This window comes from Delphinapterus leucas, chromosome 2 (assembly GCF_059928025.1).
Source record: "Delphinapterus leucas isolate spDelLeu-1000000601 "Yukka" chromosome 2, BTC_Dleu_Yukka2, whole genome shotgun sequence".
Taxonomy (NCBI): domain Eukaryota; kingdom Metazoa; phylum Chordata; class Mammalia; order Artiodactyla; family Monodontidae; genus Delphinapterus; species Delphinapterus leucas.
In genome coordinates, this window is record NC_143130.1 from 63,257,238 (window position 1) to 63,396,563 (window position 139,326).

The 139,326-nt window shown below is 54.2% G+C and overlaps 1 protein-coding gene across 2 annotated transcripts; it reads right to left on the bottom strand.

Moving 5' to 3' along the window:
* Positions 1–40,689: 40,689 nt before the first annotated feature.
* On the bottom strand, positions 40,690–121,488 carry LINGO1 (leucine rich repeat and Ig domain containing 1). Of its 2 annotated transcripts, XM_022580097.2 has the most exons (3): positions 121,356–121,488; positions 106,834–106,931; positions 40,690–43,855 (listed from the first exon to the last, which is right to left on the bottom strand). In XM_022580097.2, the coding sequence occupies exon 3, from the start codon at positions 43,841–43,843 to the stop codon at positions 41,999–42,001; it is 1,845 nt and encodes a 614-aa protein (XP_022435805.1). In that variant the 5' UTR covers positions 43,844–43,855; positions 106,834–106,931; positions 121,356–121,488; the 3' UTR covers positions 40,690–41,998. The 2 variants fall into 2 exon arrangements, with proteins under 2 accessions (XP_022435805.1, XP_089763096.1); XM_089906970.1 differs by lacking the exons at positions 106,834–106,931; positions 121,356–121,488 and adding an exon at positions 46,250–46,448.
* Between the last annotated feature and the right edge of the window lie 17,838 nt (positions 121,489–139,326).

Below are 139,326 nucleotides of genomic sequence, written 5' to 3' on the forward strand. Positions count from 1 at the left end.
ATAGCTGGGTACTCATCTGAGCTCTGTGATTTCTGGAACTTGCAGGCCCACAGGGAGACAGAGGCTATACAATCACAAGCCCAGAGCTCTTGGAGAAGCCAGTGCGACCACTGGTTCTCCCCTGCCCCCAGCCAGTTCCCCCACCCTGGGGAGGTCCCTGTTTAGACCTTCCTATCTTCTTTGCCATAACTAAACAGGACTAGGGAGATAGTGGCCCCAGGAGCAGCTTAAATTTTTTATTTATTATTTTGAAAAAAGAACACTTTAACGTTTCAAAAATCAAAAAATTATAGCACGGTATGGAGTCAAAACCTTCCCTCCCACTCCCTGCTCTGTAAACCCTGCTTTTAGTTTCCTGTGTGTTCTTTCAAGGTTTCATTTGCTTTCAGAAGCAAATACAAATATTAACAGCTTCTGAATGGACGACTAAGTGATTTGGGGGCTTCCGTGGTGTGGTGAGAGCCGGGCCTCCTATCCCTGTCCATCCTCAAACCCAGGGATGCAACCATCCCAGGGTGATATCAATCGGACGCTTTCAAATATTTATGAAACACTGATGGATTCTCTCCATCTGGAGTTGTAGCTTTCATGGAATTTGGCTTTAGTAGCCAGAAAGTCAGTATCTTCCCTGGGCCACCGCTGAGCTGCATGCATTCCTGTCGTGTCCCTGGTCCTGTGGGCCTGGCTGCTTCTGCTGTGTCAGCTTCCTGCCGGCAGCTCGCAACCTCTCCGCTGTTGGGAGCTGGCAGGGAAGGACACAGAAAGGCCACACTTCAGGGCTGAGCAGCTCTGCGGAGGCTCACTCTGGGGCGTGGGCAAGTCAATTTCCCTCCCTGAGCCTCAGTTACCTGATCTGAAAAATGAGAAGTTTGGCAAGCCGTTGAGTTCTGCTGTTTGGTGCTCAAGGGGAGCCTGTAAGGTTTCCCAGATGGGGGCTCTCCAAGTGCAGAGCTAGGTCTTCTCTTCCTCCTTTATCTTCCTCCAGCGTCCCCAGGCCTAGGGCAAAGCTCAGGCTTGGGCTCTTTCCTTCTCATAGTATTACAGACTCAAGGCTCCATTATTCTGGGAAGAGGGTGTTTCCATGGGCTCTAAGGAGACCAGGGCTCCTGGGTCTCATCACAACTTGTCCCTCGTTCATGGCTTCTTCACTCTGGGGCCAGAGGAAGCAGTTGTTATAAAGCTGATGGGATCCGAGTCTGATCAGGGGTGAGGGATGGTCACAGAGGAGGGCTGATGGGAAGTTATGAAAACAGAGCTGATGTTTCTGCAACGCTGAGGTCAGAACCAGGGGCAGCAGAGAGAACTGGCTGTGATGGGGTGGGTGGGTGGGAGCCAGGACTGCAGGGGGGTGGGCGGGTGCAGCCAGAGCGGAGCCAGGCAAGGGTCCACCTGGTGTCAGGGAAGCTGAGGCAGGGCGTCCTCACCCTGTCCAGCCTTTTGAAATACGTGTGTGTATTTAATTTTATGGTCTTATGACCTTAAAAATATTTAAACATATATTCAAGTAGTATGAATACATTTTTACCACAAAAACTCAAACAATATACAAACATATAACACAGGAGGTTTCCTTTCCCTACAGAGCAACCTCCACTGTTTACTATCATTAACTGTTTGATATGTAGCTTGCAGACTTTCTCCTACATATATTTATACAAAAAATATCTACATGTGCACAGATAAGATGTTGTTTAACAACATAAAGAGGATCCTACTGATATATCTTGTCCTGGAATTTACTTTTTTCCCCCGTAAGCTTGGGGAATCTCAACTGCTTCCAGGTATTTCTTACAAGGGATGGCCCTTAGTTCTACTAACAGTTCCCCTATCGATGGGCATTCAGGTTGTTTCTGTTTTTTTTTTGCTATTACAAACAGGGATGCTGGGAATATCCTAGATGATCCTGCTCTCTTGGCCTAGCTCAGACCTCTTGTCGGTTCCCAGGTGCATGGGGACCACTGGGCCAAAGGAAAGTATCTGATCCACAGTGGTGCCCTGAGTAGGAAGGGCTGAAGGCATGCTCCACCTCTGGTGGGAGAAGCCGAATGCTGAGCCCAAGGGCAGATACACCTAGGGTGACATTTCAGGCAGTGAGATGGCAGTGGTGGGGTTAATGCGGTGCCCATTACATTGTGCCATGTCTCTGACTACCCACTCTCTCTGGTTCTTGCCCAAGACAGCCCCAGAGGGGGAAACATGAAGACACTGAAGGAGGAGGCTGGCAGTGGAGAGGTCACTGGGGGCTGCAAACCAAAATGGTCAGAAGGGAGCTTGGGCTCACAAGGCAGGGTATGGAGCTGCGAGTTTGCGTTCTCTGAGTGTTTACTGTATGCCAGGCACTGTGCTAGGGGATTTGTACACGATTTTACTTCGATCCTATGTGGTAGCGGTGATTCCATTTATAGACGCTAATGCTGCAGCTCAGGTGAGGTAGCTTGCCCCAGGCCACACAGCCACTTTACCTGACTGCACAGCCCAAGTCCATCCATCTTCCCTGGCTGCCTCGCTTTGGCCTTTTGACCCCCTGCTGGGTGATGCCAGGTCGGGAGCCCCACAGGCCTCCTGCCACCCTGGGGCTTACAGGTAAGTGGTCAGTAGTGACAGATGGACTAGGGGCCTCTCCGGAGAGGAGCAGGGCCACCACAGGGCTGGCATAGGCTGCCTGAGCTCAGCCCATCGTGGTGTCACTTGGCTCAGGAGCAGGCCCTAGAATCTGGACGGGCATTGGGAGAGTCAGGCAGAGATCGGGTTTGCTCAGGCTGTGGGTCCGAGGCTAGGTTTGGGGTCAAAGCGCAAGCAGGATGGCCAGGGATTTGTTGGCTGGGTATGAAAAGCCAAGGCCTTTCTTACTTATCCCTTCATATCTCTGTGTTAGGGCAGGATTTAGGGTTTTCTTCAGAGTCTCAAAAGCATCTGTGGTTCCCAAAGAGGTTCCAACTCTGCGGACAAAAGCACAGTCTCCAGAGGGCACCTGGTACAGAGCAAGCAAGGTGAGAACCCTAGCTAGGACCCCACCTCTATCCTGACTCAGCGTCCCCATCTGCACTATCCCGGCCTGGACATGAGCATCCCTAAGGGCCTTCCCGGCACCTCCAACTGGACACCCCTTCCCGTCCCAGGGGAGAGCAAACCATTCTGGGAGGCCCAAGTAAGGGTGCTCTTTGAGGGTCCCTGGGCTCCAGGGGACAAAGAACAGGAGAGCTGGCTCCTGCCTTGGGGAGCAGGAGGTACTGAGAGAAGTAGAAGGTGGTACAAGAATAAGTTTCTCTCTTTTTTTCCCTCCAATGGAACTCGGCAGGGAGGGAGGGTCCAACATGAAGAATTGGGAATCTGTGTATTGGGTGCTGGAAGAGCTCTCCAGGCTGGGGGGCCCAGACTCCTCTGCTGCCCAGGTGGCAGGGGTGCCCAGCTCTGTGCTGGTCTATAGCAGGAAGTGTTCTGGCAGGGACAGAAGAGGGGAGTACTGCCCTCCCGTTAGAGAGCTCTTACCAGGCCTGGTAGACAAATTCCAGGCAGAGCCACAGAGTTTGGACTCTGGGGCTGCAGAGGTTGAGGGAAGGAAGCAGCCCAAGTCCTGGATCCATCAATGAATGAGGCCCTGACATTGGCAGATGGCTTTAGCATCACACAAGCAGGGCAGGCTTCCTGGAGGAGGAAGAGGGAGACTGCACTGAGCAGGTCTCCTAAGTGTGTGCCCTGGAGCCAGACACACCTGGGTAACCCTCCCACCTCATCACTTACTGGATGTACAACTATGAACAACTGACTTTCCCTCTCTGGGCCACAGTCCCCTTGTCTCTGAAACAGGAATAATGATAGATCCTAACCCAGAGGGCTAGAATCCCAATTTTTCATAATGGTGTCTGGCACAAAGCAACTGCTCAACTAAGATGAGCCATTTTTGTGATTATTTTCATCAATGTGATTAGAGGATGGGAAGAATATGAAAAGATGAAGGAGCAGGTAGTCCAGGTGGCTGCCAGGGTGGGGCTAAGAAACCCAAGTCTGGAATAATCTCCAAGGAGGTTCCACCTCTCTGGGAACAAGGAGGCCCAGCACAAATTTACAAGCAACTAGATCATCTAGTGCCATGTACAAGTCCAACTTTTCTGGGAGGTGATGGGTGGGTGGACCAGACTGAGTCACTTAACAGCCTCTCAAGGGACAGGGCAAGTCCCTTTCCTAGTCTGGGCCTCTATTTCCTCATCTGTACAAGGGAGCATCTGTACAAGGGAAGGGAGCGGCTGGACCAGGGGACCAGAAGGGCCCAGACATCAGTGATTATCTCTGAGCTAGTCATCTAGGGAAGAAGCCAGATGTGGAGGGTAGGGTAGAAGGTCTGACCTTGGGGATGCTCCCCCAGAGGGAAAGTTGGCAGGAAACTGGGATAGGGCAGATCCTGTCCCCCCTTCTTACTGCCTGGTGGGTCCCTGAACGAGACTGAGGCTGACTGACTGAGAAGGCTCCAGAGCCAGGCTGTCAGCAAGTGCCCCTGCCACCTTTGTGTGGTTAATTTGCATAAAATTTGCACAAATCTGCATAATTTAGGAAGCAGCCAGTGCTCATCTTGGGCAGTCCAATTCACTGTGATTTTATGAGCTTTGAAGTAGCCCTTTTTTCTCCTGCTCACTCTCCCTCCTGCTTCCCTTTTCTCTGAGTCTGGCCTGTCAGATCCTGTTGCCTCTGCCCACCTTTCCAAGGCTGGAGGATGGGCCTCCCAGGCTTGCTTGGGTCTCCAGAGAGAGCCCCTCTGAGCTGCTGGGTGTAGTTGCCTGTAAGCTTGACATTGGTTCCAGCCCAACCCTCCAAGAGGCCTTCACAAAGGAAGTTTGGGTACCCAGAAAAGCTCTAGGTGATTCATCAAGAATAAGTAAGGGGCTTCCCTGGTGGCGCAGTGGTTGAGAGTCCGCCTGCCGATGCAGGGGACACGGGTTCGTGCCCCGGTCCGGGAAGATCCCACATGCCACGGAGTGGCTGGGCCCGTGAGCCATGGCCGCTGAGCCTGCGCGTCCGGAGCCTGTGCTCCGCAACGGGAGAGGTCACAACAGTGACAGACACACGTACCGAAAAAAAAAAAAAAAGAATAAGTCAGGCCAAAGGACAAAATCCTTTTTCCTGACAGGGTACTAGGGCACAGGGTGTGTCTAGGTGCCTGCAAAGCTTTGCACCTGATGTTGGTGAGGCCAAGATGGTACCCTGAGGCTGGAATACAGGGCATGGACTTCAACAGACTGATCAAACAACTGTCCCTGACAGCTCCTAGATTACTGACTCACGGGAACTGACTCATGGATTACTGTCAGCCCAAATGGATGTCCCTACAGCTGTGCCACAGGACTCTGTTCCTGCCCTTTCAACATTTTTATTCTTGAATTAGTCAATAATCTTCTGGGTACAAGTAACATTAACTCAACTCCAACTGGCTTAAGCAAAAGAAAAAAAGAGAGAAAAGGAATTTATTGGCTAATGTAACTGAGAAATCCAAGGGTATGGACTTCAGGCACGGCTGGATCTTGAAGCTCAAATACTGTCATGAGAAAATTGTCTCTTTCCTTGGTGTTGGCTTAAACTGGCCCCCTTGCTTTTAGGGCCCCTGGAAGCTCCAGTGTGATATCCTGCCAGCTCCAAGTCCAGGAGAACCAGAGCTTCTTCCCATCAGTTCCAATTAAAGTCTAGAGTGCAGTCTTAGCGGTTTATCTTGAGTCATGTGTCCAAGGCTGAACCAATCACAGTGATCAGAAGCATGTGGCCCTCTCACTGGCCAGGCAAAGGTCACATGGGCATCTGGGGCTGGGGAAGGGTCAGCCCTACTATAAGGATTGAGAGTGGGAAGGGGTAGGTTCCTCTGGGCAAAATCAGGGACCCTTTCCAGAAGACAGGTGGGGGTACTTGGTAGGCTGACTCCAACTGGGCACATAGTGCTTTCTGTGTATAAATATATTTTTGCCAACCTGAAGTACAGGGAGCTGGAAACTGGGAAGAGGGAAGTCTGTGAGGACTCACTGAGACTATGCAAGGAGAGCACATAGCGGGTGCCTGGGGATGTAAATTTCTCACCTTTATGAGCTGAGGAAAAACTTGGGCGGGATTTGAACCCAGCCCCACTGGCATCTGGGCACTTGGTGGGGAAGCCATGAAGTCACCCAGTGACTGCAGAGCCCTGAGCCATCTGGCCACTGAAAAACAAAGACAATGAGCTTTGTAGAGCAAAAGGGACTGCAGCGGCCATCTGGATAAGGAATGGGAGATACTGTCATTTAGCTCTGATGGAAAGTGGGCAGGAAGACCCTGGGTTTCCTTCCCACAAATGCTGATGGAGCCCTGGCCCTTTAAAGCTAGGGAGGCTGAGAGGAAGGGAGTAATTATGGACACAAGAAACCTCCATTCTAACGCAATCCCTCATCAACTGCAGGCGCTGCATCCCATCCTGAGGCCAGAACTGCTGAGTCTGCCCTCCATGTCAGACAAGCTCAGCACTTTCCCTGTTCACTGGGGTCCCTGTGCTACCCAGTCCAGCGTGGAGGCTGGAGCTCAGGCCTGGAGCTCCCAGCTCCGCCTACAGGTTGTGCCACGTGGGCCACTGCAGTGGGGCAGATGCTGCCAGCTTTGCCTGGGGTCTGGCAGAGCTCAGGCTCCTTCTGGTGGGGACTCTGTCCCAGGGAAGGGCCAACAATCTCCAAGCACTCAAGATGAGCCAGACACTGGGCTAAGTGCTTTTACTCATTGAATCCTCAACAACCTATGAGAAGGATAGGGTTATCACCATAAGTTTCCTCTTTGTTTTAGGACTGAGGAGTCTGAGACCCAGAGAGGTTAAGCAACTTGCTCAAGGTGGCACATCCAGCAAACAGCAGTGGGATCTGGACCTCAAAGATCTGGGTTCTTTATATTGTACTGTGTCCCTCCTCTTTTTGTACCATCTGTACAGTGCGCAGAAAATCACCTGTGTCCCATGCTGCCAGAGGTATAGGGAGGACTGAGTAAGATTTTAGAAGACAGGGCTTGAGAAAGTGTCTTCTAAGACAGAGCCCGTGCCCACTCCCAGGGAGCTGGGAGGCTGCAGGCCCAGAAGACCTGCGTGGATGGAATGTGCAAAGGAAGACGGTCAGCTGTGTCTCCCACTGCAGAGGAAGAGGAGGAGGACAAGGGGAATAAGCGTGAGCCTTTAGGGGTGGAGACTGGTGCCTTAGCTGAGCAGTGAAGGTGGGTGGCAGGCAGCTGCCCATGCCTGAGGGAGCTGGCTCACACCAACCACTTGTGGAGGATTTTAGCTGGAAGTAGAGGAAGGAAGAAGGGAGGATAGGAACAGAAGTAGGAGAGGGCTTTTTTTTTTTTTTAATTTATTTACTTTTGGCTGCATTGGGTCTTTGTTGCTGCGCGTGGGGGACTTCCTCTAGTTGCAGCAAGCAGGGGCTACTCTTCGTTGTGGTGCGCAGGCTTCTCATTGTGGTGGCTTCTTTTGTAGCGAAGCACGGGCTCTAGGCGTGCGGGCTTCAGTAGTTGTGGCATGCGGGCTCAGTAGTTGTGGCACACGGGCTTAGTTGCTCCGCAGCATGTGGGATCTTCCCGGACCAGGGCTTGAACCTGTGTCCCCTGCATTGGCAGGCAGATTCTTAACCACGGCGCCACCAGGGAAGCCCAGAAGAAGGCTTTTGATGAAGAGGAAACAGGGCACGCTTGGGTCAGAGCAGGGACATCAGGAGGGGAAAAGGGGACAACCACCTCATCTCCCAGTTCCAGAGTCCCCTGTAGTACTGGTGTCATGCCTATTTTACAGAGGAGGAAATAGAGGCTCAGAAAAGCAAAGCCACCGATGGGTCTCCCAGCTGGGGTGCTGGGGCTGGAGTTCACAAAGGACCGAGCTGGATGCTGCTCTCTGCCTGCACACCTGCTCTCTGTGGTTTGGGATGCATAGATGGATGCCTCGTTTTTGTACATTGTCATACTGTTTTCCAGAGCTTGGGCATTGCAAGCCCTCCTTTGGAAATCTCAGGGGCTTCCAGGGCAGGAGGGTAGCCCACCTGGGATCATCACAGCCTCACACATGAACAGCATTCTCTCCCATAGCCCCTGCCTTCCCCTAGAGGAAAAGCCAGGCTCAGGTTCAAGAACTTTCTACCAGTCACTGCTGTCTCCAACATGAGCAACTGTTTCTTAAATGGTGAGTTCCCCATTCCTCAGGGTGTGCAAGCAGGGGCTGGTTGCTGTCTGGGCCTAGGCTACTGTGTTTGAGATTGCTGCCCTGCATGGAAGTTATCCTGGCCCACCTCCAACGTCCTTTCCAACTCTTAGGGAAGTCCCATACCTGATGGTGGAGTTTCTGGCAGGCCAGACGACAGAAGTGTGTGTGTGTGTGTGTGTGTGTGTGTGTGTGTGTGTGTGTGTGTGTGGTGGGTGTCCTCCAGAGCCCCTCCAATTTCACTGTATAGGGGGTTGCCTCCTCTGTTTTCGTGTATGCTTGCCCCTGGCTCAAGTTTCCCTGAACACAGGGTGGGCAGATCCCCACAGAAACAACCAATACACCTGTGGGTACCCATGGCAGCTGCCCAGAGCAAGAGAGAGAGAAGCCAGGGCCTGGGAGCTGGAGCAGTGAGCCCCCTGCCCCACTGTGCCACGCGACCAGAGCCATGTGAGCTGATTTGTGAGCTGCCTCATGCCGAGTGGGTCTCCCTGGGAAGCCACTAATCCCATCTCACACCTCCTGTCTCCCGGGGGACAGCTTCCGGAGGATCAGCTCGCCCCACACAGGAGACATTTGGGGTGCTTCCTGACTTCACTGACGGTTTCTGATTCCAGGCCCTGAGCGGCTGTGTGACTTTCCTTCCAAGTCCCCGGTTCCACAGATGCCAGCTTGCAGGGCCAACTGGTGGTTACCCAGCAACGCGGCAAATATTTGAGCCAGCCAGGCTGGTCTGTGCCCCCCATCCTGGGTTTAGTGAGACCTTAGAAGGCAGGCAACCCCAAGGGCTTTGCCCATTTTTTAAAATATCTGGGCACTAAGTAAAAATAACTCCACTTGGCAAAAACCCTTTTGCTGACCCCTTCTCCAGGGCTTTCCATCTGGGGACCTGGGAGGAAGGGATGGGTGAGAAAGCAGCACACAGCAGCGGAGAGAGGAAGCAAGGGCTTTGGGGGTGAGAAGGCCCAGGTTTAAACCTGGCTCCGGGAACTTTGGCGGGTAGGAGAGAGTGGACCCCTCCCTCTCAGATCTACTCTGCCCCAGAGAGTTCCCCATCTCAGTCCCTGGCCTGCAGCATCCCCACCTGATCTGCCCCAGCTAAAACTGGCTCCCCGCAGTGGGTCTCATACTGTTCCCCCTTCAGGCACCCCATCTGTCTCCTAGATGCCTCATTGGTCCTCTTGGCCCCTCCAATTCAACCTCCATCCAGGAGCCAGAGATTTGCACTAAAATGATAATCTGATTACCTCATGAGGTCTTGCTTAGAAACATCTCCTGCAAGCCCCTTAGCCGGCACCCACACCCAGCCCAGCTCCCCTGCCTCCTCTCCCCTCCCCTGCAAACCCTCTGCTCTGGCCATCTGCCACTGTTTAAACCATGCTTCCTCAGGCCTCCAGGCCCCGGTTGGGGCTGGTCCCTGGGTACCACCCCACCCACTACTCCCCACCTTCCCAGTGTCCACCTGGCTGCTCCAGGGCCTTCTTGAGGATGTACAGACTGGGCTAGCTCCTTTGGCATTCCCGGTCTGATGCCTGTCAGTACACTCTGAGCAGTGATTTTTCTCTTTACTGACCTGTCCCACACCATCCCTGTGCCCCTGTCACCCTGCCCTGGTCTGGTCCACACTGAATGGGGAGCACCTTGGGGCAGGGACTTGGTAGGACCAAGGCAGGGACCTTGGGTAGGGCCACTGCTGGCCCATAAGGTGCCTTTGTGTGAATTAGAAAGAGACGTCCTTCCTCAGGTGGACACAGCCCCATGCTGGGCTGCCGGGCTTGACAAGTGGAACATGGGCTAGACTTCAGTCCCTCTTCCTCCCCAGCCAGGCACTGTGACCCTGGACTTGGCTTGTCTTGGCTGAGTCCCCCAGGGCTGGCAGTGCACCCAGCACAGCACGGGTACTCAGAGGAAACGGAGTGAGTTAAGCTGGACTGGGCCATGTCCCTCCCAGGGGGCCCCGTGTCTCCCGCCTTCTGCCCTGGGCTGGTCATGGCTCCCACAGGGGGGTTATGTTTTCTTCTTGGTCATGGGCACTTTCTAGTGTGTCTGCTGCAGCGAAGCTCTCCCCTGGGTGGGGTTTCCAACCCGGCATCTGGCCGGGGTCTGCCTGGCACTCTGTCCGTTTTTGTAGATGCTTATTCTCATAGACTGAATCGATTTCATTCCTCTTCTTGTTGAGACTGTACAAACAAAGTCCACGGTTGTAATTGGCAGGCTGGGTGTCCAGGATATGAAGGGCACTGGGAATGTGAGGCTAGAACCCGGGGCAGGGAGAGGCAGACCCTGGGGCCCAGTCACTGTGGCCCCAGTTGCTGCCCTGAGGCAGAGGGGCCTGCAGAGGGGCTGGGGCCTGGAGGTCCCTCAGCCACCCCCATCTCTCCCTGTCACAGGCTGCAGCTCCTTCAGGGGCATTTTCGGAGAAGGGTCCGTGACTCTGGCTTATCTATCCTCTGCTGTGTGAGGAGCAGGTACCTCGATCACTGGGTCAGGAAGAGAGACAACAAGCCTCCCACTCACTCCTTGAGCATCTGACGGGAGTAGGATAACCCTGCAGTGGCTCCCGTCACATTCAGAGAAAAAGCCCAAGCCTCCACAGTGGCCTACATGGTCTTATTGATTTGGCCCCATCCCCTCTCTGACCTCATGTTTTCCACTCTCTCCCTCAACTCCCCCTCCTCAACTCACTCTGCCTCCACACTGCTGGTCCCTTTGATGTCCCTCCTACACGCCAGACACGCTCCCACCTCAGGGCCTTTGCACTTGCTGTTCCCGTGATCTCCTATTCTCTTAGCTCAGGCCCCACAGGACTCACTCCCTCACCTCCTTTGCATCTGTACTCAAGGGCCACCTTCTCAGCGAGGGCTTCCCTGACCACTTGTTTAAACCGCAACCCCTCCCCAGAGCCCCCAAGTTCCTGCTTATTTTTGTCCACAGCACCTATTATCATCTACAATACAATTTATTTTCCTTTCTGATTTTGTCTGGTGATGGTCTCCCCTCTAGAATGTAAGCCCCATGAGGTCAGTCACTTTTCACTGCTCTAGTCCCAGTGCCTGTCAGAGGGTAGTTAGAATGAATGAGAGTTTGCAGAATGAACAAAAGGATGAATAAATTACCACAGTGATAAGGTAGAGCAGCCGCCTTGTGTGGGCAACCACGTGTGCCAGCCCTTTGCATCCATTGTCTCCTTGAATCCTCCCAGCACCCCTCCACCTCATATGGTGAGAAGACTGAGGCTCAGGAGGTTAAGACTTCCCCAAGGTCACTCGGACTGTGGGTGGCCAGGCCAGGCTAGCTGGACCCTGCAGGCCAGCATGTACCCACAGTGTAGCCACTACAGCAGGTAGGGGGCGGTCCAACGCCTGCCATCTGGAGGCTCACTTGACTTTGGCCTTGGGATCCCAATGTACCTGCAGACTCTGACATTCCCAGCATTCCCAAGGCCAGAGCCTTGGGCTGGGGAGGGAGGGAAGAGGGTGTATGGGAGCATCCATCCTCTGTTCCTGCAGCCTGTGGACCCCTCCTCTCTGCCTCCTGCAAGGCCCCTTCATGGTCCCAGGCCATCTGACATTGTCCCATGGCTGGCCCACATCGATGTTCCTACTTGCAGCTTCTCAAGAGCACGACTGAAAAGGCACAGTTTTAACCTCCCTTCTGCCCAGCCCGCCCACCGACGGTCATTTCAGCGGCACAGGAAATATATCTGCCTCAACCTCTTTCTAAATCTACTTGTCGCTCTCTCTTCTCATATTAGCACCCTCCCCAGCCCCTCATTCCCCGCTGTCCTCTGCCATTGCCCCCTCCAGCGGAGCCCTCAGGGAATGTTGTATATGAAATTATTTTGTGAAATCCAATAAAAATTTTAATCAGGTCAACATCATTACAGCAAAAGGAAATGATGGATCTTCTCTGGCGCAGAAAAAAGGAGAAGAGAAAAATCCTCCAACCCACCCATCCACCAGTGCGTGCCCTTGTGTGCACTCACACCCATGTGTGTGTGCACCCCCACTGATGTACATGGTGCCCTGCACTTGCACACATGTGTGCGTTTACACGAGGTTTGTGTACATCATCGGCAAGTCCCTGGCACCTTCTAGGCCTCAGTTTTACCATCTGTACAATGGAGCCTTGATTACTGGCCTCAGATCCCTATCAGCTGGGAAACTCTGTAATCTGGTGCCTGCTCACAGCTGTGCCCATAGTCACATCACCTGGTGGAGGTGGCGGCCTTGCCCCACACGTCTGACAGATGCCATCTCAGAGCACAGAGATTTGAGTCCAGCTCCAGGCCCACTCCTAACATTTGTGGGGTCTGGGGCAATGGTACAAATGGAAGCCCATATACCATGTGTCTAGATATGTAAATGATAAATCAAGCTAACTGTTAAATAAAACATGCTCTAGTCTCCTCCCTTGACAAATATACCTTCATAGCAACCTGAAAGGCCAGGTTCAAATACAGAATTCTTGGGAGGAGCTGGCCTCCAGATTCCAGCCCCGGGCCCTGGCCTGCCCCTCACCTTTCCCTCTACCCCTGGCTCTGTCCCAACCCTGAGAAGGGCCTTGCTCACATGCGTGGGGACAGACATCCCATTTTGCAAGGCCAAGCTCTGTCTGCACCCCTGCCCCTGCGCACAGCCCCTTGGACTTTCTTCAGGCCTGAAGCATGGACATCAGTGGCATGGTGCCCTCTTATTAGGAGGGGGGGGGTCCAAGGAAGAAGCCCCTCACGGAAGAAGGTTCCAGGCCAGAGCAGGGCTTCTAAAATGCAGGGCTCAGGGCAGGAACCCCTCTTACCTGGGTTTAGGGTGATGCTGTCCTCTCTCCCCACCATGGGGAAGAATGGACAAAGAAGCAAGAGCCACTCCTTGGGTCCTGACAAGGCCTATGGCTTTAGCCCGGCCCCTCTTCCCCCACACTTCCCTCCAGAGGCTCCCTCCGTGACTGTTCTACAGCATTTAAGGGGTGCATGTCAGGGAGGCCCCAGGCACAGACATGCCCCAAAGTGGGTAAGAAAGTGCTCTGCACCTGCCCCATGTGTGTGGTGAGCTTCCTCGCTCAGGGATGTGGGTGGAAGCTGGCCACGGGGACATGGATAGAGAGGGACACCAGGACACTCACCCTGGGGAGACGTCAGGCTTTCTGACCGGGAGGGTCAGGGCAGATGCTCATGTGGGGGAAGCCATAACCCTGGTGGGAGTTCTGTGGGTACTTTCAGAGCGCTGCTCCAAGGATGCCCCAAGCCACCGGAAACTCTCAGTGTCTATGATTCTGGATGACAAATCAATTAACCCACTGCAAGGACGGGAGTCCAGAAGACAGATGGAAGACCCAGCCTCACCTTCATTTCCCCCACCCACAAAGCAGGGCAGTGACACTGGCCACTCTGGGGTTCCTGGGACAATTACAGGGGGCTGCGTCTCTGAAGTGAATAGGGGGGAACAGGAGAGACCCGCCCCCTCCACCATTCCCTCTCTTCTCCAGCCCTGCCCCCACGGGAATCCAGGAAGCTGCTTTATCCTTCTAACATTTACAGAAGCCTCTCCCTCCTCTCCTTCCTGATGACACCTGAGCCTCCACCTGGGCCAGCAGGGCTGTCTTGAGGGCAGGGCTGGGAGGCTGCTTAGCCTGACCCTCTCCTCAGGGGTCCCCAGGGGCAGGAGTTTAGAGCCCCAGCCCTCCCCCAGGCTGATGTGGAGGGGGAGGGAAGGGAGGGGAAGTAAAAGAGAGCCAGAAGGACTAGGGGGAGGCTCCCACGCCAAGGAGTCTGTCCTCTCACCAGAGGCCTTCCTTCTCCCGGAACTCCTCCCCAGCATCCCAGGGCGAGGAAACACTGACCCCAGGCAGACCCACCATAATCCCTTTCGATTCTTGCCAGATGTTTACTCTGCAATCAGAGGCCTAGGATCGTTCAATATCCCGCACAGCCCACCTCCCCTCTACCTTGGTCTTCCCAGGCTTGGCTCTGTGGGAGGTGAGAGGCGAATAAATATTCCAGCTCCTTACCCCATGACAGGACATCTCTGCGGTGTGCTTCATGCAGTCCCTCCGAAGTCCCCGGGTCCCCAGGCAGACTAGGCTCCCCGCTGCCCACATCAGTCCCCCCCGTACTGGCTTCCTTCTCTGCTCCATCTCACTTCCCTTCTCTCCTCCCTTCCTGGGATCACTTTGCACTCAAATGTCTCAGTGTCTGCTTCTGGGGAACCCAGCCTACGACACTTATGCATGCAGCGAGTGCCAGCTGGGACTGGATCCCCAGGGGAGAGAGGACGTTTTCAATCCCACAAAAGCAAAGCTTGTGTTCTGATCTCACTCCTTCCTGCAGGGCTCCCCATGTCCCTTGGAGCACAGTCTGCGTTCCTGAGCGGGGGCTCCTCTGGCTCCCATGTCCTCCTAGCTTACTTACATCAGCTCACTCTCCAGGCTACCTGTTCCCTCCCCTCTCACCCGCTAGGCTATGAGTCCCGGGAGGGCAGGGACTGGGACCTGGCTCCGGTGTGGCTCACAGAAGACGCTCAGGGCTAGCTCTTGAGTGAATGAGGATGCTGGCTGTGCTCTGGGAGCTCAGGACAAGGGCTTAGTCACTTCCCGGAGGATTTGGCTGGGATGGGGGGAAACGCCTTCCCCACTACCAGTCCAAGGAGGCTGCTTGCTAAAGGCTGTGATGGGAAGATGTGAATCATGGAAACAATGATTTCTTGCTTACTGTGATTATTGGAGCATTCATGCCACTGTCCTTTGCAATTTGAGAGAAGAGGACTTTCTGCCAGAAGGAAGCCTCCTAGCTCTGCAACAAGGTGGTCTTGGGGTCTGCCAGGCCGTCCCCCTCCAAGTGGCAGGAGCCTTGGGGAAGTTGATCCAGGTGTGCAGGATGTGACGAGCAGGCTGAGAGGGAAAGCAGGGCCTGCCTGAAGGAGCTGCTAAGTGATCAGGGAGAGCAGGAAGAGGCCAGGGAGCGAGGAGACACGAGGGCTGTCACCATACAGGCTCCACATTGAGTCTGTGATTTTCTTCAGGTGTAGAACTGGAGATGCACGTCCTCCCGCCAGGCCTGTCCTATCATTAAGTCTGGTGTGACCCCGGGCAGGGGGTCTTGGTCACTCTAAGTATAATATGAGAGGCCTGAATAAAATGCCATTTTGCAAGGAGCACAAAATTTGAAGCGTGCCTTCAAATCCTGACTCTGCCACTTACTGGCTTGTGACCTTGGCCTTAGTTTTTTCATCCGGAAAACCGGGATAGTGAAAGCGCCATCTGCTTTCTGCGGCTACTGAGGGGATAAGATTCCTTGCTTCATTCGACAAAAATTTATTGAGCCCTTTCTAGGAACTGAGGACACAACAGTGAACAAAACAGACAAAAATCCCTGCCTTGGGACTTCCCTGGAGGTCCAGTGGTCGAGGCTCTGCGCTTCCACTGCAGGGGGCATGGGCTCGATCCCTGGTCAGGGAACTAAGGTCCCACATGCCGCACAGCGCGGCCAAAAAGAAAAAAAAAATCCCTTCCTTCATGAAGTTTGTGCTCTAGGGGGGACACAGTCAATAAACCAGGTAAATAAGTAAAATAGATAGTCTGTTAGATACTGATAAATGCTAAGGAGAAAAATAAATCAGGAAAGGAGAATAGAAAGTGTCAGTGGCGATGGGGATGGTGGGCCTGCAATTTTCGGGCGGCCAGGGAGGGCCGCGCTGAAAACCTGACACTGGAGCAAGATCTGAAGGAGGTGAGGGAGGAGGTAGGCCCTGGGAAAAGCAAATCAGGCACATAGGGAACAGCAAGTACCCAGGCCTTCAGGTGGGTCATGCGGCCGAGGAAGCAGGAGGCTGGGGTGGAGGGAGCTGGGAGACATTAAGGGCAGGGGTTGGAGGAGTAATGCGGAATCACATCGTCATCATAGGGACTTTGGCTTTTGCTCTGAGTGAGGTGGAAGCCGCTGGGGAGAGGAGTGACAGGACCTGAACGAATGTTTGAACAAATCACGTTGTCATGGGGGGAGCCCCCTGGCTGCTGAGGGGAAAGAGGGCAGGGGTAGAAGCAGGAATCCCATTAGGAGGCTGTTGAAATAGTCTTGGTCAGGGGTTCAGACCTTGCGATGACTGGTGGTAGGGAGATGATTTTATGTCACAGAAGGACGTGTGGTCATGTCATCAAATTGTCACTGGATAAGAAGGTTATTCTATTTTCAATTAGTTTCAAAAGTCTTCTGGAAACATTGAGAAAGTCTCCAGGCGGTGCTGGTATGCCTTCAGCATGCCTAACTCTTAAGAATCTCCTCCCCTTAAACCCAAAATGACAGGCCTCAGACTCAAGGACTCCTGGCTTTTATGTCTAGTTAATCTTTCAGAATGGGGTCATTTTTATCATTTTCATGGCATGTGGTTTTACACTTACCTTCTATTTATGAAAATTGAGACTGATTTTCTCTTAAGTTACTAATAGAAAACCTTTTTTTAAAATAAATTTATCTAAGTAAAATGTAAGTTGGGGATTCCCTGGTGGCCCAGTGGTTATGACTCCATGCTTCCACTGCAGGGGGCATGGGTTCGATCCCTGGTTGGGGAACTAGGATCCTGCAAGCCACGCGACACGATCAAAAATAATAATAATAATTTTAAAAATAAGCAAAATATAAGTTGGCTTAAAGGATTTTAGGACAACAGTACAGGTAGTATAAAAGTTGAGCAGAAGTTGTGGGGTGAGCCTGAATGGCTGCGGCTGGGGAATCTCAGATCTAAGGTAGAGAGCTAGTTTTCAGCTGTGTGCTGCTGTGCTAAGGCACTGGGGCTCTGAGCAGTGCTTTGTACTTCCAGGTGTCTCGCAGACCTCTGCTGGCCCCCGAATCCCAACAGTGCCTCCACTGACCAGCCCTGCTCTCCCAACCCTCCTCCCATCCTGCTCTGGTAAGGGATGGTGGGCCGACGCCATGGGTTAAGAGCTGGGAGACAGGGTGCCACGCAGGGCTGAGCTGGGGTCAGGAAACAGGGACTGAATCCTCCCTGCAATGGCCCCTTTACAGCCCCCTCCAAGGGAGGGTCCTGAGAGCGTGAAGGGAAGGCTTTGGTTTGAGGCTCACTGGACCTGGGGGGGGAGGCTGGAGAGGACTTTAATCACCATGCCTGTCATGCCCCCAGGCCAGCCGCCAGCTCTTGCCTGTTCCCGGGGAGGTGAACCATCGTCACATTTTCTTAGCCTTCTCTTCAATCTCAACTTGCCCTTTCTCCACATGCGGCCTGTAGATCATCCTTAAAGGTTGGTACGAACTGGAAGGGAGGGAGGAAGGAGGGCTGCAGCCTGTGGGGACATCCCCAGGATGGAAGTTTATTTTGGCCCCAGTGCAGCAGTCTTGTGGCTCCAATGAAGAAGGATGGGGCCTTGGGGCTGGCTGGATCCCACTCACCCTGCCCAGAAAATGTACGGTCCACGTGAGGCCAGCTTAGCCTGGGGCTGGTCATTTCGAGCGGGGCCATTGTCACAGCTTCTGACCCCAGTGCCCCTCTCGTGCATTCTGCACACGGTACTCGCTGGGCTCCCGTTCTGCTTGCAGATTTGACTTCAGAATGAGCACACTGAGCACCTCCTATGCTCTGAGCAAGATTCTGGGTGCTTCCACAGATAACACCATTTTCGAAAGACTCTTCTACAGCGGGGGAAGGGCCGGAGGAAGGGATTGTTAGGGAGTTTGGGATTGACATGTACACACTGCTATGTTTAAAATGCATAACCAACAAGGACCTACTGTATAGCACGGGGAACTCTGCTCAGTATTATGTAACAACCTAAATGGGAAAAGAATTTGAAAAAGAATAGATACATGTATATGTATACCTGAATCACTTTGCTGTACACCTGAAACTACCACAACAGTGTTAATCAACTGTGCTCCAACATAAAAAATTTAAAAAAACAAAGAAGAAGAAAGACTCTTCTGGGATTCCAAGGTTGTTCTGGCATCTCCCTGAGGTTTTGGCTACAGAAGATCGATGTGGCCTGGTGCCCACCTCTGCTGCCCGCCTACCCTTACTGTCCCAGCTGCTGTTCCTGGACGCAGCCCCCAGCCACCCTCATGGGCAAAGCTCCGGTGTGTTCAGGCTCTGGTCCTGGACCCCCTGACCGAGCCTACCTGGGATGTTCACATCCAAGAAGGACCAGAAGGACACATCCATCCCGTCCATCCGTCTTTACTTGGCATGTAGGCCTCCCAGTCACCTGCCCGGGGCCCATTCCCTTTGGCTTTTCTCCAGCTGTGTGAGCTCCCCCGACACCTTTCCCTCCAGCCAGGACCCATTCCAGCCCTGGCTCTGTCATTGACTTACTACATTAATTGGGGTTCTGGGGAGTGGAGATAGGCCCTGGACAGACTTGCCAGCTCAGAAACCCCAGGGTTGGCCTGGCCTTGCCCACCTTATTCCTTCATCTAGACTCTCCTCCGACCTTAGTGGCCCCAGCCTCTCCAAATCCTCCCCTGATGCCTCACCTGTTACTCAGGGGCTGGGGCTATCTCAGCTGGTTATTGAGGTCCCAGATGGCCCCCTGAAGGGCTTCTTATCCAGGTTTTGTCAGATAGGTTGGGAGGAGGAAGCTGTCCCTTCATGGACCCAGAACTTGACCCAGGAGCCTGGGTTGGTGGGGAGCAGAGGGTCAGAGAGGCTGTTCTGCTAGCTGTGCCCCCTTTTCTCTTGGAGAGCTGGGCACCTGGGTTGCCAGTTTCTTCTGAGGACTGACCGAAGGTCCTCACTGCTCTTAAGGCCTCTTCTTCTGGGATAGACTGGGAGACAGTCTGTCCAGTTTCTGAGGTGTCCTGGAGCAGCTCTGCCTGGATAACAGGAATGGCAAGGAGAATTCCCAGGAACCTTCCTGAGGAATCAGAGCACCGAGGATCTAAGACCAAAGGCCAGGAGGGTAGGCAGTGGGCTTGTGGGATGGGGGTGGGGAGACAACACAACAAGCCCAGGTGAAGGAAGTCTGGGAGCTGGGGTATGAGCAGGAGCAAAGTTTTACCAGAACATTCCAGGTCCCCACAGTCAAGGGTTCAGACATTCACAAAAGTGTGTGTCAAGGACACGTGAAGGAAATTGGTCCTAGCTATGGCCCATCTGAGAGGAAAGTCCTGGGATGGTGTGGGTCAGGACAAATCAGTTCAGACAGAGTTCTGCCACAGCAAGGGCCGGGGGTGCGGGAGCGACACAGGCAGCACCTCAGTCCAACGCAGTTACGAGCTCTTCAAACAAGCCACTTCTAAGGGACCCATGTTCTTCTAGACTTCCGTTCCAAGCATCTAAACTGGAAGAATCTATGATGACAGCTCTAAGGAGTGAAAGATTCCAAGAACAGATTCCAAGAGTCCGAGGTGTGGAGCCCCTAGTGAGTCCCTAGTGTCTGTTCCTTGTTGGCATGTATCCAGGAACCTTTCTCCTGGGCTCGAGTGAGAGGATGGGGAGTTACCAGAGATGTTTATGGTGTCGGCTTTGATCTCCCAACATCTCTGAAGACCAAGCACCGATTTGTTTGGACAATACAGCCACTGCTTTCTCAAGGGACAGGGCTACCTTCCTTCCTCGCTGAGCGGGGCCAGGCCTGGCCGTGGGTTGTTCTCTCTAAGGGAGACTGTGGCAGCAGCATGCTCGCCCCAGGGAATGAGGAACGGCTCCACTTAGCAAAATGTTGAGCCTCCCTCCGCCTGCCGAGGGGGAAGGGGCAGGAGTGAGGTGGGCTTGGCTCTGGGGAGCACCTACTCTCTGCTCACCTGGGACTCTCGACCCCTCCAGGGAGACAGGGCAGCCTCTGGTTTAGCTCCATCCCCCAGGAGACCACCCCAGTCTCAGAGTGGCAGCTGCTAGGGGTACGGGGAGAGGAGGGAGCGAAGAATGAGGTTGGGGCTTCTCTTGCCTAGTAACACTCTTCCACCTCCCTTACCTGCCTAGACCCCCCAAGGTCCACTTTCCCACAGGTGACGCCTCTCCTTCCCCCTCCCCAGATAACCCCTAACGGGGAGGAAATGTACCTGTTACCCAATAGTCCTCTCTGTGGTTTTTCTCCCACAGCTCCCCTTGCTTGAGTGAGCTCACGGTGCCCTCAAAGCAGGAATCCCATCTTCCCTTTCTCATAACATTTTTTTTTTTTTTTTTTTTTTGCGGTACGCGGGCCTCTCACTGTTGTGGCCTGTCCCGTTGCAGAGCACAGGCTCCGGACGCACAGGCTCAGCGGCCATGGCTCACGGGCCCAGCCGCTCCACGGCATATGGGATCTTCCCGGACCAGGGAATGGACCCGTGTCCCCTGCATCGGCAGGCGGACTCTCAACCACTGCGCCACCAGGGAAGCCCCTCATAGCATTTTAACAGGACACAGGGTGTGACTGTCCAAGGCTGCACTGTCCAGCACAGGAGCTATCAGCCATATGTGGCCACTGAGCCCTTGAGATGTGGCTCGTCTGAACTGAGATGTGCTGTAAGCGGAAAATACATAACAGACTTCAGAAACTTGGAACCATAAAAGAATGTAAAATAGCTCAATAATTTTTAATACTGATTACGCCTTGAAATGATAATATTTTCGACACATTGGGTTAAGTATATTTTAAAATTCATCTCACCTGTTTCTTTTTTTCTTTTCTTTTTAATGTGGTTACTAGAAATTTTAAATTCCACGTGTGGCCTTTCACTTGTGGCTCATGTTATATGTCTGTCGGCCAATGTTAGTCTAAGGGCAGGTTTCCAGACCTCCCTAAACACAGAGCTGCCTGTACAGGAGGACTGGGGACTCCGAAGTGTTGAGCATGTGAGCCCTGGAAGGAGTTTCAGCCTCTCACCTAAAAGCAGGCTCTGGGCTTGTGGAGGAGCACTGTGGCAGGTGTGGGATCTCCCCAGCAGGAGCACTGAGGTCTCTGCTGGCTCCTGCACAGAGTCCACGCCCTCCAAGGCAGTCCTTAGCAGCGAGGCCCCAACGCCAGTGCCCTTAGTGCTTAAGGGCTCTGGAGCAAGCACCGTGGGTTCAAATCCTAGCTCTGCCATCAACTAGCTGCTGACAGTGGGTGCTCTGTACCTCAGTTTCCTCATCTTAAAATGGAATTGACATTAGTACCTCCCTCATGGCTTTGTTTTGAGGACTGAAAGGGCTGACACACGTAAAGCAGTCCGAATAGCATACGGCACATAGTAAGTGCTCAGCACACAGCAGTCAGGGGTGTCAGAGCCCTGGCCTGGGTCCCTCAGAGGAGAGAGGAGACAGGAGGTGGCTGGATGGGTCCAGCCAGGCTTGAAGCCCAGTTCTGCATTGGCCTCCCTCTCCTCAGTTTCCCTGCTGTCATGTGAGGGTAACCAGAACCCTGATGACCCAGGCTGGCGACAGAGGTCAGTGAACACGCACTTTCCTCCTGATCCCCTTGTCCTTCAGGTGCCCCGCCACCTCCTCCAGAAAGCATGTGTGGAAAACTGGAGTCCCACTCTGGTCTGAGCGGCTGGGGAAGGTGACCTTGAGGCCTGGCAGGGTGGGAGCAGGCCAGGCTGGTGAGGGGCTAATAGCTGGAGGACTCAGGAGCCTCAATTCTGCCAGCCCCTTGGAAAGCCTGGTCTTAACACCGCTGGAAATTCTTAAGCTGGGATTTCAGTTTAATTACATATTGATTAAAGGGAACAAAGGCACAGAGGCTCCAGGGACCAGGCTCAGGGAGTGCCTGATGGAACTTCAATCCTGCTTATTTCCTGTCTCCCACTCTCTTAGAGGCTCAGAGCTCTCTCCGCGGAGGAGGCTTGGCCTTCTGTGAGCTCTGCAGGCAACAAAGACCCTGCCATGAACAGAGCGGCAGCAGGTGGGCCTTGGCTACACAGTGCTGGCTGGGGTTGCTTCCCTGCCTTAGCTCCCAGCAATCCCATCTACCCACCACCCCCCAAACCCAGTCAGGTCCGGAAAAGTCCTGTCCAAGGTCACACCCAAGGCCAGAGGAGGCAGATCTGGTGCTTGAACCTGGGTCTTTCCCTGGAAGGCCCTGGGTGGCATGGAGACCTGCTCTGTCTGCCAGGCTCACCACAACTCCACACGGAAAGGTACCCAAAGACAGTCTTATTCAAGAACTATTTACTGAGCACCTACTCTACGCAGGTTCTGTGCTAGGCACTGGGAAGTGAGTCTGCTATGGTCTCTGTCCTTCTTCATGGACCTTTGGCCTGATCTTGGGAACCAGGCATGGTCTTCCTATGGAGATGGCATCTGGCCTGAGGCTTAGAGGACAAGAAGAAGTAGCCAACCAAAGGTGGGGAGGGAGGCAGAGAATGGGAAAAGTGTTCCAAGCAGAAGGAACAGCATGTGTGAAGACTAAGAAGCAAAAGGGGCATTTTGGTGGGCCAGAGCCAGCTAGATCACAGCGTGTGAGGCAGGACGTGGTAGGCGTAAACTGGAGGCCTGAGCTGGACCCATCTCGTGAGGCCAGTGGTGGACAGTGGGGCTTTACATCTTCCCCACCCTTTCCCCAGCAGTGCAGTCTGAGGGACTGAACTCAGCTCAAGGGAATGGAGTTGCCATTCTATTTCCTCATCAGTGTTTGGCTCAGGGAGGGGTGTGTGACCCACTTCAGGCCAATGAGACTTGACAGGAGGCCCACCTACTTCTAGGCTTCATGTTTTGTGAGCCAGTACATTTCTCTATGGTTTAAGCCAGTACTAGCTTGATATTTGTTCTTAGCAGCAGAAAGCGTATACCAGTGTAGACCACCATAAGGACTTTGGACTTTACCTTAAGAGCGATGGGGAGCCACTGAAGAATTTTAACATTTAAAATATTTTGTTTTTAAAAATATCACTCAGGGTGCAAAGTCGAGAAGGGAGGAGGAGTGAAATCAGAGACCCCAGCTGGGAGGAACAGGCTGCTTGGGGAGGGAATGAGCTTCCCATCAGGGTAGTGAGTAAGCAGGGGCTGGACTGCCATCTGTCGAGGGCAAGAGTTGGGCATGATGATACCTCTTAGTTCTTGTCTGCTGATAAGATCCGACAGTGCTACAGACGGCCTCCCTACTTCCTGCTTCCCTGGGAATTACGAGATCCTTGGCCTGAGTAAAATCCCCAGACTTAGGAGCAGCCCAGGAGCCCAAGGCACTCCTAACCAGCACTCCCTATCCCCCTTCCCTGCTTTATGGTCCTCCATGGCACTTATCACCTTCAAATATCTGTGATATTTTATTTATTTACCTTGTTTATTGCCTGTTTCTCCTGTAGACCTCCATGCTGTCCAATCTGGTGGCCACTGGCCACATGTGACTCTTTGATCACTTGAGATGTGGAGAGTCCGAACTGAGATATGCCATTGGTATAAAATATACACCAGACGTTGAAGACTTAGTATGAAAAAAAGAATGTAAAATGTCTAATCAATTAAAAAATATCGATTACATGTAGAAATGATAATATTGTGGATATATTTGCTTAAGTAAGCTATATTATTAAAATGAATTTCATCTGTTTCCTTTTACTTTGTTAAATGCAGCTAGTAAAATTTTAACTCACGTGACACGCATTATTTTTCTGTTGGACAGCGTTATACTAGCAAACTATGGCCTGTGGGCCAAATTCAGCCAGTAGCCTGTTTCTGTGCAGCCCATGAACCAAGAATGTTACGTTCTTAAAGGATTGTCAGAAAGCAAACAAAGACGAACATGCAGCAGAGTCTGTATGAGGCCCACAAAGCATAAGATATTTACTTCTAGCCGTTTACAGAAAATGCCTACACTAGACTATACGATTGACAAAGGCAGGAACTTCTGTCGGCTTTGTTCTTCACCGTGTCCCCAATGCCTACAACAATAGGAGCACTGCCTGGCACACAGCTGGTGTTCCATAAACATTTGATGAACGAATAAATGAATGAATGAATGAATGGTTGCCAAACATTCTGTGGCTGCCTTTTGTTCCTACCCTGGATGCTGTCCCCTAACTGGCCTGGCGGCCGTCGAGAGCAGAGATGCGCCTTTTCTTATATAACCCACTACACAGCTCAACATGGGGCCCGTGGGTTGGGGGCAGGGGCAGGAACGACACACACGGAGTAGCGTGCGGCTTCCTCCCCTCCTTGTAGTGGTCAAAACCACCACTGTCCGTTCCTGCTGCCAAGAGCCTTGAGGGCAGGAGAGATGGATGGCATTCACCCACCCCTTAAATCAGAGAAATCCAGATTCCTCTATGGAACAAGCTCGTGAAGGAAAGAGGGAATCAGCCTTGGCCTGGGGACGCTGGGGTTTGGATTATTTATTCTTCAGGGTTCAGTTCGTCTCCAAGGAGTCTGTTAGTGGGAGGCAACGTGACCCAGAGCACACAGAACTAGGCCCAGCAGAAACGAGGTTCTGCCTGCCCCGAGCAGGATGCTGTGGTTTTGACAGATTAGAAACTAGGACTTGGCAAAAACATCATGCTTTCATGCTTTAGAAAAAATTGGGTCTGGGGGATTTGTTTTTGGCTCCTTTGTGCTTTGCTTTTACATCCCTTGCAATAAAATTGCTCCTGACCATTTCCACCCACCCAGCAAATGCAGTTAGAAAGGGGAAAGGATGTTGGTGGCTCCCCTTGTCCATAGACAACCCCGAGAGAAAAAAGAAAGAGTATATAGTATCTCCTTGCTGGGGCAGCAGAGATAATGATGTGAGAGCCCCAAGAGATGCTCAAACCATCCCTCAGAGGGGGTAGGCTTGCTCATGTGGGAAGCAGCACAATTTCATGGAAAGCGTAGACTTTGAAATCAGACCCACTTCCTAGTGGAGCATCACTTCATCCCCCTAGGCCTCCATTTCTCACTCTGTAGAATAGCTGATGGTAAGGGTTGCTGTGAGGATCAGAGTAGTGGTTGAGCGGAGTTCCTGGCACACAGAAGGCCCTCAATAAACAGCCGTTGTAATTGATTATCTTTGTTTAGGAGACAATTCCCTCATCAAGAGCCAGAGAAAGGAGAGGTCTAGACAGCTCCTACCTGCGTGGAGTGGCCAAGAAACCCTCTGGCCTGGAGATGCCCCACTGCAGCTCTTCTGGGAGCCAGGGGAGATGAGGGGTCACTAAGCACCAGAGTGAGAGCCGTTCTCCCGGCTGAAAGCCTCCCCACCCCCTCCCTCTCTCCCACCCACCACTTTTGTCCAGGCTCAGAAGCTCCTGGGATGTGGCAACAAGAGATTGGCAGCTTCCTGCTTTCCTTCCCTCTCTCCCTCCCTCCTTCCTTTGTCATTTGTTACATGGGCTATAATCAAGGAGGAAAAATCTGTAAAAATTAAGTGATTCTGAAGGGGCTGAACAGGGACCGCGGGGGTGGGGGTAGGGAAGGGATTGGAGGGAGGCTGTGCCCTTCCTTCTTCTCAAAGGCCTTTTGGAGAAAAGATGCCAGAGGAAGCACCTGCTGTGTACCAAGCCCTAGGTGAGACGGAGCTGGACTAGGCCTCACTCAAGAGGATGGTAGCCTGGTGGGGATGACAGACACCTAAATAGACAACAGCACTGCCAATGACAGCAGGAGGCTGGGCCCCTGTCCAGACTTCTGTTCTCTTCTTGACTTGCTGAGGAACAAGCCCTCCAGGACTATTCCTCTTGGGGAAAGTAGAGCTTCTTTTAAATTTGTCCAAAATGTAAGCTCCCTTATGGGTGGTTCCTTGAGGTGGGCCCGGAGAGAGACCACCCAACCCAGCCTGGGTTGGGATGGTCAGGGAAGCCTTCCTGGTGCTGGTAACATTGGCACAGGGCTTTGTAGGCTGCTCGGGAGGTTAGCAGCCTGGGAGAAGGTAGAGTTGAATTTTTAGTCAGAAGGAACAGCATGGTGAAGGCTGGAGACAGGTTGGTGCCCAGTGTGTGAAGGGAACAAGGGGGTGCAGGTGTGTGTGAGTACATGAATCTGGGGACAGGGCAGGTCAGGCAGCCTGGAACACAAGAGCTTGGGAATCTTGGCCTGTGTGTGATGGAAGCCATCTGAGAGGGCATTTATGCCCCAATTTACAGGTGAGGGTCTTTTAAATTGAGACCTTGCCCAAGTTCCCCAGACCGCGGGCTGGGCTTGGAGGGCAGGCGCCGACCTCTGCTTGCCTCTGATAACAGTGTTAATGACTCTAATTCACTTTGGTCCATTAATGAGTCTTTATTGAGCAGAAGCAGGCACCAGGATTGTGGAAGCGTGAGCTACCATGTGGGTCCTCCAGAGCACTGCTCCCAGGGAAGATGGCCATCTGAGCCTCCCTGGACAGCCGTCTCGTAGGCCAAGATATCACCTCCTGCTCCGTCACCACCCCTGGGCTGCAGGGCCCCCCAATGTCCCTCCTGGCTAGTGAAGCCTTCATTCAGGGAGTAGATGGCAGACAAGGAGGCAGGCTGTCACTGTAATACTTTGTGACCTAGCCTCAGCCTGGTCCCTCCTAGGGTCCAACCTAGGCCTGGAGGTTGTGGTGGGGGCTTGTGTGGCAGGATTGGCCCAGGTGGTGCAAGTGTGTCTTTCCACCTGGAGGAAGGGTGCAAAGGCAGCCATAGCAGCAGCCAGAGGAAGAAGGGAGTCAGCCTGGCCCCCAGAATGAGTCCCCTGGCCAGCGGCCCCCGCTTCAGCTCGCAGTGTGGGCTGGCAAGAGGTAAGGTGGGGCTGTTGGTGGGTTCCCTGAAAGAGGCCTAGGAACTCAGGCAGACAGGCAGGGTCCTAGAGCACAGGAGAACCCTAGCCAGAAAGCACCACCTCAGCTCAGCCTATAATAGGAATGAATCATGCATATGCATGAGACCTCATGACTATTCATATTAGGGAGAAGCCTAAATGCTCCCAGGTTCTGACTCAGGTGGGCTTGGGACAGGGCAGGGGTCTCTGGCTCCACCATCCCTGTGACCCTAGGACCCTGGCTTATGTGGCTGACAGCTGTTGGAGCAGCTGGAGCAGGAACCCCAGTTCCTATCTTGGTTCTACTCCTGTCTCTCCCTATGACACAGAGCAAATCACTGCCCTGCCTTAGGCCTCAGCTATCCCATCTGCAGAATGGGAATAAGTCTCAGCTCAAATACCTCCAGGGGTTGTGCTGAAGGTCAAATCCAGGCAATAGCCATCATGTGGATTGGATTCCCCTGGAAGTTTAAGAAGGGTCTTTAAGAGTCAGAGGTTGCCCAAGATTTTCAGTCAAGGTCTCAGAGAAGCAGTGCTGCATATTAACTCCTCTCACAAACTCAAAAACTGTGGCCCAGAAAGGTAGAGAGACTTGACCAAGGTTACACTAGTGGATTCTAAGCCCTGCGGCCTGGTCCTTGCCCTGGTCAACTTTAGGACACTAGGCAGGGCTGCTCTCCCCAACCTAGGCACCTACGCTGTTTCCTGTCACTTCACCGAGCCGTTTGTTCTTTTGTCTGTATGTCGGGTGGCCTGCAAGTGGGGCTGGCGTCTGCCTGTGAGTATAAAACTGACGAGAGGCGCTGGCAGAGTGTGGTAACTGTCAGCAGAGCAGCCGCCTGTGAAATTAACATGATATCGAAAGCGTCAATGTTTGTTTACTGGAAATATCTGGACAGGATGCAAAGCAGGCCTGCAGCTGCTGCCTCGAGGGTGAGGGTGAGGGTCACCCCTCCTGTCCCTCCTCACCAGCTACTAGGTCCTGCTAGCACAATCAGTTGAGCCCCTAGTTGAGACTCCCACTCTCTTCTTGACTTGCTGAGCAACAAGCTCTCAGGGAGAAAGTGTGGCTTCATTTAAGGCTATCCAAAAGTAATCTCCCTCATGTGCCAGGGTTCCAGTGGTGGTGTGTCCTGGATCTGGTGAATGAGGATGAGTCCTTGTTCTCCAGAGCAGCCCTCCCCAAGCCCCAGCTGATTGGGCCAGGTTGAGGTCACCTGACTAAAATGTGGCCAATCACAGGATGTCTTGTGGGAATTTGCAATCAGGGCACAGAGACGACGTTAGCAGCAGGGAATTGAGATTGGAGATTGCGTTGGCTGCAGGCAGGGGCTACCATCTAGGGGTGGTCAAGCCCAGCTAAGCACATGCTGACGAGTGAGGGAAAAGCTTGGTTAGCAGAGAGGAGGGGGAGAAGAGAGCGGATATACAGAGGGGAGAAGAGATGAGAGACCTCCTAGCTCCTGAGAGAGACAGACACAGATGGTTTTCATCTCGGGATAGGGAAGCCTGGTAGTTCATTGTGCAATTGTGTTTCTTCAAATTTCTCTGTAACCTTACATTCAAAGGCACTTTTGGGAGAAAGGGCAGAAATCCACTGAAACTGGCCCTAAGACAGAGACTGACTCTAGGACTTGAGGTGACAAGAAACAGACCCTCAGATAAAGTGTGGAATTAGCTGGGAAGGAGTGAAGGGGGTGTCAGTAACCCATAGCAAATGGTAGCAGACCCGCTAATTATGCTGTGCCCATAGTCATTGGGACCCAGACCTGGGGCCCACTAAGAGCCAGGCTCAAGGAACCACAGAAAAAAAGTAGAATCAGGGACATGCCCTACAGCTTGCCTCTGCTTCTCTCTGCATCCTCTGTGAATTGGAAACATGGCTCTTGGTAGCTCCCAGGCTCACATTTCCCAGCCTCAACTCCAGAGAAAAACCAATATTGGTATTCTCTGTTTCCAAGTTCAAATATCCTAGAAAAGGGCTCTGATTAGCCAGACTTGGGGCAGGTACATACCAATTTCTTGTCCACTCACACTAACAAGGAGTGGTGGGTTGGGTATAGGTTAGCCCAGCTTGGGTTGGGTACCCTCCCCTAGGCCGGGGCATGTCCAGGGGGTGGGTTCCATAAGAAGACAGCAGTTCCTAGTCACACCACAAGGTTGGAGGTGTGGGCACCTCACACAAAGCAGGCAGAACAACTGATACCCCACTCCATTCTTTAAACACAGAGATCTGGGGGCATCAGGCCTGCTCCCATCACCTACTTCTCTCCAGAGGATACAGGTTGGTATCTACTGATGGCAGCTATGCAGTGTTGGGCTGAAAGCTTTTTTCTTCTTCCCCCTTTGCTACATGGAAGTTTTCATGGCACTTGAGCTGATTTCCCAACCCCTGCCCCAACCCTCATGACTGCATGCCAGGTGCAAGGATAGGTGGTAAATTACCATTTAGCCCAGTGTCCCCAACTTGATCAGTGACAAGAATCAGCAGAGCACCTTCCCAGACATTTGGATTCAGTTTGGCTGGACTGGGCCTGGGAATCAGAATTCTGACATTATCTTATCTGGAGGATGACTTGGGAATCACTGATTTAGGCCATGGAGGGTGAAAGTCTCACCTGGCCTAAAATGAGACCAAAGTAGGGGGACAGATGGCACCCACAGTGTGGACTCAGCCCTGGGAAGTCTTTTAAGTGGTGGTCTGCACCTTGGTTGCACATTAGAATCGTCTGGGGAACTCTTGAGAATCCTGTTACTCAGGCAGCACCCCAGACCAATGAAATCAGGATCTCGGGGAGTGGGAGTTAAATAGCAGTTCTGTTTTGTTCTGTTTTTAAAGGTCCCCTGGTGATTTCAGCGTGCAGCCAGGGTTGAGAACCACATTGATCTAGAGAAAGCCACACTTTCACTTCACGCACACTCATACTTACAGACCCCAACCCACCCACAGCCTAGAAGAGGTGGCCTTCCCTATCTCCTGGCCCTGCCTCGGCTGATGGGACAAAGGGTAGACACCTCACGTAATCCCGGCAGATCACAGTTTCTCTTCAGAATTTAGAATTGAACACGAAGGCTGAGTGAGTTGCCATGGGGAGCTGAGGTTGTCCTCTTAGGGGAGCTGGGCTCAGACACCCCCTGACTGGGCAGCAGAGGAGGGGACAGGTGACCTGAGCCGCTGGACAGCCAGAGGCCGAGCCAAGAGAGGAGAGAAGAAGCTTCCTGTGATGGGCTTCCCTGAGACTAGATCCTTGCAGCAATCCCCTTGTTAGAGAACATCTTTATACGGGCTTCTGTTCGTTGCAGTGCGGTCAAATCGTTTTGGATACTGACAGCACTGGAAGCTCAAACTTACCCCAGCCCAAGAGCCCCACATCTCCCTGCAGCCTCCACCGTTCTGCCCTGGAGGGCCCAGTGAGGGGCAGCGGGCTGGCGCCTACTGGGCACATTCCACAAGCCAGCTACTTTCCACCAGCTTTGTCTCTAAGCTTCCCAACACGCCTGCAAGGTGGGAATGATTATCACCGTTTTATGGAGCAGTGCAGTGTTGTGCCCCAGGCTGCCAGGCTGATCAGTGTGGAGCAGAGACATAAAGCTGGGTGTGCCAAACCGCTTCCAGTGTATCTCCCCGGAAGCCAATTATGCAAAGCAGGGCAGAGTGGAGGTCCTGCTGCGAAAGGGGGTGGGGCTGCTGCTTGCCTGGGAGGAGGGGGGCTGACCATTTGAAAACAACCCCACTGCGGCCTAGGCCCTGGGACATACACGGGCATGCTCAGAAGCTGGGAGCTGTGATTACTCTCATCACCCCTGTCACTGTTGTCACACAGGCTACAGAGTGCTTTGTGAACCACAGCCCCCCTCTTACCCCATCTGGTGTGATTCCTCATAACGCCTGGTACCTGTAGCTCTGATCACACTTTTAAAATGTGTATTATCTGAGTGATTGGCTAGTTGGAGTCTGTCTCCCCCACCAGACTTGAAGTTCCCCAAGGGCAGGAACTTTCCTCATAATATCCCTGGTGCCTAGCCCAGTGCCTGCTGAGAGGAGGTGCTCAATAAATATGTGGAAGGGAGGGAGTGCTCAAAAGCAAGAATTATGACTCCATTTTCTAGATGGGGAAAGTGAAACCCAGAAGGGGAAACCAAGTGACCAGGGTCAGACAGGGAGCAACCGCTAAGCTGGGCTAGGACCTGACCCAGAGCAGGGGGGAGAGGCCCAAGAAGTGAGATTTCAGGACGGCTGTAGGCATAAGTAATCCTGGACAAATGCATAACTACACACTGAGTGTGGGATGAGAAAGTGGTGATAAGGCCCTGAGTGAACCCCTTCCTGCGACTGAGGCTTCCCCTCTCTGACGGGGAACCACCACCACCCCTTCCAGCACGAGCAGGTGGAATGAGCAGTGGCAGCTCTCCCAGAGGCTGAGAGCCATAGGCCCGACCCAGAGTGAGCAGTAGGTGGGCCACGAACTGGAGAAGCTGAAAGGCCTGCAGAGCCTCACTACAGGGCCCATTAGAAACCATGCTTGCTTTTAATGTTCCTAAAGAAAGAGAGAAAAGTGGGCTTGTCCGCTCAATAGGGTAAAAGACAATTATGACTGGTTTTCACCATGGGCTCTTAATTCCTACCCTGATGAGACAAGTCTCCCTCTTGGACAGGGCACCTGGTATTGGAACGGGTCTGGCTGTGCGTCAGGGACAAACCCTCCATTGCTCACCACCTGTGAGTCTCCTGGTCCAGGGCCCCATGCTTGTTCTGAATGTTCTGAGTGAAGGCTGGGGGCAGGAAGCCGTATTGAGAAGGTGGCATTATATATAATGGGGAGTCCATAAGAATAATAATAGTAGAAGCAAACATTGATCGGTCACTTGCTCCATGCCAGACACTATTCGAAGTGCTTTGCAGGCATGATATAATTTAATCCTCATAAGTTACATGGGCAAACTGCCCAAAGGCACACAGCTGGTATGTGGCAGAGCCAAGATTTAGACCCAGGTCATCTGGCTCCAGATCCCATGCTCTTAACTTCCTACACTCGGCCCCTTTGACAGGACTTCATCTCTTGGTATGCTTTGTGTTTCAATGTGATTCAAATATTTAGGGTATGATTTTGCTAATCCCACTGTTGGCAGGCCCTAGGCCAGGGCATTGATTCAGAAGGGGGTGGGGGAGAGGGCGGGGTGGTGGTGATGAGGAAAAGACTATTTGGGGAAGTGACCTATACCATGAGTTGAAGGTTGGCAGAAAAAAGAAGTGGGCGTGTGTGTGTGTGTGTGTGTGTGTGTGTGCGTGTGTGTGTGTGTGAGATGGGGGAAGAGGGAGGTGGGGGGTAGGGAGCATCCCAAGCAGAGGCAAGAACATGTGGGGAGGTCTGGAGGGGAAGGACCTTGGGCATTTCAGGAAAAGGAGGTCAGGGCAAGCTCTTCAGAACCCTCTGGAGAGAGAAGGCCATACTGGGTCATAAAGTCCCCCCCGGAGTCTTTGAGCCAGGTCCCTTCACAAACCTCGTGGGGTGGGCCCCACAAGGCGCTACTGGCCAGGGCTGACCTGCCGCGCCCATCCAGGGGGACCAGCGTCTCTGGGATTTATTTCGGGCTCGTTAGCTGGGCGCCTCTGAAGAACCCCTACCATTCCTGCCCTCAGCCTAACCCTGCCTTCTAACCCTGTAAAGGAAGAGGGCCGGGGCACAAGGGTCCGGAGTCGGGGAGGGGGATAAAGGGAGGTTCCCTTGGCCACGCTCCTCCCGGCCGGCCCCTCCCAGCCCTTAGCCGGGCACCTCCGCTGGTCTCCTAGGAGATAGCGCCCGGTGCGCTCTCATTGGCCAGCCGCGTCTCGGAAGGCGGGAGCAAGGTTCCCGGCTGCTGTCCGCACGTGCACGTGTGTGAGCGGGCTCACGTGTGTGTGCAGGGTGCGGGAGCGTTGAGCACAGGGCTGGTCTGGGCACGCTGGGATCCCAGGAAGGAGGGAAGCCGCGGTATGGGAGGCGGGGTGTGGACCCTTGGGAGGACCCAGATGGTCAGAGCTTGGTTGGGGGTGGCTTATCCAGGGTGCGCCTGTGAGCTGCGGGAGGGGGCTGTTCTGTAGATCTGTGCTTTAGTTTGAGTGCTCGGGTGAGAGGATCCAGTGTGGTATACCAGTGTGAACAGCTATTATCTGTACCAAAGTGTACACTGAGGGTGCCTGCTTGCATAGGTGAAAAGGTTTGTGTGTGGACACATACATTGCTGCCTGTGTGGGAGAATGTGTGAGGCTGTATAAATACGAGCTCTTCCATGTGCACGTGTGCCCACTGGAGTGTGTGTGCATGCGCGTGCATGGGTAGCAGAGAGGTGTGCATACTCATGTGTGCATGCTCTGCCTCTGCTGCTCCCACACCTCAGATCTTTCCTCCATAGACTCTGAGATGTGTCACTCTCATGCTCAAGCACCCACCATAGCTCCCCATTGCCCCATGGCACCCTACAGAACACCCACCTCAGCTTCCCCAGCCCCTCACACTCAAGTTGCCCTCCCTCCCACAGGAGCACCGAGAGCCAACAGGAGCGGGGATTCTGTCCCTGGTGCAGGGGAGGCTTCAAGGGCAGGGGTGAAGAGTTCAAAGCAGATTTTCTTAAACCTAAGCCAGGGGAACGGGAGCTGAGGGCCTTAGGGGCCTTGGAAAGCTGGGACCTGCCTTTTGTCTCCCCTATTTTCTCTCTCTACACGAATGGTAACCTTCCCTTAGGCCCCCACTGCCTGTGGGACACTGGACTCCACAGCTGTGGGGTGCTTACCAGGTGTTATTCCCTCATCTACCTCCCCACCCCATCCTCCCCTGCCTGCAAGTGTGTTTGGGAAACTTTCTTTCGTGCGGGAGGGCTAGAGGCCAGCTGGAGCGCCCAGCTGGGACCTGGGAACCCATCATAGCCTTTCCAGCTCTGGGCCTCACCACAAAACAATCCTCCCATCTACCCCACACTTTCAGCAGTCCTGTCTGCGTCTGGGCAACTACAGGAGCCCATCAACCTTGCAGTGTCCCTAACCCTTCCAGCTGCCCCGCAGGACAAAGGAAACAGCTGTTCTCCTGACTCCTGGCCAGCCAGGTGGCAGCCAGTGGCCAGGCAGTCCTGCTTGGCACTTCTGGTTGAAGGGCCTTCCACCAGTCCTACTTCTATGCTGGTGGCTCTACCTGGACTCACCATGGGGCAGAGGATCTTGTCCCACTCCTCATGGGCCATCCTGCCTAGCTGAGCCCTTGGGGCCCACCTGGTCCAACCCTAGCTGTGCAGAGAGGGGAAGTGAGGCAGAGGGGCAGGGACTCACCCCAAGTGGCAGAAGATTGGCAGGCTCCCTGAGGAGGACACAGGAAGACTCCAGAAAGGTGACCTCCAGGGTATGTGTGGGGAGGGGGCTGCTCTGATGACTGGGCCTCTGGGGGCTTTGGCTGTCCCGGCTCCAGACTGAGAAGCATCTGAGGAAGGTTGAGGTGGCCTGAGGCTGCCAGGGCCGGGGGCAGGTGGATGGGCCAGCAGGCCCCTTGGGCCTCTGTACCAGGTGACTGAGCAGTTGGTATCAAGCATGGCGAGGGGGATTTATGGGCCCAGGCCAGGGCTGGGCAGTAAACGTCGTTGTGCTAGAGAGGCTGTAACTCTACTTTGCTTCAGCAGCGGTGTGGGGGCAGGGAAGCGAGACGGGAACACCGCTGAGTTCTGGGGTGAACCCCGAAGCTGGAAGGGAGTAGGGAGACCCAGTTGGTGTAGTCCTCCCTCAGGCACCTGGGAGGGTCGGCCCAGAAACGCTCAGGGACCGGTGCAAGGTCACACAAAGAAGTGTGTTCCCCTCCCAGTGCTCGGCGCTGGACAGAGCCCAGGAGACAGGCACACGGACAGCCTCACTCTGACCCAGCTCTGTACTACCGGGGGCGGGGGCAGACGAACTCCCCTTCCCACCCAGGGCTGCTCCCTGTGCCCTTGGCGTGTCCTGAAAGAGGCTCTGGCGCTGACAGGAAATGGAAGGGACAAGGGTTTATTGTGCCTGTGTCTCTCCTCTTTACGACACGATATATTTTAACGAGCTATGTAAATGTCTGCTAGTTGGAGAGCAAAGTCAGGGCCCCCAGCTGCCCCCCTCCTCTGGGGCTGGGTGCCCCCTGGGGCCAGCCTGACCTTGTGTTTCCTATGGGAAAGCTTTCTGGATGCTACAGTGGTTGCCTCCCTGTCACCACATCCCAGTTCAGCTGAGTCAGAGCTGGTGCTACTACTGATTCATTTTGTGGCCTTGGACCTGTCACTCCCCCTCTCTGAATCTCAGTTTCCTCATCATCAAAACGGGAGCACACACTGGGCATTGTGTGCGTTCTGAGGTGCCACGCCTCAGCTGTGCAACTTCGCACAGTGACTCAGCCTCTCTGAGACCCGTGTTTCTCATCATCAAAACAGGGAGACGGGGCTTCCCTGGTGGCGCAGTGGTTGAGAGTCCGCCTGCCGATGCAGGGGACGTGGGTTCGTGCCCCGGTCCGGGAAGATCCCACATGCCGCGGAGCGGCTGGGCCCGTGAGCCATGGCCGCTGAGCCTGCGCGTCCGGAGCCTGTGCTCCGCAACGGGAGAGGCCACAGCAGTGAGAGGCCCACATACCGCAAAAAAAAACAAAAAAACAAAAAAAACAGGGAGACAGTCATGCTGATCACTGCTTTGGGCTCAGCTTTGGACACTGGGGCCTGGGAATGGTGGACCATTGGGAGGGTCCGCAGTCCTCTCACCTGCCTGGCTTTCTCTTTCCTCCACCTCCAGCTTTACCTCCAGCTTCCTCCTCCTCCTCTGTTCCTCCAGAACATCCTGTTGCTCCATCCCCAGGATTGGTTGTCTCCATGGTGGTGTGTCTCAGCCCAGGCTGGGAGTGAGGGGATGTGGGACAGGGTGGAGCTGGTGGGGGGTACAGGGACAGCATGCTCTGGTTCCTGCTGGGGTCACATCCAGGGCATGAACTGGCATGGGGGTTGGGGTGTGAAGGAACTGGGAGAGGAGGAGTTTGGGGCTGAGACACTGGGGCATCCCTCAGTCTCCGTGGCCCCCAAGTCCCCAGCCTAGCCTTCCCAGACAACAGAAATCACCTGGCCTGGGCTGGGGTATAGGATGAGCCATAATAGGTTTATGGGGAGGCTGTAAATCCCTTCACAGACTAAGCAATCAGTTCCTTCAGGCAGTCAGAGCCAGGGCTTAGTTACATGGCCACTGTTCTCAGACCCCTGCCCCATAGTCCCCAGTTGCCTGGCAGGTACCAGGGCCCAATTGCCAGGTCCTTAGAACAGGCTGCTGGGCCTTGTGTATATCATGCTCTGATCTCAGGGCTCCACAGAGATGCCAGGTAGACCGGGAGCCAGGAGGGGAGAATTGATTAGCAGAAGCTTTGATTGTGACCCCCACCCATGCACTCACCCACCTGTGCCAAAGCACACTCTCCATCGCTGACTCATTCCCATCCCACAAAGGAAGGAGGCCGCAGGAGGTGATGGGACCATGCCCACTCCACAGCTGAGAAGCCTGAGCCTAGAGTGGCTCAAAGTAGAGACCAGTCTGGTGCTTTTTTTTGCCATGAAGTACTGGTGCCCTGAGTCTGGATCCTGGCTTCGTCACCTACCTGGCGGTGAGCCCCAGGCAACCACTTCTCCTCCCTGAGCCTCAGCGTTCTCATCCAAAAGGAAGCACATGAGAACATCCTTGTGATAGGATTAAATAAGAGAATGTGGGTAAAGTGTCTGGCCTGGTGCCTGGCACAGCCCTTGATAAACAACAGCTGTTACTATTATTGCTATATTAACCCTGGTGCCACCTGCCTCCTGCTTCTACTTGAAAGGACACTGCACCAGGGGCAGCAAACTTGGGCTCAAGTCCTGGCTCTTACTTACCACCTGTAGGTCATCTGTAGCCCTGTCACCATCACTCTCTAAGTCCCCTACTCCTGGGTAAACTGTAGAGGCCTGTTCACAAATGAATAGCTCCTGAAAGAAAAAAGGCCCTGTGGAGGTTCCTATGGAGGGTGACTTCCAACAGCGGCTGCATCGATGTGACTTTGCAGCTCCTCCCACCCAGAGCTGGGTCTGACCTCCCTCACCTGAATCTAGGTGGGCCTGTGACTTGCCTTGACCAATAGAATGCAGCAAACGTAAAGCTGTGGGACTTCCTGGCCTAGGCCTCAAGAGACCTGGCATCTTCCATTTCGCCCTTCTTGGAGCGCTGAGCTACCATAAAGAAGTCCAGCTAGCCTACTTAGAGAGACCACGTGGAAAGAGAGAAGCCTGCTGTCCTCCAGCCCTTCCAGCCTCCCCAGCTCAGGTGACAGACACAGCCAGAAGCGGTCCCGGATCTTTCAGCCCCAGTCAGTTCTCCCCAGCTAACACCAGGCAGAGCAGAGATGAGCGGACCTTATCAAGCCTGCCCAGATTATGAACAAACAATAAATGGTTGCTGTTGTTTTAAACCACTAAGTTTTGGGGTGGTTGTCATGCAGCAACAGATAACTGATACAGTCCTTTAGTCCTTTCTGTACCATCTTTACTTAGACTTGGCCTGGATGGGTGGAGCTCCTTGGCATCAGTTGTTTGGACGGGAGATGAGCACCTGACTTAGAGGCAGCACATCCATTGGCTGACAGGTGGCCAATCAGATTGTTTTTCCTCTGGAGACTATGAATGAAAAGATCAGAGATCCTAGCCAGCCAGAATATGAAGGCAGCTGAAGCTGGGGTTTTGGAATGGGAGCTGAGGACGACTTTCAGCCCTATGCAGGCTGTCCTGTCATCAAAGGACACCAAACTGGGGAGAGGAGCAGGAAAGCTGATAGACCATGGAACCAGGTTCTGTGAGGGCCCAAATAAGTCACTTAGCTCCTGTTGGTCTGCTCTGACCTTGCTCCTTATACCTCACTTCAGGCCCTGAAAGGCTCAAGGTCCCCCAGGACTCCTAATACTCGCCAGGGGTCTACACTGCTCCTCTGACCCCCTTTCCTTTGCTCCCTGTGACCTCCATCCCCCGGAACACACACAGGTTGTGGCCTTGTCCTCCAGGGCCCCAGGGCATGGCCACTCTATTTCCATCCTGGGCAGTCAGGGCTGATAGCCTAGAGTCTGCTGCCATCCAACCCACACAGCCCCAAGGCCTTTCGTGGCAAACCAGAGGGTATGACCAGGTTTGGTTTCTACCCCAACCCCACTGGAGTTCCAGCTCTTTGGGATTCCCCATTATGTTCCCCACGCAGTTCCTGAGTTCAACCACCACTTCTCTGCCTGTCCACAATGATGTCATGATAATAACAGTGGTCACTGTTGTACACCAAACAGGTGCCACACCTGAGATGGTGTTTGAACCAGGGTCTGCCTAACTCCAAAGTCCATGCCCCATCCACCACTCTGCTGTGTGACTCTAGGCAGGTTACCTCCCCTCTCTGAGCTTCAGATTCACACTTCTGACGGATAAGCCGGGGGGGTCATGGTGTTTTCTGCTCCCTCTAGTACTTACCCTGCTGGATGCTATCCTTGGCCCAGTCCACTTGCTTGTCCAAGGGTAGGCTCCCAGTCTTATCATCCTTTCTCTTTAAGGTATGCTGTATCCTGAAGGAACAGGCCTGGAGGCTGCCTCTGGTCTTGGTCTTCTGGAAAGCAGGCTAAACTCTCAGGATTCAGTATCTTGCCTTTTCCCCAGTAGCCTGGACCCAGGCTGAAAGGTGAGCAGAGAAGCCAGCTCCCTATAGGGCTTGACGTGGCAGGACACCCTGACTCCACAACCCCATTGGGTCTGAGGCAGACTGCAGTCATGTGGTGAGTAGTATCTGTGCCTTCTCTTTCTCTGTCGGAGGCTGCCAGGCCATGGAGAAAGTAACCTCTCCAGTCTGACTTTCCACGCTATTCCCCCTTAAATCTGCCAGGATTCTTAGCAGTTGAGTTCATTACCCTCTTCTATAGGTGAAGGTCCCACAGTTAGGAAGGGGCAGCATTAAAACCCAAGCTGCCTAGCTCCCAGCTTGGGCTTTTCCTGGGGCCCAGGTTCTTTGCCTTGGGCCAACCCAGCCCCCTGACCCGGGGTTCCCACATGCCCGTGAACTGACTCTCTCACCCATCTGAAAACAACCTCACAATTTTCTTCTGTACTGAATTTCCTCAGGAGTCCTGTTCCTTCCCAGTAGCCGGGAAGATATTGGCCCTGCTCTTACTAGAACCTCGTAAAGCCCGAGGGATCCCGGCATCCCAGATGGGTTAAGTAATAATCCCATGGGCTGCCTTCTGCGTGAGGTTGGTGCCCACCAGGGCATCCAGGGCTGTGGCGATGGAGAGCCTGTGCTCTGGTCTCTCTCTGGAGATGGGCAGGCCTGTCGAGTTCTTGAAGCCTCATGCGATGCCACTGGCCTCTTGTTGCATACAAACCACCCCCATGTCCAAGGACTCCTCTCCCTGCTCTTGAGGTCCCCACAGTTGTCTCCTGCCAGATGGGGGTCCCCAGGCCTGGCCCTGAGAAGCCCTGAGCCAGGCTTAGAAGTCTGCGGCTCTGGAATTTCCAGGCCCTGGTCCCGTCACTTAGAAGCTGCGTGACCTTGGCTAAGCTACCACCCTCTCTGCTACTGGCTCTGCATCTCAGTTGGACCCAACGGTAATCATCACCACCACCACTGGTAGAGGGTTTACTGAGTGCCAGGCACTACATCAACCAACAAATACACCTATGCTCCCTCATTTTACCTCCTAATGGCCAAAAGTCTGAAGATCATCTTCATGTTACAGATGAGAAGACCGAGGCTCAGAGGGGTTAAGAAACAGTCCCAAACAGCTAGAAAGTGCTAGAACAGGACCTCAAACTCAGACCTGACCTCAGACCTCAGGGTCTTATCATCACTAGTCTAGGCTGCCCCCCGACCCCGGGACCAGCAACCTTTTCCACATCAAAATTCTAGGATCCTGTTTCTTCCCAGGATAAAACCACAGTTCAGAGGGCTTGAGGCTTCCCCAGAACCAGGGACAGTCTGGGGTGGCGGTTGGGAGATGAGGGCAAGTGTACACAGACTGCCTGGAGCAGAGCAGGCTCCTGGGTACATCTGTAAACTGAATGAGTGAATGAGTGAATGAATGAATGAGTGCCAACTCCATGCCAGACTCTGCTCACCCTGCCATCCCACCAGAGGCTTGGTTTAGAAGTTGCTAGGCATGCAGCTACCCAGTTCATGCCAGCATGGGTGGGGGGGTGTGAGCCCCAGGAGGAGCCCTGATTGGAGGAGCTTCATTCTTGAAGTTTCTTGCTGCTGAGGGCTGACTTCCCTATTGCATCCCCCAACTCCCAAGTTCAGCTAAGCTTGTACCCATGGGTTCCTGCATTGCTGGATTCTCCCCTAGCCTGAGGGTTAATGGGCAGCAGGGTCACCCTGGGCCCACTGTGGGGCTGAATCCAAGGAGTTCCTGAGTAGAAAGAGGAAACTTGCAGGGGTGAAGCCAAGCTTTCCTGAACCTGGTGCCCCCACCTGTCTTACAGAGATGGAGGGTGAGCACATGGTCTGCTGGCTGAGCTACGGCCCCAGATTCTAGAGCCCATGGATTCCGGAAAAGTTACAAGCTGACCTGTCTGGCTCTTCACACTTCTATCATCACTCAGAGCATCCCTTTCCAGGGTTGAGTTTGGAGCATCTAGGTTTGGTGAGAATGAACAGGGCCACTTCTGACTCTCCTGGTCAGCTCACCTGCAGGTGGCTCCCAATCCCAAACCCAGAGCCCTTCAAAGCCCAGGGGAGGCTCAGAGTAAAGCCTGGTGGAAGATGGGGCATGACTGGGTTTGTGACCTGGGTCTGGGCAGTCCTAAGGGCAGCCCCAGAACTGCCTTCCTAGCCCCAAAGACTGGGGACTCTACATGGGAAGTGGCATACAGTAGGCACTTGATAAATGCTTATGGCAAGAAGGCTTGGAGAGATCTGGTGTTCCCAATCCCCGGGCAGGTCCGGGTCAAAGCTGCAAGGGGCTTCTGCCTGGGGGGACCCCACACCAGAGGTGGTGGAAGCGATGATGCTCATGAGCCTTGGGACTCCTCGGGGGGTCTAGAGCCCTGGCCATCCAGGAAATGCTTGTGGTCACCGCCAGGCAGCTGTCCTGGGAGAAGCCTCTGGAAGTCCCTGGAGGCGGCCTTCCCCTGGCATGCCCCCAACCCTGACACCATGGAGATCCCTTAGGAGCCCCACCACCCACAGTGAGATAATAATGACCATAATGAGAACAGTCACCCACACATGTGCACAGCACTTTACAGGTTACAAAGTGTTTCACATACATCATCTCATCAATTCCTCACAACAGCCCTGTGAGGTAGGCAGGGCGGGGAGTAGCGTTTCCGTTTATACAGAGGTGGAGACTGAGGCCCAGAGAGGGTCAATGACCTGTTCGAGGCCACACAGCAAGTCAGCAGCAAAGCTGGGACCAGAGTTAGGCCTCGGCCCCTGGCTCTCTTCACTGACCGTGCTGTCCTCCAGGAGGACCCCAGCCCCTGTCCAGAGTCTCAGCCACACCCGAGCCAGGCCCCGCCCCCTGGCAGTAGTGCTGCCTGGCAGCTCAGCAGACAGGCCCTCATCCCCATTGGGCAGCCCTGTCCCCTCCACCCGCTCTCTGCAAACGGCCAGCCCAGAGCTGGGCCCAGACCCACCACCAAACCTGCTCCTGGCGACTGCCCTGGCCGGGTGGGCAGGCAAGTGGGGCTGGAACCTCCTTCCCTGTTTTCCTGAGTGATCCCTCCCCACAGGGGAAGAGAAGAGAAAGGAGGAAGAGGAGGAAGAGAAAAACAAGAAACTGAGTTGGAAGAGGGCCCTGGAGCAATCAGGACGTCAAAAGTTTGCATTCCGACTAGCTATAGGAAATAGTTTTTTTTTTTTCTCTTTTTATTATTTCAAGTTTTCATAAAAATCCATAATTACTGAAACCCAAGTTACAGAGGAAGTTCGTAACCTTTTTATTGAATTATTGACTGTGCCGTGTCAGCTTCCGACTCCAGTCTGTCAACGTGTGCCCCTGTGCAGGTGGGGTCCCCAGACCTGGACTTCTGAGGTCCTGGTAGAAAGAGGGCAGGCGGTGAGGGCCAGCGGGGGCAGCAGGGGACGGCGTGGGAGGGAGAAAAAGAGTGTGTGTGGAAGGGCTGGGAGGAGGTGGGAAGGACTGGAGAGCGAGCGGATGGCGGCCAGGTCCCTTCCCCTGCCCGGCACGCCCCAGGGTCCCCGCCCCCCGCCCCGGCCTCATATCATCTTCATATTGAACTTGCGAGGTGCGTCGGCGGAGCTGATGCCTGCGTCCGACTTGCGGGGCACATACTCAATCTCGATGTTGTGCTTGGTGTTGCCCTTGCCCCGGCTCCAGAGAAACAGCAGCACCAGACAGAAGAGGACGACGCCCAAGAAAGAGATAAAGCCCATGGTGGTGGCGATGATGAGGGTCTTGATGTCGAAGGGGAAAGGCACGGTGGCGCGGGTGCTGTTGGCCTCTCCCTCGCCCGGCTGGTTGGAGATGAAGGCGAAGGTCTTGTTGGGCTGATGGGGCCAGTCGGGCGAGTAGCTGCGCACGTGCAGGTGGGCAGGCATGGAATCGTTGCCGCCCGCGTTGGCCGCGATGCACAGGTAAGTGCCGTTGTCCTGTACCTGGGCGTAGCGCACCTCCAGCGTGCCATCGGGGAAGACCGTGAGCCGCCCGTTGCTCTTGGCCGAGACCAGGTGCTTGCGGGGCGAGAGCCAGAGGATGGCGGGCGGCGGGTCGCCATCTGCCCGGCACACAAACTGCACTGTGTGGCCCTCATCCACAAACACCTGCTGGGCCTTGCGGTCCCGGATGCGGGCACGGCGGCAGGTGAAGTAGTTGGGCAGGAGCACATCAGGGAAGTCCTTGAACTCCTTGCCCTGGACGAACTCGGGCGTGGCACACGTGGGCTGCTGCCGGTTGAAGTTGAGCCGCCAGCGGCGCCGGAACACCCACAGGAGCCGGCAGTCGCAGGCCAGTGGGTTGGAGTCCAGGATGAGTGTCTCCAGGTTGCCCACCGAGTGGAAGGCCGACTCCTCCAGTGTGGTCAGCTGGTTGCCGGAGACATTGAGCACGCGCAGGTAGTTGAGGCCGCGGAAGGCGTAGGGCTCCACCACGGCCAGCTGCCCACCCACCAGCTGGATCTCCTGCAGCCTTAGCAGCTCATGCAACATGGAGCCCTCAATGGTGTTGATGGGGTTGTAGGAGAGGTTGAGGAAGCGGAGATAGACCAGGTGGCGCACCGCCAGGTAGGGCACAGCAGTCAGGTTGCAGTGCGTGATAGACAGGGACGTCAGGTTGAGGCCGTAGAGACAGTTGGGAGTCATGGTGTCCAAGTAGGGCCAGTGAGAGATCTCCAAGACCTTGAGCCGGTACAACCTCTTGAAGGAATAGTCCCGGATGGCATTGATGTTGAGGTGCCGGAGCCGAAGGACGATGAGACCGTGCAGGTGGGACAGCGCCTCGGTGGGGATGGAGGTCAGGTTGCATTTCTCCAGCGTCAGCTGCTCCAGGCTGTTGAGGCCGCTGAAGGCTCGGTGGGAGATGTAGACGAGGTCGTTGTCGCCGACTTCCAGTGACTTGAGGTTGTACAGGTCCTGGAACATGTAGTCCAGCAGGATGACGATCTTGTTCTCGCTGATGTCCAGCTTGGTCAGGTTACTGAGGCCGGTGAAGACGCCCAGGGGGATGAGCTTCAGGCGGTTGCTGCGGAGCCCCAGCGTCCGGAGGTTGAAGAGGTTGTTGAAGGCACCAGGCTCCACGGCGCTCACGATGTTCTCATTGAGCTCCAGCTCCTCCAGGTGCGGGAAGCTGGCAAACTCGTCCTGGTTGAGCGTTTTGATGCGGTTCTTGCCCAGGTCCAGCAGGCGGGTCTCAGTGGGGATGCCCTCAGGCACCGCCACAAAGCGCTTGCGGTGGCAGAGCACAGCGCGGTCCTGGGCGGAGCACTCGCAGCGGGGCGGGCAGCCTGTGGCTGAGCCTGACAGCACCGAGCCCAGCACCAGCAGGAGGATGGGCTGCCAGCAGGCCAGGAGGGGGCTGGGCATGCTCCTCACGCCCCCCGCCAGCATCCTCTCGCTCACCTGTGGCCAGAAACAAGCACAGGACAGAGGGGGCGGTTAGAGGGCAGTGTCTGCTGGACCCCCGCCCAGAGCCCGCTGTGCCCTCTGCCCTCCTGCCCTGTCAGGATGTCCCTGACACACAGAGAGAGGCAGGGGTCCAGAGTGGCATATGACACCTGCCTGGGACCCCACAGTGAGGTCCAGATGCCCAGGCCAGAGGGCCTCCTGCCACCCCATGCTGCTTCCTCCTTGCCCCTTACCCCACCCAGAGCCCTCCTGAAGGACCCTCCGGCATCCCTGGGATCCAGGGGGATCATGGAAGGGGCAGGGTCACTTCAGATGAGCCTGGCGTTGGCACCCTAGGCTGCATCCACCTCCTTTCCATTTTACATTTTACAGACAATGCAACTCCAGGCATGCACCTCACACCCCACCTGGCACCCTGAGCCTCAGCTTCCCCTGGTGTTCATCAGGGATAAAGCGAGACCTGTTGAGTTGCCTTCAGGGCTCACAGAGGGAATCAAAGGGGCTCAAAGGCTGAGGCCTCTAGGAATAGCCAGCAGAGAGCACGTCTGGGCCCCAGCATGCCAGGCAAGGGCTTCTGAGGCTGCTGGGGCCCACCCTCTCAGAACTTCAGCCTGAGCATCCCCAGGCACAGACACCACGGCTCCCTCTCCATCAACACTGTGCTGAGCTCGAAGCCCAAGAATCTTGGGCAACCAGCATACCCAGTGGTTCCCACCAGTGTTTGTGTCACTGCTCCCCAGTGGGGTTTCTGGATCAGTGGAGGGTACCCCCTTCCAGAAAGCCAGGACCCAGCCGTAGTGCCTCCCTGGGGAATCTTTCCAACTCTACCCTTCGTCTGGGTCCCCATGGTGACCCACCCAGGCTCCTGAGCCCAGGCCCCTGCTATTCTTTCCTCCTGGAATGTCCCTTCCCCAGGTGTGTTGAAACCCCATCTTCAAGGCCATTGCTCTGAGAAGCTTTTTCTGATCCCCAGTTGGAAGTGTACTCCCCTTCAAAGACTCCCCCCAGGCTTCATCCGTCTGTCTCTCCGGCTTCCAATCACCCTCCTCCTAGTACCAGGGTTCTGTGCAGCTGCTGGTCCGATGGGGGAGCAGTCAGACCCCCAAAGCCCAGGACGGCGCAGGCAGCCCTGGAGGTGCCGGTCCACACTGGGGCAATGGGGACATGAGGCTTGTTACAGCTGGGCCCTGAGGAACATGCAGGATTTGGGTGGTGATGACAAGGGAGACGGTGCCAGGATAGGGGTCCAGCCTGAGTACAGGCTGCAGGTGGTGTGAGCAAGGGGTGTGTGGGAGCTCGCCCCCCGATTACTGTCTCCTAGCCCGCATTCAGAGGCCACTTGCTCCCACTTCTGCTGGACTGCTCTTCTCTCCTCTCTCTCTGTTCCACCCTATGGGAAACCGGCCCAGCAGGGTCCTTAGGGGGCTGGGAGGACTAGTCTGGACTCCTTCAAACTCCAGAGGCTGGACCAGATGGTCTCTGGGGGCCGAGCTGAAGCCCTTCTACTGCTAGTGGGGGTGAAGATCCATCCCACCCAGCCTGGCACCCTTGGGGCTCTGCTGCCGTCCACATAGCCCACACTCATGGCCCTGAGGGGACCTCACTGTAGGAAGGGGATGCCCAAGCTGGGAAGGTCCCATCTCTCTGCCCCAGCTCAGGCCCTTCTTCCACCCCTTCAGGCTCCTCCCCACACCTGCACACAGCCTCCACTTCCAAAGCTATAGCTCTTATCACCTGCACTTCAACCCTTATGGCAACTGGGGCTCGGAGAGCTTGTGGCTGCCCAAGGACACCCAGCCAGTTGAGGAGGTGGATTTGGGTCCAAGGCTCTGGTCTGTCGGACTTCAATGACAATGCTCCAGCGGTCTCCCAGGACTGACGGGCACTCCCCGGTTGTTGATCGACTGAGTGACTGATTAACTAGAGAGGGCTCCTGGTGTCACTGACATGTTATAGAATCTGCAAGGTTTTGTTATTCCCAAGGGCTCTGTCCACCACCACCCCCCCTTCCCCTCAGCCCCTCTCATCCTCTCTCCAGAGTTTTCTGTGGTTTGGCCTCCCCCACCCCACCCTCATCAGGCCATCTTCCACAAGTCACACATGCTCCAGTGACCCACCAGAAAAGCAAACATCCTGACAGGCAATCAATAAGTAATTGGGACGGCAGCTGGGGCTGGCACGGGTGTGAGCTTGGGGACCGGGAGAGGTAAATAGGACTTTTAGCACCCAGCTCACCACTGCGCTGGGGCGTGGGGTAGGCTGATGGAGAGGGTGCTAAGGAATGAGAGAGGGGATAGCGAGTGCACAGGCTACCTTGAGATGTCGGTAAGACCCTCATACAGACAACAATCTGGCATACGAAGATTCCACCCCCTTGTCTCAACCTACCCATCTACCTCCTCTCCCACCATTCCCCCCAGGGAAAACACCCAGGTATCCCAGCCTTGTCCAGCACATTCCTGGCTCTAAACCATCTCCTTTTGGAGATCTCTCCCAGACTCACTGCCCCAGCAGCCTTTGTGACCATCCATCCCAAAGGCCATCTCCTCCATGAGGCCACCCCTGATCTCCTCAGTCAGAAATTATCTCTTGCCCACAACTCTGAAGTACCTTATTTATTAGTAATGACATTATGTAACTGATGTATAGCACATCTCATTCTAAAAATGATTTGAGCCAATGACCAGAAAAATTACGTTACAAGATGATAAGAAGATAAAGCTAAAGAAGGCAAGCCAGTCAAGAAAGAAGGTCACAAAATCCTATATAATGATTAAAGGTGAGAGCTTCCTAGTGACCTGAGCAAAGAGGGAAATGTGCTCCAAAGCCTCAGCACTTGGCGCCTCTCCTGTGTCGTATGTTTAATCCTGGGTCAAACTCCCACAGGTACATTTCTCTCACCTGCTAGAGAGTGAGGTGCCTGAGGGCAGGTGATGTGTCTGCAGCCTCAGACCAAGGTGTGGCACGGAAAAGACTCAACTGAATGTTCTTTGACGGGAAGTGTGTGTGCGTGAGAGAGTTATTGCAGGGGCTGAAGTCACTCTGATGGAGCTGACCCTGGAGCAGGCCCACTGAGCAAAGAGAGACCTGGTGGATTCAAAATGTGTTGATAGAAAAGCTAGTCGGCATTGCCCTGTGTGGCAGGCCCGGCAGTTAGACCCCCAGAGCAATGGGCCATACTCCACGGGACCAGGATAGCTCCAGAAGGGCACATCCTCCGAATTGCCTTTTACATGTGACTGTCCTGAAAGATGGGGAAACTGAGGCTCCTAGAGGGGCTTCCCAAGCTGGTTCAGCACACTGGGCCTGGTCTCCAGGTCGAACACCCCCACAGGGTCCCTGTCATCTAGGGATACTGGTAGGGTCGTGTCTGACGGGGTCACCAAAGCTGCTGAGTGAGCAACGTGCTGCTCCCGCCCTCCTGGCACCATTAATCCTGCTGGTTATTCCTGCAGTGGCCAAGGAGAAGTGTTTTCCGCATTTTAATCAGTGCTTTATTTTGGATCCTTGCCCCCTGAAGGGCTTCCCACAAGGGCAAGACTTTCAAAATCGGACCAATAAATACAAAGGAAATGAACATCGAAGGCTGGCTGGTGGGCAGGCAGAGGAGAGCCGTGCCCGGGCCACAGCATACAGAGCCGACAGCAGCCTGCGTCCTCCCAACCCCAGAGCAGTGGGAGCAACCGAGCCATCAGACCTGCACTGCAGAGGGCCACCTGCCACCATCACACCCTCACTCACGTGGTGGTGCAGATACAGCCTGGCTCACTTGCTCCCCATACCAGCCACTCCACTGTGTGCCCCTCAGGGACGCCTGCCCTCTCTGCCCTTTCCCCACGCTGTGCAGGGAGGGGCTGATTCCAGGGTCCCTGAGGGAACACACACAGAAACTGGGTCTTCCCCAGATAGAAAGTCAACATCCTCAAACCTGCTTGAGGAATGAAGACGAGTAAGGGCTCAGGCCCCAAACTGCAGTTTTACTGGGACTGGAAGGATCTGAGGTTGGCATCCCCAGTTGGGGCCTCACACTGGGGCTGTCCCGTGGGGCTCAGGGTTGAAGAGCATAGCTGGTGGAGACAGAAGGGGCATGGGATCATCCATGGGTGGACTTGGAGAACCCTAAGGGAGGTCAGGGGTCATTCTGTCTCCTAAGGCAGCATGTGAATGCCCCTGGGGGCAGGGGCGTGCCTCTACCACGCAGCCAGCCTGGCCCATACGAGCTGGTCAGACGCCTACACTTAGGGAAGGGCTGGGACTAGCATCTTCAGACCACCTGCTACAGGCCAGGTTTTAGGCTTTATACGCACTGTCTTAGAAACCCTCACCCAGCATTCAGAGATATTTCCTACCCATTTTACAGATGAGAAAAGCTGAGGCTTCCAAAAGGAAATTCCTTTGCCTTTAGGCCTAGGCTACAAAGCTAGGAAACAGCAGAGCTCCGTTCCTCCTGGTCAGGCTGCCTGCCCCAAGAGCTACCACAAGTGGAGCACGACTTCTTTCAGACACACAGGCCAGTTCAGAGCCAAAGGAGGGGCAGGCGTGTCACGGCAGCGCTAGGGTAAGGCCTCCAGGGCTAAGGGAAGGCACTAGTCCTTAGGTAGCTGCATGTAGGTAACTTGCCCCCTAAATGACAAAAGCTTTTCCCCAACTGTCAGAAAATGGTATGTTGAACACACTGAATGTTTTCAGTGTTTTCCCACCACACCATTCTCCTTTGCCTGCTGCCACTGTCAATGCTAGAATCTCGCCTAATTTGGGGTCGGCTGCAGTACAGGGTGGAAGGTTCAGTTATTTGGGGTTTACAGTGTCAATATTTCATGGTGTCCCCACTCAGTGTTCCTCAGGGACCGCAGGGATCCCCAGTACACACAGGCATGAGATCCCTGGCATGGAGGTGCCCACTGCCATCCCCGGGGCCCGGGGCCCCCTGGCTTCTCAGCCTGGCTGTGTGACCTGCAGCTACTGTGACGGGCTGCTTCTTCACTGGGAAATGAGGCTGTTATGCACGATCTCATCTTGTCCTGACACTCTACATTCCTAAGACTGGGCCTGCAGCAGGAAGGAGGGAGGGGGGAGGGCAGACTTGGGATGGGGGACTGAGGGCTTCAGAGAGTCTGCCTTGGGCCCCGCCCAACTCTACTACCCTTTCCTACTGATTGTCAAAAGCCCTGGGCCTGTTAGCACATCCTGTTCCCACGGCCACCCCTTGAGGTGGGTCGATTACTCGGAAAGGTGAAGGGACTTACGCTGTGTCACCAAAGACTGGAGGCAAGGTAAGGTCTAGATTCTTCAGGACCTGCCCTGTCCCCAAGCTCCTGCCTGTCTGAAGTCCCTTCTCTGCCTTCAGCTCCAGGGCACAGAGCAGCTGGATCCACTCCATGAAATGATAAAGCACATTCGTGATAAGAGTACCTGTTCAGAGGCAGCTGTGGCCACGTGGCTGAAAGTAGGGTAATGGGGGGGCGGAGTGAGGCCTGTCTAGAAAGCCCCGATGGTCGCTCCATCCCGGGGCCTTTCTCCCACAGCGATGGTCGACCATCTGCCCCATGCCTGGAGATCTCCCGCTCAGCCTTCAGAATCCAGCTCAAGGGTCTTCTACCCCAAGCCGCTCTTTGCAAGTCCCCAGGAAGAAGGGATCACCTCCTGGGGGTCCCTCTGGATCTTGGGTGGCCCTCTGCCAAGCACTGCTGGTGTGTTTACCTCTCTCCCTTCCTCCCTCTGTTAGAGCCTCTGCTGCCTCCCCTTCTGTGGCCCCCAGATTGAGAGCCCCCAGTACAGGGCTGGGGCTGCTATAGCTCAGCACCGCCAGGCCCAGCTTCAAGGGCCCCCGACACACAGCTGCTGGGACAGCTCCCCAGCACAGCTCTTGACTCCTAGTCTAAGCTCTTTACAGAGGCTTCAAGGAGGAGGAGGAGGTGTCATGTGGGCTCAGGCTGAACTACAGATACATTTCCACCAGCCAAAGTCAGGGGCGGGAGAGGCGGCATTTCAGCCAAGAAAACGGTGCAGGCAAAGGTGTGCAGGGTGGAGGTGACTCGTGTCCGGGAACATTTGAGAGCATCCAGGGGCTCCTAATTGCTTCTCTCCTACCCCAAATCCTGACCCGGGTCCCTGGACTCCTTTTAAAGATCCTCCATTCTGGCTTTCCCGGGCTAATCCCTGCTGAGGTGTGAATGGCTGATAATGGCTTAAGGTGTGAGCTGCTAATGGGGGCAACTTGGTCTTCCCTGGCCAGTCTAATCCAGCAGGGCTATGCTGAGAGCCTGGGGAAGGGCAGGGGCTGCCCCCTGGCACACGGAGAGGGGGTATGGGGGCAAAGGAAACCCTGGGAGGAGGGGTTAGCACCAGGTTGAGCTCTGGCAGGAGAAATCCAGACCGACTGTGGCCCGCAGGCAGGCAGCTGGGCCGCTTCCGTCTGTCTGTCTCCTCCTGGGCTGGTCTGCCTGTCTTTGCCTGCCCTCTCCCTCTCCCTTCTCCTCCTCCTTCATCCGCCCCCAACGGGGAGAGAAAAATCAACCTGAAAGAAAATTGAGGGCATGTCCTTTGTCGTGTATAATTCTTTATTTTCCTCTTGCTCTTGGTTCTAGCAAAGAGTTGCTGGGCCCCCGGGGTGTCTGTGTGTGACGTTTGTGAGCAGGCAGCCATGTGTGGCCTATGTGGATGTGTGTGCCTGCTGTCCCTCCTCCTGCCACTTCCACTCCCTGCACCTACCCTCACCCACGGCCACTGCCATCAGCCCCATCTCTTAGGTGCACTTGGAACCTCAGTCCTCTCCCAAAGGTGCTCACCTGGCCTCTCAGCCATGGCCGGGCTGGAGGGTGCTGACTGGGCGCAGTGTGGCTGCCTGCCTGTTTGCTAGGGCAGCTGCCCCTGTGTGGCCCTGGGCAAGCACCCGTGCCCCCTGCACCTAAGGGAGGGACGCCCCTGCCCACCCCACTGCCTACCCCACTGAGCGCAGCTGATCTTAGGAGCTGACAGCCTTCCACCCAGTTCACAGGCCCACGCCATTTGTGGGATAAATTATGAAATTTAATTGGCAAAGCATCTTAGTGTTTAAAGGCTTCTATGTATAGGCTTTGCTCTCTAGTGGCTGCTGGCTCGTTGTGGAGGAGCAAGGGTGGGGCAAGGCCTAGAGAAGGCTATTTCTGAGTGGGCAAAGGGCACTGGGCTCTGGCCAGGGCACCCTTCCCTGCTGTGTGAACTTGGGTGAGTCCTGGACCACTCTGGACCCTGCCTGCCCTTCCACACGGTTGTTCTGAGGTGAGAGGCCAGTGGGGAAGCTAGAAGCCGGCCTGGGGGAGGCAGGAGGGAGCCACTGGTTCTGAGAAGCTTCCTTGTTGTCTGCTGTGGGCCTGCCTGAGCAGACAGCACTCCTAGTTGGACTGGTGCTGTCCCTGAATTGAGGAGGGGTACACAAGCACCCATGTGGTGACCTGACGGGTCTCAAGGAAAGTGATGGTCCTGCACCCCCATACCTCCCTTCCCATCTCTCTCCAGGTCTGAGATGCCAACCCAGGCCCTCGGGGACGGGAAGATGCCCCCGAAGGACTCTGGCCCCAACCACCGCCCAGGCCAGGGGCCCCTTGGGAGGTGCCTAGCAGAATGCCTGCTTCATCTCCCCTCAGCCCCCCTCTTTCTGGGGCACCCAGGGCCCTCTCCCAGTTGCTCCAGCCCTCAGGCTCCTCTACCTTGGGAACAGCTTAGGTTGGCCCATTTCAGACTTTGGAGGCCTGAAAACCAGCCAATCCCCACCTGGGAGGGTCACAAGCCTTGGGCTTGGGAGAGGGGGGAGGTCACAGCCTCAGAAATCCAGGGTGGAGATGGGGGAGCTGAGGGGAGGGGTGGATCTCATGTGGGATTTGAAGGCCAGAGGCCTGTCATGATGATAATGATGATTGGAAAAACCCTAACAGAGGACTTTTTTGGTGTGCCGGCGTTATTCTAAGTACTTTACGTATAAAAATTAATGTAACCCCACCACCATCTGTTGAGGTAGGTCCTGTTATTTTTCCCATTGTGCAGATGGAAAAGACAGAAGCACAAGGAGGTTCTGTAATTTGCCCAAGGTCACAAAGAGGTTCTGAAACTTGCTCAAGGTCACAAAGCTGGCATGACACGAACGCAAACATGAACTTGTTTAATCTTCAGGACAACCCTATTAGGTTGGTACTATTATCCTCGTTTTAAAGATTAGATAACTGGGGCAAAGAGAGGTGATGCAACTTGGCCCAAATCACACAGCCGTAAGTAGCAGAGCTGGAATTAGTCCTGAGGCAGTTAGACCACAGGTTGTCCTGACCGCTCTTATATACTGCCTCTCTCTGATTCAAGTTCAAGGGCTGCTGAGCTGCATGATCGTGGGCAAGTGGCTTTATGCCTCGGGGCCCTAAACTCCTCATTTAGAAAAGGGAATGGCAGATTTTATACTGCTTTCATAGGGCTGGGGGCAGAGAATTCAAGGAGAAGGAAGGGAAGAGACATTTATATGGAGCACATAAACTAAATGCTTTGCAGAATGACCCCACCAACCCTCACCACATACCCTGTGAGGGAAGTACCATCAGCCCCATTTTACTGATAAGGAAACTGAGGCTCCAAGCCATTAATTCACCTGCCAAAGGTCACTGAGCTTGTCTAACTCCAGAGGCATGATAACCCTAGAGACCATCACTCAGATAAGGAAACGGAGGCCCAAGAGCATCAGCAACTTGTCCAAGGTCCCACAGCATCTCAGGGTTAGGGCCTAGGAAGAAGCCCGGCCTCCTGACGGCAGCCACCTTCTCTCCCCAACATCATGCAAGAATAACATAGCCTCTCCATTCATGCTGCAGCCAGGTCACGGACAGGTGAAGGTTTGCATTATTTCTGCCTCAGAAAAGGGAGAAGACTTAAAAACAACCCCCCCCGCCCCCCGTACATCACAAACCAAGGTCCAGTGAGTTATTTATACCATGGACAGGCAAACTATAAATAAAAACACTTGCCCTTCTCTTGGCACCGACTGTTCAAAGCCCACTCTGCTCAACTGAATCTTGGCCAACCTCTTGCCAAAGCCCATTTTTTTCCAACCTGGTATGTATACTATGCTCAGTATCAAGAGGTGATGAACCCCTCTGGTCAGACACATACAGGTGGTATGTTCTACTCAGGCACAACTGATGCCATCACCTGACCGTGCATTCACGAGAAGCCCAAACTTGGGACGGCCCTGGCATCTCTGCAAATCTCTAAGGTGTGTCCCAAGGCAGAGGATATGAAGGGTCCAGTGCACGCCCACAGGGTAGATCCAAAGACCCATGTGCGTGCGGAGTCATAGACGAGGCCTATTCAGTTCAGTACGAGGAATCAAATGGAAGATCAGATGGCTCAGGATAGAAGATGTACCTTGGTAGATAATGAGTGAGCAGGCTGTCATGAGAGGTATGCAAGCAGAGACCGTGGATCAGGGACACTGCAGGAAGACTCCTCTGCTGGGTCCACACCTCAGCGGCCCCTCTTAGCTCTGAGATACCCCCATCTTGCACCCCAGTAAAGGGAGTTGACATGGCCAGCCCCCCAACTGCATCTGCAACCCTGTGCTGGGCCAGACAGAGGAAGCATGCTGGCCGGGCCCCCACCCTCTCCTGGAGCCACGAGCCGGTTCTCTGCAGAGGGAAGCAGAGGAGGCGGCAGAGAGAGATTAATTCCCTGAAATGGGAAAAAATAGAAAAACACACACACACCACACACCCTAATAACACGTAATAAGAGGTTGGATACAAGGAACAATGCCCTGGTAATGTCACCCTGGCGGCAATCAATTTGGGTGTCACATGAAATAGGCATAATTATTCCGCCAGCCCCGTCGCTCATCTCTAACCAGCTCCAGGGGCCCAGGCCCGGGCAGGGAAAGCGGTGTAGAATCAATTGTTGGTGCTCCAGGCTGGCAGAGGGAGCCGCTCCAGATTAGCTTGCCAGCACCAGGTTTCTCAGCCCCTGAGGGTAGGCAGGGGCTTGAGGGCCTTGCAAATGTCCAGGAGCCACCTTGCTCAGCCATCCCTCACTTGCTCAGGGGGCAAGGGAAATCAGGGAGGACTCCCCGAGGTGGGAAAGAAGGAGGAGCGAACATACATATGTTCATCATTGTTCACTCCTCAGGTCACCAAACTCTTAGCACTCACTAAGGCCAAGCCCCACACCAGGTGCCAGGGGTTTATCGGGGGCTGTGCATTATTAAGATAATGAAGCAAAGTCTCCTTCTACCTCCCAAGCTAGGACCACCCCTGCCCATCTTGTGGGTGAACACAGAGCCACTAGGATTCCTTTGGCTCTAAGTGTGAAGGGACTTAAGCTCTCCTTGCTCCTCCTTCTTCCCACTTCATTGGGGAGAACTCCCTGACTGCTCTTGCCTATCCCTGACCCGCTTGCCCAGGGTTGATACAGACAGCACCTCAACACCTGGGGAAACCGAGGTGCAAAGGGAATGATTGCTTAGTGAGCACCCATTACACACTGGCTGCTGCTGCCTATCTCAACCCCCTTTCCATACACCAGAAACTGTGAATTTCGGATACGCAAATCAAGGCCGTAACGTAAGATCATTTTACACTCATTCAATCATTAAAAGTCAAGATGTCTGAGCATACCGAGTGTAGGTGCGGGTGGGGAATAATGGGGATACTCATCTCCTGCTGGGGGAAGCATAAACGGTCCAACCAATTTGGAAAACACTGTGGCACATTTCCTAGTAAAGCTGAATATGAATATGACCTACGGCAATTCCGCTCCTAGCTGTGTGCCCCGGAGACGCTCTGCCTGTTGTCTTAGGGGAAGGGACAAGAAAGTTCACCGCAGCACTGTTTGTAAGAGTAAAAAGGGAAACAACTCACATGCCCATTAATAGAGGAATAAATACACTGTTTATGTTCAAACAACAGAACATTATGCATCAGTGAACATGAATGAACTACATTTATCATTATTTGTAACAATATAGATGAAACTTAGGCATACGGTGTTGAAGAAAAAAGGCAAATTCCAGAGGACTGCACGGTTTCATGTTCCTTTTACAAAGTTCAAAACTAACTAAAACTGAACAATTTCTCCACATTAAAATGTGATTTTTAAAAGGCAAGGGAATACTAAATAGATAATTTAGGGTAGTGGCTGCCAAAGGATGGGGTGAGAAGAAACACATGGGAAGATGCATATCGCTATTAAAGTGCTAGTGTTCAGGTTAGGGAGTAGGGTCACGGCGTTCCTTATATTAGTAGTCGTAGTAGTAGTAATACTAACTACATTAATTAATTAACAGACCATGCCTGGACTGGTGAGCAAGAGTCGCAGACCAGAGCTCAGGAAGAAGGCATTCTAGACTGAGCCCCATGCTTGTAAGCTGGGGTCTTTGGGCAAGTTGTTCTACCTCTCCGGCTCTCAGTTTTCTCAGCTAGAAAATCAAATCTCTGTACCACTTACAAGGCTAAGATTGACAGCACGTCACTGATACAGACTATGAGTAGCTAGCAGTTCTGGAGAGTTTACTGTGCACCAGGCACTGTTCTAACTGCCTTGCATACATGAACACACTTAGTCTTCATAATGGCCCTCTGTTAGCCTCACTTTACGGATAAGGAGACTGAGGTCCAAAAGATTAAGTTACTTGCCCACAGTCACAGAGCTAGGCAGCGTGGAGCTGAGATTTGAACCCAGGCATCTGGCTCCAGGTACCACACTCAACAACCTCACTATAAAATGACACTAAAGGAACTGAACACAGGAGGAGGGAACTGTTGTCAGAACAGCTCTACTGGGTCCACAGAGCCCAAGGATATTCATTCATTCATTCATTCAACACATAAATGAAGGTCAGCATCCCTCAAATGCATTTGGAAATGAACTTGCCTTCCCACTGTCTTTCTACAAAAAAACCGTCCCTGATTCTGGAATCCTGCTTTCTGTGTCTCTGCCAAATCTTTTACTGCCTCAAGAGATACCCAGTGTCTCTCTCTTCCTGGAGGACCCCTGACTGCCGCAGCCCCCAGGAGCAAATCCCATCCTTCTCTGAGTACCAGTGTGTGCTACTGAATACCCTGCCTTTGCTCTCCCCAACCCCTGCCTGGGGCATCCTTGACACCACCTACCTCTGTCCATCCATTGCAGGCTGAAGACACTGTGTTCCTTCCAGGTAGTTTTTGCTACCAGAATCAGATGCTCCCTGGTGCCTCCCAGCATCTTTCCTATCCCCAAGGCCAGGCAAGGGAGCCCAGGGGATGGGTCCAGGATTGCCCCGGGTGTTCAAGGCAATCCATGGGGGCCATGGGAGGGCCTAGCCCAGAGCAGAGCAGGCAGCTCAGCCAGCATGTGTAGAATAAATGCATGAATGAATTGGCTGGTACAATATTAGGTGCAAACCTGGCACCGTAGCTGCGTGGAGGAGGAGGGTGAGTGACGTGGAGCAGTCAGGGAGGCTTCCTAGAGGAGGGGCCAGGAGAAGAGAAGACCTTCTGGGTAGGTCTTCTCACAGCTAGACCAAGAGACCCCCAGCCAGCAAATCCAAGGCTCTCACTCTGAAACCACCGCCACCTACAGCCTCCCCTCCCTGGCCCTTCCCTAGTCCTACAGGACCCACTTCCTCATCCCTCCACCTGACACACTGCCTCATGCCTCCATGGGACCCTGTGCAAACCACTGCACTGCTTCATCTCTCAGTAGGAATGCATTTCTCCCACCCTCCGGACCCAGTCATGATCCTCTCACCACTTGCTTTGGTGGCACGTGGAGAGCAGTACCAGATGAGCCATCGCTGGTACCAGGGATCCTGTCTGGCTTTATGCTGACCAACCCTCACAAGACTTTTTTTTCTTTTCTTTTTGATATTCCCCTGGAATTCTGGGTTTTAGAAAATAATATCTAGTATAGGAAAAATGGGTGCTCCAGGGCAGGGGATAGGGGAACTGATCCCTAGGAAGAAGACTACTGCAAGGGGTAGAGTGGTCTCTACAATGCCCTCAGCCCACAAGCCATGATACCTTAGCCTTGAGCACCCACCCATCCCCCCAAACCTGGCCCCTTGGATTCGGTACCCACTCTAACTCCAGGCACTGGGGAGCACTGCAGCCTTGACCAAGCCCTACCGAAGGCCCATCTCACACATAAACTGGCAGGGAGTGGGAAAAGGGGCAGAGACAAGAATACCACAGGGGGCCCGCCCTCGCCTTTGCTAAGCCTCCCTCCAGGAGGGGCAGCTGGGTGCTGCCGGGAGCCCCTATCTGGGTTCCGAGGAGTTCTTGGCCTCTCCCTTCTGTCACCTAATCCCCTGTCTCCTGCCTCAGGCCATGGGGAGAAAGCAGGAAGGGCAGGCAAGCTGTCCCAGCAGACCAGGCGCTGGCATCTTCCCAGAGGTGTGAGGACTCTGAGCCCCTCCTGGCCCACACAAGGACAAAGGGTCTGGGAGCAGCTGACCCTCCCTTCCCTCACAGCACTCCTTGCTGGATGTGCGGAAGCCCCAGGCTCTCCGCCGTCTCAATGCCCCGGCTCATTGCTCCCTGGGCATGGGAGGCACTGGTGCTGGAGCCATTGGCATAACGACCAGCAGGGCTGAGCCAGAGCCGGAGCCGCGGGCCAGGTTGGACTGCGCACCCTCCAGCTGCCCAAGCCGAGCAGAGGAGGACGGAGGGAGGGCTGGGCTGGCAGGAAAGAGGCTTGCCCAGATGGTGCTGCCCCCACCTCAGGGCTTCCTGCACTCCCACCCCACCAGGGCAGAGCTGTTGCCATCCTCCCAGATGCCCCAACTCCCCCAGCCCGACCCCAGGACCTCTGAGAACAAAGAGGAGATGCCGATGCCGGCACAACCAGGGCTGGATGGAGCTGGGCTGGGACCCAGGGCAAGAGACAGGAGGGGACTGCCCACTGGGCCTGGCCCCACCCCTCCTCAAAGTGGGATCCACCTGGAGGTGCCTGGGGGAGCAGGAAGCCCACAGCCCACCTTGCAGAGGTGGGGGGCCGAGAAGGAGACCTCTTCTTCTCAGCCGGTTCCTACCTCCCACCAGCTCTGCTTCGGAATGAAAAGTGGAGCAGGGGGAAGTGAGAAGCCTGGGCTGAAGACGAAGGGGAGGGCCCCCAATGGTTCCTGGGTCCTCCTCCACCCCAACTCCCTCTCCTCCACTCTCCTAGCCCCTATTTCCCCTTTCCTCCCCCTCACTGGGCAGGAGCTGGAAAGGGGCTGCCCCTTGTTAGGGGCGTCAGGAGGCTCCCAGCCCCGTGCCTGCATCCACCGGCTTGGGGGTGCCTGGTGCAGGCTAGGGCTGCCTGGGGGTGTCTGGGGTCTATGGAGAGAGGCAACCACCCAGTGCTGAGCAGGGGGCTTACCCTTCAGGGTGATCAGTGCTCAGAATGGGAGGTGGGGCAGAGGACGAGCAGGACTGTGACCCCTCCCCAGCTCAGGGGGTCCCAGCTAGACAACCTGGAATTTGTTGGGTGGGAGGGGCGGGAAAGAAGAAATCTTCATTTCTGAGGCTTCGCTGGGGGGGGGGCGATCAGATCTGTGACCCCCAAAGCGGGTTTGGGTGACGCTGGGGTGCCCCACAGCCCCAAGATGGGCACAGCCCGGGCCGACGGCGGCCCCCAGGGGCGCTCGCCGTGGGGCTGCCCACTCGGGGCTGGGCCGCGGCCGCCGGGCTCACCTGCATTTCGGGCGCGCTGTCCGTCCGCTCCGCTCGGTCACCAATCGCATGTCTCCCCCGCCAGGGCCCCAGCCCCTGCCCAGCCCCTGCCCAGCCCCCTCCTTCGTCTCCTCCTCCTTGTCCGACACCTCCGCCCGGCAGTCCGCGCGCCCTCGCGGGGCTAGCCGTCCGTCTGTCTGCCCCACGCGGGCAGGAGCCAAGCCGGAGCCGGGGCCGGGGCAAGGGCCGGGGAGTGCGGGGGGCGGGAGACGGGAGACCGGGGCCCCGGCGGGCGGAGGGGCGGGTGTGCGCTCAGGACTGGCGACGCGGGCTCTACGAGCCTCGTTCTGTGCCCCGGGCCAGCCTGGAGCCGCCGCCGCCGCCGCCTCTGCCACTGGGGCCGGGGTCGAGGCCGGGCGCGCTCCGCAGCGGGGCCGGGGCCAGGGCTGAGGCCGGCGGGCAGCGGCCGCTCATGCTGCTCGGAGCCCCGCGTCGGGAGAGGAGCCGGAGCGGCGCGGGTGGGGACTCCGCGCGCTCCGGGGCCGGGGCCGGGGCCGGGACCGGGACCCGCCGCCGCCGCCTGTGCTGTCGCCGGCCGGCCGCCCGCTCCGGCTCCCGCGCCGACTCCCGCCCGGGCTCCGCGCTCTGCCGCGGCGCGGGGAGGGAGCGCGAGGAGCGAGCCAGGGAGGGAGGAGGGAGGGAGCGAGAGAGCGAGCGAGCTAGCGGCGGGAGCCGGGCGGGGGAGGAGAAGGCGCGGCCGCAAAACCGAGGGTGGAGGGGGGGGAAGTAAGGTGGAGGACTCGGCTCCTTTCAGCGAAGGGGGCGGAGAGGGAGGAGCGCCCCAACCACCGCCCTGCACTGATGGGGCAGCGAAACTGACAAAGGGGAGCGGGCTAGGGGCGTGCCAGCCTTGCGCGGGGGCCGGAGCCTCCGAGCTCCAGCCCCGCACACGACCGCGCTCCTCCGAGTCCCAGGCCAGCGCGGCCGCGGGGAGTCCGGTCTGCGGTCCTCCCTGGGGCTGTGTGCCCACCCTCGCGTGTGGCCACTTGCGTGCACATGTGAGCGCGTGTGTTCACACGTGTTAACTGGGGTCATTGCACACTGCCATGTGGACCGACACACGCACGTGAACCGGCAAGGCTCCCCACCGACCAGGGTTGTTTGGAGGACGGCGTGGGAAGGGTGAGGCCTGGAGCCGCGGTCAAGCGCCTTGTCCCCTCTTCTCGGAATTGTCTGCGAATCCCTGGAGGGCCCACATCCTGGCGGCCTTGGAGCTTGGCAGGTAGAGAGGGAAGCTCCGGGGGACGCCGAAGAAGGCGCGCCAGCCCCGCGGCTCTACCCCAAGCGTGGTCTTGCGCCCTCTTTTGCAGCCTGGGTCCCCGCCCAGCCTGGCTTCCTGTCCAGCAGAGGGCAGCAGGCCGCTCTGGCCAGCTCTGGCCGCGGGCACCGCACCCAGAGACCAGCAGAGGGCAACGCAGAGCCTCCGGACTCGGCTCCCCAAGGGTCCAGGGGATCCTGAGTTGAGGCACATACTCAGATAGGCCCAAGGAATGGGACCTCTCCTCAGATCCATATCCTCCTTGACCTGCAGATACAGAGATTCGGCTGGTGGAGGTCTCTTGGCAAAGCCTGCAGAGTGGGCTACGACCCTTGGGACCTCACCTCCTTCCACTGTACACCCGCTTCCATCTCCTTGAAGCCAGATGCCCTTTAACACTAAGCTAGTTTGATTAGAATAATCATCAATGCTGACACCACCCAGCATGCCCGCCCCTTCTCCACTGTGGGAGTGCGCCACATGAGCACATTAGGGGTAGGGGTCCCGGCAGGCAGAAAAGGAAACTGAGGCTGGGGGGCACAGACGTGGGGGAGGAGACTGGCCCAAAGCCCTTCAGTCTCTGGGGAAGAAATGGGGAATCCTGCTCCCAGTGCCCTGACCCCCATGGAGCCTGTCTGACATTCACTGCAGTTACCTGGCTAGCATGGTGGGGCCGCCAGTTCCCCCCTCACCCCCGCCCCAGCACCATCTTACTTATCCACTGTTCAGCCTCACACACAGCCCAAAGAGTTGCACAGACCTTCTGTTCTAGCTCGACAGAGTTTGCGTACTTCTCAGTCTCACAGCCACCCCACAGCTCTGCACAGTCACGCCTGGAGAACCATCTCCTGTCTCCTATGTCCGTCCTCATCCTAGGCCTAGCTGGAGCCCCCCCTAGTAAGTGAGGATGCTGTGCTGCGCACTCTACATTCACCCTCCCGCGACCCTGGGAGAAGGCACTGTTGCTCCCCCTGTGACAGAGAGAAGGAACCCCAGGCTCAGAGAGGTTCTGTGATTTCCCTGCGGTTAAACAGCTAGTAAAGCCTGGAAAGGGAATTTGAATCGCCTTCCAGGGCCAATTCCAGCAGGGGGCAGGCTTGGCAGAGGGACTTATAAAAGCTGGGAGGGGAAGAGAGAAGGCGACACAGGAGTCCCCTTCGCTTCAATAGCCCAGCGCAGGCGGTTCCCCGGCCCCTCAACCCTGTACCGCCTGGACCCCCGTCCCAGGCTGCCCAGCTCCCCCACCCCGGCTGTTTGTGAGTTACCCGTGAGCTCCCTCCCTCCCGCGCCGCCTCCTCCCACCAGCCAGACAGGAATAGACGCTCTCTCGCTCCTGCGTAAAGGCTCCGCCAGGCACCCGGCGGGCGAGCAGACCCGCTGCGGGGCGGCGGCGGGGGCGGGGGCTATTCCTGGTGCGGCGGCTGACGCAGACACTGCACGGCCACGGCGTATCTCCGCCCCCGACTCACCTGCTCCCTGCCTCAGTGATCTCGACGGAGAAATGGGGGAGAGCCCACTGCTCCCACCCCCAACCCCCAGATGCTGGCTGAGGACGTTGGCGTCCTGAGGTGAGGTCTTCTGGGGCCCACAATTGTCCCTCTGCACCTTGGAGGCAGCAGGGATGACCAAAGAGCTGTGTGTCTGGGAGGACTTGCCCCAGAGTCTTAGTTCTCCATGTGAACAGTATCCAAGCCATTTCCCCTTCCGTTTCTCTAAAAGAAATGACCCCTCCCAGCATTCCCTGTCTTATTTCACCAATGGGAACAATGGGGAAGGGAAGGCTTCGGGGAGGGAAGAATTTGGAGAAAAGGTCTTTTTGAGGGTCCAGCCTGGGCCTGGTGAGAGTGCAGGTCCCTGGCCTTGTCACCAGAGACCCCATGAAAGGGGGAGGGTGTCACTGGGGACGGGTATCTTTCCACTCCTGTCTGGTGGGGCGGTCCCCAACACAGCCCTCTCAGGGATCCCAGGGCCATGAAGAATATGGAACATCAGAATGGCCCAGTCCAAGATTTCACTGGCACAACCTGGAGATCATAACCCGGGAGCTTCAGCTCAAGAATGTTCACCCACACCTCCAGGCCTTTATCCTTACTGGTCCACCTGCTCGGCCTGTCCTCTCCCTGGTTCCCACCTGTGCTTCAAGACCAAACTAAGACCATTTGCATCTATTCCTGTCTCTCCTCCTCAGGCTGAAATGCCCTTAGAGGCAAGGGCCCAGTCTCCTCCCTCTCTGTCCTCAGACTAGGAGCTCCCAAGAGCAGGCCTGAGACAGCATGTTCCTGGCTTCAGGGTGAAAACTCAGCAAGTCCCAGTGAAGCAGGAATTGGTGGCTGCAAGGAGTCAGTCTGCTACAGCCTGAGTGCTCACAACAAAGCAGAGAAGCTGGGAATGGGTTTTTCAGGGGACTGTGGAGGAGGGGCAGGACCCTCCAACATTTATTTGGCTCCTACTGTAAGCCAGGGTCTAAGCTATACTTTACATACTTCATCCCAATTCAAGATTGAGATTGCTGTCCCCATTGTACAGATGAAAAAACTGAGGCTCTGGGAGGGCTGGTGACTTGCTCAAGTTTACTCTGTGAAAGAGGTAGAGCTGGGCTTAGAAGCTCTGTGTGTGTCTGGTATCAGAGCACAAGCCCTGCTCTCCCCCACTGTGGGAGACTGAGGAGGCAGGGCCTAGTCCCCTGTGGCACAGGAAGGAATGGGTGGCACACACAGGCCTGCATGCATGCCTGCTTTGTGCTGGTCCTGCCCGCTTGCATCCCAGCAGCTCTCAGGGTTTTACAGTGATGATTATTTCTGAAGGCACTTGAAATTAATGACAGCTCTAAAATGGCTGGGACAGTGGAGTCATTACTGAGACCTCTAATTAGCAAGAAAAATGGAGACCTGGAGCCAGGGAGGCAGGTGGGGGCTGGGCAAGTGGCACTGGGCATGGAGCAGGGTTGGGGAAGTGGGTTGGAGCTGGCATCCAGCTGGAGGTCTCTGTGGGGCAGGTGGAACCCATGTCCCACTTTATGCCACACATTTGAGTCTGAGCACTCATTCATTTGCTGTGTCATCTTGGGGGGAGTCACTGCCACCCCCCGGGTGAAAGTTTCCCCAGTTACACAATAAGGAGTTGGCCTGGGGGGTCTCTAAGTTCAGGGTTCTATGGGGAGAATAGGATGAAGCCGCAAGAGGGGGCTCTTTGAAAGACCCTGAGTCCCTAGAAGGCTGAAGCCCAGAAGCTGGAGGTCCTATAGCCTCCGGGAGCCACTGAAGAAGCCCTGCATAGCTCTCACAGCCCTCCATGTTGGGGATGCTGAGGCTGCCGGTATAATAAAGTCCTAAAGACTCAGGCTGGAGTGAAGCGGATCAGGAAGTGGCACAAAATCCATAGGTCAGAGCCCCGTGCTGGTGCAGCTATGGAGGGGGCAAGGGATGGGGGGACACCTGAGGGAGCCGGCAGGAAAGTCCCCTCTAGGAGGTAGGCCTGGAGCTGTGGCCAGGCTTAAGGCCTTCCTGCTCCCTCTGAAGTCCTTCCCTAAGAGCCAGAAGGGACTCAGGGACTCCAGGGTCCCACCTAGGCATGTTACAGAGGGTCTGGCTGAGGTACCTAAATGGGAAAGGACTTACTCAAGGTCATTTGTCCAGGTGCACCCTAGCTCTTGGTCTGCCACGTCCTTCATGGGGCAGCTGGCACAGGGAGGGGCACCGGGGGTCACTATTTGCACAGTGGCTGGCCCAGCTGGATGTGGAGATGTGCTGGTTGACATGGAGGGACACCCACTGTGGGTACAGGCTGAGGCCAAGACTCTAAGGGCAGGGGTGTGAAGAGCCCACCCTCACTTCCTTGGGGCATCCTCTTCCCTGGCAGCCCCCACTTCAGCCATGTCTTATTTATCATTAACAGCTTTAAGACCCTAGACCCACTTCCTTGAATCCTTTCACCCACTCCCCTTCCAACGCAGGGCACTATGTGGCCCCCTCCCTCCAGAAGCCTGCTCGAAGCACCTCAGTCTCCTGCTCTTGAGCTGGCCTTTGCATCCTTGGGCACCTCTCTAAGCCTCAGTTTCCTCCTCTGTAAGATGGGAATATCAGTAAAACGCATTTCATGGGGCTGGTATGAGGATCTCATGACAATGTACAGTCATCCCTCCAGGACCCCCCACAGATACCAAAATCCACAGATGCTCAAGTCCCTTAAAGTCGGCCCTCTGAATCTGTGGATGTGGAAACTGTGGATACGAAGGACCAAAATGTATATCTAGTACTTGATGCTGGGCCTGGCACACAGTAGGTGCTTGATAAATGTAGGTATTTTTATGGTTGTTATACTTACTGTTATGGTTGCTCTCTGCCCTCTGACCCTGCAGCCCCTCCTCCGTAAAGACAGGGGTCTACCCTAAGCTGCCTTTCAGCATTCCCATCAGGAGAAGCCTGGACCAAGTTCTTCATTCTCTAAGAACCAGGAACACCCTGAAGGCAGGGACTGTTCTTGTGTCTCCTCCAGTTTCCTCAGAGAGCCCGAAGCCCAGATTCCAGAGTCTGCTGCGTGCAAATTAAACTCAACTGAAATCCATTCATCAGGAAGGACCAATGGGCTCCTCTGGAGAAGGGAACCAGGGCACGGCGCGGTGGGGTGGGGTGGGCAGGGATACTCTTGAATCCCCAGCTCTCACCTCCCCTCATCTTGGGGGCCTCGATCACCCACGCCTCCACTGGAAATGTTCCAGCATCCGTGATGTTCACTTATCTAGAAACAATGTAGGTAGCAGCCTCCACTACTTGGAATTGTACTGAGAACTGGGGGAGGCCAAAAGGCTCCTGGAGGACCCAAGGCAGAAGCCCGCAGAGAGATGAGGTCCTGGGGGTGGCCCCTACTCCGTGTGCTGAGCTTGGTGCCTGGTTGCTGCATCCATAATGGCTGAGAAGCAGGAAATTTGCCTGGGGCCAGTCAGTGAAGGGGCTCATCTGCCCTGCCCACCCTGAAGTCCCTCCAGGGGAATAACTGATGTTCCTGACCTTGAAGTTAGCTCTCCTTAAGAATACAGGGAAGCGTGCACGCCATTAAACATGCACACACGTGCACACACACACACACACACACAATATCCAAATGATTAAATTGAGAGCAAAAACAAAACAGCAAATGTTAAAAGTAGTTTGTATAAAGGGACACTCCCTGGCTCCTTGGGAATCTGGACTCCAGGCTTGGCAGAGCGACTTCTCCCAAGAGTTTGGGCTCGGCTGTCCCCACAGATCATGTCAGGGGGAACTTGAGCTAATGTGTGTAAACAGACAGCACTATTAACAAATCCATTTATTAAGCATTTGTCTTGAGTTCTGTTGTGCAGGAGACTTGTTTATTAACTCGGAACCTGTTATTAACTTGAGCCAAAGGCAGCAAGGCAGCTTGGAAGACGTCCAGCCCTAGAGCCAAGCAGTCTTGAGTTCCAGTCCTGGCTTTGTCTCTAACCACTGCATGACACTGGGCAAGCCACTTCACCTCTCTGAGCCTCAGCTGCCCTGTGATAGGCAACCCCTAAGATGGCCACAAATGGTCCCTGCCTTCTGGTATTTACCCTCCTTGTGTAATCTCCTCCCCTTGATTGTGGTCTGGACTAATTGACCCAATTCTAGTGAACAGAATATGGCAGAAGTGATGGGATATCACTTCTGAGATTAGGTTACAAAAAGACTGTGGCTTCCATCTTGGGCACCCTCTCTCCATCGCTTGCTTATTCACTATGACAGAGGCCAGCTGCCATATTATTAGCTGTCCTGTTGAGAAGCCTGAATGGAAAGGAACTGATGTCTCTAACCAACACTCCACAAGGGCCTGAGACCTGCCAATAGCCACACAAGCAAGCATGAAAGTAGACCCTCCCCAAGTCCAGCCGTGAGATGACTGATGCTCTGGTGGACGTCTTGATTGTATCCTCGTGAGACACCTTGAGCCAGAGGCACCCAACTAAGGCTCACCCAGATTCCTGACTTACAGAAACTGTGAGATAATAAATATTTGTTGTTTTAAGCCACTATGTTTTGGGATGATTTGTTATGCAGCAATAGATAACTAATACATGCTTCATCTGTAAAATGGGCATAAAAATTCCTTCCTCCCAGTATGGCTGGGGGCATTGAGAGAATGCAGGAAAAGTGCCTGCTGCCTGTCAGGGTGAGGAATGACACAGCAACTAGGTGGTTATCCGGTAAAGCTGAGGAGATGCACACTCTATGACCCAACAGTACCCTCCTGGGTATACACCCTGGAGAAACACGTCCACAGAAGACAAGCACAGGAATGTTCCCGGGGTAGTGTTTATATTAGTGAAAAATTGGAAATGCCCTAAGTGCCCATCATGGGGAGAAGGCATAAACAGAATGTGGTATAACCATGCAGTGGAATACTATGTAGCAATGAAAATGGACAAGCTGGAGCCACACATGTCAGTGTGGGTTCTCTCACAAACACAAAGTTGAGGAAAAAAACCAAAGATGGTACCATTTATATAAGGTTTTAAAATAAGCCCCAAACCCTGTAAATTATGTATGGACATCTGCATATATAAGAAAAGCATACAAACATGCCTGAGAATGATCAACTCCGATTCCAGGGGAGTGTTACCTCTGGGGACAGAGGAAGGGAGGGTGGTAGAGTTGGGCTTATCCTGAACCCCATACTCCAGAGTGTTTACCATGAGCATGCACAGTGGTTTTAAGTCACTCATTTAATACTTTCAACAACCCCATGGGGTCCATTCTATTATTCTCTCTTCTTACAGAGGGGTAAACTGAGGCACAGGATCTCCAGGGATATTTTCCTGGAGTGCAGTGGGAGGCCACGGCTTGGTTCCTCACTTTATTGCTAACTTGGGGGAGGCCACATTACCACCCTGGTCTCCGCCTATTCTTCTGTAGCATGGGAGAGACTTGCCCCCCTTCTCCCTTTCCCCTTCCCCCTTCCTAGGTGTGGATTGAGATGCTGGGAAAGTCTTGATTAATCAATCTGGAATATTTGCAGAGGCCCCCCCCCATAAGCCAAGCCTGGGGCCAGCTACATAGTAGGGGAGACTAAAATCAAGGAGGTGTGGACAAGAGAAGGTATGAATAAGATGGCTAAATTCAACACAATGCAGTTCAGTTCAATTTTTTTCTTTTTTTTTTTGCGGTACGCGGGCCTCTCACTGTTGTGGCCTCTCCCGTTGCTGAGCACAGGCTCTAGACGCGCAGGCTCAGCGGCCATGGCTCACGGGCCCAGCCGCTCCGCGGCATGTGGGATCTTCCCGGACCGGGGCGCGAACCCGTGTCCCCTGCATCAGCAAGCGGACTCTCAACCACTGCGCCACCGGGGAAGCCCTCAGTTCAGTTTTGCATTGACTCAGTTCACAAACAATAGTTAAGGTGAAGGACTATTGTTTGAGCACCTACAACATGCTGGGCCCTGTATTAGGTGCTTTTTCTAAATTATCTCATGTAAGCCTCAACCACAACCCAGTAAGTAGGAACTGTTATTATCCCCACATAACCAATGAGGAAACAAAATCAGGGAGGGTGAGCAACTTCCCCAGGTGGCACAGCAGAGCTGAGATTGTCAGGATTTGTCCTCCCTCCACCCTGACCTGCCCTCTGTTTGGTGCTGGGGGCAGAGATGGAGGGCCCAGGCCTTGTTGCCCTCTGGGGATCCCAGCTCAGACCAGGAAGGTCTGGAGGAGTTGGGAGGAGAGAAAGATGTGTGTGGCTGGAGCAATCAGGTCAGGTTTCCTGGAGGAGGGGGAGGGGGAGGTGCTTCAGTGAGCTCATTAATGGTGAAGCAGGTGGAAGCATTCATCCATCCCTTCTCCCATTCATACCCTCAACAAACATTCACTACAGCTTTCTCTGTGCCCCAAAGAGCCCATGGTCTCATGCACAAGACTCAGCACAGCGTGATCTAGGCTGAGGCAAGGGAAGCATGGGGGCTCGTGCACACACAAAACAGGCACTGGGCAGGCAGGATAGACAACCAGGAGCTGGTGATGGCTGAGCTGAAATCCAAAGGGTGAGTAGGAGTCAACCAGAAGACGGAAGGTGGGGGATGGTACTCCAAGCAAGGAAAACAGCAGGTGCAAAGGCCCTGGGACGGTGGGGAGAGACAGCAGACCCCAAGGAAGGCCAGCAATGACCAAGATGGTTCCAACTCAGCTGAGAAGCGGGTGTGGGGCTGAGGCTGCCACCTTCTCTCTCCCAAGTAGGGAGAGTGTCTGCCTGCTGGGTTCTCTAACCAGCTGGGTTCCCACGCCAGCTCAGCCCTGTTGGGCAGGCAGGGCCCCTCTCCAGAAGGCTTAAGAGCAGGGGAGTTCGAACCCTAACGGCGTATGTAATTATGTGCAAAAATGAAGGAGCGCTCCGTGCTAACTGATCGTGGGAGAGAGTAAATACCGGCAGAGGCACCCGGCCGCATCTCCCCGTCCAGTCTGGCTGGGACCCAGGGCAGCCACCTGGCCACTAATATACCCATAAGTTATTGAAGTTACAAAGAAGGAAGCAGGTATCGTGTGACACCCATAAACAGCTTGTTAGCTAAGACTAACGAAGGGGCAGCCTGCTGCTTGGCGTTGCATGGGCTCCCCCCACACCCTCCCTGATTGCAGAGGGAGATGCATGAGGGTGGGTGTGGAGAGAGGCAGAGAGACTGGCTGCCCCCCTCCCTGCCCCCCTCCAACATCCTGACCCACTGTGGAGTCCGGTGGTGCTGGGAGAGAGAGGAGGTCCGCAGACATAAAGAGCCCAAAACGGGCCATGAGCTCCCCATCACTGCAGCGTGCAAGCAGAGGCTGGACAAACCTGTCACAGAGGACAAGGAGCCAGAAAAACCCTGAGGCCTGCCCAGTCTGATGTGCTTAGGCCAACTGGGTGCTGGGAAAAACCGGATGCTGAGGCTAGACACACAGGGTGCACATCACAGGAAAGCCACCTGCCAGCTGTGTGACCTTGGGTAAGTCACCCACCCTCTGAGCCACTTTCCATCCATGCTACCTGGGTATAGCCATGCCTATCATGGAGGATTGTGGAGGGGGCCCTAGGAGCATATGTATGTGATACTCTGGGTGCACATAAGCCCTTGTGCATTGGACACTCCTCTACCTCCCACATCCACCCCCAATCTCACAGGGGGCTTCTAATTAGATCAGGCCTAATGAGGCTTCCCTCTGCCAGACTCTGTTTACGCTTCATTTAAGCCTGAGTCTGGGACATTAGGAGGAAGAGGGAGGCAGCCGAGGAGGGGGAAGGTGTCCAGCTGCCAGGTCTTGGCCCACCCCAGGCTCCACCTCACACAGGGCACCCTCACCCCAGGGGAAGAGAGGAAGAAGATGGAGGGGGTGCTCTAGAGCTAGAGCTGCCAACAGAGAGAGGCGTCAGGGGGAGTGGGGAGGTGTAGGAGTGATGGTTGGGAACGCTAGCATTTTGCCTCCTTGATGATGAAGAGCTTGAACCTCGCTGTCTCTCAGGCTGGGGGTCTGTAGTCTCTAAGATGCTTTCTTCCAGGAGGTACAGACAGGCAGCCTGATTGGGGCACTTGGGTGCCCATGGTGTGCTCAGCTGCCAAGGGCCACGCAAGACAAGAGGAGGGGACTAGGGAAGGTGCCCTGGAGAGGCAGCCAGATCGCCCTCCATAACCGGCCTGAGGCCACACAGGGAGCAGAATGGGGTGACATCTGGGCTTGGCTTTGGGCAACAGATGGGTTCCTCTCCCCAGTCCTGAAATACCCCCATGAGAGCGTTCGTTCTGTCAGTGGTTTCCTTCTTCCAGAAGAAAGAAGGGAATCCTGAGAGTTTTTATCAGCTATGCTTCGGGCTGGGCCTCTCCTCCAGGGGTCCTCTCTGTACCCCTTATCTTATCTTGTACAGGCTTGGTCTGTCCCACTGCAGCCTGTTTTGCAGATGCACGGAGAGGCATCATCGCTGCCCCAGGTCACACAGCAAGTCAGTGCTGACTCCTGAAGCTGGGGCATCCTGCCTCTCCCCACACCTGTTGGACTCAGCCCTGGGAGGAAGTGGGAGACTCACACTGTCACACTGGGCGCTGGGCATTGTGCTGTGATGAGCGCACTCTGACAGCCACTGTGGTGTGGCATTCCCAGGAGCGCCCTTCCTGCCTAAGGACTCCCAGCCCTCAGCACCTGCCTATCTATCACCTGCCCAGCGGGGTGGGGGCAGCTGGGGTAGCTGCCTGCAGTGACAGCCAGGTGGCCCGGTCAGAGAGGGATGGAGGCATTTTGGAGGGACGGCTCTTGGGGCTGGGTGCTCACCTGGGACCTAAGGACATCTCCCGCCACCTCCAACCTGAGAGGGGACATCTTTTGCCCAAGATCATAAGTCAGATGTGGGGGGAGCTGCAACATATCTGTCTGGTTGCAAAGTCTACACCAAACTAAACGGGGGGAGCATGTAGACGGTGCAGCGGTGTGGTCACTGGCTGGTGTGTACTGTGGGTTGCTCAGGTCAGCCCACAGACCCTCATGGCCCCGAGATCAGCATCAGCCCCTCCTTGACCCCTTGAAGGTCTGTCTCTCCCTACATCTCTCTGGCTTACCCTCCTTTTCTCAAAGGGTCAGGGGAAAGAAAGGCAAGCCAGAACCCTGGGCCAGTGACAAGTGGATCTGACCAGGCCTCCTGGATGGTGCTGGGAGCTGAGGAGTGGAGAGCAGGAAGGCTGCCTGGGCTGGACCAGGTGGGAAAGCAGGGCTGTCCAGGGGGTCAGGGGAAACACAGGGCCCTGGTAGGACTGGGGGCTGAGGCAACCCTCAAAGGCGAGAAGGACCTTCTCTCCTCCCTTAGCTAGGTCAGCCCTTGATAAGGACTGCAGACTGTCAGCAATAGTCAGCCTACACAGAGGGAAGGAGAGGCTCATGGGGGAATGTGGAGGGTGGGCACACAGGGAGGAAGGCCCAGGAGCCTCAGGTCTGCGTCACTTCCTCAGGGCCTCTTCTGGCTACGTGGGCCTGCACCTCCTTTCCTGCCATTCTTGAGTGTGCCGTCCCACCAGGCATAGCCCCGGTGTCAGGGAGGGCCCATCCCAGGAGGGCCCACCCCAAGCTCAGTGGTTTAGGGTTTCTACCTTGAGAGGAGCCACAGCTCTGGCCCAGAGGCAGCAAGTCAGAGGAAAATCTCAGGTAGGGATGTGGGAAACCAGGGCATCCCTCCTGAGAGTCTGGTGCCACCCCCAGGCAGGACGCCTGGGATTTTTGCCCTCCTATCCTTTCTCCCTCTAGTATGGGACTGGGCAGGGGGATGATATATCTGCAAACAGGGAAATGGGTGGGTGTAATGAGTGGGAGAATGTTCTGGAACACGGAACCCTCTGGGCAGAGCACTTAGGCAAGTCCCTTAACCTGCTCCAAAGTGTCGTGAGGATTAAATGACATAATCTATTCAGGTCCCCGGGAACAGGGCCCAGCGCATGGTCGGCCCTCAAGAGGGCGCTGTCGTGATCATGAGTCTAGTTGGTGCAGGGATGTCTGCTTCGTGTGCGTATCCAGGTTTTTGTGTTATGGTTTTTTATGATAATGGTGTTGTATTGCAGATCTACTCTGTGTGTATCACTGTTAAACGTGATGTGTCATCGCTGTTGTGTGTGTCAGGGTTAGGTGTCCTGAGCAGGACTTTTCTACATCTCCCCCATTCTCTTAGCTCCATCAGTCCACAGACAGAAAACCCAAGCCCTCATTCAGGGCTTCCAGCTGTGTGGAGAGGAGCAGCAATTGTGGTCTATACCTGGAGGCCTTCCCTCTCTATCCCTTCTCTGCCCATGTTGTCCTAGAAGCCCACCTCCCACAACTGGCTGACCAGAGCCTGGAGGGCAGGTGGGTGAGGGAGGTACCCTGGTTCCAGGAGTCCCAAGGGCAGACCTGAGTATCTACCTGCTCCTTCTGGGCCTACCACCTACTTGTGGCATTTCTATAACCTGGGAAATGAGGTTGGCACTGATAGAAGTATGAGTGATACCAGGAAGGCAAGAAAGAACCTAGCACATGTGCCCCTGAGATGACAGGAAATGGGTCCCAAAGCAGGGTTGAGCCAGGGGCAGGCTGAGCCCTGGCTGACTTCTCACTGGTCACCCCTGAAGCTGATGGACACAGCATTGGGCTGGTTCCCTCACTCCCTTCAAGCAACACGTGCAGAGGGCGTTGCTGTGCCCATTTCACAGACGAGAAAACTGAGGCTCAGAAAAGTGAGGTGACTTGTCCTAGTCAGTGGAGCCAGGACTAACAGCCAGGTCTGGCCCTGGTGATAGTCACAGAGGTTTGGGGGGTGGAAGGAGGAACCCCAAATGGAAACTTCTCCGTGGGGCAAATGATGTGGCTCAGGCTGGCAGCCTGAGGTGCAAAGATCTGGAAGGCCCCAAATAATGGGGGCCCCCCCACCCTGAACCAAAACATGGACTCATACACTCAGATGCAGTGTGCTCACACCACCTGCTGGGGTGTGAAAACCAGCCATAAATACCTGCATTGTCGTGGTGGCTCATCAGGCAAGTGGGAAGAGAGGTCTGGTGTGCCCTCAGGAAATTTCAGTGACTCACAGACTTGTGGACCCCCGCCTCTGCACACCCAGACACTCCTCCCATATGCACACCCCCGAAACTGGCTTGTCTGGGAGCCTCCTTCCTCCCCCAAAGAGAGCGGGGTAGAGAAGACCACCCATCCACTCCCCGACTCAGGGGGCTGAGGGGTCTGGGAGGGGGGAGCCCTGGCCAGCCAGCTTGCAAAGACTCCATACATCCCAGCCCAGGAAGCAGGGGCCAGGGAGGGTCCCAGGGCACACAATGGGGTTGGGAGAATGGGGTGGAGCGGAGGGCTGAGCCCAAGGCCCACTCCTTCTCACTGTCTCTCTCCCCAGAGGCAGCCCAAGCAGAAGTGGAGAGATGGAACTCATCACCACTCATTCCACCAGTGCCCAGCTCTCTCTCCACTCTTGAACTTGGCAGGGACAGCTTCACATTTAGTTAACACGCAGGAGGTGTGTGTTGGGGTGGAGGGGGTACCTGCACATCCCATGGCTAAAGATAAATTCCAGCTAATGTCTGAAGTGTAGGAAGCATCGTGAACAAATTCAGGCCCACAGTGTGCGCCCTCCCATCCCCAGGCAGTTTGTCCCCTAATGCAGGCAGGGCGGCTGCCTCAGACCCTCGCTCACTTTGTTACACACCTTCACTCACTGCACAGCTTACTGGTCCCCCTAGAGAGAGGGCTCCAGACGCCCATTAGAAAGGCTAGTGGGCTTTCCTTAAGCCATTAGTTAGCTCTGGGAACTGAAGAATAAAGAGAAGCAAAGTTAAACATCTTGCTGATAATTCTCCCCTTGTGGGGGACATTAGTCTGCCTTCCCAGTGGACGAGGAGACAGCCCAGGGTCATAGGATGCCCCAGAAGAGCCTCAGCTTGGCTGGTAGTCCAGGGTGAGTCCAGGGAATGAGCGAGTGCATGACGAGACCTCAGTTTCCCCATCTACAAATTGGGACTGCACTGTCTATCCTGCCTGCCTCCTGAAGGGGTCAGAGACATGAGAAGGGCCCTCTGCACGAGCCTGGTGGGGGTGTGATGGGGGCAGACACCCAGCCACTGAGGGGAAAGACACATCTATGGCCCCCCTAGTCAGTAAAGGCATGGATTGTTCCTGCCTGTGCTTTAGCTACATGTCAGGGAAGTGTGTGTGTGAATCAGGCCTGCAGCCCTGAAGGGACCCCACCCAAACACATGGCCCCCACCGCTACCCCACCACACCCCAGTGTGCGGGTGGACCCGGGCATGTACACGAAGCTCCCCGCTCCGGGCACACATGCTGGCAAACTCTGGTTCTGTCCCCATACGGAGTCCCGCTTCCCAGAGCCCTGCTGTCATGGCAACCAAGAGAGCTGAGTCAGGGCAGGGATGGGGAAAGAGGAGTGGGCTGAGAGAACTGGGCTGTGGCTCACAACCCACTTGAGAGGGCCAAGTGCCCCTTCCCTCCTCTTTCTTTGTGCCCCCTATACAGGTCACAAATCTCTGAGCAGGTAGAGCCCAGGCAGGAACCTGGAGCTTCCCCCACCCCCAAGTAGACCAGAGCAGAGGCCGGCCGGCCCTCTCTCCTGGGAACAGATGCAGAGAGTAAAAACCCACATTCAGGGCAAGGTTTGAGGGCCAACCCCTGGCCCAGACAGCTCCCCCTGCTGAGTCTGCTGTGATTCTTCTCCCATCTGCATCCCCACTGCCTGAGGTTCCAGCATAAGCGATGTCCTCCTTGGAGCCTCTGAGGTAGGTGTCTCTGTCCTCAGGAGTACCCCAGGAAGGGCGGGGACTTTGACAGTCACAAATGACTGGGCTGGGATTAGCTGACAGTCAGGTAGGGTGTGCTCCTCTAAACTAGGCCCAGAAGAGAGGCAGGCCCCACCACAGATGGTAGGAAAAAATAGAAATGCCTGACGCTTCCGGAGCGTTTACTCTGTGCCAGGTACCAGGGCCCTCCTGTAATCTAGGCGTTAACTTATTTCATACTCTCAACAGCTCTATGAGGAAGGCGCTATGAGCGTCCCCATTTTACAGGTGAGGAAACACAGGCACGGAAAAGCACAGTAACTTACACAAGGTCATAGAGAAGTAAGTGGCCCCCTGGGTACATTCCAGCTGTACAGTGTGGAGGTCGGGGAAGGCTCTAAGCTGGTTGAGTGTGTGGTAGGGGACCTAGAATTCATTTGTCTAATTGCTTATTTTATACGTGCTAATGCTGAAGCTGGGAGGACAGTTTCTCTTGTAGCTTTCCTGGTGGGAGTCTAGGGATGGGCCAGTGCCCTGCTGAGAATCAAGGCCCCTGGAGGCTCCCAGACCAGGCCCTGCTATGGCCCCCATGCTGTCCTGCCCCTGACAGAAGGCACTAGGAAGCCAGAGATGAAAGGGTCCCAGTCCGTTTGCCAGAGCACAAGCCAGGGGATAGGTAGGCCCAGCTCACAGGAGGGTCTGACACAAGATGAGTAGTGATCAGAGCAGGAAAGGAGGAAAGATGAACCCCAGGGAAGGGAGGAAATCCCAGTGGCTTCCCTGGAGGAGGCAGTCTTTCAGGATTGGTAGGATCCTGACCTTCAGAGAGGGGCACAGACATTCTAGGAAGAAGGAACAGTAGGTATAAAGGTATGAAGGCTGGACAGAGTGGGGTCTGTACAAGGCCCATGGAGTGGCCACAACTGTCCAGCATGGGGTCAGAGTCAGAATACAGTCAGAGGCTGAGTGGAAGCCTGGGAATTCCTCTCCAAGGTCTCCGTCCCCAGCACCAAGGGCAGTGTTTTAACTCATTGCTGAGATGCAACCTTTTCTAAAAAGCCAAGGGATCCGAGCCCCTCCCTGAAACTGACTAGGAAGACTCACAAAAACAATCCCAGCGGTAAAGATCACAGATGGTTTCTTTCACTAGAGCACATGCTGGGTCAATGGCAGCCCTGCTGAATGCTGTCCCAGGCAGCCTGAGAAAGGCCCTGGCAAAACCTTGCTCCCCTCTCTGCTGCTGTGCCCCATGCCCTCTCTTCCCTGTCTGCTTTGTCCACCCCTCCCTTCCCTCCCTCCCTTCTTTCCTTGTGTCTTCCTATCATTGTTCCTCATTTTATTTTCAGCCCTCAGCACTTTTCCTGAAAGAGAACAGCTGGGCTGCTGGAGTCAGAGAAAATATTTTTTTTGACTACTTTGCAGATTCCCCTTGTCATGAAAACTGATGCCACCATTGCTAACTGATGGATGGACGGTAAGATATTTATTTCCTTGTCTCCTTCTTTCCTCCCCCTCTCTGGGCTCTGTTCTATGGGAATCTAGGAAAGACCGGGCAGTCATACAGCAGCTGGGGGAGAAGGGTAGTAAATGGGGATGACTTTGGCATCAGGTGGGCAGCTGGGGCCCTCAGTAGCATCATTAAGCCCATTTTACAGATGAGGAGACTGAGGCCCAAGATCACCCAGATACAACAATAATTACAATACTAACACTAACCATAGAGTCAGCACTTAAGGAGCACTTGCTGCATGCCAGGCACTGTGCTAGACATTTCACATGCAATGAACCTATGAGGCAGATACATTACTGACCCTGTTTTACAGAGGGGGAAACTGAGGCTCAAAGAAGGGAAGTCACTAGCCCAAGACCACACAGCTGGGCCCGTAGAGCTGGAATGTCCCCCCATACAACCATGCCCATTTTCACTCTGCGAGCTGCAACCTTCCCCTGCCCTCCAGCTGGCTGCTAATGGGAGAATCAAGATTTGAACCCACACTTGTCTACATTCTCATTCCAAAGCTGGGCTCTACTCTGTGTTGATTGCTGTTGCCAAGAGAACATTAAACAGCAGTTCTAATCACAGGATGACCTGGCCTGATCCTGACCCACACCTGATTCCTCAGGCCAAGGGGTACAGAGCTCCCAGCTAAGCCTGGCTCAACCTCATGACCTGCCCTGTCTGGGCCTCAGAGACCCTGCTAAGAAAGGGGGAGATTGGACAGCCTGGGCCCTGGATAGCAACACATGAACTGGGGCCAAGGCCCCCCAGGACCATGCTGAGCAGCCCATGCCTCCTTCCCAAGGGTTACCTTTTGCTCACTCTGTTCTCCAGGGCTGGAGACCACAGGCGGGGCCCTGCTCCTCTGGGATCCCACTCTGCTCCCTGTGGCCAGAAGACACAAGGAGAGGACAACAGGAACCCTGGCCTGGGCCTCAAACCTGCTGTTACACAGCCCAGTGGCTCCCAGGAATCTTGCACACACACCCTGGAGCACCCCTGTAAGGCCAGGTGGCCCTCAGCTATGCATGTGTTATTGTGGGTCTAGATCTGTGTACCCTCAAGTCCAAACTTAGGGAAAGTGCTTTTGAGACACATCCAAGGAATGACTATCAATCCTGCAAGCTAAGAAAGGTTGTTTGGATCGGACCTGGGAGTAATATAGGATAGCAGTCTGTTATCTGCAAACGCAGAGCCCTGCTTGGCTGTCCAACGTAAATGTGTTTAAATAGCAACACACATGTTCATGTCAATGGGAATGTTCTAGGCTAATTGTGGCTGGTGTAAATGTTCATGAATTCAAAGTGAACATGATAGGTGGTGATGCTGTGTTCAATGTAAATGTCCAGTTTTTGGTAAGACAGAGGACTTGATGAAAAATACATTTGGTCGATGGAAATGCACACGTGGGGTCAGTGGTAACGCACGTGTTCACTACAGATGCAAGCTTGAGGCAAATACCCATGTGAATCTGCAATATGGGGGTGACTATCAGAGATGGAACTCACGGTGAGAAAGGGTGGCACAGGGAGAGCAAAGACCCAGGGGCACGATGTGGAAAGGAGAGGAGGATTCTGAGTGGGGAAGAGGGTGCAGAAAGAAGCTGGGGGTAGTGGATTCTGGCTCCTGGGTCAAGGTGGAGAACCTGCTCAGCTGGCGTCCAGACGTGGCTGGGGAAGGCCTCTAGCTGGAAAACAGAAGCCAAGGGAACACGAAGTGCAATTAGGGGACCTTGGAATCCCGTGTGCCCAGCTGGACCCAGGCTGGGCGCCACTGCTCATGACTGGGCAAGTGAGGCCCTACCAAGGCGAGAGTGGGGAGGATGAAAGGGTGGGGATCCTTCCACCACCACCCCCAACTCTATCATCCCAGGGGGTCAATGACAGAAAAATAAAACAAGAGTGTCAAGAAGCCTTAGTTCCAGCCCTAGTCAGCCACCAAATAATACTGGTCAATGCACCTAAGATCCCAAGCCTCAATCTTCTCCCATGAAAAATGGAGGCTGTGTTAATACCTCCTGTGCGGTTCCCACATGAGACAGGATGTGAAAGGGCTTTGAAAACTGTAAAGTGATGTGCAATGTGAGGTGGAGGAGTCCTGGTCCCTGGGGCTTTGCTGTTGATTGATAAGCACCAGGCCGGCCAATTTCATGTCTTCGTGGTGTGTAAGCATGTGCACAGCATGTACACACATGTGTGTATGGGTTTTTTTTAACATCTTTATTGGAGTATAATTGCTTTACAATGGTGTGTTAGTTTCTGCTTTATAACAAAGTGAATCAGTTATACATATACATATATCCCCATATCTCTTCCCTCTTGCGTCTCCCTCCCACCCTCCCTATCCCACCCCTCTAGGCGGTCACAAACCACCTAGCTGATCTCCCTGTGCTACGAGGCTGCTTCCCAACTACCTATCCACTTTACGCTTGGCAGTGTATATATGTCCATGCCACTCTCTCACTTTGTCACAGCTTACCCTTCCCCCTCCCCATATCCTCAAGTCCATGCTCTAGTAGGTCTGTGTCTTTATTCCCATCTTACCCCTAGGTTCTTCATGACCTTTTTGGAGACTCTGCCACAGAGGTTTGAAGTGAGGGGGAAGAGAAGGAAGTGAGATTTCAGGATAATCTTAAAAGCAAAAAAAAAAAAAAAATTTACGTGTCAAAAGGAGTGGGGAGGCTTAAATGGCTCCCAGGTGGGACACAGAATAAAACAGTCTTTGCTGTTATTTTTCGATTGTCTCCACGCAGGGAAGACAGGCAGAGGGTCGCCATAGCAACTCTGGGCATCCGGCAGGGGGCAGCCTGGACTCTGCAGGTTTCTCTGGGCTGAACAGAGTGAGTCAGCCCAGCAGATGCTAGAAGGTGGGGCTGGGTCCAGTACTGTACCCTTGTCCTGGAGGTCACCAGTTCCTTCTCTTCTGGAGGCCACCACGATGGACAAACAGGAGTTGCCTAGTGGTGGGGCCAGGCCAGGTTGAGACTGGGAGCTGAGTCTGAAGGTAGAGAAGTCTCAGGATGGGGAGGGGATGAGATGGGGACGCTGAAGGATTGCCAGAGGCAGCAAGGGAGTCCCACATGGTGGTCACAGAGGGGAGAGGCCATGCATGGCTAATACAGATGATGGAATAAGGATTGGGAGATGGAGTAAGTGTTGGAGGGTCCAGGTGCTGGAGTGGACAGGGCATGGTGTGGAAGCTAGTGGCTCTCCCAAGCCACCCCTGAGCCTATGTTAATGGAGGGCAAGCAGTCATTTTAGAGGCTGGGTCTAGAGTGTATTTGGCCTCAGGGTTGGGCTTCAAAGGCAGGCGTCAGGCAGGAGAGAAATGTGGATAAGAAAAATCCTGATTGGAAAAAAGTAGCTATGGCAGATTCATGCATCTGGGTACGCACAGAGGCCACTTTTAATGGAAAACTGAACTGGGGGGAAGAGAGAGTCCTACGTTTGTGGAAAGTAGCTGGGAGTTCACTACCTCTTTTATTGTGTATCCTTAGTGCCTGACTTCAAGAAATACTTTTTTGAACAAATGAATGAATGACAAAGGACTGAATGTATGGTGTTCAGAAAGCTACATGGAAGCTCTAAGGAGGCAGTTGACACCTTGTCTCTGATCATTTGCAGGCTGGTATTAAAAGCTAAGCAGCAAAAGAAGCCAAGCCAACCTAAAAATACAAATGAGGAGGTTGCTGGCCCAGGAGATCAAAGGACTCTGAACATCACGTGGCCCAGGGCACACCCAGAGCGTCTGGCAACACAAATTTGGAAAAAGTGGTCACAGTTCCTTCTTAAGGTCAAATGATAAAAGCCCAAATTTGTATCAAGTAGTGACTGATAACAGCCCATTTCTACCAAGAAAGTACCACATTGTACCCACGTGTTTAGATTTCTTTAGGTCGTGCTCTAACTTAATAAGCCATGATTCTGAAGCTCGTGCTCACCTCACAGCTTGAAGTCCTGGAAGTCACGCTTTCCAAACAGCTTCAAATGAAGAACAAACACATACAAACTCAAAACTTCTTGATGGGTAAGTAATTCCGGCTAGTGGAAATATAGATTCTGGGGCAGGGTGGTGGCTGACCCCTTCACCCAATGAACTGGCTACTTTTGCCACAGTCTTGCTTCAAGGGAAAGAGGCTTTGAAGTAATTTGGGGCCTGGGGTCTTTGGATCTCTGGGTTTGGTCAAGCCCTCGGGGACTCTCAGCTGAAGGCTGAGCAAGGTAGCCTTGGGAGACCTCTCAAACTCGAGAAGTCAAGGACAGCCACAGAGCAGTGACTCTAGAATCCATTTCCCACTCATGCGAGAACCCTGCTCCCTTTCCTCACCAAGGAGCTGAGGAGCTTCCCCCTCCTGAGGGCCCACGTGGCTTCTGAAAAGCAGGCAGAATACACCATGGAGTCGAAGGGCGTGAGCACACCTCCTGGACCCACCGGCTTTGGGCAAAACGTTTGCCTTCTCTGTGAATCAGGGAATCAATGGGACAGAGCACCCCTCAAAGAGCCACTGTGAGGATTGAATAAGACGATGAATACTCGAGTACTTCATTAACAGTAAAGTGCCAAAAAGAATTACTACTATTCTTGTTGCTGTTATTGATTCACTGAGTAGAAGGGGAGCGGGTCCCTTCCTACAGTCCCCGGGGATTCAGAAGCCTGTCTGGGCCTTCCAGCAGCATCTCTGCTCTGCACTATGAAATCTTGGCTGACAGCTCTTCTGTCTTCCTGGACAATCCCAACATCCCTTGCCTGTGGCTGCAGCTGGGGAAAGTGTGTGTATGTGTGTATGTGTGTGTGTGTGTGTTGCTAGAACATGGAAATCACCTTTCTCCATGTAAATATATCCTCCAGGTGACATCTGTCACTTACACCCAGTCCAGATGCACCCCACCTCCAGGAGCTATTGCTCCTGCTGTTCTCCACCTAGAACCCGCTCCCGCTCCTTGTCCAGCTAAGTGGTTCGGGGTCCAGATCCAATTCCTCCTCCACCAGGGAGTCCTCCTGGATTTCTCCAGCCCAGTAGTGGTCAATGGCAGGACCAGGGAAGAGAAGGCAGGAAATTGGGCTCAACCTATAGCCTGTCTGGTTTGTGCCATGGCTGGTAAGGAGTGAGCCTCCCTGGAGGGAGTGTGTCTCTGTCTCACTACCTGGTCTTTGCCTGGTTACCTGCCTATCTCTTCCTCTGACTGTGAGCTACTGCAGGGGAGGGCAGGGTCTGACTGGCCCAGTGAATATAGGGTGAGGGGTAGGGTAAGGGAAAGCCACCTCACTTTGGGGAGGGGGAAATGCTGGTTGGTAAAGAAGTTCTCAGAACCCTGATGTCAGAGGTGGGGGTGGGGACCTAGGTCAATCCCTTCATTGGAGGAGACCGAGGGCCAAAATGAGAAAGGGACATGATCAAGGTCACACAGCCTTATGTGGCCATGGACTCAAGCCCAAGTCCTAAGTCACTGTCCCTGCCCCCTGTCCCCTCCCTGCCCCAGCTCTTGGTTACTCATCTTGGACTCTAAGTTAGATGTGTGGCCTCCAGCCAGGGGGGATGGCACCTTCCTGAGTGATGAGGGAAGGTGCTGAGTGAGAGGAGGGGTCCTCAGCCTGGTGGGTCACACAGACCACCCCAGGCCTTCTCCATGTCAAATGCAACATTTGTTGAAGAGAATTGAATTTACTATTCAATTGCAGGAGGTGTAATTTGATCTGGGTCTTATAAAGCCCTTAATAAAGTCAAGGTGTTACTGGTATCTCCTCCTTTTTTGCATTTGTTACAAGAGGCACTGGCGGGGGGAGGGGCGCTCAGCTAGGAGTGAGGACATCTGTCTGCTTTCTGCTTGTCCTGGCTCTGCTGCCACCATGCCGTGTGCCCCAGAGGAAGACACCGCTCTGCTCTGTCCCAGAAGCAAAAGTCTTCATCCTCAAGGTGGGGACTGTCGGTCAGCCCTGATGACATCAGGGGAGACAGCCAGAAAAGGAAAGGGGGTTGGATTCCCTACGAGTTGGAAGTGCAGGGGAAGAGAGCTAACAGTTATTAGGCACATTCTGTGTGCCAGGGTCTCCATTGTATTGGCACATTGTATGCTCATGGCATCCCTGTGGGGCAGTGCCGGTGGTCATGAGTAAGCAATGTTTGCTAAGATCTCAGTTTTCTTCTTTCAGGCATGTGGTAAGGAAATGTACTTCCCTATTGCCTTTGAAGCTGGGCATGGCCATGTGACTTGCTTTGGCCAATGAACTGTTAGTGGCAATTACCTGTGTCGCTTACAAGAGGGAGCTTTAGAGCCACTGCCAGCTTGGCCATGCCTCTTCTTGTTGCTATGGTATCATGGGTGCACATGTTGAAATGGGGGCAGCTCCTTCAGCCTAAGGTCCTGAGTGACAATTAAGAACAGACCCTCCCTCCCCCTGTCACAGTCATGCAAGAAATGCACCTAAGCTGTTTTAAGTCTCTGAGATTTTTAAGGTTGTTTGTTATCGCAGCAAAACCTATCTAGTCTGACTGTTACAGTGCCGCTCTGTTTTCTAGATGAGAAAACCGAGGCATAGAGAGGTTCAGTACCTTGCTGGGGAACCAGAGTGAGTAAGTAGCAAATTTCGGTCAGTCTCAATGTACCTGATGCCAAGACCATGCCCTTCCTAAGCTGGGGTCCTGTGTCTGCCCCAGGCTGGCTGGGTGTGGTCAGACTCCAGCCGCTGGGGATCGGGGCCTGCTGCTCAGCATCCATTTCTCCTCATTTTCCACTCTGCTGAGCAGAGTGTCCCTGTAACCCCTCCCAGTGGCCCACTGGAGAGGCCGGACTGGGGCCTTTCAGTCTGTGAGGGCTGGTGGAGGTCAGAGGAGAGAGGCTTGGAGAGGTCATGGATAGGGCTACGAGTTAGGCAGACCTGGGTTCTAGTCCTAGCTCTGCTACCCTAGCTGGGTGACCTTGGGCAAGTTACTGTCCTTCTCTGAGCCTCAGTCTTCTCAGGTGTCAAATGGGAATAATGCTACTTCCCTAGTTATTGCAAGAATGAAATGAGATGCAAAGATCTTGGCACATAGTAGGAACTGATACTTGGGCTCTGTTATCACTGGAGGCAACACCCAGAGCTGAGGCCACCCCAACTCTCCACCTCTGCCCTCCCCACCTCCTCAACCGGAATAAAGCCAGACTTCCCTGCCCTGTTTTCTCTAGACACATCCTAAAGGAAGCTTGCCCCATCATCTCACAGGGCCCTATCAGCCCCTGGAGGAGGGAAGGATAGCTCTCTGTAAACCCATTTAGAGTCAGAGAGGAGAGGCTTTTCCAGCATCACACGTCAGGAAGTTCTGGTGGAGCTGGTGTCACAGCGTTGCTCAGTAGCCCCATTTTCCAAGGGTCTGGAGGGGACTTCCCGAGAAGGAAGGCTGGCTGCCCCAGACACGCCAGGCAGGGCTTCCAGGAGAGGAGCTAGGGGAGAGCTGGAGATTCAATGGAGGTGACGGTCCTGCCTTAGAGCTGCCCATGTGGCCCGGTTCTGCCCCCGGAGCCAAGATCCCTAGTTGCCATCCCAGCCTCTTTCCTGCCAGCTCACTCTTCTTGATCTGGATAGCCCCTCTCTACACTGCTGCCTACCTGGAACATGGCCACACTAGGTCCCACCACCACGCCTCTGCTCAGGGCAGGTCCCCCTCCAGGCTCAGGACCACATAAACTCATCCCTATGTCCCCAGCAAATGCCAGAGATCATGTCCTGAATGACCACACCAGTGGCAGCTACCACTTAACGAGATCTACTCTAGCCCCTGTGCCATGTGCACACCACAGGAACCCTTCAAGGTAGGGGCTATCAGCCCCATTTTACAGAATGAGGAAACTGAGGCTCAAGGAGGCTCATTTACCGGAGGTACCACAGGTATGAAAAGAGGGAGCTGGACTCACAGCCATGTCCCCAAAGCCTGTACTCTTAGCATACCTACCCCCTCAATCCCTGACCAGATGGATGGGTGGAAACAGTCCTCTCCTTTCAGCTCCCCAAATCCTTCCGAGCCTCACCTCCCACCTCCCACCTCTGCACGGTTCCCTGTTCTCCAGGCAGCCTTCCGCATCTGCCCTGGCCATGTGGAGTTCCACTACCACCCAATGAGTCTAGGATGTACTCCGGTTAGATTTTGATGCCTGCCCCTGACCAGGAGAAGGGCCCGAGTCTTCTGCTGTCTCTGCCCCAGTGTCACTGTCCACAGGGTGAACACTCAGGGGACAGGGATAGGATGAGGAACCCAGAAAGGGCCGCAGAGTTGATGTGAACCCTCAGGCAGGGCCCAGGGCTACATGTTCTAAGGGAAAGTTTTACCCAAGGGCTGGACAGGGGGTCACAGGGGACACCAGGCCTGTTTTGGCCCTGGGCTGAGTTCTGGGGAACACAGGACCCCAATCAACCCTCAACAGCCCCACAGAGCTCCCGCCCTCCTACTGTTCCCTCGGTCTTACTCCGTCTCTCCCTCCTTGCCTTTCCCACCCCCCTCCCCTGCCCTTTTTCCCTTCCTAAAAAACACAGAGAAATGGGATTCAGAAGCCTACACCGCCTGCGAAGTATGGTTCAGCCTCCCCCAAAGAGGAAATGCCAGCATGCGGGTTCTCATGGCAACCCCAGCTCCTCCCTGCCGCAGCCGCCCTGCGCCCATATGGTGAGATTCACATGGCATTGACTCAGCTGGGCCCTGGGGTCCCAGGCCTAGGCCTCAACGGGGACAATGTTGGTTTATTCGGCTGCCTTGGGCAGAACCTACCCTCCTGAGCAAACAAGACCACCTCCTGCAGGGACTCTTTGGGGGTGCTAAGTCCTACCCAGGGTGCAGGGAGGGGGGGCAATATTCAGAAGCTGCCTCAGCCCTGGGGAGGGGCTTTTCTGATCTGATGCAGACTTTGTTTCTCACCCTTAAAGGCAGGGCAGAGTGGGCTGGCCTAGCAGGGTAGGAGGGAGCTCCCTTGCCTCCCCCTTCCCTCTGCCTTTGCTCCTCGGTATGTTTCCTGGACTTTAGGATTTCCATGTTAGGTGTGGATGGATACAGGAGACAGTATGGAACTGGGGCTTGTTTCTTGGCTCCTGGCAATCGTGCACCAGCTACTCGCCCCCATCCCAAGGCACAGCACGGGTACCCAGCAGCTCTGGTCTCTGAGCTGTGGAATGAGGAAGCACGGCTTGGGCCCTTGCCATGGCTGAGCTGCCCCAGGGCACTGCCCATTCATGCCTCTAACTGCTGTCCGTGCCCAGGGCAGCTCCTACCAGCCTACTATGTGGACTCACGGTTTTCCAGGCCAGTTAGCATTTCCATGACTAATGAAATGGAAGCTAGTGCCAGGCAGGCTTGGAGACAGCAGGGCAGGCGGCTGAGAAACAAATCTTCCAGGGCCTGGCACCCACTCTGCTTCCTTTCCCAGGGCCCTGCAGGACAGACAAGCACAGCGGCGCAGTGGAGGGACGTCTAGGTCCCTAGGACTGCCTGGATCCCTCCACCTGACCCTGGAGCAGCTGCCCAGAACTCAGATCACCTGCAAAGAACCACCCTGGGTGGGTTAGGTGTAGTGGGAGTTAATGGGGGGACCAAGCCCCAAACCTGAGGGGAGTGAAGGTTGGGACCCACTTAGTCTGGCTTCATGAATGTGGCTCCCTTCACCACCTTGGGGCCATCCTCCCTGGATGCTCGAAACCCCAAACTTCCCTGTCTTGATCCCTCCTGTATTCTCCCATTTCTAATTCCCTCTCCCCAGACGTTTCTATGAGTGTCAGAGTCAGGGAACCCCAAAGGGGATGGGCCTGCGCCCTTAGGAGCACATAGTTGGGGCCCAGAGAAGGTCAGAAACTGCACAAGGTCACAAAGCAAGTCTGGTGTCGAGTAGCCCCAGAAATAGGGCCCCTGCCTCCCTGCCCAGTGTCCTCTTGGAGTACCAACCTGCTTCCTCTGATTCTCCCTCCCTCTCAGCTGATGGGAGAAAAGGAAGGAAGGATGGATGGATGGATGGGTGGATGGATGGATGGATGGGGGCGGGGGGAGCCCGGAGCAGGGATTCAGGAACAGATGGGCTTTGAGGCTCCTCTGCAGGGGCTTGGGGGAGGGGGAGGAGGCCTGGAGAAACTGGAGCTGTTACAAAGTTGCGAGTTAAAACATTCTTCACACTCCCGCCTCCTTTACTGTTCTGATGCACCAAGATGTGATAAAAATGTGTCAGATTTTTAAAAAACCACACACATACACAAATGCCAGTCTCCATCTCTGCCGCCGCCCAAGCTTGGGCCATCTGCTCCCCGGGGGTGGGAGGGGAGTGGGGCTCGGCAGTTGGTGTCATCGCTCTGGACACCCCCAATCCTAGGTCTGGACCAATGTCCTGGCCCAGAAATGGCCCTCAGGTAACGGCGGGATGTCTAAGAAGGCGAGCGCTTAGACACTTGCTCTCCCCCCGCCGTGCTGCCCCACCCTGCTGCCAGGCCACTGCCAGCTCTGCCCACCCTGCAGTCCAGCTCCTGCACAGCCCCTCACTGAGCTGGGCACTGCCCTTCCTCTCCAGTCTGCTGCATTTGGATGCACAGGGGCTGGGAGCCCACGCTCATGGTATCGATGGGAAACCAAGGCCAGAGAGGAGGAGAGGCTTGCCCAGGTCCAAGTCCATGCCCCTCATTCATTCACTCAATGAATGAATGTCTTCCAGCAGAAGGGTGGTGAAGACAAGAAAACAGGGGGGCCTGGCAGCAGGGCTGGAGGGGAATTAGGGTGACCAGTCATCCTGATGTCTCTGGGACTGTCCTGGTTTTAGCTTTAGAACTTTTGCACCCTGGAAATACCTCAGTCCCAGGTGGACCAGGATGGTATGGACCACCTGGTGGCTACTTTAAGCTGGGCATACATAAGCTGAGTCGCAAACATGGGGATTCAGTGTGAGGGTCTGGGACGCGGAGAGAGAGGGGGTGGGCTCTAGGGGGAGGGAGTAGGCAGATACATAGGGCCTTGTGGGCCCTGGAAGGGAGTAGGGGTTTTATTTGGTCACAGAGTCAAATTTTATCGCGGTCATAGAGTCAAATTAGGGAGCAACTGATGCAAAGGTTATAGCCTGTAGAGAATTTTTTAAAAATTCATCAAGGCTGGAGACAGTGGCTCGAGTATGTGAAGCTGGCAGAGACCAGATCTTGCCAGGCCTCCGAAGCTTCCCAAGGGAACGGGGACTTTAGCCCGAGGGCGTCAGGGAGCCACTGAAGGGTATAAAAGTAGGGGCTTGATGTGGTCAGATTTGCAAATAAGAAATCCTAAGGCCCCAGGCTGGTCATGCCTCCATGTAGGGCCCTAGAATACCATACATCACTGTCCCCACCCCCAAATGTAGGAGAGTCTGGTCATCCTTCAGGGCCCAGCCCAAATGCCACCTCCTCTGAGAAGTCTTCCTGACTTGCTGAGAGAAGCAGGTGCAATCATGCCCTACTCTGGGCTCCTCCACCCTGAGGCCCCTCAAGCATGGTTCCCAAGGGAACCCTCATCACAGTGGCCACCCTGCCAGCTCCCACATGTTGTCACACTAGCCCCCCAAAGCCATCTGACCAGATCCACGTCCCAGGTGTGGACACAGAGGCTCAGAGAGGGGAAGTGGCTTGCTTGAGACCATACAGCATTTGGTGGTTGAGGGCAGTTCAGAGCCATGTCACTTCTTTCTGAATTCAGAGTCCCTGGGGCCCCACCCACAGGGCTGTGGGGATGGGGAAAACAAGGAATAGATGAGCGGTCATTACCAGGGAAAGCTGGACGGAATGGGCTGCGGGATAGGGCGGCTGGCTGTATGGGAAAAGCTGGCCACGGCTGGGAGATTTATAATGGAAGTCTCCCAGAACAATTACTGAATTACCAGGCAACCTGACCTTGCAAGCCAGCAGGCAGGAGAGGCGGGGGTGAGGTGAGGGGGTAGCCTAGGGCCAAGTGTTCAGCCTCCTCCAACGGGGGGTCCCCAGGGGAAACAGGAGACCGCCTGGTGGAGAGGGAAAGGGGTGGGGACTGAAATGGCACCATTAACTCACACTTGTCTGTTTAAAGTGGTGAGGTCCCCGTCAGAATGCAATAAGCCCTCCTCGCCCCGCACTACAGAGTTCATCAGGGCATCCTTCTGGATAGGAGGATTCAGCACAGTTATTTCTCTTCTCTGAGTCTCCATCTCCCCATCTGCAGAATGAGGATCCTCATCCCAGCTCCACTCACCCTATAGGGTTTGTTTGAAGCTCACGTTAAGTCAAGCTTATAGACGGGCTCTGGGTCATGGCCAGCCTACTGTAGAGTCAAGTGTGTGGCCAGAGGGCCGGGCAGCTGCTTGGCCACAGGAGACTCGGAGGGGTTCAGAGACCACGGAGGACGTTGCCTTTGACTTCTCAGGGGGCCTGTGAGATGACCCTCAGCACCAAGGGACTTTCTAAGGGATGCTCTGAGGTTCCTGCAGGAAGGCTGCCAACCCTGGAGCACCAACCTCCCAGGTGTCCCCTGGGAGAACCGTGAGCCCCCAGGGAGGAGCAGAGACTCGCTCTTGCCCTTGCAAGGTGACCTCAAGTGAATGCCTGACATGGTTTGCAGTGCAAACAACTGGACTCTCTTCTCTGTGCCAAGTGGGAGGTAATCCCTGTACAATGGGGATGTACTGGTACTTCTCTGTACACCTGGGGTAGAGGTTTGGAGGAGGCAGGGGTTTGCCGCCTGCTCCCCCATTCTCCTCCTGCCCCTCAACACTCTTCCCCTCAACCCTCTTCCCAATTAATTTGGGTTATTAGCTTAATTAAATGGCTTAATACAGCTTTTTAAGACTTGTACAGTGTTAACAACAGTGCCTGACCCACAGTAAAAACTGTTAGTGATTATTATTGCTATTATTATTAACACTATTACTCTAGTGCTCTTCTGTTCAAATCCAAATGCCATAGGCAGGGTAAGTTGCTACCAATCACTCACACTTTAGTATGAATTAGTTTAAAAAACCAGCTTGCTTTGCTGCTCAACCATCTAAGGTCAGCTTCTCTTGGGATGAGGGTAAATCTGGAGCTTGTCGTGTGGGGGGCACATAATAAGAAAGACCTGGGCCTCTGAGCGCTGTACTTCAGGGTGATGTCGCCCAGGTCTTTCTAGCCTGCATGGGTGGAGAAGGTAAAGAGTGAAGGGTGAAAAGCCTTCAAGGGCTTAAGAGTCTGCCCCTAGTTCTCGACCAAACCAGGAGTCTGGTCTGGGAGCTGGGAAATCCACAGAGGTAGGGGTGAGATGCCTGCCTGGAACACAGGCCTCTTCCCAAGACAGGCAGGAGGGAAGGCTGGCAGTAGAGGGGAGGCACTGAGCTGTGCCCAAGCCTGGCTGCCTGCCCACCACTGCTCTGGACACTGCAGGGGGAGGCTGGGGAGATGGGGACAGGTTGGGGGGTGATTATGGGCAAACAGAGTAGAAAATGAAGCCCTTCAGATGGCAAATGAGTTTAATAGAAATGAGATGGGCAGAAACTGTGATGAGAATGGCAATGCTGGGCAAAGGTGAGCTGATTCTCAAACAGGCCTGGCCGGGAAGGCTGGGGTAGGTCAGCTTCGCCCCTTGCCCTCACAGGCTAGCCAGGCTGCGGGGGCCAGTGTGCATGCCCCCATACCCACCTGGAATGAAGAAGGTAGAGGAACCGAGGAGAGGCAGTAGGGCCTTTGGATTAACAAGATCCCACAGGAGTGGCACGGTGAAGTTAAAGCATGAGGGACTGTGGTCAGACTTGCAGAAGAAATTCTCGGCCAGCACAAGGAACAAACTGAGGAGTCTGGTGTCCTAAAGGCAAGCGTCGGCCTCTCAGAGGAGCTGGTCCCAGCTCTGCCTCAAGGGAGCAAGAGAAGCTCCCTTTGCTAAGAGCGTTCAGTTGTGGGAGACCCCTCACCAGGAGCAGGTGTGTCTCCTATGCGCAGGCACTGTCCCTCCCTATACATAGGCCTTGGAAAGGCCTCCCTTTGGGCCTCAGTTTGTGCATATGAAATGGGGATAACAGTGCCTACCCTGCCAGGCCATATGAGGCTCCAAGTGAGACACAGTGCAGGTCACTCCATTCCCCAGCTGGGCCACCATCCCTGAGGGCAGGGCGGAGACAAGCCCTTCTCTGGCCCAGGGGATTAGATGTCGTTTGCCGGGTGAACAGTTGGTCACATCCTCACACCACTCTAGATCCTACACCCCTTTCCTCCCTGACCTCCCCACCCTCTGCTCCTTTTTGCCCCCTATCCTTCTCAGAGCAGGCTGAGCAAGCTGGGACAGGGCGGCCGTCACCACACACAGGCACGAGGCAGCCCTCTACATTCGCTGAGCCTCAATTTCCCATGGTCTGCACGATGGCTATGCTGACTCAGATGTTCTTGCAGACCCTCCAAGGGCCAATGGCTCTAGGCAGGGAGAGGCTGTCCCAGATTCTGCCTCAGTCTTCGCGGGTCATTCCTACCCGGGACACTGCCCACGCTGCATGCGGCCCAGCTCTCCTTCCAGCCAGGATCCTGCTTGGCCCTCTGAATGGAGGCGAGAGGAGAAGCAGAGCAGGGGCAGGAGCCACCGCCAGCACAGTAACTAGTAACGGGGCCGACAGATTGAATTATACCTTTTCCACTTCCTTACCCTATTGATCCGGAAGGACTCACACGTGTGAGCATGTGTGCGCCCCTAGCCCGGGGGGTTCTGGGGGCTCCAGTGCACGCGCTGAGCCAGTCAGCTTATCAGGGGATGACGTGCTGGCAGCTCGGGCCCTCCCGGTGGGAACTGAGCTTGCCCCGGCCGCCCCAGCTGTCTGGCTCCTGCCCGAGGGGCCCTGAGCCTGTGCTGGCAGCTCAGCCTGGCCAGGGCCGTAGAGAGCGGGAGCGAGGGAAGGGCCCGGGCGTAGTGAGAAGGGAAGAGGGATGGGCCTGGCTGGGGCCCTTGGGAATGAGGGGGCATGAAACTCTTTTCCACAGGTTCTCAAGGAGGGGCCAGGCTGTACAGGAGCCTAAATAATGCCACAGGGACCCCAGTGTGAGAAAAAAAACCCGAGTCCTGCTCTGGGGCCCCATCTCAAGAGGCCATGCATGACCCTGCCCTCACCTCTCAAACCTCCACCCGCGCCACCCTCTCTTCCCTGACCCTAGTTAACTCCTCTCACAGCCAGACCAGTGTTTCCCTGAATGCTCCAGCCTGGAAGTCTTCACTCCATAAGTGGCTGGTGAGTCAAGGGAGGCCAGCCACCCTCTCCATGGCCTCAAAAACAATCCCTTTAGCCCCCTCTAAAGATGGATGGTCCCTGCTGCCATATTTCAAAAGAGTTTTTAAGTCCGTGAAGCGACTCCTGAGCCATCCTGTGCACACACACACACAGCGCAGATGTGTGCTGACACATCCACACAAGTGACACCAGCATCTCAACAGCCAACCCTCACATGGGACATGCGCGCACTCTGAAAAGAGACGAGCATCCCAGTGGGCTCTGGGCCTGGAGGTTCTGGGACAAGCTGAAGCCCCCGCAGGCAGGCAGCCACCGCTCCCCACACCTGGCAGGCAGGAACTGGCCTCTACGGAAGCTGGGGGTGGCTGGGGTCCCCCCTTCCATATGACAGCCCTTTCGAGGATCTGTCTCACCTCCATCTGCATCACACCCTGAGGCTAAGGCTACCCCAGTGGCATTAGGAAGTCTTTCCTATGTCTAGCTTAAATCAAATCAATTCTCTATCCTTTCACTAAACAGACATTCTTGGGCAGGCACTGAGTACCCCATGGTCATGCCCTGGTAGAAGGAAGGAGAGATTTGCTGGGTCACCTGAGAACTGTGTGCCAGGGGCAGTAAGAAGGAAGTGGCTTTGGTGTCTCCCAGGGGTGGAGGTAGGGGAAGACATCCGGTGCCCCTGGGTGACTTAAACCACAGCAATTCCCCGTGATCCAGTTTTCCCAGCTGAAGAGGAAACACCCCTCCCCGCTCTGCCCCCAGTCCAGTGAATGTTTCCCTGAGCTCACTGGGAGTGGCGAGGCTCCCACCCTGGACTTAGGTCCTGTCTCAGACATTGATTTAACTTAGCTGAGTCCATCCTGAAATGGCAGTAATGTCTTTAGCCGTTTATCTGTCCACCTTCTCTTGGAAACCCCTTCCCACCCCTGAGGCATCCTACCAGACCTCAGACCCTGCCTATTGCCTGAAAGTCCACTACTAGGGGTCCCTCCTCTGTGTCAGACATTCTCTCCATGGGAGTGCTATTACACAGGCCCCAGCTCCAGCCAGGCCTCCCCAACCACTCCACCCCTCATCCCCAGAACCCAGGGGCTGAAGCTGGAGGGTCCAATGGGAGAAGGGAGAGCTTCTGCCACCCTCCATGCAATCAGCAGAGAGTGGCAAAAATGAACTGTGAGTCCCGGGGCCGGGCTGGGGAAACAGAGGCCAGAACATGGGGTCACCTGAACAGAGAGTCCCCGGGAGGGGCCAGGAGGGGTGAGTCTCGGGTCCCACCACAGTGCATCTGAGGCAGGACTGAGACCGGCCTTGGTCTTCAGACCACAGTCTGGGTTTGCAACACTGAGCGTCTGCTGGGGAAGGTGGGGAGATGTCACGAGCTTTCCCTGGGAGACTGACCCAGATTTCTCTCCCTCTCTCTCAGCCACACAGGAACACCGGGTATGAGTGTGTGTGCGTGCGTGTGTGCGTGCGTGTGTTATTCGCAGTCCCGGCAGGCAGAGGGGTGGTGGGAAGGGAGGAAGCTTGCTGCAAGCTCTGGGAAATGAGAGAGAAATCCTCCCCAAATCCCTTGCTCTATCGCTAATAGCTAAAATACGCTCTTGACAACAAGGCGAAAGGCTCAGAACACTCGGGCCTGACCTTTGCCACCAGGAGCTGGAGCCCCAGGCCTGGCTGTTGGGGGAGAGCCCAGGCCCCACGTGGTCAGGGCTGAGCCTTAACCCCACCCTTTGGCCTCCCTGACCTCTCCTTCCTGGGCAGTGTCCCAGAGGTCACACTGATGCTGCCCTGGGAGGCAATGAGCTCCCCATCATGGGGGCTGTACAAGTGGCAGGGGGAGGGTACCTACCTCTCAGGATCCCATGGCAGGCACTTAGGGAGGGGGCGAGCACAAAAAGGAGCTGGATGGCCCCTCCCAGCATGAGCTGTCCCCTTGATGCCAGGTCTACCCACAATGCCTGTCCCCAAGGGATTAGACCTTAGCACTCAGGGTAGGGCTTTGTGAGGGGAGGGCAGAGCTGGGCCCAGGCCTGGCAGCGGGAGGTTCGGTAGCTTTCTGGCTCCGGTGGAAGGAAAAGGGTTTGTCCGGTAGGGCTGCTGGTCGTGGCCGGGGGCTGTGGTGTACACATACAGATGCAGAATTGTACTCACAGGGTCGCACTCCAGCAGACACACACACATGACATACACAGAGACCTGCATGTGCAAACAGGAGCAGGGCTGTACACTCAAGTATGAGCTGGTACACTCACGGGCACACAGTGGGCAATGGTCGGTTCCCTCGCGGGCTCTTCTGGGCCCCATGAGGCATGGGAGAGAAACTTTTCCCAGAGACTACTAGGGGCTCAAGGTAAATCCTTGAAAACCTTCCTGTGGTAAGACTCCAGAGGGAGGGGTCCTCCTCTGCCACATTCCAGGCTCCTTGCCAGACCTCTGCCCTCGGCAGGCCCGGCACCAACTCCTCTCCAGCCAGGCCTTCTCTGTGCCCTGCACGGCGGCCACCCTGGCTCCATCCTGAACCCTGAGAGCTGGAGGGTTTGTCCTTGCTGAGGACCCCAACATCCCTCTGAAGGGCAGGAGGAACCCTATGCTCACCCACCGCTCATGTGAGACCCTGGGCATGGCCCTGCCCCTGTGGGGCCTCAGTCTCCCTTCTGCCCAATAAGGCTGACCCCACCAGAGGGGTCACTGTGAGGACTGGTGGTGTGGCACAGATGGATGCAGCCACAGCCATGGGTGCCCTCCAGGCCAGCTGGAGCCCAGAGCACCTAGTTCCTGAGCCCGAGGCAGCCTCCCCGCATGGTCAGGATACCCTTTGTCCTCACACACCCCCTCCACAGCGGGCTCAGTCACCACCCATGGATGCTGACCTGTCCACGCCTCACCCGACACCAGGCAGGAAAGGAGCAACGCTGAGCTTCCCCGACACGTGGGCTGGGCCTGTGACCATCTGCAGAAGCCCTGGCCTCTGTCCTCACACGCCCTGCAGTGCATCTCTCCAGCACCTGCAGGAGAGAGGAGGTGCACCCGTCCTCCCGACAGCTCCCTCAGCCACCCCTACCCTGTCTCCACAGCCAGGCCCCCTTGGGTGTTCTGTAATTGAACTCCTTGCCTTTTCCTGAGTCTGCCTGGCCCTCTCAGACTCAGAGCCTTTGCACAGGCTGTTCCTTTGCTGTGATGACCTTCCCTCTCCATCAGTCTGAAAACGCTTCCCTCTCCTTTAATGAATCTATTCAAATGTTTCCTCCTCTGTGCAGCCTTCCTCCCGCATTGTGCCCATACCCACATGATGCTCTGGTACTGTCTCCACGGGGCAAGTCTTAACCCGGCACTGGTCAGGTCTGGCTATGCTCTTGTCCTGACTGGCTGTGGGCTCCCCCAGGGTATGGCCAGAACCTTGATCTCAGCATGCTTTAGGCTCTCCTTAGGGCCTGGCACTGAGTACCCAGCATCCAGCAAATATTTATTGAATGAATGAATGAACGATGCGAACGTGTGGACATCCTTGCCAAGTCCCAGCATAAGCTGAGACACAGCTTTGAAGGTCTCTTTCAAGGGGGTAGATGTGCTTTTAGGGAGTCTTACATCTCCCTCATTCAGCAGACACCGCCAGCGAGGCATACAGTGTATGAAGCCTCCATCCTCGGCGAGGGCACGGTGCTCCTGAGAGCAGCAAAGAGCCCTGGGAGGGGAACCATCTACATGACGCAGAGCTCCGAAGAATGTGTTGTTGCCACCACTACCTCATTTGCCGACTATGAGCACCTGCTGCGGGACCAAGGGCGATGTGGCCCCTGCCTGCGCTGGGAGCTCATGAAGTAGAGGTGCAGGTGGAAGAAACGACTTGATGGGCTAAAGCTAGAGGCAGAGGAGGGTCGCTTGGGAGCCACACATCCTGGTTCACGCTGCCCACCTCTTAGCGGCCCTGTGATCTTGGGCAGCAAGCTTAATTTCCTTGCATCTCAGTTTTCTTCATCTGTAAAATGGGGATGATACGTGTATTTATCCCATAGGGTTGTTTTGAGGATCAAATGCTTATAAGATGCTTTTAACAGTGCCTGGCACAGAATAAGCACCCAGGGAACAAGAACGGCCACTATTATTTGTTTTATCATTAGTTAGAAGCAGCCCTAGACCAGGCGTGCAGAGAACAGGCAGGCTGGCAGCAAAGGAGGTGGGGAGATGTCTAGGGTTGAGTAAATCAACCTCAGCAGAGGATGTTTGGTTTGGCTTTCTCTGCTCAAGGAACCAATGGATCTAAGGAGATCTGGGTGGAGGGACCCTGAGAGGAGGAAAGAGGGGAAGGCTTCACTGAATGGAAAAGTAGTTTCCCAAGGGTCTGGGAGCGCTAATCTTAGCCCTTTTGCTCAGAATGTACACGGATGAGAGAAGGTGTGCTAGGACCTGCTGGAAGGGGCTGTGTTTGCCTTGCCGTGGAGGCCAGCGCCAGCAGGGGGATGCGGATCTGACGTGGCAGGACTGGGGGTGGGGTTGGGGGGCATTCTCCCAGCTGGAGGAGAAAGAGGGCTGAGGAGCTGCTTTCCCACCTCTGGGGAGGCTTCCTGAGATGTGAGGGACCTCAGGTTGATGCCTGTGGACTTTCCCAGGGGTGCGGACGCCTCTGTTTAATCCAAGCTGTCCTGGCAGAACAGGGAGGGGCGAGGGGGCATGGGGTAAAGGAGGCAACCTGGGAAGTGAACTCTCTTGGGGTACACGGGACAAAGGGTGCTCTAGTGGGCTGTGCTCAAGGAGAACAAGTGCCTGGGAGGAGGGAAGAGCTGTAGACCTCCTGCTCAGCCTCTCGCTTCTCCTTCTCCCTACCTAAGGCCACCCCCCCCCCACCCCGCCATCAGCCGTGTCAGTGTGACATTAACAAGCTGGAGCTCCCACTTGTCTGCCAGATGGAGCCTCAGCCATGGAAGAATTGCTAATTACAGCCACAATAAGGAAATATCAATGATGGACGTCAATATTATTGCCTCTGCGTCCCTGCCTGTTGATTTGGAGACGAAAAGAGCCCTGTGGCTGTCTCCCCAGGACAATGTTGAATGATGACAGAGGAGAGGAGAGCTCCATGTGGAGAAGGGAGCACCCTCCAGCTCGATTCATTCATGAAACTGGGGACTGTTTCCTCTGGGCAGGGTCCCCTCTACCAAGGGCCAGGGCTGCGGCTGCAGGCAAAGGGTTCATACACAGGGAGGAGAAGCTAGTGATCTTGCTTGAAGCCCTGGTTCACCACGTGACTTCAGGCATGTCTTTTGCCTCTCTGGATCTCAGTTTCCACAACTGCCAAATGGGTACAATAATTCTAGTCCTGCCTATCTTGTGCAATGTGGAGGAGTAAATTAAGTGCAAAAGCAAGGGTTGAGAAGGGTGACCTTCAGTGCAAATACAGGGGCTTTAAGGGCCAGAGGAGACGAGTGGGGTTAGGGTTAGGGGCTCGGGGGCACTGACAAAGAGACAGACATGTCCCAGTTCAATGAACCCTCAGCAGCAAACATGCTCCCCCAAGCCTCCATCAAGCACTCAACACTTGGTGGAAACAAAACAAACGATAAGCCAGAGAGAAGAGAAGCAAAGCTTGACTCAAATGCGCAGCAAACCAGCTGACACCTCTGAGCCCCCGAACCTGTGAGGACTTCAAGGCTTTCAGTGCAAACCCACAACCCTGAGTGCCATGCCGGTCACAGGCAGAGCTCACACACAGGGTGGACTTTCACCCACCAAGAGAGTCTCATAGGCAGCCTCCCCAGAATCAGAGAACAGGGCACAGTGGAGAAGCACCTTCAGAGACAGCCCAGAGAGCCGTGTGAAATGCACTGTCCATGCCAGGGTGCATCACAGGCACGTGTGAGCACGCACCCTCAGAACACACACGCACGGCCAAGTTCATAAATGAACGTGCAGAGGCGACACAGGCAAACACACACCACACACATGTATGTACGCAGCGTCTTAGGCCCAAAGCCAAGGTTCTTCCTAGTCCATGAAAAACTCTCCCTCTCGAGAAGGAAATAAAAAGCCCCATGCGGCCTTCTAGGCACATGTGGCCTCTCAAACTGTGGCCAAGCCAAGCAGCAGTGGTTAGGTGCCTGCTAAGCGAAGCCCAGCATGGCCTGAATATTTCACGGGAGATTTTGCTTCACAGAAAATCCCTTCTTTGCCTCCGTGCATGTCAGGGTATAATTACCCATTAGGTAGTGGAGCAGAAACCTGGGAAGATGTGTGCGCAGCTCCGAGTCTGGGCCCCTCGCTGTGCCTCTGTCTGCAGGCCTGGTCCAGCCTAGCGGGGCCCATCCCACCTCTCACCTGCCCCCGAGGGAGGGAAAATTGGATGCCATTTGGGACATGGAGTGTTCTGGCTCAGGGTCACCTCTGCGCTAGGTTCTCAGACTCGGCCCCTAGCTAAGGAAGGGCCGCAGTCCCCCATCCTTTTGCCCCTCACCCCACCCTGCTCTCTCTGCAGGGGCTTAAGACCACTGGCTTATCGCACTCCCTCATCTTCCCTCTTCTCCTCTCCAGCCGGTTGAACTGTTTGCAGTTCCCCAAACAAACGACAGAAAGAACAGAAGAAAAAAGAAAACAGAGAAACAGAGAAGACTGAGAGAGAGAGAAGACAGACAGGAGGTAAGCGCTAGAGGAAGGGAGAGAGGGTAGCTCAGCTGGCCCCTGGAGCACTGCCCCCCCCCAGGGCTCACCCCTCAGGGAAGAGAAAGAGGAAAAGGTTTCACACCTCTTTGCTTCTGCTTCCCGCTGGAGCACTCTCCCTCACTCCTTTTGCCCTTAAAAATGTCCACTCAAGGAACTTCCCTGGTGGCGCAGTGGTTAAGAATCCGCCTGCCAATGCAGGGGACACGGGTTCAATCTCTGGTCCGGGAAGATCCCACGTGGCCAAAGAGTAACTAAGCCCGTGCGCCACGACTACTGAACCTGCGCTCTAGAGCCTGAGAGCCACAACTGCTGAGCACATGCGCCTAGAGCCCAAGCTCCACGGCAAGAGAAGCCACCACAATGAGAAGCCCTCGCACCACAACTAATAGTAGCCCCTGCTTGCCGCAACTAGAGAAAAGCCCCCGCGCAGCAACGAAGACCCAACGCGGCCAAAAATAAGTAAATAAATAAGTAAATAAATTTATTTTTTTAAAAAAAGTCCACTCAGGACTTCCCTGACAGTCCAGTGGTTAAGACTCCGTGCTTCCACTGCAGGGGGCTCGGGTTCGATCCTTGTCAGGGAACTAAGATCCCACATGCCGCGTGGTGCAGCTAAAAGTTTAACAAAAAAAAAAATGTCCACTCAGCCTAAATTAAGCTCAGGTGATAACTCCTCCAGAAAGCCCTCCCGGACCCCTCCCCAGGTCAGGAGCCTTCTCTGGCTCCTACAGCCCCCTGTGTTTCTCTCCATCACTGTTCTGTAATCAAGGGCTGAAAACCTAGATGCCTACAGGGACCAGAGAGGAAGTGACAGTCAGTGAAGAAGTGCAGGTAATGCAATCGAGAGATGGGCAGGACTTGAGAAGTAGAGAGCACACACCCTGCCTAAGGCATCAACACCAAGCCACTTTATGGCCCATTGGTTCCACTCCTGGGATAAACCCAAGAGAATGGAAAACAGGTTCCCACAAAGACCGTTACACAAATGTTCACAGTGGCAGTATTCATAATTGCCAGAAAGTGGAAATATCTAGATGTCCATGAACGAATGGATACACAAAATATGGAATATCCGGAGAGTGGAATATTATCAGGCCATAAAAAGGAATGAAATACTGACACATGCTACAGCATGGATGAACTTTGAAAACATGGTCATGTGAAACAAGCTAGTCACAGAAAGCCACCTCTTGTATGATTCTATTTATATGAAATGTCCAGAACAGGCAACTCCATAGAGACAGAAAGGAGACGAGTGGTTGCCAGGGCCTGGGGGATGGAAAGAGGGGGAGTAGCTGCTAATGAGCACAGGGTTTCCTTCTGAGGTGAGGAAAATGCTCTGGAATTAGATACTGACGATGATTGCATAATCCTGTGAATATACTGAAAAAGACTGACTTGCACGCTTTAAAATGGTAAGTTCTATGGTGCGCGAATTATATCTCAGTGAGAAAAAACAAATTGTTTAAAATGGAACAAAACCTATCCATAAGCCACATCCCTGGCTGGGGCCTCCAATTTTCAACCTCTAGTTCATACATCTGTCTCCCCCACAAGAATGGGGATTCGGCCCTACCTGAGGCTCCTCGGTGGTCCCCAGAGCTGGTGCCCCAAGGGCAGGCACTTGAGCCACAACAGTGACCACAGCAGCGTGTTAACCCAGGCCACATTTCGTGCTTTGGTCCAGAGTCCCTCCCTCAGACAGCTCTGGTCCAGAGTTACAGACGTGTCTCAGGTAAGGCCACAGAGGCCCAGGTTCAGGATTGACTGAACTAAGGTCACATGGCAAGTCGGGGGCAGAACAGAGAAGCCAGGCCTCCCAACCCGGTACAGGATGACCAGGGCAGCTGGTGGGCAGAGGAAGGTGGACACAAAAGCATGGACAGCTCTGCCGCTGCTTCCTGCCTCAAGGCCCCCCAGATTCCCCAGGCCTCAGAATCAAGTGCACCTACTGGATCTGGCCTCAATCCCCTGGGGCCCTAAAGGCATCTCAGCCACTGCGGTGAGGCCCCTGCCCCTCGCTTCTTCCTCAGCAACCCCCACCCCCCAGGGAACCCAGAGTTGCTTCCCACAATTCCTAGGCACAGCCGGCACCATGACCTAGACATCCAGGTCCTAAGAGGCCCAGCACGGCTTGCCTGGACGCTGTGGGTTGCCAGGGGCAGAGGCTGAGCCTCCGGTGCAGAATGGCTTTCTGGTAGGGTGACCAACCATCCCAGGACTGAGAAGTGTTAAAACTGGGACAGTCCTGGGCCAAATGGGACAGTTGGCCACGATGCCTGAGAGGGCCCATCCCCTTTCTCTGCTCTGGTAGGAGCCGCAGAGGGAGGGGGCTCCTTTCCTCAGAGGCCTTTCTCCCTTTCCTCTCGTTCTCACCTTCTCCTTGTCTCGGCCATCCTCCCTCCCAGAACCATCCATCAGCAGAAGGGAATCCTCTCTTTCAGCTTCCCCTTCAGGTCCCTCAAGGATAGCAGGTTTCTAGCACTAGCCCCGTGAGCCCTGTGTTTGTGGAGATGCCCTGAGGGCCACTGGGTGGACGGGAGGAGGCGGGCAGGGTGAGGCCCTTTACTCCTCTTTCAGTCATGGCCTCCCTGTAGACTGGCAGGTCCTGCAGGGCAGGAAACTACTTTTTGTTTGGTTCACAGATGTGCCTAGTCTAGACAACTAGGTGCCCATTTGCTGAATGAACGATTGGGTCTATTTTCCACTCTAGGCATCCCTACTGCAGGTTTGAACTGCTAAAGAGGTCTTCAGGTGGCCACGGAGGCCTCCTCCATCTGACCCCTCACACCTCCCAGCCACCCCCCAACTCACTGACAGGCCCCACCTCCAGCACCTCCAGCGACCCCCAGCCTTTTCTCCCATAGGTTCCCTTTCTGGAGCCTCTCTCAGCCTGTTCCTAGGGATCAAGCTCAGTTCCTCCCCTCCTGGAAGACTTCATCACTACCTGCCCCTCCCATGAGGCTCCCTCCCCCCTCACTTGAGCCCTTGAGCACCTTAGGGAGGGTGTGCAGGTGAGAAGGAGGGAAGAGCTGGAGGTGTGCCTGACTGCAGGTTACGCAGGACTCGGGCCAGCCTCGAGCTGGAAGCGTATCTGGGTGCCTCCGGGTCTGTCTGCCAGCAACCGGGTACAAGGCCAGCATTGGCTGGCAGAGGAGAGGAGGGGAGGGGAAGGGAGAAAAGCGGAGAGGAGGGACAAGATAGGGAGGAATAGGGAAGATGAGGGAGCTGCTCCTAGCCCCGGAGTCCCAGGAAGGCTAAGTCAGAGTCCAACACAGTGATGAAGCAGCTGGGCAGCCAGTTACATGTGGACACAAATATCCCCCAAAGACACAGATCATTCCCCTGCTGTTCAGAGTGAAGTAAAGGGGGGAGGAAGCCCCTCCTAAGCCTGTTCATACATTGACCCTTGAGCCTGGTCACACACTGAGTGCCAATCCTGTTCACACAAGGAGCCCTGACCTTCTTCCCACACACCCAGACCCCGGTCCCACACACCGAGTTGAGACCCTCCTCACACACTGAGCCCAAAGCCTCCTCACACCGAGTCCCGACCCCCCCTCACACAAGGAGCTGCAGCCCTGGTCACACGCTGAGCCCTGACCCTCGTCACACGGGACCCCCGACCCTGATCACACAGGGAGCCAAGACTCTGGTCACACACCAAGCCCCACTCTGGTGACACAGGGAGCCCAGACCTTCCTGACACATGGAGCTCCAACCCCCATTGCACAAGGAGCCCCGATACTAGTCAAACACAGAGCTTCGTCCTTAGTCACACAGTGAGCTTGGACCCTCCTCACACACAGAGCTGCGACCGAGGTCACGCACAGAGCCCTGACCCGCAGAGCAGACTGGCTCTCAAAGATAGAGAGGAGGTTCCAGAGGCATCAGCCTCTCACCTCCCCCAATTCCTCAGGCCTGGGTGACAGATCCAGTGTTTGGGTGCCTGAGACAGATCCCAGCTCTGAGTGACTGTTGGCAGCTGGTGCCCAAGGTGGATCGTGGTGGCTGATTTCCTGACTTTCTCGAGACCAAGACTGAGCAGATGACAATCTCCTCTGTGTCCAGGACACAGCACGTGTCTAGTAGACACCAGGTCCTCTAGGAGCCCCAGCCCCAGGCTTCCGTGGAGAAGCTGCCATGCCACCTCCCTTCCCCTCCCCACAGCTCCCCAGAGCTGGCTCCCTTGCTCCTCTCCCCCTTCCCCTCCCACAAGGATCCAGCTCCACCTCCCTCTTTTCCAGGAAAAAGCTGTGAATTGCCAGGTACCTGTCCCCTCCGCTTTCACCCCTCCCGTCTCCTGGCCTTCCCCAGCCCAGATACACATGGAACAGGCCCCCCCTTCAGTGTCCTCAACTGGCTGTCAGTTAATCCCTGCAGAGGTGTTAACTGATAATTAAGATGTTAGCTGTAAACTTAACGTGTGATTCCCTGCCAGGAGTATTTTGGTTTTAACAGGTTGCTCTTTGAAATGGGAAAACCTTCAAGTTCCAGCCAAATGGCAGGCGGGAATGCTGAGCGGGGGGTGGGGTGGTATTTTGTGTCTGGAGCCCTTCCAGCCTTCCTGAAACCCAACCCCTCTCACCTCCCCTGTCACTGGGATGGATAGAACACAGGCGTGGGAGCCGAGAGAGCAGCCTCCCAGGCTGACTCCACCTGCTAAGAGTTGACGCCGCTGGGCACGTGATGAAACCTCTCTGAACCTCAGTTTCCTCATCTGTAGACGCGTATATAGAATACCAACCTTGCAGACTTGTGACAGCACATAGGAGGCCCTCAATACTGTAGAGCTCCCATCATCCCTAACTTCCCTTTGTTTCTTCCTTCCACTCCTCCCACCTCCTCACACTCTAGCCCTAATCAATCTCCAAGTCTACCTATTCTCTGGACTTCCTAAATTGTTCCCCAGGCAAAGATCAATGGAATCAAACAGCAAGGCCTGGACAGACGTGAGAGCATGAGGACATTTGGCACATGATACAAGTGTAGCTTCAGAGCAGGGAGAAAGTACAGCTCACTCAATAAACAGTGTCCAAACAACTGGCTAGTCATTTGGGGAAAAACCATGTAGATCCCTATCCTCAAACCACACACATAAGAACGTTCCGAATGAACTAGGTATTTAAATATTTTTAAATATCATAAAAACTAGAAAACAACATAAGACAACTTTTCAAAACTCTTCAGTGGGTAAGGCCAGAAACTCTAAAGGAAAATAGTGACAGACTTGACCATGGGACAATTTAAAACTTTTAAGGAGTTAAAAAAAACTCCATAAATTTAAATGACAAACGCCCCCCCCCACAAAACCGTGAAAAAAAATTTTGCAACATATGACAGGCAAAAGGGTTAAATCTCTTACCCTCTTACAAATCAGTTTGCTCTTGCAAGTCAATAAGATGCATTGCACACACCCTCCCACCATCACTGAACCAAGGTCCCCTGTGACCTCCCCACTGCTAATGCATGATCAATGCTCAGTCTGCATCTTACTCCACCTTATGCTTGAAACATGTCTTGCCCTTGGCTTCCAGGATAGCATACCTGGCTCTCTTCCACCTTATTCATTGCACCTTCTCAGTCACCTTTTCCGTGCCTCCTCAGCTCCCTAACTTCACACCAAAGGAGGCTCCAGGACTAGTTCTTCTCTTTTCTACCTATACTCAACTCCCTTGATGCTCTTATCCAATCCCATAGCTTTAAATGCTATCTTTATGCTGATGACCCCATATTTGTATCTCCAGCTCAGACCTAGCCCCTGAACTCCATCCTCACGTATCCATTTCTACTCAGATGTCTACTAGCATCTCACACTTTACATGTCCACAGCCAGGGCCTGCTCACAGGTATGCCACCTGGGCAGTCATACTGGGCCCTACACTCAGAAAGGTCCCAGGCTTAGTTTAATGCTCTACTGTCACCACTTTGAAATTATTAATATTATTTTTTAAACAAAGGGATACCCACTTTCATTTAGCTCTGGCCCCCAAACATTATGTAGCCAGTCCTATCCACAGCTGAGCTCTTCTCCTCCCTTACACCAAACCCACTTCTCTGCCCCATCTCTGTTGATGGCAGCTCCATCCTTTTCCCTACTTGGGCCAAAACCTTTGGCGTCATTGTTATGGACTGAATGTTTGTGTCTCCCAAAATTCATATGTTGAAGCCCAACTCCCAATGTGATGGTATCTGGAGGTGGGACTTTTGGGAGGTAATTTGGGCTACATGAGGTCATGAAGGTGGGGCCCTCATGATGGTATTAGTGACCTTGTAAGAAGAGGAAGGGAAACCAGAGCTTGGTCTCTCCGTGTGCACAGAAAGAAGTCACGTAAGCACATAGCGAGATGGTAGTCATCTGCTAGCCAAGCAGAGGGTCCTCGCCAAGAACTGAGTCTGCCAGCACCTTGATCTTGGACTTCCCAGTCTAAAGAAGTATGAGAAATATATGTGTGTTGTTTAAGCCACCCAGCCTATGGTATTTGGTTATGGAAGCTTAAAATGACTAAGACAGTAATCTTTGGCTCCCTCTCTCTCTGACACACACACACCACCTCATCCAATCTGCCAGGAAATCCTATTGGCTCCACCATTAACAAGCACCCAGAATCTGTCCACTTCTCCCCACTTCCATCAAGACCCCCTGGTCCAAGCCCCCACCATCTCTTCCCTGGATCATTGCAACAGTCTACTGACTGATCTCCGTGCTTCCATTCTGGCCCCCTTCACAGTAGCTGGAATGATCTAGTTAAAATGAAATTCAGATCATGTCATATCACTATTCAGAACCTTCCATGTCTCCCTGCTTTCCCTGCTTCATTCTGAGTAAAAGCCAAGGCTTTAGGGTGGCCCACAAGGCCTTGCGTGATCTGGCTCTTGATCCCTCTCTGGTCGCACATCCCACTCTCTCCCTCCCTCACCCTGTTCCAGCCACACTGGCCTTCTCACTGAGCCCTGAACAGGCCAGGCCTTCTCCTGACTCGGGGTCCCAGACATTTGTGTGACTCATTCTCTCGCTTCCTACAGGTCTTTTCTTTACTGCCACCTCCCAGTAAGGCCTTCCTGACTACCATATTCAAGTCACCCCACACCTCCCATCCCCTCACCTGCTTTATTTTTTTCTCCTTAGCACCTAATACTTATACTACACACACTGTATTTCACTTGTTTATTTTCCCTTGGCTGTCTCTCCTTCACTAGAGCTCGTTCCATGGAGTAGCAGGGGATTTTTTTGATCAATTTTGTTCACTGTTAGGTCCCTAACCAAAACAGTACCTAACACGTAGTAGGTGCTCAATCAATGCTTACTGAATAAAGGGACAGATGAATAGAAAAATCAGCTGAGGGCGTGACATACATAGGCAATTCACAGATAAGTTGAAATGGCCAAAAAATGTACACAGATATGCTCAACTTCATTAGTGATCAAAGAAATGTAAAAGAAATCAGTTTTAACTATCAGATTGGTGGGGATTTAAGTGATTGATAATGTCATGGTTGGCAAGGGTGAAGGGAGGAGGCCTCTTGTACACGATAAGTGGGCACAAGTTTCTGGAGGTTGATCTGGCCTATGGATCAAACCTTGAAATGTGCGTAACCTCTGACCCAGACAGTCTACTTCCAGAAACATTCCCAAAGGACCCATAACACAAGTGCACACAGAGGTACGAACTGGGAGGTTCTCTGAGCGAGGTTTATAAATAGCCAAACACTGGAAACAATCTAAATGGCCACCAACAGGATTAATAATTGATAAAATAATTTAAAGACCATCCATACAATGGGCGTGAAAGGATAGAGAAGAAGGTTAGCATGATTTACACAATATATTAAGTGAAAAATCAAGTGACGGGGCAGTATATCTAGTGTGATCTCATGTTTTTCCTTTTAAAATATGTTTATAAGTACACAGAAAAAAGACTGAAAGGATATGATATATGGAACTAGTTAGCAGTGGTTAGCCCTGGCGAGGAAGAGATTATGGGAAGGGGTTGAACTGCATGCTTTAAATACTTCTATGCTGTTAGATAGATAGATAGATAGATAGATAGATAGATAGATAGATGATAGATAGATAGATAAACACATAGAGAACATGTTACCTGAACAGCTGGAAAAATGACTCTGCCTAAGGAGAAGACACTTCCTTTGTCTCCCCAAATGTTGAAGGATGCAGAAATAGGACATTCTAAGCCCTCATGATCTGGCCCTGCCTCATCCCTGATACCCCACCACCTCCACCCCAACACCCTCAGCATGCTAGGTTCCAAGCTCACGAGACCATTTTCTATTCCTAGATCCTCTCACAGCTCTGATCACGGGCCCAAAGGCCTGACCAACCCCGCCCAGTGACCGCCTCAGCCTGAATTCTGCTGTCAGAGAGCCAGAGGGGAAGACAAGGACCCCAAGAGCACTCTTAACAGCCAGGACTGCTGCCCCAGCGTCCAGCAGGAACCCCTGGTCTCTGCCCCAGGGACAGCCTGCAGGACCTGGGAGATTAGGAAATACCATTGATTGTGGCCTGAGTAGACTCGGCCGCCCTTGGCTCCAGGGCACCCTCCACAGGCACCGGATGCAGCTGATCCGAGGGGACCAAGGTGAGCCCAGCACAGAGGACTGAACAGAGGAAGAGGGAGCCTGGGGTTTCAGCTCCCACTAGGGTTGCCAGATTTAATAAATAGAATTGTATGTCCCATGCAATATTGGGGACATACTTATGCTAAAAAAATGATTTGTTGTCTTTCTGAAGTTCAGATTTAACTGGACACCTTATATTTTTCCTGGCAAGCCTAGCTCCCACCACATCCCAGCCCTTGGGGAACTTGGCCCCAAGCAGAAAGCCTCCCTCCACCTGGGGCTCCCAGGAGCAGCAGAGAAATGTCCTCTCTCAGACCCAACGACCGAGGGGATTAAAAGTGAGCAGGGCTGTTCTTGGTGCCGGAAAGAGCACCTCTGCTCTGAGGGCGTCCTGTAGAGAGCAGGGACCTTTTGGAGTAAGAGCCGCCACTCACAGAATCACAAACATCAGGGCTGTGAGTACAGCGACTCTGGCAGGGAAAAGCCAGTGACAGCAACGGGTGAGAAACCTCAGGTGCAAAACCTCCCACTGCCAAAGAAACTGGCGGGTGTGTACCGCGAAGGATCCTTAACAAACCGCAGACAGCGAACATGTGAGAGCCAAACGGGGGGCCTCTCAGTGTCCCAGGGAGGCGGCCTGGTGAGGATGGCTTGCTGCTGGAGTGGCCCACTTCTTGGAGGTCTGGGAACTCCTCCCCAGGAGGCCCTGCAGTGACTGGGGACTTCAAACCCCACGCTGTGCCCCTCCCCATTGCCCTGACACTGGCCCATTCAGCCGGGGCGGGGGTCCTTACACTTAGAGCCCTCCCACCCAGTGCAGGGACATGAGGCAGGGAGAGCCCCCCTTGATCTCCCCCTACCTGGGTTAGACGGCACCAGGAGGCAAACAGATGGTCCTCTGGGGGCCCGAGGAGTGGCAGGAGGAGAAGCAGCCTGTCCGTCTCGGTCCCAGCATGCACTGTGGGAAGAGCAGGAAGGTTAGTGCAGACAAAGATGGGGCCTCTGCTACCCGGGCTGGGCCCGCCTCGGCATGGGTCTCCCAAGGCAGATCCTGACCCTCTAGCCCAGTGGGCTCAGCGCTGCCTCCCACCTCAGGGATGGGCCTTGTGGCAGCGGCCTCCCTACCGTCTCCCAGCCCCCTGGACTGCTCTCCCAGGCCTGGTGTCCAAGGGCCTGTTCGAACCCCTCCCTTCTCACCATCTCACACTGTCTTCAATAGGTCAGGCCCATCTCAGCGAGTCTTGTTCAAAACACACACACACACACACACACACACACACACACCAGAGGCAGCTCTACCTCGTTCTCTCTGAGGTTCCCTTTGCTACCCACGAAGTCTGTCCCCTGCCTCCTGGAAGCTTCACTCACATGTCCTCACCCCCAGCACCCTCAACCCAGGATGTCTGGCTTCTGTCCCACCACTGCCCACAATACCCTCAGCAAGGACCCCCACCTGCCCGTGCCAGTCCTCCTGCCCCAGCCTGCTAGGTCTCTGGCTGGCTGGCCACTCCCTCCCGTAGGAGGCTCCTGACACACACTCTCCTCATTTTCATCGCACCCCTTCATCACTCCTCCTTACACATGGTCACAAGCTGCTGTTTCCATCCTCCCCTCCCTTCTCCTCCCTGGGCCATCTCACTCACACCAGTGTTTCAATCACCCTCTATCTATGCCCCCCAGTAGCTCCCATCATGCCCAGAGGAGAGTGGAGGACCCTGACCTGTCTCCCACCCTCCCCTCTCCTCCCTCAGCTCCAGCCACAAGGGCCGCCCCGCAGTTCTCTCTGCTTCCCTCCAGATCCACACAGGCCTGGCCCCTCCTCGTCCGGGTTCAGCTCAGGACACCTCCTCAGAAAGCCTTCCCTGACCACCGTGTGCAGGAGCCCCTCCTTACCCGTGTCACACTACCCTGACTGACTGATTTCTCATTTGGTTTTCCCTGTCTCAACAGTCCCACAGTGAGCTTTATTGCCAGTCAGGTTAATTGAGGTATAATTTACTTGCAGCAAAATTTACCCTTTTCAGATAACAAATACTAGTGAGGATGTGAAGAAAAGAGAAGCCTTGTGCACTGTTGGTGGGAATGTAAATTGATGCAGCCACTATGGAGAACAGTATGGGGGGGTCCTCAAAAAATTAAAAATAGAATTACCATATGATTCAGCAATTCCACTTCTGGGTATATATCCAAAGGAAATGAAAACACTAACTCAAAAAGATATATGCACTCCTGTGTTCACTGAAGCATTATTTACAATAGCCAAGATACGGAGACAATCAAAGTGTCCATCAATGGAGGAATGGATAAAGAAGATGTGAGATATATATCTATGTAACAAAATATTATTCAGCCATAAAAAATAAGGAAACCCTACCGTTTCTGACAACATGGATGGACCTCGAAGGCATTATGCTAAGTGAAATAAGTCAGACAAATACTGTATGTGGAATCTAAAAAAATAAAAATAAAATAACAAACTCATAGGAAAGGAGATCAGACTTATGGTTACCAGAGGCAGAGGGTTGGGGGAGGAGGAATTGGAGGAAGGTGATCAAAACTTCCAGTTACAAGATAAATAAGTTCTAGGGACATAGAGTACAACATGATGACTACAGTTAACCCCACTGTCTGTTATATAGGAAAGTTATTAAGAGAGTAGATCCTAAGAGTTCTTATTACAAGGAGAAAACACTTTATCTCTTTCCTTCCTCCTTTTCTTTCTATTGTACCTATATGAGATGATGGATATTAGGCGGTAATCATTTCACAATATATGTAAATCAAGCCATCATGCTGTACGCCTTAAATATATACAGTGATGTATGTCAATTATTTCTCAATAAAACTGGATCAAACTTTACCCTTTTTAGTGCAAGTTCTAAGCTTTGATAGCTGCATACTGCGTGTAACCACTATTGCAATTAAGATACAGAACAATTCTATTAACCCCCAGATCCAAAAATCTCCACGAGCTGTCCCTTTGTAGTCAACTTCCCCCACTCCCTACCTCTCACAACCACGGAACTGTTTTCTGCCTCTATAGTTTTGTCTTTTCCAGAATGTCATACAAATGGAATCATCTATATGTAGCCTTTTGAGTCTAGCTTTGTTCATTTATCAAATAATGCATTTGAGATTTACCTGTGTTGTTTCTTGTACCAGAACTTCATTCATTTTTTTTTTTAATTGCTGAGTAGTATTTGATTGTTTATCCATTCACCAGCTAAAGGACATTGGGATCTTTTTTCCAGTCTTTGGTGATTATGAATAAAGCCACTATAAATATTCGCATACAGGTTTTTGCATGAACGTAAGTTTATATTTCTCTTGGGTAAATACCTAGCAGTAGGATTGCTGGGTTATATGGTAAGCATATTTTTAACTTTATAAGGAACTGCCAGACAGTCTTCCAAAGTGGCTGTACCATTCTGCATTCCCACCAGCAACATACAAGAGTGTCAGTTGCTCTGTATCCTCACCAGCACTTACTGTTGTCGATTTTGCAAGAGTCATTGTAAGAGATACGCAGTGGTTTCTCACTGGGGTTTTAATTTGCACTTCCCTAATGACTAATGATGGTGAGTGATTTTTTTATGTGCCTGATTTATTATTTCAGTACCATCACTATTTGAAAGTACCATCTTGATTTAATTATTTCTGTTTAGTTTCCATTTCTCCCATCATATGTGAGAGCAGGGACCTTGGCATCTCCTCCCCCAATATCTAGAAGAGTATCTGGTACTGGATAATGATGATGACGGTGATGATATCGAGCATTTATAGAGTCCTTATCACGTGCCCAGTGCTGTTTTGAGTGCTTTACAAATATTAACTCATTTAATCCTCATAACCACCCTAAGAGAGACAGATGCTATCCCCTTTTTAAAGAGGAGAAAACAAAGGCAGAGAGAAGTAATTAACCGGTAGCTAATAAGGGACTGAGCCCAGCTTCAATCCCAGGTCTTCTGGAGTCAGAGTCTACAGTCATAATCAATACATTACCTGGCCCATAGCAGCCACATTTGCTAAGGGAATGAAAATGTGGAAGAAAGGCAACAACTTCAATCCGGCATGCCATGGACTGAATGTTTGTGTCCCCCCAAAATTCATATGTTGAAACCTGATCTCCAGTGTGATGGTATTTGGAGGTGCAGCTTTGGGGAGGTGATTAGGTCATGAGAGTGCAGCCCTCATGAACGGGATTAGTGCCCTTATAAAAGAGACACTGGAGAACCCTGTCACCCCTTATGCCATGTGAGCTCACAGCGAGAAGATGGGATCTATGAACCAGGAAGCAGGCCCTCACCAGATGCTGAATCTTCCAGCGCCTTGATCTTGGATTTCCAGTCTCCAGACTGTAAGAATTAAACTACTGTTGTTTATAAGCCACTCAGTCTCTGGTATTTTGTTATAGTAGCCTGAACAGACTAAGACAGAGTGGCTTCTAGACGCCGCCTCTTGGATTTTCTCCCTCCAAAGCTGAACTCATTCTCACCCTCAATCCTGCTTCTCCTCCTAAAAAATTCATTTTATGTTGGTATGGCAGGTGTTCCACGGGGATAAGAGGGGTGAGGCTGAGCCAAACCTGGAGCCTGATGGTAGAGGGCCTGGGCCGGCCATGGGGCTTATTCATTCACGGGGACTCTTCCTCAAAGCTCTTCCCATCAGTCCCTCCCACAAACCCTGGGCCCCCCCAGGAGGAGAGAATGAACAGGAAGTCATGGCCTTGGCAATTCTGAAACCCTTGCTCTGAGAGCACCCCATAAAACCCCTGCTACAGATAACTTTACTGCTCACTGAATGTCTGGGCACATTTCCTCCATGCCCTCCCCCACACAGAATGTCCCCACACTTCCTCAGATCCTTTACAGGTAGTTGAGGCCATACGAGAAGTTCTGGCCAGTGGGCTGTGAACCAAAGTGATGTGTGTCACTGCTGGGTCAATGCATTTAGGAGCCAGTGTGTGCCTCTACCATTTTCTCTTCTTTGCCACAGTGGCGGAAGGAGGCCACAGGTTCCAGATGGGGCAGCTACCACATGGTGGAGCTTCTGTCAGCCTGGGTCCCTGCGTGACTAAATGGACCAGAGGCTGCCACCCTCCCCACTTCCCACATCGAACATGTAATGTGAATTCGTATGGTAAAGGATGAAAGAAGAAAGGAGCCTTGTCGCATTAAATCACTGAGAGTTCAGAGAGAGCTTGTTCGTGCAGCACATCACTATGCTACCTACACCCCCACTGGCCACATGGGGGCGTATGGTTTGAGAACACGTTTGGATGACTTCATGGGTGACAGAATTAAGCTCCATTTGGGAGCCCCTAAATGACTAGGATTTCAGTGGGGGATGGAATATCTCAATCGCCAAGTTGAAAGGTTCCCCATTCGCAAGGGAAAGGGGGCAGTTCCAGGCCCTTTGGCAGGATCCACTAGCAGGACCATCCCTATCTGGGGAAGGGAGGTGTGAGCCGAGGCAGCTGGGGGCATCTCCATGAGAGCTGGAGCCTTGGCCTACATTCAAGGGCTTGAACTTGACTTTAGAACAAAGGCTGGAGTGTCTTTAGAGCTTTATCCCTAACTCAGGTTTGGGACCAGCTCTCAGAAAGGCGCTTGGACCCCAAACTGGTCTGTCCTGGATGGACAGTTTGGGGTCGGGGAGGGGGAAGGAAACTCCAACAGGGCCTTGGAGCCGCAAATGACAATGCACTGCAAGCTTAATTGTAGGTTTATATTTTGAACTTACTGACACTTTAGCAATGATCACCTTGAATGTTGTATGCTCCTGTGGGACAACACAGGGAATAGGGAGAAGAGGCCTCCCCTCAAGATAAGAGTGGGGCGCTGGTAGACAATCTGAGGGGAAAGCCCTTAGTTCATATAAAGCCCCTGTGACTTCTTGCCTTTTCCAAGAAGTAAGATTTGGCTACAGTAAAATACACTGTCTCCTGCCACACACCCCCTCCAAACTGGTACGATACGGCTTCTTTGAGGCCATTAAAAAGACTTCTTGAGAATGAGCGCTGGATGCCGGTGTCAATACTTGTCTACGTGCATCCAAAGGCCTGTGGTTTTGAAATGGGGCCAGGGTAGCTGGAAACTGTGGCCTTGCATGGCACCCTGCAGGGGTACTGGGGTGTGCTGGGGTGGGGACTTGGATCGGAGGCAGGGGTGGGGTTGTTTAAAGTGTAGAAGCCCCTTGGGCAAAGGTGGACTTGGTGGAACCCAGGGACCTGGGGACCGGGGCTTCTAAAAGAGCAGTCATAAGAAATCCTCTCTCAGAGGCTTTGGGGGTGGGGGGCCTGCAGTTGGGTGTGGCTGTTCCCTGGGAAGGACTGAAGCGAGTTTTGCCATCATTTTGGCTAAGAATAAAAGGGTGTGACTGGGCTTCCCTGGTGGCGCAGTGGTTGAGAGTCCGCCTGCCGATGCAGGGGACACAGGTTCGTGCCCCGGTCTGGGAAGATACCACATGCCGTGGAGCAGCTGGGCCCGTGAGCCATGGCCGCTGAGCCTGCGCGTCCGGAGCCTGTGCTCCGCAACGGGAGGGGCCACAACAGTGAGAGGCCCGCGTACCGCAAAAAAGAAAAAAAAAAAAAGGGTGTGACTGATACAGTTCAACTGAAAACAAAATCCCCCAAAGAAACAGGCAATAACTGCTCCATTCTTTACCACGAGGGTTTATTTACTTGGGGGTTTATTTATTTTTTTAATTTTATTTATTATTTTGGCTGCGTTGGGTCTTCATTGCTGCACGTGGGCTTTTCGCTCTAGTTGTGGCGAGCGGGAGCTACTCTTTGTTGCGGTGTGCGGGCTTCTCATTTCAGTGGCTTCTCTTGTTATGGAGCACAGGCTCTAGGTGCGCGGGCTTCAGTAGTTGTGGAACGCAGGCTGGCACACGGCCTCTAGGGCACAGGCTCAGTAGTTGCGGCGCCCAGGCTTAGTTGCTCTGCGGCATGTGGGAATCTTCCTGGACCAGGGATTGAACCCATGCCCCCTGCATTAGCAGGCGGATTCTTAACCACTGCGCCACCTGGGAAGTCCCTATTTGGGGATTTATTTACTTGGGGGTTTATTTTGATGATGAGAAATCCATAATGATAAGTTTGGTGATTTCAGTGAGTTTTTTGGCATAGGAGAAAATCTAAATTGGGTGCAGACCTGAGATTTTAACCCAGTTTGGACACCTTGCACCTACCCTCATGACCACAGGATTTGCTTAGATATGCTAGTGGTAAGGAACTGTGCCCAGAATTTGCTGTGCTTTCTGCTTTTGTTTCCTACAGGCAAGTTTCCTGACAAATGATGCTGAGAATTACTCATCCTGGGGTCAAGGATCCAGCGATGGCTTGTGGCTAGAGTGGAGATTTGGCTGGGCTGGCGTCAGCTCAGACCCTGGCTCGAAAGTAAACTTGAGGATCCCCACTCAGGGAGGAAGGGGTTTTAGATTTGGACCTTATGGTCTGGTATCCAGAGGCCTGGGCCATGTTGGGATGAACGCATTGGCTTGTGGAGAATGCCTGACTAGAACTGCTTGGGGGAGGATTCTGTGAGCGCGACATGAATCGTTTTCCCCTGAATGGTTTTTGCTGGCTGACTGGGCTTTAATTCACTGTCTGCTAAGGGTTTGGGGGATGAAAACAGAGGGAGAAGTTTCAAAGGCAAATTTTTTTTTTTTTTTTTTTTTTGCGGTACGCGGGCCTCTCACTGCTGTGGCCTCTCCCGTTGCGGAGCACAGGCTCCGGACGCGCAGGCTCAGCGACCATGGCTCACGGGCCCAGCCGCTCCGCGGCATGTGGGATCTTCCCGGACCGGGGCACGAACCCGTGTCCCCTGCATCGGCAGGTGGACTCTCAACCACTGCGCCACCAGGGAAGCCCAAAGGCAAATATTGAAAGAAGTTCCTGTGGGGAATTGAGGAAGAGCTGGCACAGGAGAGAGGTGGCAGGTGGAGGGAGGATGGAGAGGGATGGGAGAGGGTAAAGGGGCACAGACATCACCATCTCATCGCAGTCACCATAGACAGCATCCTGAGAGCTCCGCCCTCATTGGGCTAAGCACTTCCCATGCAAGAGCATGTTCAATGCCCACCAGCACCCTAGGAGGTGATACTGTCACTGTGTGCATTTTCAGGATGGGGATACCGAGGTACAGAGAGGGGGAGTAACTTGCCTTATAAGGAATGGGGCTGAGTTTCAAACCCAGGCAGTCAGGTTCCAGCACTCATCCTAAAAGTCCCTGATGAAACTGGGTTGGTCAGGCTAGAAATGGATGAAAGGCTCCTCAATGCCATTGGCAGGAATTCTGTCTGTGGGGGGCTAGATCTAAGTTGTCCAAAATATCCCCTTTCTGACAGTCACTAGCTCTGTGACCTTGAGCGGGTTACGTACACTGAGTCTGCTTCCTTATCTGTAGAACATACTTTATATGGTAGTAAAGATTACAGAGCATGTGTGAGTGTGTGCGCGCGCGTGTGTGTGTGTGTGTTGCCTTGTACAGTACTTGGTAGAGAACAAGAATTCCACAGAAAAGTAGACACCCCTCCTCCCTGCCATGGAGCCACAGCACAGATGTGCTAGTCTCCAGAACTTCCAAGCATGGACATGGGCATGGACCTGTATATTCAGGTATGTACTCATATATCCACATGTCCCTGCCTGGGTGAGCACTCACATGCACAGGCATGCATTCCCTGGTCCTGTCCCTAACTCAGGCTGGTGGTGCTATCAGCCATGCAGTCCCCAGCCAAACACCCAGACATCACTCTCGAGCCCTTTCTTTCCCTCTCTCACCCTCACATCCTCTCCCCATAGTCAGCCAATTCCTGAATATTTCTCAAACTCATCTTCTCCCGGTCCTCCCTCACCCCCACCCCAGCTGGCTTGCAGTCCTCCCTCCACCCACCCTCCACACAGTGGCAACCAGAATGACCTTTCCCAGTCACAAATTTGACCTCACCCCCGCTCCGCTTAAAAGCATTCCAGGAAGCCTGGCCAAGCAAGACGTGAAACTCAGAAGCCCTAAGGAGAAGTCTGACAGATTTGACTGAATAGAGATAGAAAGCTTCTATATGGCCAAAGATACCATAAACAAAGTTAAAAAGACAAACAGCGGACTAAGGGAAATATTTCCAACACACATAACAGACGAACATTTAAAAATTCCTAATATACTAAAAGCTCCTTTTTACCAATAAGAAAAAGGCAAAAAGAAAAGAAAAATAAGCAAAGGGTGTGAATAGTCAATTCACCGAGAAGAAAATACAAATGGCCAATAACCACATGAAAGGATGCTCAACCTCACTGGGGAGAAGGGAAGTGAGTGTTAAAACCACAGTGAGGTGTTCTCCTGGATCGGCAAAAATTAAAAAGCTTGATAATGTTCAGTGCGAGGATGGCTGGGGAAATGGCTACCTGCAGATACCAAGGGTGGCCCAACCTTTTGGAAGAGCAATGTGACAGTAGCTATCAAAATTTAATAAGCATACCCTTTGCCCTGGCAATTCCACATCTAGGAGTCTATCCTATAGAAAGGCTTACACGTGTCAGCCAAGGTATATATACAAGGATGTTCACTGAAGCATTATTTGCAAGAGTGAAAAATTGAAGACCACCTAAATATCCATCAACCCAGGACTAGTTACATAAATTACGTTATGTCCAAACAACGGAGTATTAGGCAACAATTAAAAAGAACATGGGAGATCTGTATGCAGTGACACTGACAGATGCCCACAGCACACTGGTAAATGGAAGTTGTAGAGTTATGTGCATAATACAATTCCATTTCTTTTTTTAGATAATATACAATAAGTATATTTATAAAAGCACAGAAAAACTTCTGGAAGGAGGCATACCAGACCAACAATAGTGGGACCTCGGCAAAATGAGATCTAAGGGCAAAGAGGGAGCTTCTCTACTTAATAGGACACACTTCTATATTGTTTCAATTTTTGCATGAGCAAACATTGCTTTTGTGGTAAAAAAAAAAAAAAGGAAAGGAAAAAAGAAGAAAAATACTCCATCCACGGCCCCTCACTGGCTGTAAGAGAAAGTCCGAACTCCTCGGGGTGGCCCCTAAGGTCCCTCAGGACACAGCCCTTGTGTGCCACCAACCTAGGTCTCCCCTTGTCCCATTCTTTGCCTAAGTCTAGATAGACAAGCTCAGCTCCCTTTCAGTCCCCCAGACTGCCTCTGGGCCTCTGTCCCTGTGGTTCTATCTTCCCGCAGTGTCCTTTCCTGCCTCCTGTGCCTTATCTTTCAAGTCGTTTCTCGTGTGTCGCCACCTTCTGGAAACTCTCCCTGAACATTCCCCCACACTCTGCCTTCTCTCCCTCCCAGCAACGGTGACAGCCAACAACCAGGGAGCACACATGTGTCTGTGTCGGGGCTGTGCTGTATGCTTTGCATTGTACTGATTTCTTCAATCCTCAAAGAAACCCTAGGAAGGGCTGTCATCACCTCATTTAACAGATGAGGAAACTGAGGCAGAGAGGGGTTACCCAACTTGCTCAAAGTCACACAGCCAACAATCAGCAGAGCCAGTGAGTGGTGCCGGGCAGGGCACTCGTGCAGCCCCCCAACAGCGTGCAGCACAAAGTACCTATACCTGCCAGGCTTCAAGACTTGCCTGGGAGTCTCAAAGTTGGGGTTTGTCTTGTCCTTGCCCCCAGAACCTGGGCAGGTCAGGCGTGCACAGGGAGGTCTGCTGGTCCCGGAAGCCAGCCCCCAACGCCACCCAGCCAGGGCTAAAGGAAGCAGCTGGTTTCCTCAGGGAGCTGGGGCGGCGGTGAGGATGGGGGCTGGGACCAGCGCAGCTGGGGGTCAGCTGACCCAGGACAGCTGAGGAAAGGGACGGTTTGTGGAGCTGCAGCCCCACCCGAGGCAGGGACCCAAGCTACTCCCTGCACACCTACTGTGTGTCAGGCCCTGGGGGTCACGGGCCAGGGAAGCCGGGGGCCGGGAGCCTACTCTGCCCTCCACGTGCTGTAAAGTCAGACACACGGAGGCCAGGAGCCTAAGAGAGGGACAGGCCAAGAGCCGTTGGAATGTGCTCGCAGGACCGGGGGCCTGGCTTCTGACTGGGATGAAGCAGACAGGGGGTCTCCATGAAGGAAGTGGCACCTGGGCCCAGCCTAAGAAGATGAAGGGGATGTGGGCAGATGGAGTTGGGAAGGGAACTCCGGGGGGCTGGAACAGCTGGAACAAGGGCCTGGGGGTAGGCAAGTGTGCGGAGCGTTGGGGAAGAGTCACTGGTTTTGGCTGGAGCACAGGACAAGTAGGCAAGCAGCAGTGGATGCAGGGGTAGGGGTGCTGGGGGCCCTTGGAGGGGGCAGCTGCCCGCAGGTGAGGAGGGGGCACTCTGGAGCGGGTGGATGGCCTACGATCGGAACCTGGCAGGCAAATCCACCTTTGCAGTTAGCTGCAGGACAGTGGCTTAGCTCTCCACCTCGGTGCCCTCATCTAGAAAGTCATGCCCCTTCCTAGACTGCTGAGAGAATTCAATGAGACAGTGATTTGAAGCACCTGGGACCCAGGGAGGGGGGGATGGCCACGTCTGGCGGGGGCGCCGCGCCCAAGGAGGCCAAGGTGGCTCGCGGGGCATCTGCCCGTGTGATGTGAACTTGTGGGGGCAGATGAGCCACAGGGCCTCCCAGCCCAGCAAAAGTATTCACATACTATCCTTGTGTTTAAAGTATAAACTCCAGGTAATGTCACTTCACACTTTGCACCTTAAAGAGACGCGAGAGGCAGAGCCCCACGATCTTGAGCAGGTCCCTGCCCCTCCCAGGGCCTCAGTTTCCCCATGCGAGTGGTAGGTGACTGCTCGGGTGGCTTCTCCAGGCCTGGTTATTCAGAAGGGGTTGAGCCATGGAAGGAGGGAACTGGGGTTGGGGGTGGGGGGAGGTGCAGAAATCCAGAGGGGTGGGATTCAGAGAGGGGAGGAGTGGGGATGGAGGAAGGAGAAGACCCTCCTTGCTGGGGCTAGTCCCCTACCCAGCCAAGGCCCTCCTCACACTCCCTACTCCGAGGCCCACCAGCCCCCGCCCATGTCCGGGTCGTATTCACTCAGTTCGGGGTGGAGAAGTTGGAAGAAGAGGAGCCCCTGCCTCCCAGGGCAAGTTACTCGCGGGAACAGTGGTGTGCAGGCCCGGAGACAAGTAAGACCGGCGACCATGCCCCACTGGGCTACTGCAGGCGGAGGGTCATTAGGCAAGTCCCCGCACGTCTCCATTTCCTCTTCTGTGAAATGGATAAAAATGCTGTCCCTGTAAATACTATTGCCAGCCCAGTGCCCAGCACACAACCAACCTGCCCCAGAGGTGAGGCCTTTGGCTCACCAGGAGCTGAGCACGCCCTGGGGGAGTCACAGCCAGCTCTTGGAGGCGGGGAGAATCACTCACCCTAGGCACCCCCAAGACCCCCACGGGTGCCATCCTCCTCATCGCTCACAGGGACCCTATCTTAGCTGCTTCCCCACTGGCCCATCTCCAGCACCTCCCCCTCCCACTTGCTGCCAGAGGAACGCTCCAAGTGAGGCCCACTTCGACTCTGATCACTCGGCCATCATTGAATGCTTGCTTGCCACCTCCCCCACCAGCCCTGTGGGCAGGAACCACATCTGATTCATCTTATCCATCGCAGAGTGTGGGGTCTGGTACAGGAGCCCTGCCCACAGGCAGCAGAGCTAGCAGTGGGAATGAACAAACACGACCATTCACCCCTCCCACCGGCACCTGTCGCTCTCCTGAGTATCCATGACAGTGCTGGGCTCAGTGTGGGGCTGGGGTCAGAGCTTAGCGTGGGACCAGGATCAAGATTCAGTCTGCACAAGATCAGGGCTCAGTGTGGGGCTGGGATCAAAGTTCAGTCTGTCCAGGATCAAGGCTCCGTGTGGGACTGGGGTCAGGGTTCAATGAAGGAAGTTTTCTGCCCCCTACCGTGAAGGGCTCAGGACTTCTCCCAGCCTTACCCACTGCTTTGAAAACAACATATCCTATCCCTGGGGTGCTGGGGCCTGTCTTCTGAGTCTCCACTATGCCCACCCTCTACTCAGGCAAGGCCTGTCCTCTGCTCCACTCCAGGCAGCTATGCTGGGTTTCCCATACTCACTATGCCCCAGCCGCCACCTGACTCCTACAGAAGGGGCTCAAGGCAGGAAGTGCTTCCTTGCATCCTTAACTGGCCCTCAGAAACACAGCAGGACAGTCAGCCTTCTGGCATGAATGCATTCCTAAGCCAAGGAGAAGTGGTTTGTGAGTTAGCGCGGATTTTTCTATTATCCACCCCACTGTCCTCACTCCATTAGCCCAGATGATCCAGTGCCAACAGAGGTAAACCCAGGTCCGGCTGAACACGAAGGCGAAGGTGTTAGCTGGTACATGGCAGTGAGATATGCCACCCAAATACCTCCTCCTGTCACAGTGCCTGAAATCCCTCCTTTGTGCTCCTTGCTTTAAGTAACTCTTGCTGACCCTCCTCTGAAACCTCCATCCTGAATCAGTTTTCAGCTGGGTGCGGGGACTGCTGGATCCCTCGGCCCTGGGCGACTCAGGTCTAGCCCAGGTCTGGCACTCACAGGGCTCAGAAATGGGAGCTGAATCAGAGACTGGCCTGAGTGGGCATCGGGGCTGGGCAGAAGGCTGCGCCCGCCCCTCAGCAGCCCCACTCACCCAGCCAAACCCTCCACTACTACTCTGCCTGCTACTCTCAAGCAGAGGGTCAAGCTGGTTTGCTGGAAAGGCACATGGTTCTAATTTTAATTAATTAAAGAAAAAATCTAATCACTGCATTAAACTTCTCATTACTCCACTTGAATACCCTTAAAGTAAATTTAATTACCAGAGGATTGGGTTTCCTAGCCTCTTTCATTAGCTTCTGATAAGATGAGGAATGGGAAGGGAAGAGGGTGGGAAACAGAACAATGCCATTTTTAACCCAAGGAGGGCAAGGTGGGCGTTGTACTGGGGCTACCACGGTCAGGCTTTGGTGCTGCCCTGAGAACAGGCTTGGCCTTGGGCCTGGGGAGACCCCCACCCCAGCTGCTTCTAGAAAGGAAAAGGCCTAGCATTTGGCTGCAGTCAGCACTGAATGCTTCATTTATGGCCACTCTTGGTTATTTATACCCCACCTCCTTCTAAAAGAGTTTGAGGCTGCTAAGAACAGCACAAACTGAAACATAAGAGAAGAGATCAGAACAAGGGAAAAATATGAGAGAGAAGAAGATGAAGCCAATGGCAAGACTACTGAGCAACTGCATGCCACAGCATCCTGAGCACTTATCAGAAATGGGCCACGAACCAGCTATGAGCTTCCTAGCAGCCAAGGCAAAGAGAGCAACACATCTTGGCACTAATGCAGTAACGAATAGAGTATTCATAAGGAAATGCACACTGAGCCTCAGGCTTTCCATCTGTAAAAAGGGTGGAGCTGGCGGATGAACTAAAGGAAATAACCATTGGCTGGAGCAGTCAGCAAAGGTTTCCTAGAGAAGGAGAGACCTAAACTGGGCCTTAAAAAAAAGGATAGGGCAGGGGCTTCCCTCGTGGCGCAGTGGTTGAGAGTCCGCCTGCCGATGCAGGGGACACGGGTTCGTGCCCCGGTCCGGGAAGATCCCACATGCCGCGGAGCGGCTGGGCCCATGAGCCATGGCCGCTGAGCCTGCGTGTCCGGAGCCTGTGCTCCACAACGGGAGAGGCCACAACAGTGAGGGGCCCGCGTACCGCCAAAAAAAAAAAAAAAAAGGATAGGGCAGACTCATCTATAATAATCATTTGTTATTTGCCTCCCCCAGTTGGAGGCATCTCTTCCTGCCAGCAGGACCCTGAGCTTCCTTCGGGAAACACTCTCCCCCTCATTCCTGGTCACATGGTTGGGGAAGGACAGACCCTTATCCCCAGCCCATCCATGTTTCCAAGCCCTGCAGACCCAATTAAAGGAGCAGGACGATCTTAATCCTGCCAATAGGGCCCAACAGATCAACTCCAGGACTTTTATTTGTTCTATCAGGAAAGCAGATTTTGTCTCTAGCCCAGGCCCCAGATTTCAACCTGGTAGCATGTTGCCCCAGAAACTGCTGGCATGTGAAAAGCCACTAGGAGTGGAGCCATCACCAAAAAAGAGAAACAGAGAAATAAAGACAGAAAACAGATCCTGTTCACATTGTTGAAACCACTGGATCAAGCCCTGCCTGAAGCCCAACCTACCCCTGGACGCTTCAGTCACATGAGCTGATAATTTCATTTTATTGAAATAAGATTTTTGCTACTTGCAACCAAAGGGATCCTGACAGATACAGTGGTCAGAAATGTATCCTTCCTGTTCCAGAGACCAAGAAGGCTCAGACATCCCCAGGAGCTAGGGAGTAGGCAGGGTGGGTATGCCACCTACCGTGACCGCTATTGCGTCTGCTGAGTCCTGAAGCTTGAGGAGTCCCTGCGGCGCAGGCTGAGGTGAGGAACAGGCGTGGGAGCGGGTGCAGGGGCTGGACAGGGCCAGAGCCCTGGAACGCCGGCAGGAGGCAGACTCAAGGCAGCCAGGACATGGCTGTGGGGTCCCTAGAAAAAGGAGAAGCAAGAGTGAGCAGTACCGTTCACATGGGGGACAGAGGGGCACAGGGCGTAAGGCAGATGGTGGCCATACCTTGACAAAGGTGAGACCAAAGTCAGCCAAGTTTACCTTCACCTCCTCACATCTTGTATCTCATTTCCCCTATCTACTGCCCCCTTCCCCTGGAGTACCTCGAGGCTGTAGAAGAGCATCTGTAGAAGGCCTTCCCTCTGAAGAGAAGGGAGGGCTCTGGGGCAGGCATGGCTGGAATCCATGTGCCAGAGTGTATGTGCCTGGTGTGGGGAGAGGGCGGGGGAGCTTCACCCTCAGTACTGTGGACTCATTTCTCACAGTTCCTCTCCCAGTGCGTGCCCAGGACTAGGCCTAGGGCAGCCAGAATAGAACAAAACTGAGTGAGGCAGCCGCCTCCTTTGATATCTGGTCTGGACTTCTAAAAGAATCCTAGAGAGGACAATGCTTAACCCAAGGGCATGAATGGTGGTGTTCCAGGCATAGGCAGAGAGAAGTGCAGGCCCTCCAAGTGCCTTCCTGTTTGAGGAACCAGGAAACCAACTACTCTGGCTTCACACCAGCCTCCCTTGGGCACCGTCCCTGGCCGGGGGGCCACCCCTCGAGGGGCCCACACTCTTCCCCAGCTTCTCTCTGAGACCAAGCTGGGACCTTTGGGGAGAGAAAGAGGGTGAGGATATTTCAGACTCAGGACACTGCCAGAGGTCCTAGGCTTTGGAAAGTCACTAAGCCTCTTTAGGCCCTTAATGAATCCTCTGATCTAAAGGATGCTGGCTTTCTTCCCGGCTCCAGAAAAAGGCATGATGACAGAGATCTTGAATCACAGAACATTGGGCTGATTGGATCTCTAGAAATGTCTCTAGACCAGCACCGTCGAAGAGCGCTTTCTGCAATGATGAATGTGGTCAGTGCCCGCGCTGCCCGATACGGTGGCCACTAGCCACACGCAGGTAGTGGAAGGTGGATAGTGACACTAAGAATCTGATTTTTTTCTTTTCTTTTATTCATTTGTATTTAAATCAAAATAGCCACATGTGGCTCGTGGCTACCACATTGAATAATACAGCCCTGGACCAACACTTGCCCTGGCCACAGTACCCAGAGAAAACTGAGGTCCAGAGAGGAGAAGGGATTTGCTCAAGGTCACATAGAGAGTGGCAAAGGCAAAACCCAGAACTTAGGTCCTCAGACTCCTAGCCCCCACTCTCCACAGCACCCACTGCCCTTCCCATGGTGGCCTTATGTTCTCCCATCTTGCTCAGCACTGTCACGGAGTGTCTTGCTGCCCCACTACCCAAGCTGCTGCTCCTGGGGCAGGGTATCAGGCCGCTTTTGAAGGGACCTGACTCTCCCAGACACTGCTGCTGGCCCATCCCCCAGCACCCCAGCAAAGCAGCCTCAGTGACTATCCCTGAGGTTGGCTGGGGAAATCACCTATCAGAGAAGAAGTGCTCTGGGCACAGAGCTGTTCACTGCAGGGTTACTAATAACACCAAAATGCTGGAAGCTGCCTAAACATCCCACAGTAGAGATGACAGAGTGCATCGTGACACCTCTGTTGGATGGAATATTACACAGCCATTAAAAATGATAAACACAGGGCTTCCCTGGTGGCGCAGTGGTTGAGAGTCCGCCTGCCGATGCAGGGGACACGGGTTCATGCCCCGGTCCGGGAACCTCCCATATGCTGCGGAGCGGCTGGGCCCGTGAGCCACGGCCGCTGAGCCTGCGCGTCCGGAGCCTGTGCTCCGCAACGGGAGAGGCCGCAACAGTGAGAGGCCCGCGTACCGCAAAAAAAAAAAAAAAAAGATAAACACAGAGACTGGCAGCAGCACAGAGCAATGTTTACCTAACAATATTGAGCAAGAAAACAGAAAATGGATGAGGGTGGGGCTGGGCTGCAGCGGTGTGCAGGTCTCTGGGCTCAAGGAGCCCACTTATATCTATTACCCCCAGCCCGCACCGCAGCATCACGACCTCCAGATTTCATAACCATTCTACAGATGCAGGAGCTGAGGCTTCGAGAAGCCACACACATATGCCAGGTTACGTGGGGAGTGAGGGCAGAGTCGGGGCTCAAGCTCTTGATTTCTGACTCTAAGGACAGACTTCCACTGCTGCCTCTTTGTGCCATGATGGTGGCATTAATGGTGCCCTTTCTTTTCTATTAATTAACTCATCCTATTTAACAAAAACACATTCTAAGTGCTTTACAAATGTTGGCCCATGTGGTCTGTACAACAACTGTACGAGGAGCAATTTATACTCTTATTTTTGGGATCAGGAAACTGAGGCACAGAGGTCAAGGGCCACTTCTACTTCCCACATGTTCTGCAAGGTTCCAGTATTGTCTTCACAGGAAAAGGGTAAGGGGGCAGGGAGGGAACAGCTGTTGACTTGGAGCAGTAGAAATACAGATGTGTGTGTGTTTTCCCTTTTTAATTGCATGGAAATTCTTTCTGTAGCAATTGAAAGAAAAAAAATTCCAGAAGTAAAACATGGTATCAAAAAATTTTTTTAGAAAAACACAGAAACGAAAACATTCAAACTGAAGCTACTGATGCATCCAAGAGACCTCGACTGTGAACGTAATCCACCTCCTGGCAGCAAAGCTCATGTCTTCAGGCTCTCCTGCCAATTTCCTGACCTCGGACTACTCCCTCCTGCCTGGGTGAGATCCTCACGTCAGAGGGCAGCGGGGAGCAGCTCTGTATGGAGGTGGACTTCAATAAACACCTCCTGGCACCCCTTGGCACAGCACAGCAGGCCAGCAGACAGGCCTCAGAGCGCCAGCTGCCTGCAGCGCTGCTGTCGCTGGCCAGGGCTGACCTCAAGAGGCCAAGATATCCAGTCCTCTGCCTCCAGCCCCAGGCAGCCCCATTCTACAAGTGAAGCAACTGAGGCCCAAAAGGTAAAAGACCTCGTCAGAGGTTACACTGCTACTGAACAGGGAAACGAGTGTGTGCACGTGCATGTACATGCATACAACCCTCATGTGCACATGTGTGTCTCCCATATGTGCAATGCTTCAGGCCCAGGCACCCTCAAGCCTATAATTAAAAGGGCAGGTGATCCCCAGCTTATACACACACACACACCCCCCAATTATTACATTATTAACTGCTACCATATCCACAATTGTATTTCTATTTCTCCTTTACATTTTTCTCTGTTATTTTTCATTCTGTCACCAAATACTTACTGGGCACTTACTATATAGTAAGTATATTATAGGTGCTGGAGATTCAGTGGAGTACCCCTCATGGGGATGGGGGGTACAGATGATAAGCAAATAAATAAGCAAATAAAGAAACAAGATAATTCCAAAGAGTGACAAGTGCAATTAAGAAAATCGAGCCTGGTAATATGAGAGACAGTACCTGGGATGAGGCTAAGGGGTCACTCTAGCTGGAGGATCAGAGGAGGCCTTTCTGCAGAGGTCACATTTGAATTTATACCTGGACGATAAGAACTCAGTCACTCCTAGAGCAGCAGGAGCAAGGCAAAGAGCAGTGTGGGGGGCTTCCCTGGTGGCGCAGTGGTTAAGAATCCATCTGCCAATGCAGGGGACACGGGTTCGAGCCCTGGTCCGGGAAGATCCCACATGCCGCGGAGCAACTAAGCCCGTGCGCCACAACTACTGAAGCGCGCGCACCTAGAGCCCGTGCTCCACAACAAGAGAAGCCACCGCAATGAGAAGCCCTCGCACCGCAACGAAGAGTAGCCCCCACTCGCCGCAACTAGAGAAAAGCCCGCGCACAGCCACAAAGACCCAACACAGCCAAAATAAAATATTAAAAAAAAAAAAAAAAAAGAGCAGAGCTGGGAAGGAGCCTGGTGTTTCTGAGGAGCAGCAGCAGGTCAGCACGCAGAATGAGATGCGCAGAGGTAGGGGCGACAGCAGGAAAGGAGGCCACAGAGGGAGGGTGGACCCTGAAGGCCAAGGTAAAGTTTTGGACTTCATCCCTAGTGCAACGAAGAGTCACCTGGGAAGTGCTGGGATGTTTTACTCATTGTGAAAAGTTCCTTTGGGCTCTGAGTGGAGCCTGGATTGAAGGGGAACAGGCACAGGAGCAGGGGACCAGTGGGCTGACTGTCGCAGTCACCCAAGACAGGAAGATGAGGCTCGGGCTAGGGTGAGGGAGGGACCAGACAGATGCAGGATATATGTTATAGCAAAAAACAACTCATCGGCAGTTAGTTGATGAGTTGGATGTGAGGAGGTGAGGGTAAGAAAAAGGAATCAAGGATGACTGCTAGATCTTCTACCACAGACACGTACTATTTTTACTACCAGACCCCCCCACAAAAAAATTTAAATAACTATTAAAAAATAACAGCAGATGAGCCACCAGGAATACTGCCACCCCACACACACGCTGAGTCTCACACCCCCCCGGGGAGCATCTTTCTTCCCAAGCCCCTGCTCTGTTCTCTGGTCCTATGTGTGGCACACAGGGAGGGGCAGAGATTGGGGCCCACCCTCAGGCTGACAGGAGACAAGATTGTCCAAAAAGACAGGACAGGGTGGGACGAGGGAGGGTGCAGAGGGGCTGGCCCAGAGCAGGCCCCCAGCACATGCTTGTAAAGAACATGCTGGTTGAACCTGAAAAGTTATACCAAGGGGTGTGGGAACGGGGGAGGTAGGGCCCAGAATCTGGGAACAGCAGGAGTTTGAAGCTAAGACAATCCTGGGTCTGAGTCCTAGCTCTACCCCTTGCTCTCCGTGGGACCCTGGGTAAAAGCTACTTCACTTCCCAAGGCTCAGATCCCTCATCTTCCAAGTGGTAACCGCAATCCTCCCACAGAGAGCTGTGCTGAAGACTCGCTGAAATGATACACGTCAAGAACTGGCATTTATAAATATTAGCATCTCTCCCCTTTTTAATAAAAAGGGGGCTTAAAAAGCCAATCTAAGCTTAGACTGCAAAGCTTACATCTATTCCAATAGAGATTCTAGAAGTGCTGCCCAGACGCTAGGAAAGACAATAGTAAGTTTGAGAAGTTCACTACCAGAGAGTCCTGCGGGACAACTGCATGTCCTCTCTTGGCTGCTCAAAATGATGACATGCACTCCAACCAGCCACGAGCGAGGCCCCCGTGACATCCCTGATGGATGAGACAGAAAAATATGGGCTGGGCTCCTCAGTGGTTAGCTACATGACCATGTCCAAGAATGCGGGAGAGTGGGTCGGACTGGTCCCTGGGGTGGAATCTCACTGGCATCAGCAGAGCTGGTCCTTGGCCCTGCCTGGAACGACCTTTTTTGGCAGAGACTAGGATGGAGCTTCGAAAGTAGGTCCAACCTTGGAGGGGTCAATTAGGGAGGCAGGATCCCCTGTTCGAAGCCCTCCGCTTGCCCTAGGAAAGGGCCAAAGTGGACAAGAGAGAGTTACTAGGCTCTGGCTGAGTTCTGTGAGTAGCTCCGTGAGTGGCCAGGGAGTCGTGGCCTCTGTGGAGCCTGGTGGCCAGGAGACATGGGGGCTGGGTAAGCCAGTCACTCCAGCTCTGGAGACAGTGCAGCCACCTCCAGATAGCCATGTCAGTCATCAAGGTAACTGTCTAGAAGATTTTTGATACAGTGGGGTCTGTTCACAGGGGCTTGACAGGAAGAGGTTGGCCTGGAACCCGTGTTCCCTGGGAAAGCCTCGGGGGGCCTGGTCAGGACTTCAGGTTCCTGATAAAGACACTTGGCATTTATGGGCCCAGAGAGCAGAGCTAGGCCCAGTGAGAGAAGATCCCAGGAAGAGAGATCTCTCTTCAGCATGAGGAGTAGTGAGCTCCCTGTCCCTGGGGGCATGCAAGCAGAGTTCTAGAGAACATATATTTTGGCTAGGGATTTGCACTAAATGGGGGGTTGTCTTCAGCCACGAGGTTCTTTAATTCTATTCACATATGAATCAGGGCTTGATTGTGTGGATCAAAGAGGGTTTTACAGACAGTGAAACGAAGGCAAGATAATGGCCAGAATAATAGTTGTTATTATTATTACTACATTATAGATCACCACACATTCGCAACTATTCTCTAACTGGATCTTCTGCCCACCCCATGAGGAACATAGGGCAGGATGATTAACCCCATTTAGCAAGTGTGGAAATTGAGGCCCAGAGAGGGAATGGGACCAGCTCGAGGTCCGACCAGCACATCAGCCCCAGACCTAGGGGCCTTCCCCTCCTGCACTCCAATGGTCATCCTGCCACCCCTGCCTCAGAAGGAGGGAACAGGAATCTCCCCTCCACCCTGGGCTCCTGTCCAGCTGCCACAACTCCCCATCCCTGAAGGTTAGAGGCTCTCTTTGCACACCGCCCCACTGAAACCTGGGAGAGGAGTCCCAGCCCAGAAGCCTTCTCCTCCCAGGTTACAGAGGCCCTGCTCTCCCACCCTTTCATCTCATTCCCCTGGTAGTACTGCCACAGTCCCTTAGGTTGGATCCTTCAAACCAGACCCAGGACCAGACACTAGGCTTTGCCCAGGAAATGAACTCGAGGAGAAGGGTCCCTCCCACTCAGCCTTATTCTTTGCCTCACCCCTATACAGGCAGCTTGTATCCAGGGGGAACCAGAGCCCACCTGCCAGGTATCCCTCCTGAACACCTTCCCTTTTCCTAGCCGGAGGGTCAGAGAGAGGGCATCTGGGCAGGAGAGGTGGGAGCGTCAGGAGGTGGGGAGACTGGGACCGCCGAGGCAGGAAAGCTGCCACCCCTTAGCACCACTCCATGTCACATCACACACTGAACCCCAGGATATTCTTGTGAGCCAAGTATCAGCATCTCACTTTACAGATGATGGAATGAAGGCTCAGAGAGATTAAGAACTTGCCCAAACTCAAAATATTAAACCAAACAGAAACAGCCTGTAAGTTCTAGAGCCAGGATTTGAACCCAGGACTGGCTGATTCGAAATACCCTGTGCTTTCCATGCTCCCGGCCGCCTCCACAGAAGTGCAAGGAAGCTCAAATAGGCAGCCTGGTGAGCAGATGAAAGAGGGGCAGGGGCGGCAGAGAGAGGGAGACAGAAGGCAAGACAAAGACAAGACAGAGAGCAGCAGGGACAGACGAATTGACAAGTGGACCCTGCAGGGGCCAGGAGGCAACTGCAGAAACCACCCTCTTGATCAATGAAAGGCCCTCCAGTGCCACCTCTGCAGCCATCTGCTCCTCCAGTTTAGCTACTAGTCTTCCCTAGGTCCTTCCCGGGATGCCCAGGTCCAAGGAGCAGAAGAAACCTCCTGCCCTAGGAGCCCCCAGTCAGCGAGGGTGTCAGGTCAGATCCCTGGGCCAGGGAGGCGGGCAGAGAAAGTAGGGGGCCAGTTTTATCCCTGGGCAAGGCCATCTGCCCGGCCTCTGTCTGCCCAGGCCGGGCTGGAGGGTCCAGCTGCCCAGACCGCCCACCAGGTACAGCATACCCGCTGGCCCCACGTGGCTGTGGGAGTGTTCCGGGCTCGCCAGGGCTTCCCGTGCCCCACTGGCAGCCGAGCACAATTGGCCTGTCCCCAGAGCATGCAGGGTTTAAGCAACAGCCTCTCAACTGAATATTTAAGAAGAAAAATACCTTTGTTTTTTTAAGAAAGAGAGAAAGGGAGGGAGGAGGAAGCCAGCAAAGGAGGGGGAGGGAAGGAGGGTGGGAGAAACCTACCCCATCACCGCAGTCAAGGTCACAGGCATCCTTGTGGGGCAGGCGCAGGCAAGGAGCCTTTAATCTGGGACTTCAGGCTGAGGAAACTAAATGCTTGAAGCCGGAGTGCATTACTGCCCTGAATGATCTGTCGGCTTCTATTAGGCTAAATATCTCTGTATCATGGGGAATTATCCTCTGAAAAGGCAAACTGCCGGCCTCTCCAGAAAGGGGGCACGGTGGGAACCTCTCATCGTGAGGGCTCTCCCACGGGGGTGGGGGGAGGGAAGAACAGGACCAACTAGGAAAGCCACCCCCCCATCCCACAACACCTCCCCGGAAAGTCACAGTCACCAGCTGTGTGATGCTTGCGGCGGGTGCCAGCATCCCGCCCCCTCCTCCCCAGACTCTCCCTCCACTAAGGAGTCTGAAAAGATGCTAGACGTGGAGTCGAGGCCTGACAATGCCTCAGTGATAGCGGGTGACCCTGGGTGAGTTCCTGCCCCCTTTGAACCTCTGTGTCCCTGCCTGTTAGATGGAGCCGATGATACGCACCCGAAGGCTGTGCGGTGGGGGTGGGAAGCTGGCACAGAGCCAGCACAAAGTGGGCACCCAGGACAATTTTGCTCACGCTGTTCTGCCCACGGGTGAAGCCCTCCTCTTCATCCCCTCCTCCTCGTCCTCACTGGCCCCCATAGGCACCACCACCTCTGCCAGGAAACCCTCCCTGACCTGCCCCCCCCCCACCCCGGGTATCTCCTACAGCCAGAAGCCCAGCTTCTGGGCTCTGCCATTCTCCGGTGGTGGTTTACATGTGGGCCCTTCAGCCTTAGGGGTGAAGCATTTCCTCCTTCCCATCCTCCCCAAGCCCTCTCACACGCAGGACTGGCACTCAGGACTCTGCTCAGATTTGCAGGCTAGTAGGCGAGGGCTGGAGGAAACCAGGATCAGGCATGGACTGGGTCCACTGAAGGGCATCACTCACGGTAACACATTCAGCACCAGGGAAGCCGGGCCCGGAAGCCAGAAATTCCAGGCCATGAGTCTGCAAGAGCAGGGTGGCAGGTAGACCACCCGCAGGCTGGCCAGGGCACAAGGCAGGGCTGGGGCCAGGTTAGAGGAGCGTAGAGCTGGGACTCAGTGCTGGGTTCCTGGCACGGTACTGAGGCGCTGGAGGTGCTCAGGCCAGTAGGGGTCTCAGGGGTCAAGAGGGGCAGGGCTGACCAGTGGGGGGAGAGGCAAAGGTCAAATGGCTCTAGCTGGGCGGGGAGCAGGAACGCCCGCTGAGTATCATGGATGCTCATGTCCAAACAACACTGTCCAACTCTGCAAAGCCCTTTTAAATCCATTAGTTACTTTGATCGGCACAGCCCTCAGGGATTAGTTACTTAGTTCATTAATTCAACAAGAACTTCTTGAGTGCCTACTCTGTTCCAGGCATTGTTCTGGCTCACTCAACAGAGGGGAAACTGAGTCCCACAAGTGCTGCCCAGGAAGTTCCATGGCCACATGGGGTGGGCAGAAGTCCAGGGCTGCTGTCTGTCTCCATTAGTGACAGGTGCTATAGGGCTTCTGCTACAGCCCGAGAGTCTGCAGGAGTGATCGGGAATGACCACGGGCTGGGGGATCCAGATAAGCCTCCAGAGCTGGGGAACGAGCAGGGGCGGGAGCCAGACGGGAGCTGTGGAAAGGGGAAGCCTGATGGGGGTGAGGGGAGGATCATGGGGGCGGGGGCAGGGAGGAGCATCAGCCTGCAGTGAAAACTCCTCTTCCTCTAAGGCAGGGGTGGGAAGCCAGAGAGAAAGTGTGAGGGGACGGAGGCAAGTTCACCATGGAGTTCTCCTCCGTGGGCAAGAGGCTGGAAAGGGCGCAAGAGGCACAGGTGAGGAATGACAAGGTCAACAGCCCCACCTAAGGAGACGAAGGGGCACACAGGCAGGGCCAGAGGGTGAGAGGGGTCAGAGTGGGCACATCAGGAGGACCCAGAGCTGGGCGGAGCCCCCTAAGATGTCTGAGCTAGGGGAAGGGCAGAGGGCAGGGAACCCCGGCAGGGAGAAGCAGGCCCCATGACTGCCCTAGCGGGTGCCCCATACAATAACCTCAGGCTGCCCTGTGCTCCTGGGGCACTAAGAACCTCCTCAGAGTGTGGGCTCCCGAGGGCCCAGCCACAGCCCAGAGCAGCCCAAGTGCCTCCAGACTCTCCCTGCCGCTGATGGGAGCCACCTGGGTCAGCTCAGGGGCAGCTCTTCCCTTTTGGTTCCTCAAGGCCAGCCCGTCACACTGAGCATTCGCCAGCGGGCTCCTCACTCCCCTGGGCCCTACTCTCCTCGTCAGTAAACTGAGGCAGACCCCACCTCTCAGTGGCCGGCCAGGAAAGCACTGCCCCGTGCCCGGATGCACACACAGCAGGTGCACATGGATGACTGCCCCCTTCCCGTCCCTTGTGGTGGAGTCTCCTCTAGTCCCCACAGCATCCCCAGTGTCTCACACACGTTTTTGCTCAATTCACTCTTACTGAACTGAGTTCAACTGCCAACCGGCTGGTAGCAATGTAGGGAGGTGAGAATTCTGCCTACTGGACCCAGTAGGGAAGGGGCTGAGAGGAAGGACATCACAGAGGCACATGGCAGATGCCCCCCAGGGAGCAGACATGAGGATGAAGCAGAGGCCCAGGTTGCTGGGGCAGCAGAGGCCCTGCTCTCAGCACACATATTAGCACTCCTTAATCATTTAGCAGGCCGGCAGGGGAGCCCGAGGAGGGGAGTGAGGGCTGGGGAATGGGGTTCACCCGAGTGGAGGGTCCCTGGGCAGATGGGCCTCCTGGGCCCAGGCCTCCTCATAGCACCCATAGCCTTGTGAGCTGCTCCTCCGATTCACCCCGCCCACCTCAGAACCTACCCCACTGTGTGCCAGGCCCTAGCCAACCAAGAACATTGGAGAGAAACAAACAAGTCAGGAGGAAGGAAGAGCCACTTCTGGGAGAAGGGGCAGAACCTGGGAGGCTTTACAGAGGTGGTGGCTTTTCAACTACTCTGGGCCCCACCTTGCTTTTCTGTGAAATGGGACTGCTATACTACTATACTAATAAACAATAATAATAAAGATAGCTTAAGAATTTGGAGCGCCTACTCTGTGCTAGGCTTTGTGTGAGCACTTTGCGCCCAGAGAGACTGAGGTGGAGCTGAGGGCAAGCCCGCCCCTCTCCTAGACTCTCTTTGGCTGGACCAGCTGGTGGAGGGTTGACTGAGGTCTGAGCCTTGGGCCAGCTGCAGGCACGGTGGTAGGTGAGGTGGGTGTCACCAGTGGCCAAGGTCTGCGAGTTGCCCCATGTTTTCAGCATAACTCCGAGTGACCACTCCTGAGCCTGGGTGAGTGGGGTGGGGGTAGGGGTTGGGGGAGGGAACCTTCCAGAGTCAGGTCAGAGGTAACAAGGTCAGAGGTTACACAGTGGCTATGGTGGCAGCTCAGTCTGGCCATCCCAGTGTTTAAAACGCTGGTGCTGAGTATGGCCTATACCTGCAGCTCCCCCCGCCTATCTCCCACAGGACCCACCTCACCCACATGCCAGGTTCCAGAAGATCTCGGGCTCTAAAGAGACACTGTGGTGAAACTACACAACAATGTCAGGCAGTAGATGTTATTATTCCCACTTGATGTGGAAATAGGTTCCGCGGGATTATATTATACTTGCCCAAGGTCACAGATGGGAATGGCCAGGCTGGTGCTCACACCTAGGACTGTTTCTAATGAACAAGGAGATGCCAAAGGCTGAACAGGCTCATGGGGCTGAAGTTGGAGGGTATCTCAAGCATAGTCAGTAGGCCTGAGAGAGGTCTTTGGGGGTGAAGTCTTCCTGGCTCCCCTCCCAGTGGCTTCAAGTTGTCCCACGCCCAGGACTCAGGGGGTCAGGCAGTTTGAGAAGATGAGGAGGTAAGAGGCAGGGGAGGGTGAGGGATATCTCTCCTGCGGCTTCCAGCAGCCCTCTGCCTCATTCTACCGCTGCTCAAAGCATTCGTCTCCCTGGTGAGTTGGGGCACCCTGGAGGCCTGATGTTGCCAACAGGGCTTGAAAAGCACCTTCGTTTGAGGCCAGGGCGGGTAAGGGTGTGGTTAAAGAGAGATGAAATTCAATCCAGAGCTAGGATAAGGGGGCTGAGACTAGGTGGGCGGTGGAGAGGCGGTCAGGAAGGCCCAAGAGAACAGGTGTCCATTGCCTGGACTCCCACTATTTGAGTCCCCAGAGGTATCTAGTTTCCATAAGCTTTGAGCCAGGGAGAGGCACCATCTAAGAATACTGGCAGTGGGAGGTAGGGCCCTGAGGTTCTGGTCCTCCTCTACTTACACACTGTGTTTCTTGGCACAAGTATCTTCCCCACCCTGGTCCCCGGCTGCCCCATCTGCAATATGAGGTTTCCAGGCCTAAAGGCTGGGGGACACGGAAGGGGAGTGGAGACGCCCCAGACAGGCCGCCCCTCTCAATGCCTGTATCAACTGTTTGCAGGCTGCGTGCCCAGCATGATCCTCTGTGACCTTCCTTTATCCTCTCAACAAGGCTGTGACGTAGGTTCTGGTACTCCAGTTGTCTAGGTGAGCAAACTGAGGCTCAGACATGAGAAAGGACACTCCAAGGCTCCAGGAAGACAGGGAGAGCTGAGGACAAGTCCTGTGAGTGCTGTTTTGTTCAGCACCCCGGACAGCTGCCTTCCTGACCACCACCTGGTCACCTCCACCCCACACACACCCTTAGCTATGCCTGCTTTTCCCAATCCCCTCTTCCTATACAAACTTCCCCCACCTTCCCCTAACTGCTCTAGCTGCACTGATCTCTCCCGGGCTCCTGGCATGGCTAGGATCTGTGCTCACAGCACTGAGGCCTAACTCAGTAGCTCTTGCTCCCTTTTATGTCTCTGACTTAAATCTCATTCTCTCAGCAGCTCCTTGAGGGCAGGGAACCATCTTCCTCTCTACGCCACAGTCTGGGCACACAGAGGGGACGCCACTGGCTTCAGATCAGATGTGGGTGAGAATTGGCTGGAAAACTCTAGGCCCATCACTTCACTTCATTCACTGAGTTTCAGATTCCCCAGCTGGGAAATGAGCTGATCCTGTCCATCTCACAAGCCTGCTGGGGTTTACACACAGAGTGCAGATAAGCCATGCCAGGGGCTGCTGCCTCCCATGTCAGTGTGGCTGCCTGCTGACCCCACTTCAGTACCCTCCCGGGACCTCGTTCAAATTCTGGACCGCTTCTCCCCATGAAATATTCTAAATGACGCACAAATGGGCAGATTCTTATCGCTGAGAAATGTCTGAGGCTAGTAGAGGGGTCAGGAAAGCCCAAGAGAATAGCTGGTACGGTGCTCGGAGTCCCACTATTACAATTGATTCCTTTGTGGGCTCATGAGTGTTCAGTTTCCACAATCGTCTTGAGCTTGAAGGAGGGAACACCTAGGAATACTGACGGTGGAGGTAGGGTGCTGGGGTTCTGGTCCCTCTTCTCTACTAACATACTGTTTCTTAGTACAAGTGTCTTCTCTTCTCTGGCCTGCAACATGAGCTGTCCAGGCCTACAGGAGGTGGAGTGGCCCTCTTTGCACCACTTCCTAGAAGCAGAGGAGGAAAATGCCTGTAGGGGTGATGTCAGAGGTGCTGGGAAAGACCCTCTAAAGCTCTCAAATCCAGAACCATGATGCCCAAAGGCCTCCACTGGGATTGCCATGCTCCTTTGTCCTCTAATAGGGCAAAGCCAAACCCCTGGTCCTTATGGGACCCAGCAGACTTACTTACTACATCTCCTAGTCCATCCTCAGGCCCAGCTGACTTACCCAGGGAACTTCAGCCTGAGGAAGACTGAACTTACACCCCCCAATCTAGATGGAAAAGGGAATAAGATTCCATGGGGGGACCTGGGCAGGAAGAGCTCTGCTGAAGGCCCCTCTGTGCCCCAGGGAGGGATGCTGAGGGAAAGGGGAAAAGGGACAGAGAGTTTTATCCTGGCTCCATCACTCAACTAGCTGGCTGACCTCAGAAAGTTGCTTTTCTTCTTTGAGTTCCAGTTTCCTAGTCTATAAAATGGGGGAAATAATCACATTATACAGTGTCCAGTGGTGGCAAGTTCTGGAGGAACTGTAGACATTATGACCAGATTCCTGGCCAGGGCTTTGGTTTTTTCATATCAAGCCCCAGAGTGGGTGACATCAGCCTTGGGCACGTAAATAACAGGGCCCGTGGGGGAGATGAGTGCTGAGAGCTCAAAGGAAGTGTGGATGAGGTGGGTACCAAACCTGCCCCAGCAGGGTTCTACCTAGAGAACCAGTCTGCGCCCTGACCCTGGACACACACCGGGTCCCAACTCTGGTCACACTGAGCCTTGAACCAGTCACCAGCCACTGCGGCCAGTCCCCACCAGAGACCAATGTCATAGTCAGCCCTAAGGAGGGCTGTCGGGCTCCCATCTTCTTGTAGAAAAACTGTTGAGTAATCTTCGATCAAATGAACTGGCCCATCCCTGGTGGGGAGGAGGCGGGAGCCTGTGGGCTTAGTGTGTGCTCCCGGCCTTTTGTCCCTCTGTTCACACCCTCCCCACACCTTTCCCCTACGCCACTGGCTTTTGTCTGAATATGCCCCCCACACACACCCCAGCCCTGCTTCCATCACCCTGGCCATGTTTTCCAGGCCCCGCGACGAGTTTTGTCCCCTGATCACAACCCCACGACCCAAGCTCTTGGTATGTTTTGCCACTCTGACCTCAGAAGGTGGAGATCCTGGGATGCCTGAGGGAAAGGGCCCCCGGCCTCACCCACTCACTGGGCTTACTATCCAGGTGGGGACACTGAGGTCACTGGGGGTAAATGGCAGCCTCAGGACTCGCATCCTGGTTCAGCATTTTTTTTTACCCCACCCTCCGGCTGCCAAATGGCTTCCCTTCTCTCAGTGCCCCACCCAGCCAACAGAGGAGGGGCCCCTGCAGATGGGAGTCAGGCAAACCCCAAGCCCCCTCTCACATCCAGGAAGGTAGCAGGAAGTGGCAGAGCCTCAGGGAACCACCCTGTGCTGGGCTCCTCTGTCCTCGGAAAGCCCCAACTCCTGGCTAATTTTGGACATCTCAGGCTGAACAACTGAAGAGATTTTCCAGATCCTCCCTGGCATTATGGGGCCACGGGGATGAGCTGCCCCCTCCCTTCCCAGGGCAGCTGAGGCCTCCCGGCCAAGAGCACTACAGTGTGATACTAAGGGGAGAGTGTGCATCTGAATCCAGACAGGACCCTGGGTGAGGACCAAGGTGGCAGCACGGGGAGATGACCTGCCCGCCCAGGCCTGAAATCTCACCACTGGTGACTCATCCTTTTGGGTAAAGCACTGCCCTTATCAAACACAAGACTAGGCAAGGGTGGGGAGTCACCCCTAGAGGTGACGGCTCTGGGTTCATATCCTGGCTCTCAGTACTACCAGCTGTGAGCTTCAGATTCCCACATAAGCTGTGGGATTATGGGAATGATAATATGTCAGTCACCTGACTGTTACCACTAATATCCTGACATCATTGCCATGTCCCCCAGGATGTCCCACAAGCCCCTCATCCCCCATCATCCTCCAAGCCTGCTCCTCCTCCTATGCTCCTGCCTCTGTGAATGTCTCCACCATCAACCCAGCAGTGCAGGCCAGAAACGTGGGAGCCCTTGTAACGCCTCGTGACTCCTCCCACACTCCCTCCCCCATCCCACCCAGCACAGTCCTAAAAGTGTCTCCAGTCCAAACTCGTCTCTGCACCTCCGTCCAGGCCAAGCCTACCACTGCCTGCTGGAACACCACCCTTTGTCCTTATGCCTCTCCACTCTGTTTCTCACATGGTCGCCAGGGCAGTATTAGTGAACCCTAAATTAGATTAGGTCCCTTCCCTCCTTAAAACCCTCGGGCAACTTCCGCCTTCTCTTAGAGCAAAACCCACCCACCCTCCTCACCATGGTCCACAGACTCTGCCTGACCCACCCCCACCGGCTTTGTTCCCTTCACCCCACAAGCTTCCTTCCAGCTCCTCAAAACACCAAGGTTCCCCCAGGCATGGAATGCTCTTCCCCACTCCTTGCACACAGCTCCCGCCCCCTCATCCATCTGATTATGGGATGAGACACCTCCTAAAGAAGCCCTCCCAGACTGCCCTGTCTCAGCGGGCCGGGAGCCTTCCCCACCTCCGCATTCTCTATTATTCCCTTGTACCACTTGTCACAATTTGCAATTATACATCTATTTGTTTGTTTACTTGTTTATTGTCTGTCCCCACCCCCACCCTAACAAAAGCTGTGAGCTTCACAAGGGAAGGGGCCAGAGCTGCCTTGTTCAGCCCTGGATCCCCAGTGCCTTGACATTGTAGAGGCTCAGTAAACAGGAATGCCCCTTGAGGTTCATCACCCAGGAGCCGATCAGAGAGTCCACCCTCCCTGCTTCCACAGCCAGTTCCAAAAGCCATATCTGGAGTCTCAGAGGAGGCCTTGGCAAGCACAGACACCCAGAAAGGCATGATGCTGCCTCCCTGGCTGGTGCCCACGGCCTCAGCTATGCCAAGGTACCATGCAGATCCCCTGTAGGGGACAGTGCAGCGAGGGGCGGAGCAGGGCAGGACCTCAGCAACTTCTAAGGCCGTGCCAGGGGCTGGCTCACAGCAAACCGTCTCAGCAGGAGGCAGGCAGCGGGCAGGAATAAGATGTGCCCACATCTCCCGATGCTCCAGAGAAGAGAGAGAGAGACAAATAAAAACATCCAAGCTCGCCCCTCTGATTGTTACTTCTCAGTACTGGGCTCTGGTAAGCCCCTGAGCCTGGCCCTACCCACAGCAGCCTCGGCCAGCAGCCCTTTGTGGCTGACCCCTGCTGCACCCAGGCTCAGGACAACCTGACCTGGGTTGTGGAGGCGGGGGCGGGGAGGGGAGTGGCCGGCTATGAGTGGGTCTCACACACGGGGTTCCTGGAACTCAAATCATGGAATTGAACTGCTAGAGGTGCTGGCAGGGCAGGGCACCAAACAGCATCTGTCCCCTGGCATCTGGGGTCCAGGCATCTCCCAAGCTGACCCCTTCAACATCCTCCCACACTGATCCTCCCCAAAATTCAGATTCCCATCTTCCTGCCAGCAGGCCATGGACGCCCAGCCACACCTTTGCATCTTCCTCTGCCTGGAAAGCCCTTCCTCATCTCTCTATCCAGACTCCGTCCTGATCAAGTCCTACTTCTTGCAGGAAGCATTCTTGGACTCCCCAGCCCCTCTCTATCCAGACTCCGTCCTGATCGAGTCCCACTTCTTGCAGGAAGCATTCTTGGACTCCCCAGCCCCTCTCTATCCAGACTCCGTCCTGATCGAGTCCCACTTCTTGCAGGAAGCATTCTTGGACTCCCCAGCCCCTCTCTATCCAGACTCCGTCCTGATCGAGTCCCACTTCTTGCAGGAAGCATTCTTGGACTCCCCAGCCCCTCTCTATCCAGACTCCGTCCTGATCGAGTCCCACTTCTTGCAGGAAGCATTCTTGGACTCCCCAGCCCCTCTCTATCCGGACTCCGTCCTGATCGAGTCCCACTTCTTGCAGGAAGCATTCTTGGACTCCCCAGCCCCTCTCTATCCAGACTCTGTCCTGATCGAGTCCCACTTCTTGCAGGAAGCATTCTTGGACTCCCCAGCCCCAGGGAGCTCCCAGGGAGCAGTACTCTGTTCCCATCATTGCTTCTGCAGGTGGAGGTCAGCACACCTGGGAGACGGGATGGAGACCTGGTGAGTATAGGTGGAGTGCTGGCAGCAAACCAAGGCCATGTGTGTGGTGAGCATCCAGCACCTCCTGCTCCTTTGCTAGTTGTGTTCTTCTGAAAGGAGGGTGGAGGTTGGGGGGAGACACCCTCCACCCTCAGATGAGCCTCAGTCTTAGAGCCAGGCGGGATCCCTGCCCCTAAGATTCGCTGGCCTGATGGAGATCTAGCCACGAGGGCCAACCCTCCTATCATCCAATCATTGAGCAAATCTGCACCAGGCACCTGGCGCTGCTTGGGCACTGGGGGTGCCAGAGTGAATAAGCCTGGCACGGTTCCCTGCGTGACTACTGGGAGAGAGGACCGCACAGATAACATTCCTTCAAGCTTGCCTGCTCAGGGCCGCCCAGGTCTGGGCGGTGCACAGGTGAGGGGA

Coding starts and splice junctions, on each gene's coding strand:
- LINGO1 (XM_089906970.1), bottom strand. CDS start 46,318: ATGTGCTGGACAAGGCTGGGATACCTGGGTGTTTTCCCTGGGGGGAAT. Junction 43,856..46,249: donor GTGGGAGAGGAGGTAGATGG/GTAGGTTGAGAC, acceptor TTCTGGCCACAG/GTGAGCGAGAGGATGCTGGC.